Below are 128420 nucleotides of genomic sequence, written 5' to 3'. Positions count from 1 at the left end.
TTATCTAGCCTACAATTGTACCACGACTCCATAACTTTGACTGAGGAATCCTCCGAACAAGAAAAAGTCATAAAAACCCGGGTTTACATTATGCTATTGTTTGGGAACTTGCTATTTCCCGAAGGGACGGGAAATAGCATAAATTTTATGTACTTGAGTTTGCTCGGGGACATTGATAGAATAAGCACATATAGTTGGGGTTCTGCAGTATTAGCATTCCTATATAGCTCTTTGTGTAAAAATGCACAAAATGAGCACTGTACATTTTCTGGATGTTCTTTTTTGCTTCAAACATGGGGGTGGTGGAGATTGCCGAGGCTAGCCCCAGAAAATCCTAATGACTACTCCTTCCCCTACGCAACTAGGTAAATTTATGATCTTATTTCATTTTGTATATTTATTCTATAAATATTTGTAACTAATATTATTTATCTTCTTTTGTTTAGGTTCATTACAACCGGACTGGATTACAGTCTTACCCCCAAAAATAAAATTTATTTTATCGTCAACTGTTGGATCGTCTCCGAGCACAGGATGTATTACCACTAAATCACTCAACTTCTAACTGATTTATTAATGTCATGCATTATCGATAAATAACATATTTACTTTTTTCTTTGCAGTTTATTTGGAGGCCATATTTGGGATTGGAACATCAACCAAACCCCGAAGATGCAGCTGTTTGGACAGCAAAAACGGCCATAATGCGGTTCACCACTGTGGAGATGCACCAAAGTGACCGTGTCAAGCTTCAATTCGGAATGCATCAAGACATCCCAGGCCCCCCAATGTCCATGGAACCTTGGCATCTAAAAAAAGTCAGCCACCAGTGGTATGCCCAAAATTGGAAGGAATTTGCTAAGGAGTTTCGAAAAATGTGGAAAGACCGTGCCCACTATGTTCTACAATTTCCGGTGGCGCCCAACGAAATGAAGCCGACAAGGGAATATGTGGAATGGTATAGAGCAAATACCAATCCAGAAATGATTGTGTCTGACCCGTTCTATTTGGACGATCCCCGGATGCAACAGCCATATTTCCAACAACAACAACCACCACAGTATTCCCAACAACAACAACCACCACCTTATTACCAACAACAACAACCACCACAACCATTTTACCAACAACAACCACCACCACCTTATTACCAACAACAACCACCACCACCATATTACCAACAACAACAACCACAACACATGTCACCCCCCAACCAAATCAACAATACATACCACAAACTCAATCCCAATACCATGAAGACTACCAACAACAAACTCAACATTCCCACCACCATCAACAGTCCCAACACCTACCACAATATCAATCCCCCTACTTCCACCAATCCCAACAATTCCAACACGGCAATTTCCCAAGCTCTTCCAGTCCTCCACCTAGCCCCGACACGGGTATACAAGAGGACTACCAACAGGACTACTACACACCACAACAAACATTGCACTTTGGCCAACCCGATTCAACCCTAAACTACCAAAGACCACAATTCGAGGGCGCACCCAGCAGTAGTCAGTTTGTCCCACCGAGACAAAGCTTCGAGGGCGCAGAGGGGACCCGTCTTTCCTACAGCACTGAAGGGACTTCGACCGAACCACAACGGCAAGCGGCAAGGGGGCGCGTTAGGGCAAGGGGTGGTAATAGGGAAGCACCACCACCACGTGAACCGTCTAGGCGAGTAACTAGACCTCCCCCGTGCGGATCGTACAAGGGACCGCATCATATGTGATTAATCATATCTTTGTAATATTTGCCTTGTTTATTATTTAAATAAAAATATTTTCTGTTTATTATCTTTATATCTTTATCTTTATCTTTAAAAATATTGTCTATCATATCTTTATACATATATAAATTAATTTTTTTCCAAAAATTTACAAATAATATTAATTACTTATAAATTATATTATATATATATATATATATAAATTAATATATATATATAAATTAATATATATATATATATATATAAATAAAAAAATTTAGACAAAATATATGTGTCAACATAAATTAATATACTTAATAAAAAACATAAATTTATAAATAAAAAAAAATTAAAAAAAAAAAAAAAACATTAAAAAAAACATTAAAAAAAAAAAAAAAAAAAAAAAATGGATTTGGGCATAGGCGCCACCCCTAGTGGCGACTTGCCCTCCCCATTAAGGGTAGGCGCCAACTAGGGTGGCGCCTAAGGGTAAAAAATGGCCAATTTTGGCCATTTGTGTAATTATTTTGAAAAATTGGATATTTTTGAAATTTTTGGATATTTAAAAAAAAAATTCCTATGATTCTCTAATTAACACTTATGAAAGAGAATTATGATAAAGATATTAAACCATGTTCTCAAGGTTTCACATTTTGGTTTCAGAACTTCAAGTCTTAAACAAGATTTATACAACTAGAGAATATGTGAAAAAGATCCTCATAAGCATACTGTTAAATGGAGATCCAAAATCACAACTATTCAGGTAGTTAAAGATTTGAACAACTTGGAATTGAAAAAACTCATCAACTTTCTAAGAAGTCATGAGCTTGATTTAAACACATGAACCTAAGGAAGGTCAAAACCCATGCCTTAAAGTCAAAGGGAAAGTTATCAAACTAAGGCATTTCAAGCCGAGACAATGGAGTCATTTGATGAGGCCATAAAGGATGAAGAAGTTAAAGGGTTAGATGATGGAGATATCGATTTCTTTTCCAATAGGATCCCTTGTACAAAAGGAGAAAGTTCATCGGAGGAAGTTCTCAACCATACATTAAATCAACTTCAAAGACCAAGGAGGAAGACATGAAGGTTTTTTTGGTTGCAACAAGCCAGGATTTCAAGACTGAATGTCCAGAGCTTCAAAAAGAGAAGCCTAAAGGTGGAAACATTAAATGAAGCAACAAGAAGGGTTTCATTGAAACATGGGATGATCTTGAAGAAGGAGAAGATGATGAAGAAGAAAATATAGCACTTACGACTACAACTTTTGATATTGAGCAAGATACAGATGGTGAAGTAGAAGATGATGTGTATTTTCTAAATTATCTATACTTGAACTCATTTCTACTATAAAATATATGTTAAACAATTGCTCAAAGCAAATAAATTTAAATTTTGGAAATCACCCGAACATATGCAATCTAATTTAACATTCAAGAACACTTCAAGAAATGAAATTTAAATTGAAAAACAAGTAATATAATGGACATTAAAAAGGAATTAGCAATATGAGCATCAAGTTTGATGGACAATTTGTATTTGAAACTAATAAATTAGAGAGAATAAGAAAAACATTCCAAAAAAACGGAGAGAAAACTAAGGTGTTTATTATAAACATTTATAGTTCATCATGATATTTTCTCTCAACACCAGGTACATCTTGCTGATGTTTTAGAAGATAACTAGAAGCTAATGATGCATGAAGTGCAGCTCCATATGGGAGTCCATCTTCATTGATTTCGAGATAAGGTGAGTGTAATGATGACTCAAACCGTTTATGCGAAACACTCTTCACTCCAAGCATGAAAAAGTAACCAGGTATGGCCTCTTGATAGAAAGAAAAATCTTCAGATCCCATGAATGGGGTCATGGCACTATTAACTTTATTGATGCCAAGCAGATTCACTGCAACATTCACAAAATGTTCGTGTAAATCACCATTGTTTACAGTTGGAGGATAGAAAGGTTTCACTCCATCAAGGAAGTTCACAGTTGCATTGCACCTATGCACCGTAGCCTGGCCAATGATAACCTGCATAAACGAATGGCAACTTTACATTGACTTATAAATACAATAAATAGATCATTTTAAGCTGATGATGCATACTATAGGAGATGTCACTAATTTCATATTACACTTTATGCATTCAAACTGAATTTATTCATTTCCAACACGTACCTCCTCAATCCTCTGCCTCAGTTGGTTGAAGCTTTGTTTAGAAAAGGCTCGGAAGGTGCCACCAATTGTGACATAATCTGGAATAACATTGAAAGCACTACCTCCTTGAAACTTTGCAATTGTCACAACCTGTGCAAACATTTGTTATGTAGCGAAGACAAGAGGGATTGTAATCAGAAAATTTTCTCAAATAAAAACGATCACACACACACATACATCCTAAAGGTCTGGCTCATATATCCCTCTATTGTCATCAAAAGCTTGTTTTATAATTGATTCTTCACGTCATTTTTTTCATAGACGATGAATCTAAATTGTATTCTTCATATTCTTCATATGTCATTATTTTTGTAAAGGGAGATCCTCTAGGTCAGGCTCAACTTTGTAGCCAAGATAAGCACACAGTTTCTTGCACAAAATGTAGTATTGTTCTTAGCATTTCAAACAATGATGATCCATGGAAAAAAAAATCACATAATCTCTATAATGGAAAAGCTCAAAATGTTTTCCAATTTATGCTCAACAGGTGGAAGTTTTTCTTGAATAGGTTGCTACTTAGGCTCCTGATATTTTTCTATTACAGGTTGTTCTTTCTGTCCAAATATAGCTTGTAAGTAAACATGTAGAAGACACGCTGATTGCTTATTCAAAAGTAGCATGCAACTGCAAGCAAGCAAATAAGATATTGTATTCTTCTATGTCATCTTTTGTGACAGAAACAGGTTATACAGAAGAACTTTTATGGTAAGTGTTTATGTTATAAGCACTTAAATAAGTTATTTTTTCAGACATGGCCTAAGTATGAAATAAGTGGATAATAGGAAGGGAAAGTGAAGAATCGACAGAATTTACCTGGGAGTCGAGAGGATCAGCCTCGCGAGAAACAAGGTGTTGTAAGCTAATAATCACATTAGAAGCTGCCAATATAGGGTCTATAGCCTGTTGAGGAATTGCGGCATGACCTCCCTTTCCACTTATTTTTGCTTCAAAGAAGCCACTTCCTGCCAATATTGGACCAGACCTAGAGGCCACTTCACCTATTGGTAATTCAGGAGCAATATGCAATCCAAAGATAGCTGTAACATTTTCTAAGGCACCGGCATCTAGAATTTTCTTAGCCCCTCCACCTCCTTCCTCTGCTGGTTGGAAAACAAGAACAACAGTTCCCTGAATTAGACAACAAAATAAAGTATTTATCAGTAATCCATGAGAGGATCCATATCAGTTCCCTAGTTAGACCTAGAAGATGAATGCTATAATATACAATCCAAACCAAACAGATATAGTTAAAGATCTCACTTGTATTTCTTTTTCATGATGTTTGAGAATCTTTGCAGCACCAAGTAGCATGGTAACATGAGCATCATGACCACACGCATGCATTTTTCCAGATAATTTACTCTTGTGCTTCCACTCTACCATTTCCTAAAGTTTAAACATCATAAATAGAATAGCCAAACACAAAATTTGAGAAAAAGAAGTAATGAATGAACCTGCATAGGAAGAGCATCCATATCAGCTCTTAAAGCAACAAAAGGAGGCAATCCAGTTCCTATGAAACCAATGACACCAGTGATTGCAACTGGATGTTTATAAGGTATACCCATTTTATCCAATTCTGATCTGATCAGTTTACTTGTGTCAAATTCTTCATAACCCAATTCAGGATTCTCATGAATCTTCCTTCTGATACTGACCATCCAATCAAAAACCTCAGGAGTCTTGGCAATCTCTAGAAAGTTGTTGAATGAGGAATTATCAGACAAAACGGGTGTTGCAGCAAAGACATGTAAAATGAATATGATGATACAAAAATGGAAAGTGTTGAATTTGAAGGAAGAACAAGACATGGTTTGTTTTGGTGTAAAGAGATTAATGATTGAAGAATAACAAAAAATGTTGTTTTGATGTTTTAAGATTAGTAGGTGGGCGGCTGTTCAACGGTGGTGTTAAATATCTGAATGTCTTCAATTCATGTTTTTTAATGGATGAAATAACACTTGTACATCCATTTATGGAGATACACACAAAAAATATTAATATTATATAAAAAGTAATTTTAATTATGATTTAAGTTTTTTACTATCCTAGAGAGAAGAATGAACTTCATAAAGGAGTATAGATTTATCATTACTCTTAGTTGGATTTACGAATACTGATAAGGTCGACAAACAAGTTTGTTATGGTCACATCACTCGCCTATACTATACTATACTATACTACAGTACATTAACCCTATACACGATTCATTATTACTAAAAAATTAACTAAATATTTATACAATTTTTTTTTTACCGTATGCAGAATGGGACTAAGTTTTTATCTCTCTCACATCATTCCTCACTTCGATGGATACTACAATTTAGCGTTGTTTTGAAAAATTTTACGGATTAAAATTAGAGTGTAATAAATTAGAGTGTAATAACATTTTAAATATTAAGTAGTAATAAATAAATTGTAGAATATGAATTGCGGAAAATAAGAAGTTTAAGGAAAGAGAAAATATTGATATTATAGAAGTTAATTCTCTTTCTAAACAACAGATCGAATTGGTTAGTCTTTTTTCTATGCAATAAATCAAAGTGGTTAGTTTTCTTTCAATGAAAATATTGGAGTGATTAATCTTCTTTCCATGAGAATATTGGAGCAGTTACTCTTTAAGTTTTTAATAAATTTTGAAAACTTTTATCACGGGTTAAACTCACGAATTTTAAACTTTGATTTTATCATGGACTAACCAATGATATGTGAGATTTTAATACTGCACTAATTTCGAACCTATCAAGCTTTTAATATCGGGCTGAACTTGAACCTAATCTTGATTTTATACAGAGTTAACTAAAAATCTAAGATATTTTATCACGGACTAACCAAAAACCTAAAATATTTTATCACAGACTAATCTTGAACCAAAACAAGAGCTTGATCACGCAATCCTCAAATCAATTTTTTTTTATGGATTTAGCTTATAACCCACAAATAATCCCTAAATGGATAATATCCAACCAAGGTGTAAGCAAAAATTTCCTTAGTGAATTTTACAATTCTACCCTTCTAGAATTATAACTTATCATCACTCATAAAAGAACTTTCTCGTAGAAGCACTTCGCCTAAAATATTAGTGAGAAAAAGTAAAAGAAAAAGTTTAGAGAGAGGAAGTGAGAGAAAGTAAAAGAAAAAGTTTAGAGAGTGGAAGTGAGAGTGAGAAGTGTCAAAATACGTTTCTGGATGATTTAAAATGAGGGTAAAGAACTCTATTTATACGCTAGAGGTTGGCTCAAAAAGGAAATTAATCTTAATGCTTTATTATCACCTAATGCCAATCAAATAGATACCCTAAATATAATCGATTGAAAGTTCAAAATAGGAAATAAAATATATCTAGTCGTTGCACATCATTGAGATGATGCCCTAATCTCTTGGATCTCAATTTGAACTGAGCTAATCGATTAGGTTAATGTCTCAATCGGTTAGAAAAGATACAATTTTATCCAAAACTATTCTGACAACTCTCAACTCATCTAGCACAAATTCAAGACATTTTTAGAGATATTTTCTTGAGAAAAATTAGTTAGAAAAGATGTTTCCAGTGTGTGTGCGCGTTATAACCATGCACTTTTACGAGAACAACCTTATGCTTTACAAAGTTTTCACTCAGTCTAATCAAGGTAGGGCTTTCTTGCACTTCAAGACCTTGTCAGATACTTTCTTTTGTAGACACTTGCTTGACTTTACTTGAGATGGGACTTGAGTTGTATTCCATTTGATTGTCATTATCAGTTAGTCAGGTCCATTAAACCCTATTAATTAGGTTTGCATCTTTATCCACTTAATTATTTATGTTTGACTTGTCATTAGTTGTCAACATCAAAAGTTGTTGTCCTTGTTAAAAGCATATCACCTAGAAAACAGGTTCCACATTCTCCCCTTTTTTGATAATTATTGTTCCTTTTGGTTGACTACTTTAGATAAAAACATGGACAAAACAAGATGTTTCGACATGTGTGTAACATCTGATCTCAGTCTGCATGCCAAGGTTTGTGAGTTATTCTAAGCGAAATTATGTTTGACTCAAAGAAGATTTTTTGATGTATCATTTGGAAATATGCTATTTAGTAAGATTTTCTAAAAAGATTTAATAAGATAAAAGCCAATTAAATGAAGATTTAACATGAATGAAGATCAAATCAAATTAAATCAAATATTTTTGTGGATGTTTTTGAAAAGAAAATCAAATTTGCATCTGAATCAAATTTGGTTGTTCTCAAATAAAATGTCCATTAGAGAAAAGTCAATAAGATGGTTTTCTATTTAAGGGGACTCATTCCCGCCTTTGCAGACACACAAGTATTGAAGATTTAGTGTGACTGAGTTTTATTCTTTGAATCTTTGTATTCTTGTTATTTATTGTAAACCTCTAAAGAAGTCTAATATGAATATCCAAGGCATAAAGGTTAAATATTAGTTCATTTATAATTATACATTTGTAGAGTTTTAAAAGCATTGATCATTAGGGTAGTGATTGAGAGAACGTAAGAAGGGTTGTCATATTTAGGGGGAGTCCTAAATAAAAAGACATAGGTAGTATTAGGAAGTAGTAATTGAGCAAGGTTTGTTCATCTAAGACTAACTGTACTAATACTATTGATAGTAGATTTCTTTTATTGGATTGGAAGTCCCCACATCCGATGTAGGTGATGTTGCACTAAACTGGGTTAACAATTCTCTTGTGTTCTTTAATGTTTTCTGCTTTATTTTCCTTAGTCTATTATAATCTATCTTATGTGGTACACATTGTCTAAGGCATTGTGTCTAACATTTGTCCTACGTATTCAATTAGAATTAGAGATGACACACTGTTCTATTTGGGTGAGCTCCAAGGAAAGTATTTTTCATTTAAATGGATAATACTACAGAAGAAGCGTTTGTTAATAGACGATATATCTTGGATGGTACCAACTATGATTATTGGAAGGCTAAAATGACTGTTTTTCTTAACTCCATGAACAACAAAACATGGAAGGCTATAATAAAAGGTGTGAAACACCCTATGAGTACCTCTCAAGATGGAACATCTATGTTAAAGCCAAAAGATGACTATACTAATGTTGAAGATGATGAAGCTCTTGGAAACTCCAAAGCTCTAAATGTTATTTTCAATCGTGTGGACAATAACATGTTAATATTAATTAACACATGTAGTGAAGTCAAAAAGGCATGGGAGATTCTCAAAACTTCACATGAAAGCTCCTCAAAAAAAGTTTGAAAATCTGAGAATGAAAGAGGATGAATCTATATCTGACTTCGACATTAGGTTGCATGACATTGCCAACACTTCTTTTGCTTTAGGAGAGAAGATGTGTGAAGAAAAACTGGACAAAAAGATATTAAGATACATACCTAAAAGGTTTGATATGAAAGTCACAACTATTGAAGAAGTCTAAGACATTAGCACCATCAAAATGGATCAACTCATTGGATCTTTACAAATCTTTGAGATAACTATAAATGATAGAACTAAATAGAAAAGAAAGAGTATTGCCCTTGTATCCAAAACTGAAAAGGATGAAGATCAATGTGACACTGAAGAAAGTCTATCAAATGCTATAACTCTTGTTGATAGAAATTTTAACAAAGCTTTAAAGAGTCTAGACAGAAGATTGAGGACAAATATCGATGACAAATATCCAGACAACTTCAAGAACATTGGTCTACAACACAAGAGGAAAGTTGAAGAAAAGCCTAACAAAGGTAAAATAGTTTAATGTCATGAATGTGAAGGTTTTGGTCACATTAAAACTAAATGTCCTACATTTTTAAGGAAACTGAAAAAGGATATGTCAATCACTTGGTTTGATCCTCATGATGAAAGTGAAGAAAAAATAGCTAACAAGGTGATGACTTTCACTAGAAAATATGAATCTGGTAATGAGTCTAGTGATGAAGAAATCACGGATGAAGAGTTAGCTGTAACATATAAACTTTTCTACAGTCAGTGGAAGGAAGCATGCATGGTAATAGAGAAACAAAAAAACTATAAGTGCTCTACTTTTGGAGAAAGAGAAACTTGACTCAATCATTGTAGGTTTGGAAGAGGAAGCCACCTTGTTAAAGTCCAAACTTTATAATATGACAAAGTTTGTACGTATGTTGAATAATGGTTCTATGGATCTTGATGAAATTCTAGAAGTTGGAAAAATGTCTAATGATGTGAAGGGAATAAGATTTGACTATGGATCCATGAGTAAAGAAGGAAAAGTTCTCACTAAGAAGTTTGTCCCCCTTAGAAGAAACTTGAGGTTCTGATGTTGGACCACATGTCTCAACATATGTACCCTCAGTACAGAAGAAACAAAAACTATTCTTAGAAATGTCATCACTGTGAAATATATGACCATATAAGGCCTATAAAGTGTATGGACATCCTCATCCCTATAGTCAACCAAGGTTCAGCAGAAATAAAGGCAAGAAACTAAAGTAAGGAAAGTGTGGAAACCCAAAGTATTAACCATTTGTCTCATAGCTCACACATCTCTTAGAGTTTTCTCAAGAGAAGATTTGTACTTTGATAGTGGATGTTCCAAGCACATGATTGGAGAAAAGAATTATCTATAAGATTTAAGATCATACTTCAATAGTTATGTTATCTTTGATGATGAAGCAAGAGGAAAAATTGAGGGTACAGGCAAATTGGTCTATCTAGGTCTCCCTGGCCTTGATGACGTGCTGCTGGTAGAATGATTAAATGCAAACTTATAAGTATAAGTAAACTATGTGATTAAGGTCTGAATGTGAGCTTCAAAAAATCAGAATGCATTATTTCCAACAAAGATCAAGAAGTGTTAATGAAAGGATCGAGATCCAAAGATAACTGTTATTTATGGATATCTAAAAACAAAAGTCAGCTGCCAACATGTTTGATATCCAAGGTAGATGAGACCAAGTTATGACACCAAAAACTTGGCCATCTCAACCTCAAGAGCATGAGAAAGATCATATCTGAAGATGTTATCAAGGGATTGCCAAAACTCTAATATTGAAGAAGGCAAAATTTATGGAGAGTGTCAAATAGGCAAGCATACCAAGATGTCCCACAAGAAGCTCCAACACCTTATCACTTCAAAAGTTCTATAATTATTTCATATGGATCAGATGAGACCTATGCAAGTAGAAAGTTTGGGTCGAAAAAAATATGTCTTAATGTGTGTGGATAATTTTTCAAGATACACTTGAATCAATCCTATTAAAAAAATCAATACTCTTGATATCTTCAAGATAGTGAAATATTTTGGTCATCATATGAATTCAGAATTTGAGACGAGTCCGATTGAAAGTCTCACCTATCCTGGTCTATAAGTAAAATAACTAGTCATTTAAGATATTGGAATTAAAGGTTAATTCTTGGAGCATATTGAATATGAGAAAGTTACAAGCAAGTTAATGTCTAGGTGTGTTACTCCATTTCATTCTCGTGGTCTCTTTATCTATATATTTTTCCTTTTTGTATAGATATATAAATACAATTTGTGTTTTGGCCGGTCCTCTTTATTGGATTTCATTAAATGCTTCAATTTTGGGATTTTGATACTCCGGCAGTCAGATATAAATATTAGAATTATGTTGATAATATTCATGGTATGAGTGAAGTGGTCGAGGCACGGATAAGACAGAAAATTACAAACTAACCAGAGACAATCTTCACATTAAAATAAAATGTTTACCGCATATACTTCTTCCGTTATTTTTTAAATATAATTTTTTTTAATTATTATTTGAAAAGTTTAAAATAATATTAATTACATTTTTATCAAAATAACCTTTAAATAATTATTACGAAGAGAAAAAATAAATAAATATAATAAATAATTAAGAGTATTATAATTAAAAGGATAATTATTCTTTAAAAAATAAAAATATTGATTAAATTTTTTAATATATGTAAAAAATTATAAAATTACACTTAAAAAAGACTAACTGAATAAATATAAATTTGGGTTAATGGATTTATAGAAAGAGGATCATTATGTTGGTAATACCTACTTATGGAAGTAATGTAAATGATGGTACAAATGCTAACTAATAATGTTTTTAGAATTTTGACATGATATTGGACGAGATATAAAAATTAGGTAACAACGTTAAACTTCTATCGCAATATTGAAACAAAATTTTAAAATTTTGTTGTAAAATTCAGACAAAATAAAAGAATTTGTTTTAAAAAATAATTATCTTCCATTCTTGATTCCGTTTCAAAGGAAAATAAACTTCCGTCCCTAAACAATTGCGACGGGAAATCGCAAAGACCACACTTTTTTCTTAAAGCTAAATATGGGGGAGAAAATGATATTTTTCAGTCTGGTTCGTTCCTTTCTTTCTTTATATAGATTTTGTAGTCTCAAGGGATGTCAGCTCTATAAAATGAGTACTCCATTGATGCAAGGTTTCCTTTCTAAGAATAGCATAACGTTTTTGATCTATCACCGTGTTATAAAATTAATGATCAATTTCAATTTTTAATGTATATTTTTTAGTTTTATCCTTTAATTATTATTATTTTCATCATTTCAAATATATGATAAAAATACTTTAGTAAAAGTATCATTCTCTCTCTTTTATTTATTTTTTTAATTTATGTAAAATGGTCAACTGAATCACTCAATGTGAAACAATAATAAATCATAATTAGTTTGGAGTTTTAATTGTACGATGCACATGGTGACATCTTTCATTTGCTAGCTCAACACACATTCCAACTCCTATAATACTTTCCAATTCAGCACTTGCTTAAGGTGTCATGATTTCAACTAGAAGATAATATGATATGAATCAAAGAGTTGGAGCACTATCGTAACACCACTAATCATATAAGCTAATCATGCATAGCAAAATTATGTGAAATACAAAGACATAACACCTATTGTGCTTATCTACAAAACATCATTAATTAGCTAAAAACACATAAAAACTAACACAATTCACCTGAGAATGATTTAATGATTAATTGAACTATTTAAAACTTAGATAACTCATATAAATGGAGTTATCACACTCCAAATTTGACCCCTTACATGCCCTTAGGTAATGAGAGAAAGTTTGCTTGGAAATTTGTTAATCTAATAAACATATTCTAAAGGCAATAACATATTTCCGAAACCAAAATAAATTTGAGTTTATATTGCATTTAATTATTGGCAAAATTCTACAATAAATCAATGATACTCATTATGTGTGTAACCCATGAAACTATTTACATGTCAATAGACTTCTTTAAAGATACTTAGCATATTGTCTAGTTTGTTTGGATTTTTCTATAGTCGGCAAGCCAATTTTATTCTAAGCTTCAATCAATGGGAGAACTATTCTATCCGAGAGTTAGGGCATGTTTGATTCCCCTTTTAAAAACAGTTTTTTAGTTTTTGAAAATTAAAAAACTAAAAACTCATTTGATAAATAGTTTTTAAAAATGTGGTTTTGAAAACTGTTTTTGTTTTTTAGTTTTAAAAACAAAAAAACCAAAACTAATCAAAGTTGTTTTACTTTTGAATTTTTAAAACACAAAAATTGAAAACACATGAAAAATTTGTAAATTTTTATTATTAATAGTAATTATGTTGATTTGTTAAATATGAATTTGCAATAGAAAATATGTTTTTGTTATACTCATATGCGTAAGATAATTATTTGCATCGGAAAAACTCAACAAATAAAAAATATTACGTTTGTACAAGAGAACACATTTTAATTGGTTGGATACTTTTATGTTTATAACATGTACATTATATATTTATCTACTTTTTATTTTTTAATAAAATTTAATTATCATTCTTTTATGTATTCATTATGTGATTGTTTATATTTTGACATGAACATTCCGTGAAATTACATTAAAAAATATTTAACTTATAGAAAACAAATTGAAATTTGTAAAATTGTAAGATAATAATTTGTAAATTTTATCTCTTTTAAGAAAATGATATGATTGGAATAAAATTAATTTGCAAATAGTATTTTACAATAAATTAAAATAAATTATAAAGAGATTAATGGAGATGTACTAACCTAGTAAAAAAAATTACACGATCATTTAATAAAAATATATCATTTTGTTATATCATATAAATAATTTTAAAAAAATTAATATGATTTAGTGGGATATAATCGTTATTGATCGAAAATGTAAAATTAATTTACACTATCAATGTATCATCCATTTTCTCAATTGTAAAATAATTGTTTAAAATTTAAAATTAAAAAAATAAATTAGTTTAATTAATTACTGAAATAATTTTATACTTTTTTTAATAACTCTTTAATATATATAATATTTTATCATTTACTTATAATCACACTATTTCTAAAAGTAGAAATCAAACAATATTTGAATTAGTTTTTAAAAACAAATCAATCAAACAAGTTTTTTCTTTTATTATCTCAAAAATAGTTTTACAAAACAAAGTTTCCAAATAAATTTTTATTTTGTTTTCATCCTAAAAACAATTCTTAAAACTAATTTATAAAACAGTTTTTAAAAACAAAAAGTTGAAATTGAATCAAACAGGCCCTTAGTCTTTTATTCTATTATGCTCATGGAGTTTTACTTTCATTTATTGTTTTTCTTTTTCCTATGTGCTCTAGTTTTATCTAACGAGATATCACTCGTAATAAGTTTGATTTGTTACTCTAAGTAGAATATCTATTGTTCTTCTTGTTAGAAGTAATTAATATTGAATAGAGTAGTATTTGTTTTGTTAAATTTAACATAGTTAGTGTAGATTAACATTATTGCATATATGACATTATTATTTGTGTGTATATAATACTGTAGCTTTCAACAATTGTATCCACTGAGTATTGTGTGTAGTGCGCGTGAAACCATTTGCTGTAACCGTTTTAGTAGAATAGTGGAAGTTTGTTATTCTCTCTTCTCTCTCTTCTTCCATCTTCATCTTTTTTTCACCTTGTGCACCAACAATTGGTATCTAGAACTCCAGTTCATATCCACAGGGAAACACACGAAAACACGAGTGAACGGTGAGACGTTGTGTGATTGATTTTGTTTTTTGAGTTCATATTGAACTTTTGATTGGAATCGTAACATAATCACATTTCTTAATTATGCAGGATTGGGAAACACTAGTGTTTGGTGAGATCTAAGTTTTGCACAAGGTTGAAGATGAACGAAAATGGTAACCTGAGTACTAAGCTTCCATTGTTCGATGGCAAGAACTGGAATCGGTGGATGATTTAGATGCTTGTGTTGTTTGGCGCTCAAGATGTTCTTGATCTCGTCAATAATAGTTATGTTTCGGTTTCACTTCCGAAAAATTTAACGGATGCGCAGGGGAATGCTCAACGTGATATAAGGAATAAGGATCATAAGACATTGTTCCACATCCATCAGTGTGTGGATGTGAACGTGTTTGAGAAAATTCCTGATTTGACGATGACGAAGGCTCCGTGGGACACCCTGGTACGGTGCTACGACGGTGATGCATCCGTGAAAAGGGTGAAGCTTCAGTCTCTACGTAAGCAGTATGAGAATCTCAACATGAAGAACAATGAGAAGGTATCTGACTACATCTTTAGAGTATTTCTGATCACAAATGAGATGACGTCATGTGGAGAAACTCTTGTTGAAGAAAGTATCATTAAGAAGGTACGTAAATATCTTACTTCTCAGTTTGATTACATTGTCGTAGTAATTGAACATTCTAAGAATCTTAGAGCCATGAGAATAGAAGATCTACAAAGCAGTCTAGAGGCGCAAGAGTTGGATCTGACTAAAAGAAATTATGAAATGGAGGTAGAGCACCAGGCTCTGAAAGTAGTTTCTAGTAAGAAATATCAGCAGCAGTCTTGGTCAAAAGCCAAGAAGAGATATGATGGTGTACAGAAGTTAGACACCTCAACTTTTGGAAGGCAAAATAATGCTTAGAAGGAGAAGAAGAAGTATGACAAGAGGAAAGTTCAGTGTTATTGTTGTAAGAAGAGGCAAATATAAATAAAAGAGATTCTGACGATGAATCTGTGCTATTGATGGCTTCTGAATCTGATGATGCGTATTTAGCAAGCTGGTGGTATATGGACACCGGTTGCTCAAATCATCTTACTGGAAATAAGAAATGGTTGGTTAATTTTGACTCTGGGAAAAAGACCAAGATCAAATGTGTTGATGATAAATACCTCAAACATTAAAGGTATGGGAAATGTAAGAGTAGTTCTTAATAATGGTAAAGCATCATTGACTCAGAATGTCAGGTATGTTCCTGACATGAAAAACAATCTGATGAGTGTAGGTCAATTAATTGAGAAAGGTTTTTCAATTACCATGAAGGACAGTCTTTTGAAGCTGTATGACTGTAATCAGAAGTTAATTATGAAGTCAGAATAGGGGAAGAATAGAACATTCAAAGTGAATGTTAAAACCACAGACTCTGAATGCCTTAGTGCAACAAGTGTTGTGAAGGAAAGTGAGTTGTAGCACAAAAGAATTTTTCATCTGAACTTCAGAAGCTTAGGGCATTTGAATTCAAAGAAGTTGGTACATGGAATTCCTGTAATTAAGAAGCCAGAGAAGTCATGCAATGTGTGCATGAGAGAGAAGCAACCAAGATTGCTATTTGCATCTGAAATGCTTCCAAGAGCAAAACATGCTCTAGGTGGTGCATTCTGATGTGTGTGGATCATTTCCAGTATCTTCACTTGGAGGTAACAAATACTTTATGTAATTTGTTAATGAGTTCACAAAGATGACATGGGTATCCCTTATAAAGTTCAAACATGAGGTGTTTGCTGAATTTAAGAAATTCAGAGTGAAGGTTGAGAATCAGAGTGGTCAAACTCTAAAGATTCTCAGAACTGATGGTGGAGGTGAGTATAACTCCACAAAATTCAGATAGTTCTGTAAGAAAAATGAAATTAAGCATGGGGTGATTACTCCATACACTCCTCAACATAATAGTCTTGCTGAAAGAAGAAACCAAACTTTGCTTGATATGACAAGGAGCATGCTGAAGGAGAAGAAGCTCCCTCACGCCTTGTGGGGATAAGCTATTGCCACCTCAATGTTCGTACTCAATAGGTGTCCAACCAAGAAGCTGAAGGAAATTGTTCCTTTAGAGAAGTGGATTAGAGATAATCAAAGTGTGAGCCATCTGAAGGTGTTTGGCTATGTTTGTTACAAACATGTTCCAGATGCTAAGAGAAGAAAGTTGGATGGCAGAAGCAAAGTCATGATGCTTGTAGGGTACCACAGTACATGTGCCTATAAGCTCTACTGTCATGTCACTAACAAGGTTGAATTCAGCAGAGATGTTATTGTGAAAGAATCAAAAGCGTGGGATTGAAGTAAATCTCAATCCAACTCTGGTGCAATGTTAACACCTGAGTTAACTTCTGAAGAGATATCTGATGTTAAAGGAGAATCTACCTCTGAAGGTGAATATTCCTCTAAAGGTGATTAAAATTAGAAGCTGATTCTAAAAGTGACTCTGAAGGTGATTCTGACTCTGAAGGTGAGTCTAACTCTAAAGGTGAATCTGATTCGGATCCAGATTCTGATGGTGATTCGGACTCTGGTGGATATCCAAACTTTGGGAATGTTCCAGACTCTGAAGGTGGTCCCGCCTCCGAAGGTGGTACTTTTGGGGTTCCAACATCTGATAATGTTCCAGCATATGAAGGAGATTCTGAACAAGTTCAGAGGTCACAAAGAATCAGAAACATTCCAAGAAGGTTTGTAGAGTTTGACATGCTGCAAGATACTGAAGTAGACTCTAAGGGAAAAGTCATTCAGTGCGCCATGCTAGTAGACTCTGAACCAATCAGTGTTGAATAAGCGCTCAAGAAGAAAGTGTGGCTAAAGGCCATGAAAGAAGAACTTGAGGCTATAGAAAGAAACGAGACTTGGGAGCTGACTAAGCTTCTAGAGGACAAGAAAGCCATCAACGTCAGGTGGGTTTTCAAGGAGAAACTAAAGCCAGGTGGATCAATTTGAAAACACAAAGCAAGGTTAGTGGCAAGAGGTTTTCTATAGAAGTCTGGCTTAGACTAATAAACACAAAGCAAGGTTAGTGGCAAGAGATAAATTCGACTCCTTCTTTCTGAGTAAACTCCCTAGCAACCAACCTTGCCTTAAATTGCTTCGAAATCACTCCTTAGATTCCTTCCTTAACCCTGAAAGTCCATTTACAACTGACTAACCCGACCCCTGCAGGTTTCTCGATCTGCTCCCAAGTGTTATTATCATGAAGAAATTTATCTCATCATCCATGGCTTTCAGTCATTCAATCTTATTTCGACTCTTCACAATTTTCTTGTATCCTCTAGGTACTTCATCAAGAACCTCACTTACAAAGATTAAGGCAAAAGCTATGAGATATGCATAACCAAGTCTTTAAGGTGGCTTGATGAATCTTCTCGACCTGTCTCTTGTGAACAAGTAGTCATTGTCAGTCTCCTCATCTTCATCAACGACTTTGGCTTCTTCTTCGATTTCACTTGGTTTATAAAATTCAGTATCACTGTGCTCCACCTGAACATGAATATCTTTCGGTTCCAGCTCGTCTTTAGAGATCTTTGCATTTTAACCATCTTCATCAGTTTTCTTGAAATCCATTTCACCTTCATCGAAAATTACATCACGACTTGTGATACACCTTATGTGACCTGGTTCTAAGCACCATAGCCTATACACTTTAACTCCCTCAAGATAGCACATTAACATGCATCTTAGAGCTCTAGGTTCGACTTTGTGTTTCCTAATGTCAGCATAGGCTACACAACGAAATACTCTAAGTCTGTTGAGATTAGGTGGATGTCTCGACTTAACTTCTTCAGGTGTTTTCACCCCTAAGGCAGATGAGGGACACCTATTTATAAGGTATGTTGCAGTCATTGTAGCCTTAGTCCAAAACACCTTCTTCAATCCTGCACTAACCAACACGTATCTAATCCTTTCCAGGATAGTTCGATTGAATCTTTCAGCCAGACCATTTTGCTGAGGAGCACCTGCTACAGTCGTGTGCATAGCAATACCAGACATAGCATAATACTTAACCATTATCGGTCCCCAACCTCTTGACCTTCTTGGCAATCTGATTTTCGAAAGTTTTATCCTTAGTTTTCTTAGTGAATATTCATGACTTTCTGGAATAATCATCAACTATGGATAGAAAATAATTTGCGATTGAGTGTGAAAGGTTCTTTGCAGGCCCCCAGAGATCAGCATGAATGTAATCAAGGGATCCGTGTGTTCTTTGTTTGTCTTTGTTGAACATCACTCTGTAAGCTTTACCAAACACACAAGGTTCACAGAACTCTAGTTTTCGACCTTGCCACCACCTAGCAGATTTTGTTTCCCCGGTTCAACTAGGCCCTTTTCATTGGCATGGCCCAATATCATGTGCCATAGCTCAGTCTTCGAAACAGGTTTTATGGATGCAATACCAATTAATCCACTTACAACCTCAGCCTCAAAGGTGCACACATCTTACTTCCTTCTCCCTCTCAAGACTTCTTTCAGCCCCTTCACGACTTTTAGGACACCATGTTCTCCATTGAAAACATATACTTTCTTGTCGAATTCACCAAGAGAAATAAAATTTCTCTTAAGGTCAGGTGCATACCTAACATCAGTCAATAACCTTATTGACTTATCATGGAACTTTAATCTAACAAATCCAATTCCTAAAATCTTATAGGCTCTAATGTTTCCTATTAACATTGATCCACCATCTTGATTACATAATTCTTCAAACAAGTCTTTGTTTGGAGTCATATGCCAAGTACAACCTGAATTCATAATCCACTCCTTGCTAGAATTGGTGCTTGAAACCACAAGGACGTCAGATGATTCATAATCATCTTGCACAATGGTTGCGTTGACATTATCCTTACCTCCATGATTATTCAGACGTACAAGGCACACCTTTCTTGTGTGACCTTCCTTTTTACACTAGTAATACCTAATTCTAAGAGCAACACCACCATAAGACTCCTACTGACCTTTACCCTTCTTTTTCTCAAACCTGTCATATTTCTTTGAGAATTTTCCTTTTACGGACAATTCTTCACCAACAGAAGATGATTTATGCTTCTTTCATTCAAGTCCTTTGAGTACAAGGATAGTTGAACTTCTTCAATGGTCATGGACTCTCTTCCATACAAGAGTTTTTTTTTAAAGTGAGCATGAATTTTTGGGTAAAGTACACAACAACAACACTTGATCTTCATCATCGATATTCTCCAGATCAAGAATCAATTTGTTGAAGATATCCAACTGCTCTATCAAGACTTTTTCTTCACTCATCTTGAATGAATACAAAGTTTGCTTCAGGTAGAGACGTTTAACCTAAGATTTGGTCATGTACAATCCTTCAACTTTCAACCACACACCCACGACGGTTTTCTCCGTCGAGACTTTTCGGATAACCTTATCACTAAGGCTCAATATGATTGCATTGTGAGCTTTCTCCACCATCGTCGTTTTCTCCTTCTCCGTCAGGGTAACATCCATGACTTTAACTCCCTTCAATGCTTCTAGCAAACCCTGATGAACAATAAGGGCTCGCATCTTCAAGCGCCATAACCCAAAATCATTAACTCCAGTAAATTTCTCAATCTCAAACTTCGTTAAGAGCATCTTGATCCATGCTCACTACACCTGTTTGTTGTGACAAACGTCGCACCAGGAACGACACAATGCTGTGAGAAAGAGAAGATTTCTTGAACACAAGAAAACGATTCTGTGTGTGTGTGTATGTGTGTGTGTGTGAGAGAGAGAGAGGATTGCATGAGCATTTGGTTATAATACTTTTACTATTCACTTTCTCCAGAAAATAGGGTTTAGAGATTACAAGTGAATAACAACTTAACCACTATCCTAACACACTAGAGTACAATCTATACATAGACTCCTAGTATATGTATGTCATTTATGATTATAACACTCTTACATGACATACATAACTATTACATAACAAAGTACATAATTAAGTTAAGTCATTTGCATGTTAGAACTGACTTCGACTACTGCATGTTTGAACTGACTTCAACTACAACATACACATCTCAGTCGAACCATGAAGATTCTCCTTGTCGAGACTAGAATTTGATCCAAAATACCACAAAATGAAACATCATACATGATTAATGGAAGAACAGAGTCTGAAGTGAAAAGTCTTATTTGTTATATATTTGGCTGGAACATACAACATTGTCTTGTAATAATTGTTAAAATTTATAATTCATCATGATATTTTGTCTCAACACCAGGTACATTCTGCTGATGTTTTAGAAGATAACTAAAAGCTAGTGATGCATGAAGCGCCGCTCCATAAGGAAGTCCATCTTCATTGATTTCGAGATAAGGCGAGTGTAACGACTCAATCCGTTTATTTGAGGCATTCTGCATTCCAAGCATGAAGAAGTAGCCAGGTATGACCTCTTGATAGAATGAAAAGTCTTCAGCTCCCATGACTGGGGTCATGGCACTATAAACTCTATTGAGGCCAAGCATATTCACTGCAACATTCACAAAATGTTGGTGCAAGTCCCCATTGTTTATAGTTGGAAGATAGAAAGGTTCCACTCCACCAAGGAACTCCACAGTTGCATTGCACCTATGCACAGCAGCTTGCCCAATGATAACCTGCATAGTTGAATCATCTGTCATGTGACTCTCAATCATGTTGACTAACATTTTCAGTACATACCTCCTCAACCCGCTGTCTCAGTTGGTAGAAGATTTGTTTAGTTAAGGCTCGGATGGTGCCACCAATTGTGACATAATCCGGAATGATGTTGTAAGCATTGCTTCCTTGAAACTTTGTAATCGTCACAACCTGTGCAAAGAAATGAGCGATTGTTTCACCTTTATAATCTAGAATGTCATAAATAAGTACTTAATGAAGTTGTTTATCAAAAACTACTTGGGAGTCTAGAGGATCAGCCTCGCGAGAAACAATGTGTTGTAAGCTAATAACGGTGTTGGAAGCTGCGACTATTGGGTCTATAGTCTGTTGAGGAATACCTGCATGACCTCCCTTTCCAATTATTTTTGCGTCAAAGTAGCCACTACCTGCCATTATTGGACCGGACCTAGAGACCACTTCACCTATTAATAAGTTAGGAAGAATATGCAATCCAAATATAGCAGTAACATTTTCTAATACTCCAGATTCTACAATTTTCTTAGCCCCTCTACTTGCTTCCTCTGCTGGTTGGAAAACAAGAACAACAGTTCCCTAGTTAGACAAAAAATAAAGAGTTTATTATCAGTAATCCATGAGAAGATGAATTCTATATATGTTTTACTTTGACTTCAAACAAAAAGTATCCTCTCTCACTTGTATATCTTTTTCATGGTGTTTGAGAATCTTTGCAGCACCAAGTAGCATGGTAACATGAGCATCATGACCACACGCATGCATCTATTTTACTCTTATGCTCCCACTCCACCATTTCCTAAGATTCAAACATCATGTAAATATAACAGCAAAAAGCAAAATTTGAGGAAAATGAAATAATGAATGAACCTGAATGGGAAGAGCATCCATATCAGCTCTTAAAGCAACAAAAGGAGGCAATCCAGTTCCTATGAAGCCAATGCCACCAGTTATTGCAACTGGATGCTTATAAGGTATATCCATTTTATCCAATTCTGATCTTATCAGTTCACTTGTCTCAAATTCTTCATAACCCAGTTCAGGATTCTCATGAATCTTCCTTCTGATACTGATCATCCAATCGAAAACCTCAGGACTCTTGGCACTGTCTAGAAAGTTGTTGAATGAAGAATTGTCTGACAAAATTGGCTTTGCAGCAAAGACATGTAACATGAATATGATGATGCAAAAATGGAAAGTGTTGAATTTGAAGAAAGAAGAAGACATGGTTTGTTTTGGTGTACAAAGATTGATGATTGAAGAATAACAAAAAATGCTGTTTTGATCTTTTAAGATTAGTAGATGGTCAACTCTTCATTTCCAACTACATAACTCGTGTACTGTGATTCACGTGTAAAGAGAAATATATTACTATATTACAAATTGTGTTTGTTGAATCAAAAGCCAGAGATTTTTCTCTCAACCCAACTACTTACATTATTGTTTGGACAATCACATTCTAACCACCATGTACATATTAAATTAGAACTAGATGTAGACGAAAAAGAATTAAAATTTATGAAGACTTTATTTAACTATTATATTTTGCGGTAAAGCTTATCATATACACTATTCCTTCACTGTACATTGTGTTGGTGGTTAGCAAATAAGCTATTGATGAGGCAAGGTTAGTTGTTTTCAAATATGTATCCCTTTTTTGTTTGGGTTTTTCAAAAGATTGCATTTTACATATTGGGATGGGTTTTTCATTTGCTTTCCTACAAAAGGTATCTTAATCATTTTTTAAATGGTGCATGTTTTTTAACTGCTTTTACTTCTATGTTTCTTTGATGTACCCGTACATCAAGTAACTTGGGGATAAATGATTTTTAGATCATAGTATTGTTTAGTAAGGAAAGTCTTTTAGTGATCCATCAACATATAAAGGGTGTATATTTCATTGTTACATTCTTTGGACAGGATGAGAAGATTGTAATTATTACACGAGTAACTCTAAACATAAGATGGGGTGTTGAATTATAGTATTTAAATTCGTAGAGATTTTACAGATTGATCTTAATAACTAAACAGAATGTTTCTAGACTGAGTTCTAGAATCAAACAAATAATTTATAAATGGTTGATATCAAGAACCAAACTCAATTTTTTAAGAGTATCGTATTTTTGAAAGTAACAACAATGACAGGACACTAGTACAACTCTTTTTTCACAAGCAGTTTCCACTCACGCACGACCCTAAGATAACTTTGGTGAAAGAAAAATATTTAGAGAGAGAGAAGATAGATAAATTGTAAAGAATTAGAAAAACTCTGAATTCTGATGTGTAATTAAGTGAGGAGATGCCCCATTTATTTAGGAGAAAAATTGGCTAAAAAAGAAAACAATTCATGGATTGAATCGATCAGGCCAATTGATTAGGTGCATCTAGGGGTGGCAAAATAGGCTCGGCCTGCTGGGCATGCCCGTTTTGCCCGCACTTTTGTGCGGGGCGGGCCAAGGATTTAGGCCCTCACCCTCAAATGTGTCCGCCCCGCCCCGCCCCGTTTTTTTCGCGGGTTTTTGCGGGCATGTGTATTTACATAATTTTTTTGCATTTTTAAGCTTAAAGAGTGCAGTGCCCGCGGGCTTTCCCCGCCCCGCCCTCACTTTTTTGCGGGGCGGGCTCAACTATGACTGCTCCGCCCCGTTTTTTTGCGGGCTTTTGCAGGGCGGGCCTAAACGGAGCGGGCATGCCCGTTTGCCACCCCTAGGTGCATCCAATAATCCATTATTGATGTACATAATGGAAGGTTTGGATAGAAAGTCTTTACCAATCATTAAGAGACTGTCATAATCGATTAGGCATGTGATTTAATCTATCAGGTAGTTAAAAACAATTGTCACAATCAAGCCGGCAGTCCTCTAATCAAGTGGCTAGAGCTTGAAAATATTTTTTTTTTGTGATTTTGTTAAGTAAAGAGAGACCTTAAAAGTATTTTAGGTGTGTGTGTGTTTGTGTGTGAGTTGTCTTAGTATCTTAGGAGTCACTCTTCTACTTTCACAAGATTCTGGCCACTCAGACAGACACAACGAGATGAACTTTCACACTTTCTCTCTTTCACAACTCTGGAGCTTTCAAGTTTCTTTGCCAGATATCACAACTACAAAAAACACATATTACAACAATTGTGAAAGACAAAAAAATGACGGTCATATGTCTGTTGTTAGGTAGCGTGTGATTGTAAGTGTGTTATGCACAATCACGGTCTATTGTCCGTTGTAGTAAATAGAAAGTGTGTCATCTATAACCATGGTTGTATTGAACAACCGTAGTGAAATATTTATAGGTCATGTGTTTGATACCTAGCAACGCCACTTTTGGTGTTTATTATTCTGGATAACACTCTACCTATAACAACGATTGTATTAAACAACCGTTATGAAATTATTTGTTTTTTTAAAATATATATTTCTTATTTTACATAATTCCCAATTTTTTAATTTGAATTTTTCTAAATGGTATCAGACCATAAACAACCACACACCCATTTGTGAATCGTATCAGACCAAAAATTATATTACATCAAAGTCAAAATTACATAAAGATTCAAGAATTGTATATTACATCAAAACTAAAATGGCACAAAAAAACCTACAATTTAGACATCAGTACATCAAATAATAATATATTGGTGTCTTATTGTCTTAGTCTCTTGGTGTCTTGACTTTAAACACATATATAATTTCAAATAATAATATTTGTTAGTAAAATAATCATAAAAATTATAACTTGCAATAAATTTAGAGAATAAAGAATAAAAAATATTTGTTAATTTTCTCATATGCCTTCTTTATGATCGTTATTAATAGCTTTCATATTTTCTCTATCAACTTATTAATATGAAGTAGTCACTAGTGTTGTGAAAGGAGTGAAAGGAATATCAAAATTTTCATCACTATGAGAAATGCATTTTTCTTGGAGAATAATTGATCATCTCCTCGATAAGTCTGAAGGGTTTGTCACATAAAAAAAACTTGTTTTACTTGAGTAGCCATGATGAATGGTTCAGTCATATAAGTTGCATTGTCAAGATCAACCCATGTGAATTTATTTTCATCACTAAATAAATTAAGCTTGAATTAATACACGACGAAATATGAGCATTAAGTTTATACTTAAAAGGAGTAAGCAATATGAGCATTAAGTTTGACCTTATGGAAAATTATATTTGTAAGTAGTCAATTAGAGAGAACAAGAAAAACATTCCAAAAATATAAAGAGAAGACTAATGAGTTTATTAAGATTTATATTTCATCATATGATATTTTATTCTCAAACACCATGTACATGATGGTGATGTTTTAGAAGATAACTGGAAGCTAATGATGCATGAAGTGCAGCTCCATATGGGAGTCCATCTTCATTGATTTGGAGATAAGGTGAGTGTAATGATGGCTGAAACCGTTTATGAGAAGCATTCTTCACTCCAAGTATGAAGAAGTAACCAGGTATGACCTCTTGATAGAATGCAAAATCTTCAGATGTCATGGCTGGTGTCATGGCACTCTTAACATTATTGATACCAAGCATACTCACTGCAACATTCACAAAATGCTCATGCAAGTCACCGTCGTTTACCGTTGGAGGATAGCTAGGTTTCACTTCATCAAGGAAGTCCACAGTTGCATTGCACCTATGCACAGCAGCCTGCCCAACAATAATCTGCATAAAAGAATCGGTTTAAGAGTTTGTTTGGATTGACTTATCTTAACTCAAAAACCGGAATAAGCATCCATGACTCTTGAGACTATTTCGGGGAGGTTATAGAAACAAGTTATTGCACTTTCATAAACTGAAATGATTGATTTCCACTGCATACCTGTTCAATCCGCAGTCTCAGTTGGTCGAAGCTTTGTTTAGAAAAAGCTCGGTAGGTGCCACCGATTGTGACATAATCTGGAATGACATTGAATGTACTACCTCCTTGAAACTTTGCAACTGTCACAACCTGTAGTAATATACATTATCTCAGGAATAATGTTCCTTGGGAAAAAAGTTATATCATAAACTCAAATTTACCTGTGTATCTAAAGGATCGGCTTCACGAGAAACAAGCTGTTGCAAGCTAATAATCCCATTGGAAGCTGCCAAAATGGGATCTATAGAGTGATGAGGAATGGCAGCATGACCTCCTTTTCCACTTATTTTTGCTTCAAAGCGGCCACCTCCTGCCAATATTGGACCAGACCTAGAGGCCACTTCTCCTACGGGTAGTTCAGGAGCAATGTGCAGTCCAAAGATAGCAGTAACATTTTGTAATACTCCAGATTCTACAATTTTCCTAGCCCCTCCACTTCCTTCCTCTGCTGGTTGGAAAACAAGAACAACTGTTCCCTGAATTAGGAAACACAATAAATAATTTATCAGTTTTACATGAGATGATGAAATTGAAGACTCCAATAACAAGAAAGGTGACACACTTGTATTTCTTTTTCATGGTGTTTGAGAATCTTTGCAGCACCAAGTAGCATTGTAGCATGAGCATCATGTCCACAAGCATGCATTTTTCCAGCTACTTTACTCTTGTGCTCCCACTCCACCATTTCCTAAGATTCAAACATCATGTAAATATAACAGCAAAAAGCAAAATTTGAGGAAAATGAAATAATGAATGAACCTGAATGGGAAGAGCATCCATATCAGCTCTTAAAGCAACAAAAGGAGGCAATCCAGTTCCTATGAAGCCAATGACACCAGTGATTGCAACTGGATGTTTATAAGGTATACCCATTTTATCCAATTCTGATCTTATCCGTTCACTTGTGTCAAATTCTTCATAACCCAATTCAGGATTCTCATGAATCTTCCTTCTGATACTGACCATCCAATCAAAGACCTCAGGGCTCTTGGCAATTTCTAGAAAATTGTTGAATGAAGAATTGTCCGGTGATGATGACAAAATGGATGTTGCAGCATAGACATGTAACATGAATATGATGATGAAAAAATATTGGAAACATTTGAATTTGAAGGAAGAAGAAGTCATGGTTTGTTTTGGTGAGTAGAATTATACTATGAATATAAACATCTGGATTTAATATATCGGTTTACATTTGTTTAATACATTGTAGAATTTAAAGAAGCACAATGTGAGTGTTAAAAGAAATATATTATACATTTTATGCGATACAGCAAACCTTATACATTTTATGATTACAGGCTGTTACTTAGCTGTCATTAATATTCATCGGTCGATTTCCACGTGCTTATGTGAAACAAAATAAAATTATCATTGCTATATTAGAAGATGAATACAAAGTTGATCTAGCTTCCTAACCTTTTGTAATAATTTCAAAAGTATTGGCCACTTGATTGGTTCCTATAGAAAGAAGACTAAGGTTAATAATTGTGCTAAATTTGATGAGGCTGACAAAACCATGAATAATCACAATGATCAACCTAAAAAAGACAATATGCTCAAGATTTGGAATTCAAACATAATAACAATCATGCAGAAGGGATAGATATCTCATGTGGCACTTGATCGTGAGATTATGAGTCAATTCGATTATCTAACGGTAAGTATACAGACTATCGCGTAATTTTAAAAGATATCGATCTCGTAGAGACCTAACTGTCAATTTATCATTTCTAGTTATTACGGTGTTTATCTAAGACGAATGAATTAAGTTAAGGAGAAATGAAATAAATAACTTTAATAAATTAAGACAAATAATACTAGGATGTGACATTCATCAAACAACAGTACCTTTAATTGTTTTTAAATAGGATTGTTGTAGGGGGCAATATTTTCTACTTTGAAAAAAATGTAATTGAACAGGAACTGTCGCTTTCGCATATTCAGAACCGAATTTGACCTCTAATTTATATCGTCCACCGTTACGTGTGATTGGCGCTTATTGCATTAAAGTAGTAAATCCTATTTTAAGAAGTTAGACTCTTTACTGAGTTGAAAAGTAATTTTGATTGAAAAATTTAACTTAGGTTTCATGTTTTCGCTTAGGTAACCGGATCCTAAACCTATAAATGCGTCCGCAAATAGTTTTAAAATCTCTTTCTAGAAATATTAGACATTCCTAATTAATTAAAAAAGTGTTTTCGCAGTATTTGTTAATAAAAAACAAATCAACCTTATTCTTTAATGTCGGACAACTTTCAATCTTACCCGACGTTTTCACGGCTCTATTTTGGTAGAGACTGGTTAAATTAAGTTCAGAAAAATTGAATTAAAACCAAAACAACCCTCAATTGAGATCCTAAAGAAACAATAGTTAGAGTACCGCCGAATGACGGTCCTCACATCCTAGCATCAATAAATTAGGTGGACATGCTTAGGACAAACATAAAAGCGTAGATTTGAAACTTAGAAGTAAACATTTCAGAAAGGTAATTGAATTGAAAAGAGCAGTTTGGAAATTGGTTTTGAAAACAAAATAACGATAAGAACATGCAATTAACAAAAGTAAAGTAATACAATGCGAGAAATAAGACTTGAAAATAAAAGAAGTAGTTGTTAGCAAAACTTCATGTTTTGGATCTTGATATCATGATTTTCACATTGTTTCAATTTTTATGAAAAACAGTAAAAACGTACCAGGATCCATGATTCCGATTCTTGTCCGATTCTCAATCTTGTTTTCAATAGTTCTCTCCTCTATTCCTTCTTCCTTATGTGTATCTTTTGATGATGAAGATACTTTTATGTGTTTGTAAGAAAATGAGAAGGAATGAGAAAATGTATTGTTGTTTTCACAAAGGTCCCTATTTATAGTCATCTTACTCCAACATACACATTTTATTCCAAGAGACATGTCCCAACATCCATGAAGAGAAAGAAGAGGGATTTAAATTTTGAATTTCAAAATAAAACCCCATTGGTTTAATTATCCATCAGCCCAAATAATCATCACATTAGGGTATCCTTTATTTAAGTCAAACTTTTAATTACATGAGTCATAATTATTAATAAATTAATCCAATAGTCTCCCACTTGACTCATGTGAAAACTTGATGTTTCACTCTTATACTATAGTTGTGCATCATTCATTAAAAGCACCAAGTCATTGTCTTTAATGAATTGAAATGATCGGATCATGATGGTCACAAATTATTCATCAACTTGATTCCTTCCATGCATCACGAATCAATCAAATTCAAATAAATTTAAGGGATACAATAATGTGTCTTTCATGACTTTATAAAGACACCCTTGTCATCACATATTAATAGTAATGTATAATATGAATGACAAAACTCAGCAGAAACATAACATTAATTGAATTCACAAGTGTCATATAATACGAACATTAAACTATAGATGTATATATACTAATCATATTATAATGTTAACAAAGACTTTTACATAATGCCCATCCTTTTTACATGGCCAACAAATGTCTTGGACGGTAAACCTTTAGTTAACGGATCCGCTATCATTAAATCTATACCAATATGTTCAAATGACACTTTTTGTTTCTGCACTTCTTCTTTCACTGATAAGTACTTCAATTCCAGGTGTTTAGCACCTTTAGAATATTTATCATTTTTAGAGAAGAAGACAGTTGTTGAATTATCACAATAAATCTTTAGCAGCCTAGCTATACTATCGACAAGACCAAGCCCTAAGATGAAGTTCCACAACCATAATGATTGAATTATGGCCTTAAAGCATGCCACAAATTCTGCCTCCATGATAGAGGTAGCAATGATTGATTGTTTTCCACTCTTCCATTATATTTCTCCTCCAGTCAGAAGAAAAACATATCCAAATATGGATTTTCTCAAGTCCACACATCCTACAAAGTCTGAATCTGAGTAGCCAACCACTTCAAGTTGATTTGATCTTCTATAAGTGAGCATGTAATCTTTGGTGCCTTGTAAGTATCTAAGAACTTTATTTCCAGCTTTCCAGTGATCCATTCTGGGATTACTTTGATATCGACCCAACATACTAACGAAAAAATTGATATTTGGTCGAGTACATGTTTGGGCATACATCAAGCTGCCAACTACTGATGCATAAGGAATAGACTTCATTTTTTTTCGTTCTAATTCATTTTTGGGACATTGCATTTGACTAAACTTGTCCCCTTTCTGAATAGGAGCTATCCCAACTGAGCATTTATCCATTCTGAATCTCTCTAATATTTTATTTATATAGCCTTTCTGAGACAATACCAATAGTCCTTGTGATCTATTATGGAATATTTCTATTCCTATCACATATGATGCCTCACCCATATCCTTCATTTCAAATGCATTGGATGGAAACTTCTTTACATCATGTAGCAAAGCAAAATCATTGGCAGCAAGTAGAATATCATCAACATATAAGACTAAAATTATGAATTTTCTCCCACTGACCTTCATATAGATACACCGATTTACGATGTTCTCTACAAAACCATATGACAAAACAATATTGTTAAATTTAAGATACCATTGCTCAGAAGCTTGCCTTAATCCATATATTGACTTCTTTAATTTACACACTAAACTTTCTTTTCCTGTAGTAACAAACCCTTCAGGTTGAGCCGTATACACTTCTTCCTCTAAGTCACCATTTAGAAAGGAGGTCTTCACATCCATTTGGTGAAGCTCTAAGTCATAATGAGCCACCAAAGCTAAAACAATTCTCAAAGAGTCCTTCTTTGAAACAGGAGAAAAGGTTTCTTTGTAGTCAACACCATCCTTTTGAGTGAAACCTTTGGCGACAATTCTAGCTTTATATCTTTCAATATTGCCTTTCGAGTCTCGTTTGGTTTTAAAGACCCATTTACAACCAACCTGTTTTGAACCTTTAGGCAACTCAACTAGATCCCATACATTATTGTCATCCATTGATTTTAACTCTTCTTTCATAGCATTGATCCAATTTTCAGAATTGTCATTTCCCATGACTTGTGTGAATGAGATTGGGTCCTCATCAATGCTCAAGTCACATTCATGTTCAAGTGAATAAATAACATAATCTTTCGAAGTAGCTGGTCTTCTTTGCCTTCCAGGCCTTCTTACTGTTATTTCTTGTGTTTCTTCATTCACTTGTTCTTGCTCATTTGTGACTTGTACATTGTCAACTAGTTCATCAGTTATATGTTCATTTTGTGGGTTTTGAATATTATTATTTTTTCTATGTGTGTTGCATGATGGTACCACAACCAGAGGGACGACAACCTGAGAAAACTATGTAGGCGAAGAATATTCTTCACGAGTCTCCATAATATCTACTTTATGTGATTTCTCACTCCCACTGAACTGACCATTTTCAACAAACCAAGCATTATCAGACTCAATTATTCTCGTACTATGATTATGACAATAAAATCTATACCCTTTTGATTTTTCAGGATACCCAATGAAAAAACCACTAATGGTTCTTGCATCAAGCTTCTTTTCATGTGGATTATATGCCTTTACTTCAGCTTGGCATCCCCAAATATGAAGATGCCTTAAACTAGGTTTCCTTCATGTCCATAGCTCATAAGGAGTCTTAGGAACTACCCTGCTAGGAATCCTATTAACCAAATACCCAGCGGTCTTTAATGCATAAGTTCATAATGATAATGGTACATTGCTATAATTTAGCATTGACCTAACCATATTCATGAGAGTACGATTCCACCTCTCAGCCACACCATTTTGTTGTGGTGTGTCAGGCATAATATATTGTGCACATATACCACGACTTTCAAGAAATTTTGTGAATGGACCTGGACATTATCCTATCTCGTTATATTTTCCATAATATTCACCACCTATATCAGACCTCATTATCTTTATTTTCCTATCCAATTGCCTTTCCACCTCATCAATGAATACTTTTAACATGTCCACTGATTGAGATTTTTCATGCAATAAATACAAGTAACAGTAACGTGAGAAGTCATCAATGAAAGTGATAAAATACTTTTCGCCTCCCCAAGAAGGAACATCGAAGGGCCCACAAATATCATCGTGTATCAATTCAAGGAGTTCACTACTTCTTGTAGACGAACTCTTAGATATTTGTTTGGTGTGTTTTCCTTTAATGCAATCCAAACATATATTCCAGTCACCAAAATCCAATTGAGGTAATATTTCATCTTTCATTAACCTCATTACTCTTTCTTTGGATATGTGACCTAATCTTTGATGCCACAAATAAGCAGAACTCTCATTATTTGTGCTTCGCTTACTACCAACAACATGTTCAATATTAAACAGAGATTCTTTAAAATTAACATCAAGATTAAAATGATATAAACCATAAACTAAAATACCATAACCATAATAGTATGAATTTTTAAATAAAGAAAATACATTGTTTCCAATCCTAAAATTAAAATTCAATTCATCCAACTTTGCAACAGAAACTAAATTCCTAGCACACCCGGTACATAAAAACAACTTTTCAGATATATATGATAACCAGTATCCAAGATCAATCTATATGTCCCAATTCCCTCTCTTCGTGCCTTCATTCTATTTCCCATATAAAGAAACTTTTCACTTACTTTTATGGTTTGGATCGAAAGGAATCCCTGCATAATATGTGACACATGAGTAGTTCCACACGAATCTAGCCGCCAAGAATTATTTGGTACTTCAATAAGATTTGATTCAAAATTTATGGAAACATAAAACATACATTTCTTTTCGAACCACATCTTTCTTGTAGGACAATCCTTTTTGAAGTGTACGTTCTCTTTGTAGAAATAACACTTCTTCTCCTTTTGGACTCCGTCCTCATTAAACTTTAAAGGAGTTCTCCCCTTCTTCTTGTCCTTCTTGTCGGGTTTGACCTTACTGCAACTGGCTCCATCATGAGTTGTGAGATGAATAGAATGATCTTTCATTTTCTTTAGCCTTCCTTATTCTTGAACCAACATGGCCTTTATTTCTTGAAAGTTCCATTTTTCTTTGATGGTGATGTAATTCACCTGGAACTGTCCAAACTCAAGAGGAAGCGAATTAATGATAAATTGTACAAGAAAAGATTCATTCACATCCATACCTAATGACTTCAATTTTGCTGCCAAATTTCCCATTTGAGTCACATGATCATGAATGGATTGAGACCATTCAAACTTTTTAGTCGTCAACTCACTCATCAAATTCCCCATAACATATTTGTCTGTGATTTCATAATTTGAATACTCTTTCACATTTTTCATAAATTCCCTTGCATTTTCAGTGTTGGGTATAAATGGTTTAACATTTTCATCCATTGTCATTCTCATCAAGTTCAAAGACAACCTGTTGGACCTTTCCCAAGCCTCAAAAAGAGATCTTTCATCTTCCGTACCGTCCTCCGTAATGGATGCGGTCTTATCATCCATTATCAATGCCATGTCCAAGTCCATAACACCCAGCTGAAACTGAATCTTTTCAGACCAATCAGCATAGTTCAGCCCATTGAACTTTGTCATTGTATTTCCCAAAGCAAACATATTGTAGCAACTGCAAACATTTAAAACACGCTCATACGTTAATGCTTTGATTAACTTTCATGGATTCAAACTAATCATCATGAAACATGTATCAAAGTTCACCTTTGAGTGATGCATAAATACATTTCGATAAAATAAATCGATACTAAATGAACATACTTCAATGAAGAATTAATCAAACTCAAATTAACATGCATGTCTATCTTTGGATATACAAGCAACAAGTATGTTAATAAACAATTTAATTTCATTAATTATAAATTATGATCCACCTTTGGATGATATATATATGTTTTATAATAATAATTATCATTTAACATAAGAGATTAATTGAAATACACTGTCAGTGTAAAAGGGTTTTACACCATCACTTAATTATAGACGTTAAATATTAAAAGAAGTTTGACTTTTATTTTAAAAATATATAAAGTAATACAAACGGGTGATGGTGATGAACCGACGGTGTAAAACTTTTTACACTGACAGTGTATAGTAATTAATCTCTTAACATAAACATGTTATCCATATAGCATTAAATCAAAGTTCATTTCCATATTTAGAATTGTAAACTTTAATGTATTTGACCACTTTGATGATTAACAAATTCTAATATAATAATTCAAAAATAAACTATACACTACTTTAAAACATTAGCATTTAAAAGAAAATTAGCATGGAAATCTTGCAAGTTGCAAGTCAATTAAACTAAGATATGCACATAAAAGAATACATGTTGAAAATATAACAGAACCATTAAAATTACATGTTATACATAAAGTTTCTGTGTATATGCATTGATTGATATTGTAACGTTAATACACATGGATATATAAAGTTTAGGTACCACTTTTATACCATGTTACTGTACGAGCATGTGCATAACAGAGAATTAAAAGTCAATCGTCAAATTGCTATATTATTAATGTGATGCCGACACAGTTCCTTTTAACATTTTCAATGTACATTTGCATATATCTCAATATAAAATGAAACAAAGTCAATTAAATGACTGTTGATGAAAACATTCATAATAATATCATCCAAAATGATAAACACTTTTATGTACATTAACAAAGCAACAATGCAGTGCGATAACAAAAACATTATTATATTAATCATTACTGGAAAATCATAATATCGGTAACTACGCTCTGATACCAACTCTTAGCAAAACTTCATGTTTTGGATCTTGATATCATGATTTTCACACTATTCCAACTTTTATGAAAAATAGTAAAAAAACGTACCTGGATCCATGGCGTTGATTCTTGTCCGATTCTCAATCTTTTTTCAATAGTTCTCTTCTCTCTTCCTTCTTTCTTATGTGTGTCTTTTGATGATGAAGATACTTTTATGCGATACATTGTTGAATTTAAAAAAAGTACAATGTGAGTGTTAAAAGAAATATATTTTATACATTTTATGATTCCAAACTGTTACTTAGCTGTCATTAATATTCATCAGTCGATTACCACGTCCTTATGTGAAAGGAAATAAAATTGTCCTTATGTGAAAGGAAATAAAATTGTCATTGCTATATCCGAAGATGAATACAAAGTTCATCTAGCTTCCTAACTTTTTTGTAATAATTTCAAAAGTATTGGCCACTTGATTGGTTCCTATAGAAAGACTAAGGTTAATAATAGTGCTAAATTTGATAAGACTAACAAAACCATGAATAATCACAATGATCAATCTAAAAAAGACAAGATGTCCAAGATTTGGAATTCAAACATAATAACAATCATCAATCCAAGAAAGCAAGATGTTCAAGACTTCGAATTCAAACATAATAATAATCATGTAGAAGGGATAGATATCCTTTGTGGCACCAATTTTTATTCCACTTTTTCTTTCGTCAAATTTTTATTTTTGTAAATATTGGATGGAGAATGATGTAAGCAAAATAACTGAGATTGGTGAAGTATATTTTTGTTAGTAAGACCTAATTGATGATGTAAGATATTGTTTCACGTTCCAAAATAAGTTTTAAGGAAATTTAATCCCTAGTCTACCCCTTCGAGCTTGGAAGTTGGTGTTCTTTCTCTAAAAAAACCTCAATCAGGGCATGGTACATTTTTTATTAATTCTGCTATGCATTCAAATTCCAAGAGAATCATCCCATCTAATGAGAGGTTCGACTGTCATCCTCTTCCTCCCACACATCATACAATATCAAAAAAGTAGTGAAAAGACAAAGCTCACAATAGTTGTTTCTCTCGCATCATTAACATGGCAGTCACGATATTTCAAGGAAAGAAATATAAACCAAATGAATGGAGATAATCAGAAGGAGAATTGAGGAGGGTTAAAAAATGAATTTTAAGCCTTATAATCATTTTGTTTGTAAGTCGTGAACAAGTCACGTTACAAACTTCAAAAGACCTAATTGAAGTTAGGTTTTGTGTCAAACTAACTCAAAAAATATTTGCTAATCATTGCCAATCACATGGTTTTCTTGCATTTTCACACTTCCAATGCCTAAATCGACCCTGCATCTCAACCAATGATTCATTCACTCTACATCATTCAATAACATCTTTTGATTTCAAAACTTGCACAAGCATGGCATCAGATGTACCATTTTGAACGAATAATTTTATTTGCAAATCAAACTTAACACCGAGGAAGTTTTAATAATGAGCAATCAGTGAGGGACTCAATCACTCGCTCATGGTTCGATCAAGGTAAAATCACCTTGAGACTCTGTTAATTAGAGGCCAATCGCCTCAGAACTCTATTTATCAGAGGAAAATAACTCTAAGGACCAGACAATCCGGGACAAATCGCATCAAGACTCGGTAAACTGTTCCAACAGTCAGTTATGCTAGTTATTATTATTTTATTATATCTTTATAAGGGTTGTTCGGTCTTTCCTAACTTTTAGTATTTATTCTCTGGTGTAACCCTTAGTCTTCCGTTTTGGTTCATTCTATTAAAACCCTAATTCAAATTTCTTTCTTCTTATCTATGTTTCTATATGTTCACTATTATTAACATGGTATCAAAAAGCTTCATTTGATTTTGGAAACTACCGTAAACACTACGCCAAAAACTGGAATAGACAGCGCACCTTAGAGGGCGCTTTATTACAAAAGCGCACTCTAAAGTGAAGCGAAAAAATAAGGAGCGAACAACTGGAATAGACAGCGCACTTTAGAGGGCGCTTTTGTAATAAAGCGCCCTCTAAGGTGAAGCGAAAAAATAAGGAGGAGATAGAGGGACAACAATACAGGGCGCTTTTTAGAAAGCGCCCTCTAAGGTTACCCTTAGAGGACGCTTTTAAAAAAGCGCTCTATAAGTCCATGTGCATTTCCAGTTTATAAAGCGCTTTTGAAAAGCCTTAGAGAGCGCTTTCATAAGCGCCCTCTTAGGCCCCCTTTAGAGGGCGCTTTTTTTCCACAAGCGCCCTCTAAGGTCCCCTTTAGTAAACATTAAAATTATAACATACTGCGCGTTTTGTTATTTCACTCTCTGTTATTTTCGTTCTTTTTCACATTAGGGTTCTCACTGCTACGATTTTCGCTACTTCTAAGGCGTTCTCCTTCCACCTCTGTTAGATCTACGACGTTTCCTCCTTCTATTAATTCGTTGTTAGCTGTTCGATTTTGACACCATAGGTATTTTTCTAATCTTCATATTACTTGGTTTCTCTTCTGACGTTTGCTATTGTTCATTTTTGGTTTCATTTTTCTTGGTTCATACATTTATTGAGTATTCTCAACAATAATTATTGTGTTGCAATGCTAGCAATGGAGACTAGGCATTATGGGTTAAATTTCACCAACTGTTCCATTTGTTTCTCGATGTAGAAAAAGGAGGCAGCAATATCTAAAACACCTTCTACCAATCAAAGGTACACTGTGCAGCTTATGAGTGTATTTATTCTAGCATACATAGCGTAGCTAGTAACTTAAGAATTTTAGGTATGGATGTTATTTGATAGAGTAAATTAGAGTCGACTAGTCTTCTGTTAGCTTTCAGTTAGACCATTATACAATTCTACATATATATTTTCTAGTCAATGTTTATCTTTTGTAAAAACTATATGATGATATATAACTATGCTACAACTTAGTGCATACCACTAATGCTTAATGCATGGTTCATACATTCTCATGCTATTGAAGTCAGAGATATCTGAAAATGTTGAGAAACTAACTCAATAAACCAAAATTGTTTTGGTTTTGGGTTGTTGTTGGAGACATGAATGCCCTGCACAGAGACTAACTCAATAAAGCGAAATTGTTTTGTCTCATCCCATTTTTGGTTTCTCTTCTGAAATTGTTTTTTGTTTATTCTAATTAGTAATGGCTAATACATGGATGTCTTCCAATCGATTGTCGAGAGAGTACGAGAATGGGGTATCAGAATTCGTTAAGTTTGCCGTTGCGCACGCCGAAGACCCCAGTAGAATGATATGTCCTTGCTTGGGTTGTTGTTATGGGAAACGAGTTGACGCAGTTCAGTTGACATCGCATCTAATGAGGTATGGAATTGATCGAAGTTATACATGTTGGAATTTGCATGGTGAGAAAAGTAACGAGAATGTTGAACCGGGGGATAGTACGACCTATGCCTCAAAAAGTAATTTTTCTAGACAACGCACATATATGCCGAGGTATATATGTTCTAAATGATTATGAATATTTAGTATTCACATTTCAATTCAGCTACAATTATGATATTTAATCAATCCTTATTACATGGTAATGTTAGACTCCTACAAGACCCACACATAAAGCTGGTAAAGGGATTTCAAGACGCATCTAGTCGTTTGCATCTCAAAAAGAGGTACAAATATATATACCCATTGAATTATATACGCAACGATTCTGTTGTATCACAAAAAGTCATGATTTAATTTATATGAATTTTTAGGTTCCCGGTCGAATGTTGAAAAAAGCTGGTAAGGATATTCCAACGAAGTCCGGGACAAAAACAAATCCTAAATCTCAAAAAGAGGTACAAATATATATACCCATTGAATTATATACACAACGATTCTGTTGCATCACAAAAAGTCATGATTTAATTTATATGAATTTTTAGGTTCCCGGTCGAATGTTGAAAAAAGCTGGTAAGGATATTCCAACGAAGTCCGGCACAAAAACAAATCCTAAATCTCAAAAAGAGGTACAAATATATATACCCATTGAATTATATACACAACTGTCATACCCCGATTTTGACCCTGAAATTTTTTTTTTCCCAGTCAATCACCTGTAAGGTCATAAAATTTTGCTTCACGCTCAGATGATGGCCCAAGGTTTGATTGGATTTAAGTTTTGTGTTGTCCTATGGACGAGTTGGTATATCAGGTACCATAATGTAGTTTTGAATCAGGGGAAAGTTGATTTCAATGTAGTGTTGGATCGGAGGAAAGTTGGTTTTGGGTTGAATGCTTGGAATTTGAGCCATCATGAATATTTGTTAAGGATGAAAGAAAAATAATCCCGCTAATAAATAGATAATCCTTGTTGATGTTTTGATCACTCTATTGTATTATGGATTAGAGCGTATTGAATGAATCAATGGCCGACATTATTTATTTCCTTTAGATGGTCAAGTATGTTCTTGAGAATGGATTAGCTTTAGAGAATCTTACTCTTTGAAGGGTACATTTTGCAAGATCACAATATACTTGGAGTGTACATTTGGTAATAATGGAAGTGCTATTGATGAAAATGGTGACTAGTAGTTTCAGCGTTTCACATCTCAGATTTTTGGAACGTTTTGCATCCTTCAATGGTGAATGACTGGAAGCACCTATATTTACTTCAAGGTTTAATGAAAATGAAGAAGTGGTATGGAGGCCTGTTGATCATGGCTTTGGGTATGACGTTGTTTCTACTGTACAGTCTTAAAGGGATTCAGCCACAAAAGCAGGCAACAAAACAGTTAACATACATAGCATACCAATTAACATTCTAACCATTTAAATGAACCTAATTCTAACTGTCAGAACTAACATAAGGGAATTCATCTAACTGCACTAACTCATTGTAACACCTAACTAACTGAATTTCAAATTCACATAACTTCCTGCTAACCGTTTTCTTTAACAAATTCAAACAATACTAACTCATTCACATTCAACTTCAATTCATCACTAACTGCATAACTAACGAAGTTTTGAAAAGTAAAATTATGGAATGGTATCAGAAGTGTTCTACAAATATGAGGAGAACATTGGTGGATTGATCGAAGCTTCAGCTGCTCGGTGTTACCGCCATGCTCATTGCATCAAAAGTATGAAGAAATCACTCCACCAAAAGCAGTGGATTTCTGCCAAATTACAGATAACACCAACCTGTGACCTGCACAAAAAAAAACAGAAGAGAGTCAGAATCTATGGTGTTGGATGTGCATTACTTGTTCACCATCAAAGCCTGACCAGAAGTTTGTATGGTGGACACAACTTTATATTACATTTGTGAAGGTGCATATCCAGTGAATCAATTAGTTCCAGTAAGAACAATGAATAGATTTTCAGCTGGGCTTTTAGATCACTTATTCTCAGTTCAAATACATGATGTTATTGCTCTACTGCGAAAGTACGGTAAAACCTAAGTGCAAATATTACAAATGGTTACTTACTGTGCCTAGGCTGCGACTTTTACAAGTGCTCACTTGCTTACTATACAAACAAGCATATAATAGCAAAATTCTTCCAAAATTATCCGCAAGAGTTTGCTTCTCAATTGGAGCACAATACTGTTAGAATGTCAAGTCTCAAAATATCATGGAGAGCAACCTCTGAAGAACTTGCTCACAGATGTTCTTCCTGGTCTTGATATCTGTGATTGGCTACATTCTGAATCAGCGTTGGAGTCCCTTGACGAATTCTGGAGGGCTTGGTTCTCGTGCTTCAAAGTTTCCACCTCTAACTGAAGCCTTCTAATGGTTTCCCTCTTTTCATCATTTCTTTGGACCACCTCATCTAAGTGGTGCAGATTATCATCTGACCTGTTATGAACAAACATGAACAAAAAAAAAGCAGTTAGGAATTGCATTTAGTCCACGAGATTGAAGAATCTTTGGAAACGTGCTCCTACTCTTGTATTGCGTTCTACTGTTTTTTCTGCTTCCAAGAGTTTGAGTAGAACCGGCAGTGGCAAATCTGCATTGAGTCAAGCCTTCTATCAACTGATTAAACCTGCACACACCAGCACCATTCTCCTTTGAGAACATTTGTTGCTAACCCAAGCCAGCTGCCCTGTTTGTCTTGCCACCCCATGACTGTGCCACATTGTATACCAAGCCTACTGCAGGCCATGACCTTGCCCTGAGCCAATCATGATTTGTGTTGCTACATGCAACAAATAACAACACTGGAAGTCCAATGAACAATTAACAATAGGCCGTGGTAAATCATTGAACTGTCCAAACTATGCATATACGAACCTACATTACACCAACAAAACCAGTTCAGACCTGTTACAAAACGTGATGACTAAATTAGACTCATGCCAGTTTTGGCCAAATGACAATACCCAGTAGCATACACTGACCTGCCAAACTACATCAACACAAGCTACACACCATTAACACAATGCCAGGCCCTGAAGTGTGTTAGCTTACCAAACCTGAATCATGTTGGCAAAACCACCGGCTGTGACAATAGAAACCCGGTCTGACCTACAATCCACATCCAAAATCACAAACACATCATGGTCAAGCCATTTCATTTCCTTGCAATTCAATGAAGAATCAGACCTAGCAACTTACCATATGTTGGATTGGAGTAGCAAAGCCAGTTGGGGAAGTAGCGGTGCGAGGTCACAGTGAAATACATACCCCAAAACCAAACCAGTTCCTGTTGTCACATCTGTTATATCTTTATCTCCTGCAAGTATCAACAATAACAGTTACGGATTGATACAATCCCGTTCCAATAATCCATAAGCATCACGTTCCGTTTGTTTCAAGTGTGTCAAAAAAATTATTACAGTAGTGACTTGCATGTTACTCACGGTAAAGGTTGAGGAGCCTAAGAGAGGGACCACCTGCTGAAAGAGGACAAAATTTCCCTAACATCCTCCGTACGAAGGCTCCACTACGCAGCAGAAAACGCAGCAGAGGAAAGAGAGGGGTCCTGTATAAAAGGCCATTACTATTCACGAAACCCTAATTTTTTGAAAAAGGAAGAAAAGAGGAGATGGCGGCCATTGTTCAAAAAAAAAGAGAAGAAAAAAACCCTAAAGAAATTGAAACGGAGGCGAGTCTAAAGAACCTGGAGGCGGAGTTTTTGGAGAGAACCCTAGAGCTTCATCTCGCCGCCGTTTGAACAACAACTGACTCCGAGGGAAAAGCAGGCGAGCGAGCGTATCAGAGTGGAATCGGCTGACGAAGGAGGGAGAGATTCAAACGTCCATCGCCCAATCATTGCTTAACCTCCTTGTAATCGGTTCCTTTTGTGCATTCCGGACGGGTTTCATCTCCGTCGCCGGCGTTCGTTTGTTGTTGCGGTCATTCATTCTCGGATCTCCTCAAGTTGAGAAGGTTAGATTTTCTCTGAGAATAACTCGGGTTTTGGTAAGGGAAGAGGGGTTGTTTATTTTTCTTTCATTTTCATTCACTGCTGATTCCTTTTCTAATACCATTTCCTTGCATTTTTTTTTCATTTAAAACATTTAAAACCATTTGTTTGAACATTCGTTTACTGTGCCAATGGAACTTTTGTGGTTTCCCATTACGGCTACCTGGCATTTATTGCTACCATCTAAGGTTAGCGGTAGCCGTTCCCAACAGCCACGTGGCTAGGGCTTGGCCCTTGAGCCGCCACCTCATTTTGGCCAACATGGAGCGGGTCATCTCCGACCCCAAACCCGGACGGCCCAAGTTGTCCTTTTTGGACTTTATTTTTTTTTTTTAAATCCAGCAGCCCATACTTGTTTTCTTTAGTTGTTTTCATTAAATGATTTTCAGTTTTCATTATATATCCTCTTGTTTGTCTTAGCTTGACAACGGGTAGCTCATGGCCTAGTGGGAAGGATTGGTTTTCATGGTTTTTAGGGGAGTGGGTTCAATACCCATGTATAGCATTTTTATTTCTTTTAATGTTTTCTTTTATATTTATGCTTTATTATTCATATTTCTTTTTATTTATTTGCTTAATAATATGATTTGTTATTTTTTTCCATTAAGTTCATCATGCATGCAAAACCATTTTTAAACTTATAAAAAAAAAAATCATACTTTTCTCGATTTAATATCGAGCCCTTTTTTCACACCCTCGTAAGTCGATTGCTTTTTAAGCATCGCCGTCAACCTCACATAGCTTACTCTTGGGCTTTCTTACAATGATCCGGTTCCTTTGCACTTACACTCATACATTGTTTAATGCTTTATTATTTCATTCTTTGATTATTTGACTTGATCATATACTTGTTTATATCTTAACTGTTTGATTAACTGTGGCCTATTTGTATGGTGTTTGAGGCATATATTTATATTGCTTGATTGCCATGTCAACCCCCATTCATAACAAATGTACCCCTCTCCCATGAAATGTATAAAATTTACTCTTTCATTCTTTATTCACCTGTTAATACAAGAATTAAAATGAACATTCGATAACCATTTCAAAACAAGATCAAAACCTCGATCCAACGTCGAGTAATCATTTTCCAAAACCTAACAGAACCAGCACGTATTCATCCACCCTTTTGTAAGTCGATTGCTTTATGCATCGCCATCAACCTTGTAAGTCGATTGCTTCATGCATCGCCATCTACCTTTACCCCATTCCTCTCCTTGCTCCACTCGTCAACTCTTGTTCCGATTAGGTAGCACCCATTAGATAGAACCCTTTGCATGATAACATAGGTAAGATTCCCATATCCTTTTGTATGATAACATAGGTAGGATTCCCATATCTTTTTGTATGATAACATAGGTAGGATTCCCATATCCTTTTGCATGCTAACATTAGGTAGATATTCCCATTTGTAAATCCTAACACTTAAGTACCCATTGCATGACAACTCTAGGGCAGAGCTTCCCCATTTCTTTTAGACCTTTCCGAGCGTCTCCGATCTTGTGGCATGTAGTCCGTTCTATTGCAAAGAGGTAACTGCCTAAGACTCGATTCAGCGAGCTGCGACACCTACTGCTAGGACGTGAACACATTGCCCACTCTCCTTTGACACAACTGGTGTCCTCCTTTGTAAGTCCATGTCCAAATGGCACCCCCCTATGTAGGGGAACTACATCGCCCTGATCCTTGTTCCAGACGAGGTATGTAGGCAGGTGGTCGTGCGAGACCACTCCGGGCACCTTTCTTTTTCCTTTGTGTGTGTTTGGTTCGGATGCTGATGTAAGTCCAGTGATTGGCAGTCGGGCTCCATGTTTGCCACCTTTTTGTGTGTAGGTGTCTTGTTTTGTTTGGCGTGCGTGAGCCGAACTACGGCAACTCTGATTCTCATGTTCAGATGAGATACGTAGGCACAAGATGCGATGTCTTGCCGAGTTTGACTAACGACTAACAACTAATCCTTGTTTTCTTTCGCCCTCGTAGCGATCCTTTCTCTCGCCCTCGTTGCGATCGAGACTCTCCCTTTCTCTTGCCCTAGTTGCAATCGAGACCCTTAATCCCGTAGTTAGTTTGAACTACGTTTTGCTCTGATTCTCATTCCCGATGAGATACGTAGGCATAAGACGCGACGTCTTGGCGAGCACACTTATCCTTAACCCCTAGGTAGCCGAGCTACGAAGACTCTGATTCTCATATTCAGATGAGATATGTATGCAGTGGATGCGACATCCGTGCGAGTCATTTTCTTTGACCCCTTCTTTTAGTAAATAGTACATTAGATAAACATACACCCTTTAGACAAGAAACAACAAGAGTGGATCCCGTAGAGTACTACGGATGCGTAGGGGTGCTAATACCTTCCCTTCGCATAATCGACTCCCGAACCCAAGATTTGGTTGCGAGACCTTGTCTTTTCCTTTCCTTTCTCCAGGTTTACTTCGAGCGTTTCCTTTCCCTCCTTTGGGATAAATAACGCACGGTGGCGACTCTTCTGTCATTTCTTTCTCGCCGGTTGTTTTTTCGCACTTCCGTATTTTTCGGGTTGCGACAACAACGATTCTGTTGCATCACAAAAATTCATGATTTAATTTATATTTTTAGGTTCCCGGTCAAATGTTGGACAAAGCTAGTAAGGAAATTCCAACGACGTCCGGGACAAAATCTCAAATTATGATGCGTCTTGAGAAAATGGTGGAAGAGTCAGATATTATGCACGGCGCCATCCGTAGTGTAGATATGGATGAAGGTGTTTTCGGAATTGCTCATTCCGAATTAATTGCAAAGGAGGACATGCAACAACTTTTTGAACACGAAGAATTGGGCATCATTGTCATTCGTACATACATATGGTACTCCGATCAATCTATTATTTACTTAGTTGAACAATTTATTTACACATTTCAATGAGTAGTCTAATGTTTATTATGTTTCTATTTAAGGTATATGTATGACACATTGATGCGGGGAACTGAATTGTGTAACCGATTCAATTTTATTGCTGCTTCCCGTATCAACACAACGTTTATAACGAAAAATCCAACATCCGTAATGAATGAACTAGTCGATAGATTCATGGTGGCCGGCGATAATACTACACCCAGTTTGTAATTTTTACCGTTTAATTCTGGCAACGGGTTAGATTTTCTTTCTAATAATTTCATTCTAATCTATGTATATCTTTTACGTAGAAAATTTTCATGCATCTAAGTTTTTGTTTTATTTTACAGTGGTCACTGGGCGTTGGTTGCTATGGATCTTTCGAGACTAATGGTGTATTATCTCGATTCATTACCGGGTAATTGGAGTAAATATCCGAGTATGAAGAAGACGGTTGACGCGTAAGTGAAATTCCCCTAAATATTCGTGTGTATTTGTATATTTAATTATGTCTGTCAGATTGATCTCAATATACATTTTTATTTTGTTAGGGCATTACTAAAATTTAGATCGAAAAAGAATTATCGTAATAGGAAGGACATTACCTGGGTCAGAGTTCAGGTATATATTAAGTTTCTTATTTTTGCTTATAATAGTGTTTGTAAGAAATTAAATATATATATATATATATATTATATATATATATATATATATATATTATATAATATATAATATATATATTATATATTATATAATATTATATATATATATATATATAATATATATATATATATATATATATATATATATATATATATATATATATATTGTTTGTTTGTTTTCTGTGTAGTGTCCTCAGCAAAACAATTCGATCGATTGCGGATTTTTTGTATTGAGATTTATGAGAGATATCATTGCATTGAATCGTATAGACATCCCAAAAATGGTATGGAATAATAACTTAGGGTTTATTTTAATATTATCGGATATTTCATCTAATTTGTTACTAAATCATGAATATGTTCTATTCTCTTAATTGTAGTACTTTGACGAATACAAATCTTACTCAAGAGCTCATTTGGATGAAATGAAGGATGAATTGTGTCAATTCATTATTGATCATAGAATCATATAGGTTGTAGCTGTTGTACATATATGTATGGAATGTTGTTGTACATGCATGAATATCAATATATTAATGTTGTATATATGGAGGATTAATGTTGTATATAAATGGATTCATGTTGTATATATCAATGGATTAATGGTGTATAACATTGGATTAAAGGATGAAATCAATATGAATTTTACACTTTTGCAGCATGCGAACAGGTTCCCAATTAAATACCCACTGTTTTTCAAACAAATTTTTTTAAAATAACTAACACTTTAGAGGGCGCTTTCTGTAGGAAGCGCCCTCTAAACACTTTACATTGACAACTTTAGAGGGCGCTTTGTCCAGAAAGCGCCCTCTAAGGTGGCCCTTTATGGACCACTCCAGAGGGCGCTTTTTTCTGAAAGCGCACTATATGTGGCCCTTAAAGGGCCACTTTAGAGAGCGCTTTCTCCAGGAAAACAAAGCGCTGTCTTTACCTATGCCAGCGCCACTTTAGAGGGCGCTTAAAAGCGCTGTTATAGGCCAAAATAAGCGCCCTCTTTTCCCTTATTTGGCGTAGTGAAAATAATCCACATATTTTTATAACTTGGAGCAACGATTTTTTTTTGTGATCTCAATTAAAAGTTCATTGAATTTAAGGGTGCATTTTGATTGGGTGGAGGATTAGCTTGGAGAATTTTATTCTTTTCTGATCACGTTATGTATTGGAAATTGCTCATGGTGATATAAAAAGTGGTTTTTCTTTCATCCTTCACTACAAGTATTAGCATCACTTTGAAATAAATTCTTGTAACACCCCGATAATAATATGATAATTATTTAAATTAAGTTAATAATATATTTATTAATTTAATTAGATAATTGGATTATTATTATTATAATTTTTCGGAATTATTGAATTATTATTATTATTGGGATAATAATATAAATTGGAAAATATATAAGTGTGAAATAAGGAAAAAGAATCCCATTTGGTAAAAAGAAAGTTTCACGTGAAACAGAGAAGCGATTGAGAAAGTGGAGAAAGGGCAAAGAGGCAGAGCAAGAGGAAGAAGATTGGAGAAGAGAAAAGCTTGGAGCTTAGAAATTGCCGGATTAACTCAGGTAAGGGGGGTTTATCGTCGTTTAATGGGTATTATGGGTTAGCATGTAATGGGTAGTGATAAACCGTTGAATTGACCCTAATTGGGATTGTGAATGCTGAAAATTATGTTGGATAAGTTGTGTAAAAACTGAAATTGAACCTGTAATTGAGTGTGTTGTAATTTCCCTAACGTATAGCTTTTTACGGAATTGGAATCGGAGGTCCGGAAGTCCTCCAACGGCGGAAAATGCGGAGAATTCTGCATTCTGCTTTGTGTTAGCGCAGGAACAGCTTTCTGTCTTGCGTTAACCGGTTAACCCAGGGTGTTAACCGGTTAACACTGTTGCGAATTGTGAAATTAGTGCTGTTTTGCCTGCGTTAACCGGTTAACCCAGGGCGTTAACCGGTTAACACTGTTAAGTTTTGGGCAGGAGGTGTGTTTGTACTGCGTTAACCGGTTAACCCAGGGCGTTAACCGGTTAACACTGTTGGAAAGTGAGAAAATTGTTATTCAAATATTATGTACACATTTGATGTTTGGCCTATGTTGGCGTATGATGTAATAGGGATCATTTCCCATTGTTTGAGTAAAAGGGGTATTAGTAGAGTGTGCTAATGCTGTGATTGATTATGTGACATATCATAATTTGATTATGTGATGAATATGTTGATGATGTATGATTGTATGCATAATGTTGTGAATATATATTATGCATGTGTTGTGAATGGACTGTTTTATGGCTTAGAGTGTGAGCATAGGTCCATTGTGGATTATTGTTGTGATGTTGCATTGCTAGGTGATTAGCATGCATATTGTGGCCTTTAGGGTGGTAGCTAATTCCCATGGTGAGGAATTAGTGAGTTAGTCATTTTGGACTGTTGTTGATGTTTGCATGCTAGGTGATTAGCGTGCATAGCATGGCCCATTTGGGGTGGTAGCTAATTCCCATGGTGAGGAATTAGTGAGTGAGTCACTAGGTCTCAAATGAGTGGGACTAGTGGGCTTGGTAGCCGTGCCTGGATTTGGACGGTGAGGTGAACTATATGTTCACAAATAGTCGGTACCGCATGCATGGAGTCTCATTGCATAATTGATGTATGGCGTATAATATGAATGGATGTATTCCAGTATTATACGTGTGTTGTGTGTTGTGTGTTGTGTTGATGTTGAGTATGATTGAGTTGATATTGCCGTTGCTGAATGTGTAATCTGATTTGGGTGATGAAATGTGTTATTTACTTAGCATTACATGATATTTTATAATGCTTGTTATATCGATTGAGGAACTCACCCTTACACTATTTTTCAGGTAACGAGCAGTGATTGAGTAGAAGCTAGTGCTTGGAGTCTAGTGTAGTCTCCGTAGTGGGTCGTGCTCTGATAGATGTAACATCGGGATGGGATGTTTTTATTTTGTTGAATAATTTTACATGTAATATGTTACATGTTTGAATGATCGATTTGATCTCTATCCGCTGCGTATTATGCAAATGCTTATGTTTTGAATTAATAAAAGAGCATGACAGTTATATTGGTGAATGGTGTGTAGTGTTTGTGTGTGACACCCTTAACTGCATAATTACTCTGAGTTTTATATGTTGTTTTAATTAAATATTTGGGGTATTTTAGAAGGGTGTTACATTAGTGGTATCAGAGCATAGTCGGTCGAGTCGAGTCGTAATTATTCTGTTTCCCCTGTACGGGATAGGTGTTGTGTAACCCTATCAGTACTTATTGTTTAGCTTGTTGGGTTTTCAGAATAGAGATGGCTGGAAGAGGTAGAGATGATGCTGCGATTGCTGAGGCTCTGGGTATGCTAGCTGGAGTACTTGGAGGGAATCCGAATGTTGTGGGAATGGGAGCTGCTCGTCAACTGAGTGAGTTCCAGAAGAACAATCCTCCAATGTTCAAGGGAGCATATGATCCAGATGGCGCTCAGAAGTGGTTGAAGGAGATCGAGAGAATCTTCCGAGTAACTGAGTGTGCCGATAACCAGAAGGTCAGGTTCGGTACGCATATGCTGTCAGAGGAAGCTGATGATTGGTGGGTTGCTACCCGCACTGAGTTGGAAACTGCTGGGAATGCTGAGATCACTTGGGCTGTATTCAGAGAGAGATTTCTGAGGAAGTACTTTCCAGAGGATGTCAGAGGAAAGAAAGAGATAGAGTTCTTGGAATTGAAGCAGGGTAACAAGTCTGTTACTGAGTATGCTGCTAAGTTCACAGAACTGTCGAAGTATTACACTCCCTATAATGAGGCTGCTGGAGAATTTTCGAAATGTGTGAAGTTTGAGAACGGGTTGCGTCCCGAGATCAAACAGGCTATTGGATATCAGCGGATCAGAGTGTTTTCTGACTTGGTTGACTGTTGCAGGATTTTTGAACAGGATTCCAAAGCCAGAGCGGAGAGCTATCGGCAGAGGGTTGATAGAAGAGGCAAGAATCAGAATGATCGTGGAAAACCGTATGCAGCTGGCAAAGGTTTCCAGAGGCAGAGTGGGATGAAGAGGCCTAGTGGGGGAGACTCTAGTGCCCCTGCTAAGTGTTATAGATGTGGTCGGGCTGGACATCGTGTCCATGAGTGTACCAGTGCTGAGATGAAGTGTTTCAAGTGTGGCAAAGGTGGTCATTTGGCTGCAGAGTGCCGGTTGAAGACTGTGACTTGCTTCAACTGTGGAGAGGTGGGTCATATCAGCCCACAGTGTCCTAAGCCGAAGAAAGAGAACCAGTCGGGAGGCAAAGTCTTTGCTTTATCGGGTTCTGAGACTTCTGCAGATGATCGTTTGATCCGAGGTACGTGTTATATTAATGGCTTTCCTCTTGTAGCTATTATTGACACAGGTGCGACTCATTCCTTTATATCTTTGGATTGTGCTGTGAAACTTAAGTTAGAGATATCTGAGATGCATGGTAGTATGGTGATTGATACTCCTGCAAAGGGTTCAGTGACTATTACTTCAGTTTGTTTAAATTGCCCTTTGAGTATTTTTGGTAGAGACTTTGGGATGGACCTAGTGTGTCTTCCACTAGTGCAGATTGATGTTATCTTGGGTATGAACTGGTTGGTGTCTAACCGGGTTTCTATCAACTGTTTTGATAAGACTGTGATCTTTCCTGAGATTGAGGAAGGAGAGAGTTTGGTTCTATCAGCAAGGCAGGTGAATGAGGCAGTAGCAGATGGGGCAGAGTTGTTTATGCTGTTAGCGACTTTGGAGGCTAAAGATAAACTGGTGATTTGCGATCTAGCCGTGGTGTGTGATTTTCCTGATGTGTTTCCTGAAGACAGTTTCTGAGATAAGGAGTTTTCTTGGTTTGGCTGGTTATTATAGGAAGTTCATTGAGGGATTTTCCAAGTTGGCGTTACCGTTGACGATGTTGACTAGAAAGGGGCAAGCGTTTGTTTGGGACTCAAAATGTGAAGAAGGTTTCCAAGAGTTAAAGAGAAGGTTAACTACTGCTCCTATTCTGATATTACCGAGTCCGTCGGAATCATTTGAGGTTTACTGTGATGCTTCATTGTTGGGTTTGGGTGGTGTGTTGATGCAAAATAAGCAGGTTATAGCTTATGCTTCGAGACAGCTGAGGGTTCATGAGAGGAACTATCCGACACACGATTTAGAGTTGGCAGCTGTGGTGTTCGTTCTGAAGTTATGGAGGCATTATTTGTACGGGTCAAGATTTGAGGTTTTCAGTGACCATAAGAGTTTAAAGTATTTGTTTGATCAGAAAGAGCTGAATATGAGACAGAGGAGATGGTTAGAGTTTCTGAAGGATTATGACTTTGGTTTGAATTACCATCCGGGTAAGGCAAACGTAGTGGCTGATGCATTAAGTCGGAAATCATTACATATGTCTATGTTAATGGTTAAGGAATTGGATTTGATTGAACAGTTTAGAGACTTGAGTTTGGTGTGTGAGAGTACTCACAAGAGTGTTAAATTGGGAATGTTGAAGTTAACAAGTGGTATTCTGGATGAGATTCGAGAGGGTCAGAAATCCGATATGCTTTTGGTTGATAAGTTGACTTTAGTGAATCAAGGTCAAGGTGGTGAATTCAGAGTTGATGAGAATGGTGTTTTGAAATTTGGTAATCGGGTGTGTATTCCGGATGTTACCGAACTTAAGAAGAGTATTCTGGAGGAAGGACATCGTAGTGGCTTGAGTATCCATCCTGGAGCTACGAAGATGTATCATGATTTGAAAAAGTTATTTTGGTGGCCGGGAATGAAAAGAGAAATCGCGAGTTTTGTTTATTCTTGTTTGACTTGTCAGAAGTTGAAGATTGAGCATCAGAAGCCGTCTGGGCTAATGCAACCGTTGGCTATTCCAGAGTGGAAGTGGGATAGTATCAATATGGATTTTGTGTCTGGTTTGCCGAGGACAAATAAGAATTTTGAAGCTATTTGGGTGATTGTTGACAGATTGACAAAGTCGGCTCATTTCATTCCGATCAGAATGGATTATCCGTTAGAGAAATTAGCCGAGTTGTATATTGAGAAGATTGTAAGTTTGCATGGTATTCCGTCTAGTATTGTTTCGGACAGAGATCCTAGATTTACATCGAAGTTCTGGGAAGGTTTGCAGAGGGCTGTGGGAACTAAGCTGAGATTGAGTTCTGCATATCATCCGCAGACTGATGGTCAGACTGAGAGGACGATTCAGTCACTAGAGGATCTTTTGAGGGCTTGTGTTTTAGAAAAAGGAGGAGCTTGGGATTGTTATTTACCTTTGATTGAGTTTACCTACAACAATAGTTTTCATTCGAGCATTGGTATGGCACCGTTTGAAGCTTTGTATGGTAGGAGATGTCGGACACCTTTATGTTGGTATGAGTCCGGTGAGAGTGTTGTGGTGGGACCGGAGATTGTTCAACAGACTACGGAAAAGATTAAGATGATTCAGGAGAAGATGAGAATTGCTCAGAGTCGTCAGAAGAGTTATCATGACAAGAGGAGGAAGTCACTTGAATTTCAAGAGGGAGATCATGTGTTTCTTCGTGTTACTCCGATAACTGGGGTTGGTCGAGCCTTGAAGTCGAAGAAGTTGACACCTCGATTTATTGGTCCTTATCAGATTTTGGAGAGGATAGGGGAGGTAGCCTATCGTATCGCTTTACCGCCGTCGCTTGCGAATTTGCATGAGGTTTTTCATGTGTCTCAGTTGAGGAGGTACATTCATGATCCGTCGCATGTAGTCCAAGTAGATGATGTACATGTGAGAGATAACCTGACTGTTGAAACATCGCCTATGAGGATCGAGGATCGAGAGTTGAAGCAGTTGCGGGGTAAAGAGATTGCCTTGGTGAAGGTAGCTTGGGGAGGACCAGCAGGTGGCAATGTGACTTGGGAACTGGAGAGTCAGATGAAGGAGTCTTATCCGGAGTTATTCGCTTGAGGTATGTTTTCGAGGACGAAAACTCTTTTAGTGGGGGAGAGTTGTAACACCCCGATAATAATATGATAATTATTTAAATTAAGTTAATAATATATTTATTAATTTAATTAGATAATTGGATTATTATTATTATTATTTTTCGGAATTATTGAATTATTATTATTATTGGGATAATAATATAAATTGGAAAATATATAAGTGTGAAATAAGGAAAAAGAATCCCATTTGGTAAAAAGAAAGTTTCACGTGAAACAGAGAAGCGATTGAGAAAGTGGAGAAAGGGCAAAGAGGCAGAGCAAGAGGAAGAAGATTGGAGAAGAGAAAAGCTTGGAGCTTAGAAATTGCCGGATTAACTCAGGTAAGGGGGGTTTATCGTCGTTTAATGGGTATTATGGGTTAGCATGTAATGGGTAGTGATAAACCGTTGAATTGACCCTAATTGGGATTGTGAATGCTGAAAATTATGTTGGATAAGTTGTGTAAAAACTGAAATTGAACCTGTAATTGAGTGTGTTGTAATTTCCCTAACGTATAGCTTTTTACGGAATTGGAATCGGAGGTCCGGAAGTCCTCCAACGGCGGAAAATGCGGAGAATTCTGCATTCTGCTTTGTGTTAGCGCAGGAACAGCTTTCTGTCTTGCGTTAACCGGTTAACCCAGGGTGTTAACCGGTTAACACTGTTGCGAATTGTGAAATTAGTGCTGTTTTGCCTGCGTTAACCGGTTAACCCAGGGCGTTAACCGGTTAACACTGTTAAGTTTTGGGCAGGAGGTGTGTTTGTACTGCGTTAACCGGTTAACCCAGGGCGTTAACCGGTTAACACTGTTGGAAAGTGAGAAAATTGTTATTCAAATATTATGTACACATTTGATGTTTGGCCTATGTTGGCGTATGATGTAATAGGGATCATTTCCCATTGTTTGAGTAAAAGGGGTATTAGTAGAGTGTGCTAATGCTGTGATTGATTATGTGACATATCATAATTTGATTATGTGATGAATATGTTGATGATGTATGATTGTATGCATAATGTTGTGAATATATATATTATGCATGTGTTGTGAATGGACTGTTTTATGGCTTAGAGTGTGAGCATAGGTCCATTGTGGATTATTATTGTGATGTTGCATTGCTAGGTGATTAGCATGCATATTGTGGCCTTTAGGGTGGTAGCTAATTCCCATGGTGAGGAATTAGTGAGTTAGTCATTTTGGACTGTTGTTGATGTTTGCATGCTAGGTGATTAGCGTGCATAGCATGGCCCATTTGGGGTGGTAGCTAATTCCCATGGTGAGGAATTAGTGAGTGAGTCACTAGGTCTCAAATGAGTGGGACTAGTGGGCTTGGTAGCCGTGCCTGGATTTGGACGGTGAGGTGAACTATATGTTCACAAATAGTCGGTACCGCATGCATGGAGTCTCATTGCATAATTGATGTATGGCGTATAATATGAATGGATGTATTCCAGTATTATACGTGTGTTGTGTGTGTTGTGTGTTGTGTTGATGTTGAGTATGATTGAGTTGATATTGCCGTTGCTGAATGTGTAATCTGATTTGGGTGATGAAATGTGTTATTTACTTAGCATTACATGATATTTTATAATGCTTGTTATATCGATTGAGGAACTCACCCTTACACTATTTTTCAGGTAACGAGCAGTGATTGAGTAGAAGCTAGTGCTTGGAGTCTAGTGTAGTCTCCGTAGTGGGTCGTGCTCTGATAGATGTAACATCGGGATGGGATGTTTTTATTTTGTTGAATAATTTTACATGTAATATGTTACATGTTTGAATGATCGATTTGATCTCTATCCGCTGCGTATTATGCAAATGCTTATGTTTTGAATTAATAAAAGAGCATGACAGTTATATTGGTGAATGGTGTGCAGTGTTTGTGTGTGACACCCTTAACTGCATAATTACTCTGAGTTTTATATGTTGTTTTAATTAAATATTTGGGGTATTTTAGAAGGGTGTTACACTGTTATAGGCCAAAATAAGCGCCCTCTTTTCCCTTATTTGGCGTAGTGAAAATAATCCACATATTTTTATAGCTTGGAGCAACGATTTTTTTTTGTGATCTCAATTAAAAGTTCATTGAATTTAAGGGTGCATTTTGATTGGGTGGAGGATTAGCTTGGAGAATTTTATTCTTTTCTGATCACGTTATGTATTGGAAATTGCTCATGGTGATATAAAAAGTGGTTTTTCTTTCATCCTTCACTACAAGTATTAGCATCACTTTGAAATAAATTCTTGTACGCATAGTTTCAATATTACAACTACGTATTGGAAATTGATTTAAAATTACCACATATTGAATACAGTGAATAATCAGTATATAAAATTGGGTTTGCATCATTCACTCCTGATTAAATACAGTGACATTTTTTTTATCAATTTTATTTGATATTTTGCTCAATTATGGTGTTGTGATTATCTCATAGTTAATTACAATGAGTAATGATAAAGATGACTCTCTTCAGCCGATTAATGTTCAAATCTTTGGAGAAAATTATTCTTATTGGAGTTATGTAATATAAAAAATTGAAAGGAAAAAAGATGTGGAGTTATGTTGATGATATGATTATTACAGGTGATGATATGAATGGAATTAATTATTTGAAATTACAATTAGCCAAACAATTTAAGATGAAGGACTTAGGCACTCTTTACTACTTCTTGGGCATTGAAGTTGCCTACTCTCCTAGAGGCTACCTTTTCTTTCAATCCAAGTACATTGCCAACATTCTTGAACATACTCGCCTTTCTAATACTAAAGTAATAAATAGCCATCTTAAGTTGAATGTGAAATATGATCCATCTGATGGTGTTCCTCTATCAGATCCCACATTATATCGTACTTTGGTTGACAATTTGGTGTACCTTACGATTACTAGACCAGATATTGCTTATCATGTTCATGTTGTTAGTCAGTTTGTTGTCTCCCCTACTATAGTGCATTGGGAAGCTCTTCTTCGCATATGTAGTTATCTTCGGGGAACCCGGTTTCAAAGCCTTCTCTTTCCCTCACCGTCCTCATTGGAATTACGTGCTTATTCTGATGCTGATTGGAGGGACAACCCCACAGATCGTAATTCTATCACAATATTTTGTGCCTTTCTTGGAGACTCTCTTATTTCTTAGAAGATTAAGAAACAAGATATTGTCTCTCGTTCTTCTACAGAAGCTGAGTATCATGCTATGACATCCACCACTACTGCAATAGTTTGGTTGTGTTAGTTACTTTCTGATATGAGTGACATTCTTTCTAAACCAACTTCTATGTATTATGTTAACAAAAGTGCCACTCAAATTGCCCATAAATTGGTATTTCATGAACGTACTAAACACATAGAGATTGATTGTCACTTCACCCGTCATCATCTTTAACATGGTACAATTACTCGATCGTTTGTCTCCTCTATTTTCCAGATTACTGATTTGTTTAAGAAAACGCATTTCATTAAACGTTTTTGTTTTCTGATTGACAAAATCTCGGAGCTCTCTTCTAATGCATTTTGAGTTTGAGGGGAAATGTTAGTTATATTATTATTATTATTATATTAATTTTTTATTGTATCTTTATAAGGGTAGTTCAATCTTTCCTAACCTCTAGTATTTATACTCTAGTGTGACCCTTTCTCTTCAGTTTTGGATCATTATATTAAAACCCTAATTCAAATGTCTTTCTTCTTCTCTATGTTTCTATACGTTCACTATTGTTAACAGGTTAATCGGGGGCAGACGGCTGCAAGGTTTAAATGTTGGGGAAAGCCATCTCATGGTCATATTACGACGAGCTTTTTCAAAACTCATATTGAGGAAAATTTCTTTAAGACCAAATAGACTAGAGCTAGATAAGGCAAGTTCTCTCCATAGCTCAAGATTCTTAGGAAAATACTACAATACATCAAAAAGGATCAAGTCCAAAATGAGTGACGAGAGGTCATGCTAGAACAATCTCCTATCAAATAATCTTTTCCCTCAACAAGAAACCTAGATGCAAAATACTAATTCCATTCATTACCCGCCACAGGGGAACTTTTGAAAATCCTCAGGTCATTGAATTAATTATCCTCATGTACTAACCATGTGTTTCATTGCCCTAATATCAAACCATGCATATCATCTCATTGATCTGACATATTCTTATAACATGAATCTGACATAAAAAAAGGCTTTGTAACATAAGCAAAACAAATCAAATACCTATGTCACACCCCGATTTTGACCTTGAATCACCGATTCAATCCATTCATCATAGTTATTGCATATCTTCATAGCATAACATGCATTCCTTACCGCATAATGCCTAGAATATCAGTCGGAATAAATTTCCTGATCTACAGAAAAATCAGTTGAATCAATTTTCAAATGAGCGTCAAATCAACGGGCACAAAATTTCAAAGGCAAGCATGCAGACATCAATTTTATTAATCTATGTTTTGCGTAATTTAATCTGGTGTGCTCGATTTATTTTTTGGCTAATGATTCAGTCACATTTTGATTCGTCTGAGTGTTTTAACCCGACGTTTTGCATTTCAAAATTTGACAAAAACATGTATGTTTTTTAGAGGTTTATTTCACACTAATCATTGTGATGCAGTCGTTTTAATTTTTCGGGCACTTTTGCGCCCGATTTTTATTCATTTTGAGTCTTTTTTTTTATTTTTATCTTTTTATCAACATATTCATAAAAAATAAATAGAATTGTCTATGCTTTCATTTCGACTTAATTTTAATTATTTAGATTATTTATTTTTATTTGATTTGTTTTCTTAAAACTCATATTTTTCATTATTTTTATTCATTGAGGGCAATATTGGAATTTTATTAAAATAAATAAACACTATTTTCATTTGTATATATAGGGATGACAATGGACAGGGTTTGGACAAGGTACTATAGTACCTATCCCCATATCTGCGATTGAAAAAAATCCCCATGCCCGAGCCCATACCTGCTTAGGTGCCAAAGTTAGCACATGTACCCAAGTCATATGGGTATGTAAGTACCGATACCCGTACCCGTGACCCACATTCCTATTAAAAATAAATAGATCAATTATAAAATATCATATAATTTTAAGTTTTTAAAAACATTAAAAAAAATTCAAACAATTTATTGTTCAAATAAACGAACACTTATATTAAATAGGTAATGATTTAACATTGATATACATATAATTGATAGACATACATTTTTAATATAATAATATAAACTAAAATATATAAATAAAAATAAAAATACATAAAAATATAGTGTGCGGGTATGGGGCGGAGTGAGTACCAAGGTGCTCATACCCGCGCATGTACCCGCTTATTTTTATGGGTAATTATCCAAGCCCATGCCCATACCTATTTTTGCGGGGTTTTACCCTATCCGTTGTGGGTAAATTTGCGGATGTCCATTGGGATGAGTCAAATTATCATCCCTATATATATATAATATGTTACTGAAAGAAAGACATAGAGATACACGGAACCAATTCAAGGTCACTACTGGTGCCTACATTATTATTGGTTATCTCTCAGCTTAAGTTTTGGATAAGAAAAAGTGAGAAAAAATTGAGAGTGGAAATGATCCATTTTTTTTTCTCTTCATACTTCTAAGAAACTCTCATCTTGTTTCCCCATTTTCACCGACACATGATATTCTTCATTTCAACAATACACACCAAATTTATTCAATACCTCGTAACTTCATCTCATCAACAGGCGCCACGAAATCATTTTTTTTGGTATTTCTTTTTGTTTCCTTTTTAGATTTTTGAAACTTTTCTTTATTTATTTTTTATTCTTATATTTATTCTTCTATTTTTTTTATTGTTAAATTCTATTATATATTTAGTTTTGTAAAAGTTTTGTAGATATACTTTAGTTTATAATATTTAAAACTAACGTTACATATATTGAAAATAAGGTTATATATATATATATATATATATATATATATATATATATATATATAATATATATATATATATGCTAATTTCTACTCTCTTTTTTTAATTTTCTTTTTAATATTAATTTTAGAAATAATTTTGGGTTGGACTTAAAATATTTCATTTATTCACACCTCCCATATCTATATGAACTTTTCTTATTTTAATTTTATCTTTAATAATTAATTAATTATTTAATTGACTAGTTGATTAAATTTTAATTATTTAATTACTTGTTTTTTTAATTACTAAGTAAGATATTTGGTTGTTTGTTTATTTGATTTTAATTTGTTTAGTTATTTGATTAGATAATCTCTTTCAACGTTCTTATCACATATGTAAATAATTATACTAACATTTTATGCAATTTCAATTCAACTTTACTAACATTTCATCGATTTTGAAATCAATTCCAGCTTTTCGCAATTTCAAAAATCCATTTCACAATAAATACAATTAACTCAAACCATTTTTAAAACCAAATCAACACAATATTAAAGCTTTTATCAAATACGAAAGAAGAGGACCATTGAAATTTAACATTCTGGTGGGTACCCTCGAATGATCGGTCCCGAGCCATGCGTGTTAGGTTAACCGTTCATTCTTTTCTTTCGTTCTTAAAACACTTAAATCAACTTGGACGAATAAGAGTCGTTAGGATCAAGCGTTCCAGCGTAACTCTTTGAATAATTGATTATTATCAAACGTTCATTGTCCATCAAATATTTTCTCAAGTAATCTTGAATGAAAAAGGACCATTAGAATATAACATTTTGGTGGAACCCGATTGATTGATTCTAAGGCTCGTGTCTCGTTCTTATCGAACATTCGCCATTCATATAAAACATACAACCAATCAAACTCTTTTTTTCTCTCCGTCGTGCAATTAATCTTCAAAACCTTTTCATAAACGAAAGTCATCTTGTCTCAAGATGATGCAAAGCAATGCTTCATCCATAATTGTTGAGTTGAGATAAGAGACGTTTTTTCGAATGTTGATTTGTAAATCCATTCGATGTGATGTATACGTCCGCTCATCGCCTGTTTTGGGTAAAACAATGTTTCTCGTCGATTAATACAAGATAGTTTTCCCTAAAATTGACCAATAAACAAATATTTTCTACCCAGAACTACGTAAGCCTTGAATTCTCTATTGCACCCGGAGATACGTAGGAGTAGGATTGCAAAATCTTGTCAGACCCGTTAATAAAAAAATTAGGTTTAGTCCATATCAACCCCCCCTAATAATAACAAACTTTTTAGGTCATCTCTCATTAATAAAAATTCTAAAATATTTTATTTTCTATTTTTCTATCCAAAATAAGTAGAAGATCACAAACTAACATAAGCTAACATTCAAATCGAAACTAACTAAACAGTTCCTGTTAAGTACAACGGACGTGAGAGGTGCTAATACCTTCTCATTGTGTAACTGACTCCTGAACCCTGATATTGGTTGCGATGACCATATCTTATCCTTTCTTTTATGGGTTTTATCTATATTTTCTTTTTCCCTATTTGAGAATAAATAACATTCGGTGGCGACTATGTTTAGCCCATCATGCGAGCGTGCGATTGCGCTCTGCGAGTGTCGTGTTATCATTTTTCGAGGTACGATAACCTACAATCAAAGAGCTCGATCTCACTCAGCACCTTAAAAGTCAAAATCCCAACATCTATTGACACCTTACAAAGGCCCAACCTTTCTTAGAACCCAACACCTCCAGTTAAAAGGCCCAGTCTTCAGCGGCACAACCCAAGATTAACACATTGCATGCATCAATCAATCATCACACTTCATTCATAAAAAGTAAATTCATTAACACGTATAACATGATTCATGTGTGACGCTCGCCCTCATTCCCGAAGACTGATTGTCATCAGCATTATGCCATTTAGGTCCATTAAAGCTCAATTTTCATTGGCAGTTCAAAGCCAACATCAATTGGCAATTCAAAAATCGACCACTTCAAAGTCCAGTTCTCGACTGGAACTTTAATCATTTTTATTTTAAGATCAACTTCTCATATAAAAATCTAAATCCAGTTCCTATCTGACAGTTTAAAGTTCGGTTCTCGTCTGACAATCTAAAATCCAGTTCTCGTCTGGCAATCTAAATTTAATTCTCGTTTGACAGTTTAAAGTTTGGTTATCGTATGGAAATCTAAAATCCAACAATTGTCTGGAAATTCAAAGTCAAGTTCTCATATGGAAATTTCCATCTTCAAATTCAGTTCTTGGTTGGTGATCTAACGTACTAGTTCCCTTTTGGCGATTTCATTCTAAAGTCTAGTTCTTGTCTGGAGGTTCATCTTTAAGACCAACACTCGTCTGGAATCCCAAAGTCCAATACCCATCTGGCAATCTCCATTTTCAAATTTGCTACTCATTCGACAATTTAATATTTTTCATCTTAAAGAGTCTGGTACCCGTCTGACACTCTCCATTTTAAAGTCTAGTACCCGTCTGACAGTCTCCATTTTAAAATCCCAGTTCTTATATGGTAGTTAAATTTGAAGGAAGAAGAAGAAGTCATGGTTTGTTTTGGTGTGTAGAATTATACTATGAATATAAACATCTGGATTTGATCGGTTTACATTTGTTTAATACATTGTAGAATTTAAAAAAGTATAATGTGAGTGTTAAAAGAAATATATTTTATGCAATACAGCAAACCTTTAGCATTTTATGATTACAATCTGTTACTTAGCTGTCATTAATATTCATCAGTCGATTTCCATGTCCTTATGTGAAAGGAAATAAAATTGTCATTGTTATATCCGAAGATGAATACAAAGTTGATCTAGCTTCCTAACTTTTTGTAATAATTTCAAAAGTATTGGCCACTTGATTGGTTCCTATAGAAAGACTAAGGTTAACAATAGTGCTAAATTTGATAAGACTAACAAAACCATGAATAATCACAATGATCAATCTAAAAAAGACAAGATGTTCAAGATTTGGAATTCAAACATAATACAATAACAATCATGCAGAAGGGATAGATATCCTATGTGGCACCAATCAAAATACAAATGATGTTCATGATTTGGAACTCTAAAATTGGGCTAATGAGGTTAATGATGAGATGAAACTAATAAGAATCGTCATGATTGTGCAAATGGTGAGGAAGTTCATAGGTTTCCTAAAACGCTTATTTGTAATGGGTTAGAGAATGTGGAAGATATAAATGATAATAATGAAAGGAACTCTTTCAATGCCCAACAAGAACTGAATATTGACAACCCTAACTTGGTTGATAGGGTGGAAAATGAGTCTCTTCATGATAGTATTGAGCTTGAGAAAGGTTAATATGAGGAGGTTCTTAATCGATCTCACATAAAAAAAAAACAAGGGTAGACTCAAAAAATATAATGATTTTGATTACAATCTCCAAAAACAAAACAATATATGAGTTTTTAATTACATATATTGATTCAGATTTGTATCAATGACATTATTATCACGCCACATCAATAGAACTTAATTTTTTTTTTATGCAGAAATTGACAGAAGAGACAAAATAGGGTAACGTAAGTGAATTTAAAAGACTAATTTATAATGTTTTTTAATTAAAGATCTAAAGCGGAACATTAAATTAAGTTAAAAGACTTTGTGATCAATTATGCCTATAGTTATTCACGTTAAATTCGGTTAGAAATTGACATTTTTCTAATATATTAATTACTTTACTTGTTGTTGTGTTACTCTACTTGTTATTGTTACTATAATTATTAGATTCTTCCTAGTTAAGATGATAAAGTATACAAAAGCTAATGATGTTTACTATTTAGAGTAGATTTGCTTTGAATTTTATTTTCACTATAACAAACAAATTTATTACTCCCTCGGTTCCTTTTTAAGTATCATTTTTTTATTTTTTACACATACCAATAAAGCTAATCATTGTTGTTACTTTTTAAACAATCATTATCTTTTTTCCTATTTTATCCTGAATTTTTTATTAATTTATTTGATTTTTCTCTCTCTTTGTAATAATTAACTAAGGGTACTTTTGACAAAAGAACAATCAATACTACTTTGAATTTTGAAATGACACTTAAAAAGGAACAATTTTTTTCTTCTAAAAAATGACACTTAAAAAGGAACGGAGGAGAAGTTTCAAGAGAGTGAAAGAACGAAGAAGATGCAAGTGTTAAACATGAGAAGAGAGTTTGAAACACTAAAAATGAAAAGACCCGAAATTGTTAGAGAATTTTCTGACAGAATTTCGTAAGTTATTTTATTTTTTTTATTCCACTTTTTCTTTCGTCAAGTTTTTGTTTTTGCAAATATTGGATGGAGGATGATGTAAGCAAAATAACCGAGATTGCTAAAGTATGTTTTTGTAAGTAAGATCTAGTTGATGATCTAAGGTATTCTTTCTCTAAGAAAAACCTCAATCTTAACCAGAGCATGGTAGTTTTTTTATTAATTCGGTTGTGCATTTAAATTCCATGAGAATCATTCCATCTAATAAGAGGTTCGACAATCATCCTATTCCTCACACACATCATACAATGTCGAAAAAAGTAGTGAAAAGATAAAGCTCACAATAATTGTTTCTCTCACACCATTAACATGGCAGTCACGGCCTTTCAAGGAAATAAATACAAACCAAAGGAACAAATTTTGTAGAAATTGTTCCAAAAAAAAAAAGAAAAAGCAGAAAGAAAAAATTGAAAAATTGAGATCATTAAAATCCTTAAAAAGAAAAAGGAAAAAACATGATTATGACCATCAGACAAAAAGGGTGACTACCATCTTAAAAAAATCCCGACAGTGCTTTAGCCATAATATCTTCACAACCTCAAAATGCCCTTGGAAATGGAATGCATATGTTGAGTTAATTGAACTTAGGAATGGAGATAAGCAAAATGAGAATTGGGGAGGGTTAAAAATTTAATTTTAAGCCTTATAATCCTTTTGTTCTTAAATCGTGAACCAAGTCACGTTACAACATTTAAAAGATCTAATTGAAGCTAGGTTTACTTTGAAAGCATACCGAAGCGATTTTGTGTCAAGCTAACTCCAAAAATGTTTGCTAATCATTGCCAATCACATGGTTTTCTTGCATTTTCACACATTTAATGCCTAAATCTACATTGCATCCCGACCAATGATTCCTTCATTCTACATTATTCAATAATAACTTTTGATTACAAAACTTGCATAAGCATGTCATTAGATTTACCATTTTGAAGGAATAATTTTATTTGTAAATCAGCATTTAGCATCAAGGAAGTCTCAATAATGAGCAATTAGTGAGGGACTCAATCACTCGCTTATGGTCCGATCAGGGGAAATCACCTAGAAACTATGTTAATCATAGGCCAGCCGCCTCAGGATTCTATTGATCAGGGGGAAATCACTCTAAGGAGCAGTCAATCCGGGGAAAATCGCTTCAAGACTCGATAAACCGTTCCAACAGTCGGTTGATCGGGGGCAGACAACTGCAAGGTTCAAATGTTGGGGAAAGCCATCTCAAGGTCATATTACGATGAGCTTTTTCAAAACTCGTATTAAGGCAAATTTATTTAAGACTACATAGACTAGGACTAGATAAGGAAAGTTCTCGCCATTCCTCAAGATTTTTAGGCAAATTCTACAGTACATCAGCAAGGATCAAATTCAAAATGAGTGTCGGGAGGTCATGCTAGAATAATCTCCTATCAAATAATCTTTTCCCTCAATAAGATACCTTAGTGCACAAGAATCCTTCCATTGATTACCCGCCATAGGGGCACTTTTGAAAACCCTCAAGTCATTACATTAATTATCCTCATGCACTAACCATATATATATTTCCCTAACATCAAACCATGCATATCATCTCATTGATCTGGCATATTCCTATAACATGAATATGACATAAAAAAGGTTTTGTAACATAATCAAAACAAATAAAACATTTACAATCAAAGAGCCTGGTCTTACTCAGCACCTCAAAAACCAAAAGCCTAACATCTCTTGGCACCTAACAAAGGCCAAACCTTGCTTGGAATCCAACATATATAGTTAAAAGCCCTGGTCTTCAGTGGCACGACCCAAGATCAACACATTGCATGCATCAATCAATCATCACACTTCATGCATAAAAGCACATTTAATTATCATGTGTAACATGAGTCATGTGTGGCGCTCGCCCTCATTCCAAAAGACCGACTGTCATCAACTAAATGCCATTCAGGTCGATCAAAGCCCGATTTCACTGGAAGTTCAAAGCCCAACATCAATTGGCAATTCAAAAATTGATCACTTCAAAGTCCAGTTCTCGACTGGAACTTTAATCATATTTATTTTAAGGTCCATTTCTCGTCTGATAATCTAAATCAAGTTCTTATATGGAAGTTTAAAGTTCAGTTCTCATCTGGAAATATAAAATCCATTTCTCGTTTAGAAATCTAAATTTAGTTCTCGTCACACAGTTTAAAGTCTGGTTCTCGTATGAAAATCTAAAATTTAGTTCTCGTATGGAAATTCAAAGTCAATTCCTCGTCTGGAAATTTCCATCTTCAAATTTAGTTCTTGTCTGGTGATCTAACATACCAGTTCCTGTTTGACGATTTTTTTTCTAAAATTCAGTTCTCGTCTGGAAGTTTAATTTTCAAATCCAGTACACGTCTAGAAATTGAATCCTTTTCATCCTTAAGACCAACACTTGTCTGAAATCCCAAAGTTCAATACCCATTTGGAAGTCTCCATTTTTAAATTCGATACTCGTCAGATAATTTAATCTTTTTCAGCTAAAGAGTTTGGTACCCGTCTGGCACTCTCCATTTTAGAGTCTAGTACTCGTCTGGCAGTCTCCATTTTAAAATCCTAGTTCTCGTCTGAAAGCTTAATTCTAGTTCACGTCTGACAATTAATCTGCAAGTCTAGTTCCCATCCGGAAGTTTAAATTTTAAATCTAGTACCCGCCTGATAATCTCCATCTTAAACTCCAGTACTTGGATGGAAATTTAATCAACGCCATTCTAAAAAGTCCAGTACTCTTCTGGTGATTTTCGTTTTAAAACCCAAATCTCCTATGGCAATTAAACTTCAAGTCTCAGATCTTGCCTGGCAATTAAATTTCAAAGTCCAATACCCGTTTGGCGAGCTCCACTTTAAGTTCAGTCCTCGTCTGGAAATTTAATCAATCTCATTTCAAAGTCCAGTACCTGTATGGCAATATTCGATTTAAAATCCACTACCTGTCTGGTAGTAAATTGTCAAATCCAATTATTGTCTAGTAATTATTTTTAAACCCAATTCTCATATGAAAATATAATTTTCAAATCTGGTACCCGTCTGGAAATTAAATCTTCTTCCTCTTAAAGACCAGTACTCGTCTTACAATGAAATCATTTCCATTTTAAAATCCAGTGCTCGTCTAGCAATTTTCATCTTTAGGACCAATACTCATCTAGTAATTCAATCATGTATGTTTTCAAGTCCAATTCTCTCTTGGTAGTTAAGTTCACTAATTGTATGACGATCTAATCATCTCCATTTTATAGACTAGTTTTTATCCGACAAAATTCAGAATCTCTTGAAAATCTGAGGATTGTCGGATGTCACCCAGTCGTTCTGAGGATTTCTACAACACCGTCTTCTAATCTAAGGCTTTCCATAACCCACCATCCTCTAAAGTATCCTAGGGAATGGTCTCCCTAGTAAGTTCCTCTTGGAACTTTTCCCTAGTGGATCTTCTTCCGTTAATCCCCAATGAACCCACTTTCCAAATAAAGGCAAATTGTCAAGACTTTGTTCGTTCCATCTCATTCTCATTCGCAGGATAGAATTTGGGTCCTTTATATTTAATCATCTTTCATCACAATTACATGGAGACTGTCATCACTCATGCTCTCGGATTAAAGATAATTAAATAGGAGAAGCTGTCGTACCCCAGTTTTGTCCGGAGTTTTTTTAATCATGTTTTAGGAAGATATTTGTTTGACTTTATTGCATTTTATTTTATTTTTAATGGTTGCTATTATTTTTATCTCATTTTTGCACTTTATCTCGATTTTTTCTTTTATATAATAAATATACAAAAAATGTTTTAAAATTGAGTCAATTATCTTGATATTTTGTTTTAATCATAAAAAATACAAAAAAAAGTTAAATTGAGTCATTATTTTAATTTGTGTTTTAATCTTAAAAAAATAGGAAAATATTTTTAATTTATTTTTTTATTAATATCTTAATGGTTAAGAAAAATCATAAAGATATTTGTGGATTTCTTTTTTCAAAAAAAAGTAACTTTTTTTTAATGATGATTATTATTTATTTATTTATTTTCTTTTATTTAAATCTTAATTTTTTTATAATTATGATTATCAATGATTTTATTTTTTTTCTTTTATTTTAATCCTAATTATTTTATTATAAATAGAGAAAAAAAAACTTCACCAAGAAGGCAGAAAAAACATACCAAAAAAGGTCTCAACCTCAAATAACCTCACGCGCAACATTGCATTTTTCTAGAAAAAAATACAAACTACACAACTCCCATTTTTCACTATATTAAAACCACCCTCCAATTCATCAACATCTTCGATAAACGAAAAAAAAAGCGAATTCAAAAATAAAAGACAAAAGCAAATCAGAATTGATGACACCGTTCGCGTCACTCATTGGAATCGTGAGATAGTTTGTCGCTCAAATGCTTGTCTTATGTTAAGGAGTCACGACTTAATTCACCTCACAAATTTCATAAATAACTTGGACGAAAAACAATTATTTTGACGTAATATTCATCCTACTCCCCGAGTATTTGGATATATCCCATAAAAGCTTGTCGTTCGAATACTCGTCATCCATCCAAAAACAATAACAATCAATCAAATCTATTTTTTCAGCCTGAGTGTGACTAAGCAAACTTTTCAAAAACGAGTGATGTTTTATCCATTCCGAAGCGACATACAAATAAACATTTCATCCTACCATGCACGAGCAACAAACAATGTTTAGCCACTCAAATGTGATCAAATATGATTAATGCATATGCGATACACAAACTAACACTTCAATCTCTCATGCATGAGCAACAAACAAAGTTTAACCGCTCAAATGTGACATAAACATCATTCAATAAAACCAACCAACAAACTTTAGCTACCAAGAGAACTACTTAGCTTTGAGTTCCTCATCGCACCTATGGATACATAGGAATGAGATTTAACGTCTCGTCAAACACCCTAATAAAAAACCTTAATTTTCCTCTTTCTTTCATATTATAAATATCCTACACTAACTAGAAGAAATCAAATAACATAAGTTAGCACTCTTATTCACAAAACTAACTAAATGGTTCACATTGAGTATAACAGATGTGCGGGATGCTAATATCTTTCTCGCGCATAATCAACTCCTGAACCTGAATTTGGTTGCGACGACCATATTTCCGTTCTTTTAGGGTTTTATCGATGTTTTCCCTTAAAAAATAAACTTGGATGGCGACTCTATTGTATTTTGAATGTTCGTATGCTCAGGTATTTTTCGCGTCGCAACAGAAAGTTCATAGGCAAATCCTTTGAAATGCTCAAATCATTTTTGTGGAAATTCTCAAGAAAAATCTCTTGGGGATAGAATTAGGTCAAATGATTAAGTCAAACATATATAAATCTCTTATGCACTCCCTCTAACTCCTCTATCTTTATTTTATATTCTTTATTCTATTTCTGGTGCATATTTCTCTTCATCTCCATTTTCTTTCTACTTTATTTATATTCTCTAACATAATATTTTATAAAGTTAAAAAAAATTATAATTAAAATTAAATAAATTTTGAATTTTGAATATTATAATTCATCACATCTCTCTATCTCTATTGTGTTTGGAGTCACTATATCAACATTAAATACACTTATTATTGTATATAAATCTAGTATATCTAAGTATTTAATTTCTTTTTTATTGTATCTTAATATTATTTTTTATTTTCTGAAAACTTTCATAGTGATGTTGTGATGTGAACCCGACAATTTAATTCTCTACTCATAAATTTCATTAAAAAAATATTTTTTATTAACATACATGTATCTTTTTTTTTTTTTTGCTTAAATGCACTTTTGATTCTCTTAGTTTGGGCATTCTAAACAATTGACCCCCTATCACAAAACCAATTTCCCTCCACTTTCGCTTAAGTGACAATGATAATTAGGATAAAAAAATTAGTTTTAATTAACTGACAAGGATTACTAAGATATTTTGATATTCAATAATGTTTTAAACAATCTAGGTCTAAAGTCCAGAAGTGCAATAACTCTTCGGTCCAGAAGTGCACACAATAATTTGTTAGTGTAGACTATATTAACATTAAAAGAAAGTGTACTAAAAACGACGTGGGACTTGGATTCTACATAAATATCACTAATTCAGTTAAGGTTTAATTAATTCAGCATATTGCTTAGGACTATAAATGTGGCTTGTTTGGATAGAGTTATGGATTATAAATGACAAGATTTCTCAAATTCATGGGAATTGTATACCCCTATCCTCCTCCATCTGTTCTGAGTATCTTAATCATTCTTCCACTCTGTTTTTTCAACCATAGCCTTAAATATTTTGAACGTGTTTAAAGTTTATCATTCGATCTTTATCAGATACACTCACAACACTCTACTAAATTCATCTACAAATGAGATGAAGTACATGCTTCCTCCACAAGAAAGGTTTTCAAAAGGACGACAAATGTCATATGAAACTACATTGAGTACATGATTTGCTCTTATTGACAATTGCTTCACAAAAGGTAGCCTATTTTCCTTCCCAAGCATGCATATGTCACATGCTTTATCAGATGTCACTATTTTAGACAATCACTCTACTAACTTCATAGTATTCATCTTTCCTAGACTTCTAAAATTCAGATGTCCATACATTTTGTGCCAAAATCAGCTTTCTCCATCAGAAATTGATGAGTAAAGACAGTGTGATTATCAGGCCTTCAAGCTAGCCTTCTATATTATGTTTCTTGTTAGAGTTGATTTCAGAATCATTCTTGTTATCTTTTCATATATCTTTAGTGAGTCTCCTTCCATGATTACTGAGAATCCTTTCTTGACTAGCTGACCAATGCTCAGCAGATTACATTGCATACCAGGGACACCTTCTTGACATTCACATCTCCACATAATATTTTTCCAGCATATCCCATGCTTCTTTCAAAGTTGCAGCATGAGCTATTTTATCAAACAGCTTCGCTTCAACGTATTGGTGAATATAAAATAGGGCCTTCAGATCTTTCTTCCTGGATTCCTTGTCTGCTGCTTTTTGAGCATCAGTCACATTTTCTGCTAGAGGTTGAAGTCCCTCTGCTACATACTGGGCACATCTTGAACATTGAAGATGACTCTCATCTAAATGCACAATTTTTCATAATTCTTACCATCAAGAACCGGAAGATTTACAGAAAAGTTGTTGCCACCTATTCCAACCATAACTTCAATCACTATTGATTCTGGATTTCAACCGGTCTTGTGATAATATATGTTGGTGTTATTACGCCTTACTAATGCGAAAGTTAATTAAGAGAAAGATAGAGAGGGTACTGGAGTGAAAGGGAAGAAAGATAGTAATGAATATTGAATGAGAGAAAATTATGTTAGGGAAAAAGAATGTTACAAAACTAAAGTTATTATATTTACATATGTAGTAACAAACTAACTAAATAAATTAAGCTTGAATTTATACACGACGAAATATGGGCATTAAGTTTAAACTTAAAAGGATTAACCAATATCAGCATTAAGTTTGAACTTATGGAAAATTATATTTGTAACTAGTCAATTAGAGAACAAGAAAAACATTCCAAAAATATGAAGAGAAGACTAATGAGTTTATTAAGATTTATATTTCATCATGATATTTTATTCTCAAACACCATGTACATGATGCTGGTGTTTAAGAAGATAACTGGAAGCTAATGATGCATGAAGTGCAGCTCCATATGGGAGTCCATCTTCATTGATTTGGAGATAAGGTGAGTGTAATGATGGCTGAAACCGTTTATGAGAAGCATTCTTCACTCCAAGTATGAAGAAGTAACCAGGTATGACCTCTTGATAGAATGCAAAATCTTCAGATGTCATGGCTGGTGTCATGGCACTCTTAACATTATTGATACCAAGCATACTCACTGCAACATTCACAAAATGCTCATGCAAGTCACCGTCGTTTACCGTTGGAGGATAGCTAGGTTTCACTTCATCAAGGAAGTCCACAGTTGCATTGCACCTATGCACAGCAGCTTGCCCAACAATAATCTGCATAAAAGAATCGGTTTAAGAGTTTCTTTGGATTGACTTATCTTAACTTAAAAACCGGAATAAGCATCCGTGACTCTTGAGACTATTTCGGGGAGGTTATAGAAACAAGTTGCATACCTGTTCAATCCGCAGTCTCAGTTGGTCGAAGCTTTGTTTAGAAAAGGCTCGGTAGGTACCACCGATTGTGACATAATCTGGAATGACATTGAATGCACTACCTCCTTGGAACTTTGCAACCGTCACAACCTGTGGTAAGATACATTATTTCAGGAATGATATTCCTTGGGAACGAAGTTATATCATAAACTCAAATTTACCTGTGTATCTAAAGGATCGGCTTCACGAGAAACAAGTTGTTGCAAGCTAATAATCCCATTGGAAGCTGCCAAAATGGGATCTATAGAGTGTTGAGGAATAGCAGCATGACCTCCTTTTCCACTTATTTTTGCTTCAAAGCGGCCACCTCCTGCCAATATTGGACCAGACCTAGAGGCCACTTCTCCTACTGGTAGTTCAGGAGCAATGTGCAGTCCAAAGATAGCAGTAACATTTTGTAATACTCCAGATTCTACAATTTTCCTAGCCCCTCCACTTACTTCCTCTGCTGGTTGGAAAACAAGAACAACTGTTCCCTAGTTAGACAAAAATTAAAGAGTTTATTATCAGTAATCCATGAGAAGATGAATTCTATATATGTTTTACTTTGACTTCAAACAAAAAGTATCCTCTCTCACTTGTATATCTTTTTCATGGTGTTTGAGAATCTTTGCAGCACCAAGTAGCATGGTAACATGAGCATCATGACCACACGCATGCATCTTTCCAGCTACTTTACTCTTATGCTCCCACTCCACCATTTCCTAAGATTCAAACATCATATAAATATAACAGCAAAAAGCAAAATTTGAGAAAAAGAAGTAATGAATGAACCTGCATAGGAAGAGCATCCATATCAGCTCTTAAAGCAACAAAAGGAGGCAATCCAGTTCCTATGAAACCAATGACACCAGTGATTGCAACTGGATGTTTATAAGGTATACCCATTTTATCCAATTCTGATCTTATCAGTTCACTTGTCTCAAATTCTTCATAACCCAGTTCAGGATTCTCATGAATCTTCCTTCTGATACTGATCATCCAATCAAAGACCTCAGGGCTCTTGGCAATTTCTAGAAAGCTGTTGAATGAAGAATTATCTGTTGATGACGACAAAATGGATGTTGCAGCACAGACATGTAACATGAATATGATGATGAAAAAATATTGGAAGCATTTGTGTTTGATGGAAGAAGTAGAAGTCATGCTTTGTTTTGGTGTGTAGAATTATACTATGATCTACATATGAATATAAATATCTGGATTTGATCAACTTACATTTTTTTAAGAGATTAATTGTTATATGTACTGTCAGTGTATTCTTACACTGTCAATACATCACAATCACCCGTTTGTATTACTTTTTAAATATTTAAAATAAAAGTCAAACCTTTCAAATATATCCGTGGTTGTGATTACTGACTTACACTGTGAACGTATATTAATTAAATTATTTTTTTAATACCTTCTAGAATTTTAAAAAGTACAATGTGAGTGTCAAATGAAAATATTTTCAGGATTTATTTTTTACTTTTGGAAAAAAGTCAAAAAAAAAATTATTTCCCAAAATTTTATTAAATTCATTTTATTTTTTGAAAAAAACTTTTTTTTCAATTATTTTAAAATTTCAAAAAAAAAATCAATTTATTTTCCAAAAATTAAAAATTTAGATTTCTTTGTTTTCTATAATGTTTTTATTGTAAAAGTTAGACTAATAAGAATGGAGAAGATTTATACTCAAAAATTAGAAGAAAATAATAAAAGTGGACAATTTAGTGAATTTCATGAAGCTGAAAAAACTAACAAACTACAAGAAAAAATGCGCCGCACCATGTATCCTTTGACCATTATGTTTAAACTGTTGGCGTTTTGAAAAAGTTTTGTTAAAGAAAACATGTGACATTTTTGTAATGAGATAATTCATGTAGATATGTGAGATTCATCCAATTCTTTTCTCCTCCTATTTTTTTAAATTTCAATTCAAATTTTTTTTACATAGATATTTTCATTCAAAATGAATGCTTCGAACTTACGAAACAAAAACAGTAAGTAATCATCTTTAATTCGAGATGTAATGAACTAACACTTAACAAACATTTATATTTCATCATGATATTTGCTGTCAGCAGCACCAGGCCTATTTTGCTGATGTTTTTGAAGATAACTAGCAGCTAATGATGCATGAAGTGCAGCTCCATAAGGAAATCCATCTTCATTGATTTGGAGATAAGGTGAGTGTAAAAATGACTCGGACGGCTTATGTTTGGCATTCTTCACTCCAACCATGAAGAAGTAGCCAGGCATGATCTCTTGATAGAATGCAAAATCTTCAGCTGCAATGTATGGTGTCACGGCACTATTAACTTTACTGACACCAAGCATATTCACTGCAACATTCACAAAATGCTCATGCAAGTCACCGTCGTTTATAGTTGGAGGATAGCTAGGTTTCACTTCATCAAGGAAATCCACAGTTGCGTTGCATCTATGCACAGCAGCTTGTCCGACAATAATCTGCATAAAAAACTGGTTTTAAAGTCTGTGTTTTACTCTCTCTCATTCAAACTGAATTGAATGATTTCCATTGCATACCTGTTCAATCCGCTGTCTCAGATGGTTGAAACTTTGTTTAGAAAAATCTCGGTAGGTGCCACCGATTGTGACATAATCTGGAATGACATTGAATGCACTACCTCCTTGGAACTTTGCAACTGTCACAACCTGCACGAACATACATTATGTAAAGAAAACGAGAGAGATTGTGTCACCTTCAACATAAACTTATATCGAACTAACTCTACAATGGAAAAGCTCTAACAAGTTATCCACATTATGCAGATGAAACAGGTGGAAGTTTTTCGTGAATAGGTTTCAGCTATTGTAGAAGCAAGATTGGTTGGATTAATACACTTATCAAAAGGTTGTATAGTTACTTATGCAGCTTACAGATAAATTAGATTCTTTCTTGTATTTGCAAAAAATTTCATCTCTTTGCATGAAGAAAGAAACCGCCTTCTTCTATTTCTATCTAGGACTTCTATCATTGATACACAGATAGGAAATAAACCATCACGGCAAAGAAAACATTGGTCGAGAGAAAAAGAGGCAGAAATTGGAACAAAAATATCATTTGATTTGACAATCTTAGAAGAAGAAATGAGCAAAGCACAACCATTAAGTGAAAAATGGGAAATTCGGACAAAGTTAAAAGCACAACTATTGCGTAATAGTACACCTACACGTCTTCATCAACATTGTTTTTCAACCTTAAGACCACGATCTAATTATCAAGATTTTGGATTATCTAGACATGTACTTTGTGAAATGATTCAAAGATATGAGTTATAAGTTGTTTTTATAAACTATCTCGCAGACTGGATAAAAATAAGTTGAAAACAATTTCCGTAAGCTATTGGAAACAATTTCATAAGTACTTATGCGACTATATAAACTCAAATTTACCTGTGTATCTAAAGGATCGGCTTCACGAGAAACAAGGTGTTGTAAGCTAATAACCACATTGGAAGCTGTCAATATGGGATCTATAGACATTTGAGGAATAGCTGCATGACCTACCTTTCCACTTATTTTTGCTTCAAAGCGGCCACTGCCTGCCAATAACGGACCAGACCTAGAGGCCACTTCACCTATTGGCAATTCCGGAACAACGTGCAATCCAAAGATAGCAGTAACATTTTCTAATACTCCAGATTCAACAATTTTCTTAGATCCTCCACTTCCTTCCTCTGCTGGTTGGAAAACAAGAACAACTGTTCCCTAGTTAGACAACAAAATAAATAATTTATCAGTAATCCATGGGAGGATGAAGGCTACAATATGAAGTATTAAATCACCAAAAGGATCACTCACTTGTATCTCTTTTTCATGGTGTTTGAGAATCTTTGCAGCAGCAAGTAGCATGGCAACATGAGCATCATGTCCACAAGCATGCATTTTTCCATCTACTTTACTCTTATGCTCCCACTCCACCATTTCCTAAGGTTCAAACATCATATATATAATATATATATATTATATATATATATATATATATATATATATATATATATATATTATATATATATATATATATATCAGCAAAAAGCAAAAATTGAGAAAAGACATACAAAATCACAAAACCCTTTATCTTAAATCCATAAACTAAGAAAAGGAAGTAATGAATGAACCTGCATGGGAAGAGCATCCATAACAGCTCTTATAGCAACAAAAGGAGAGAAACCAGTTCCTATGAAACCAATGACACCAGTAATTGCAACTGGATGTTTATAAGGTATACCCATTTTATCCAATTCTGATCTTATCAGTTTACTTGTCTCAAATTCTTGATAACCCAGTTCAGGATTCTCATGAAGCTTCCTTCTGATACTGACCATCCAATAAAAAACCTCAGGACTCTTGGCAATGTCTAGAAAGTTGTTGAATGAAGAATTATCAGACAAAATGGGTGTTGCAGCAAAGACATGTAAAATGAATATGATGATACAAAATTGGAAAGTGTTGAATTTGAAGGAAGAACAAGACATGGTTTGTTTTGGTGTACAAAGATTGATGATGGAAGAATAAGTGGTTCTTAAATGGTTCCAATGTTGTATGATTGGTAGTTTTAAATATCTGAATTTCTTTAATCCACGTTTTTTTTAGTGGGGAATATTAATATATGTATATAGATACATACTTATAGAAATACACATAAAAAAAAATATTTATATAAAAGTAATCTTAATGAGTACTATGACTCACATACCCAATAAAAAAGAATGTAATAATAGAAGAGTGATAATGATGTTTTTATCAAAATTCTCATTATTAAGTATTGAGATTGATGAAAGTAGTAATGGTTAAAGAATAGAATTAAAGAAAAAAAATTAGTCAATTACATTGTAAATTGATATGGTTCATTTATGTTGTATTCTTTTTTATTTTAAATGGATCATTTATTGTAGGACAGACGAAAAAAATATTATTTTTTTAAAAGCAACGATATATAGGGGCATGTTGGACGATGTTCATTCATGCTTTTGTATATCCTCTAAAAATTATTCTCTTTACTTTCTATTACTTGAATTTAGTTGCAAAGCTATGAGAAAGTTTAGTGAGGCAGCTTTATAATTATAGAAAGGGTACTACTCTAAATTCATTAAGGAATATTTTTTTTGGTTGAATATTTTATCCAAAAGGAATTGTTTTTTTGGATTAAAAGCTAAATCCGTAAAAAGTTTGGTTTAGGGATTTAGCATCTAAGTCATTGTTTATGTTCGTACGCTAAGCCTAGTCAAAAACTTACTTTGATTCGAGATCAGTCCGGGTCAAAATCTCAATTTGGTTTGTGGTTATCCAAGTAAAAACCTCAATTCGGTTTGCAAGCTTAGCCATTTCAAAAGCTTTCTTTGGTTTGAGATAAACTTGGTTTAAAATCTTAGTGGTTCATGGTTAGCCTGGTCAAAACCTCAGTTCAGTTTGTAAGTTAAGTCTGGTTAAAAAGCATACATTGGTTTGAGATAAGCATGTGGAAAATCTTGGTTTAGCTGGGGCACTAACCATTTCAAATTGTTGTTTGGAAAGAAGACTAATTGCTTCTCTCAAGTGTTCAGTTTTTGATTTGAAGTTAGCATAAAACTTTATTGATACTCTACTAAAAATTCTTAAGAATTAATTGATACTCTCAAGATCAAATCATGGGAAGATAAATATGTCACTTCATCTCGACCGAACCTCTATAATTTCTGGTGTTATCTCTCTTACCCCCAACTCTTTATTTTCTGCTTATTTATCTTTCCGCTGCAAATTTATTAAAACATTTTAAAAATATTTTTAAACTCTGAAAAATAATTATAAAAGTTTTTCAAACTATCATGCAATTTACCCCCATCTCCCTCTTATGTGTAGAGTCACATGATCAACAAGTGGAATCAGATATTAACTTTTGTTCAAAGACTAATCGTCTCAGGAAGAAGATGACTTCCAACATATTTTTAAACAAGAGAACATTCCTAAACACACATTCACCATTTAATGGTGTTAGTATTCGGAAAGCTAGATTTAGAATTTTCCTTCAAAGTATTAGTCTTGAATTGTGGGAAACTTTAATCAACAATCTGTTTATTCCTAATTATCAAGAAAATGGAGAAGTAGTAGATAAACCCAATTTTCTTTGGACCGTAGAGGAAAAGAGAAAATTTGAAATTGATTAAACCAAGAATTTTCAAGTATTGTCCCTTAATGATAGTAAACTTCTTCACGTTTATAATTATAAAACCACCAAGAAAATGTGGGGTACTCTTGAAATGATATATGGAGTTTCTCCAAGTATCAAACAAGAGGAAATGAACAGACGAGGAGAAGGTCTCTGTCATAAATGCTTTTCCAATTTTAGAAATATTAGAAATTATATTGGAACGTTGGTCATTAATCAATTTCTAAGAATTAAAGATTGGAAACTCAATCCAATCCTTAAATAAAAAGATGGGGATCTTTGTGAATTTCAGAAAAAATCAAAGAAGGAGAAAATCATAGAGAAATTGAACGAACTAGTTCAATTACTCAAAGATGAAGGCACAAGCTCAAAGACGGAAGAATCATCAACCTAATCAGACTCCTATCTAAAAAATCCAATGACTTCCTTCAAAAGAACATGCCCAGTAGTTGAACAATCTTTGAAAGTTTCAACATCAAATGAAGGAACCTCATTTATAAGATGTGAAGAAGAAGTATCGTCTAGTGGAATCTTTAAAAGAAGAAAAGAAGACTAAGCATTCACAAGAAAGAAGAATCAACCTCGGGGAGAACCATAGAAGAATCCTCATTCAATGAAGAAGATGAAATTTTCTTGAAAGCTTCTTATGAGGAAGACAATTATTAGGTAAATAAACCATCCTAAAAAAAACCGTATAAAAATTAAAGTTAAGTTGGTTGAATAAAATTATAGAATTAAGAAACAAAACGTTGACCTTAAAAAGTATTTAGAGGTTATGGAAGAAAGCAACCTAATGAACCTAACTTGTGTTTCACAAACAACCATATAATTGAAGCAAGCTGCAGTTAAAAGAAATCAAACTGACCAAACCAAATTGTACAACAACCCAGCTTCTAATTTATGCATTGCAGACTCAACCCCCAAATCAGTGAAGAACACTCAAATCGCATCACGTTTCAGAATCATACCCATAATCGAAGTTCACAAACTCATGATTGAAGGTTAAAAATCGAAGGTTGCAAACTGTAACATTTTTGCATCAAAAGAATGACAACATCACAAACACTCTCAGTGTTGTTGCTATGCAAATCTTGATGTTCCTTCATCACAAATCACAATACCTAATGTAATATAGAGAAAATTATAAATTTGGTTGCTTCTGGAGCTATGAATCATAATTGTTGTAGTACAATTTCTTACTTTCTTGCATACATTGCATAATCAAGCTCTTAGTTGTGTATGTTTATTTAACGTAATGTTTTTTCAATCTATTTACCAGTGTTATTGGTTGCTGATACACTTCAGGTGGACAACAAGTTTGTATTAACAACTTCAGAGTTTTCACTTTTTTCCTACATACTTATCATCAGTTATTTATTTTAATTCCAAAATTGTCCTTATTGAATTTGTATTAGGTTTTTTCTCTGTATTGTTTCACGTTTCATTTTTCTATTATTGTGCTGCTGTTACATGTGCATTGTTGCTCTCAGATGAGTTTTTTCCTTTTTGTTTTGTTGAATTTTTCTGTTTTGATTTTATGTTGTTTATATGTGTAACATATAACTAAAACCTGTGATTGCTCGATTGTTGTTAACTAAAACCTGTGATTGTTTTGGTTATAGCTATATATTATCAAATAAATTTCTTATTCCATGAACATTGATTCTGCATGTATCAAAATTTTTAGAAAAAAAAAATTGATTTTAATAGAACCGCTGTATGTAGTAAAATTAATTTTTTTTTAAAAATATATAGGCAGTTGAAGAAAATCGTCGTTCAAACTATCGCAATATGTGGAGGAAACAGTTTTAATAGAACCGCTGTAAGTTATGTGTTGCAAAACATATTTTTTTCTTAGATTTCTATTATTTTTCAAGTGGAAGATGATCCTAAAACTTATAAGGAAGCATTAGTTTCAAGAGATTCTTCTTTTTGTAAGGATGTTATCCAAGACAAAATAGATTCAATAATGTCAAACCATACTTGGGAGCTTGTCGATCTACCTATGGGATCAAGACCGATTGAAGGCGGGGTGTTTAGAAAGAAGTATCTTAGTGATGGTACATTAAACATCTACAAGACTAGTTTAGTAGCAAAGGGTTTTAGATAAAAGGAAGATGTGATTATTTCGACACATATGTACTGGTAGCAAGGATGACGATAATTAGAATATTGTTTGCATTAATTTCTTTGCATGACTTTATAGTTCACCAAATAGATGTTAAAAAAACATTCATAAATTGACATCTTAATGAGGAAACTACATGGAGCAACCAAAAGGTTATGTGCATCCTGAAAATGAACAAAAGGTGTGCAAGCTTGTCAAATCCTTGTATGGATTAAAACAAGCACCAAAATAATGACATATGTTGTACACAATGTTGAGCGAGAATATTGTGATATTCCTATGTCTCTATGTTGGTGAGATGAATGGAAATTTAGAAACAAAGAGGTTTATAACTTCCACATTTAAGATGAAAGATCTTGGACTAGTTGACATTATTTTGGAGATCAAGGTAAAGCAAAATAGTGGGGGTTATGAACTTAATCAAATATACTATGTTGATAAAATGATTGATAAGTTCAAACACTTACGTTTCAAGAAAGTGAATACTCCATTTAATCCTAGTTGACACTTCAAAATAATGATGAAAGAGTTGTGGCTCAATTGAAATATGCAAGTGTAATTGGTTATATAATGTATTTAATACAAATGTACCAGATCCGACAAGCATTTGTAGTTAGTAAAATGAATAGATTTACTAGAAGTTCAAATGGTGAGTATTGTAAGGCCATCATAAGGATTTTAGGTTATCTTTTGAGAACCAAAAGTCTTGGTCTTTATTATGGTAGGTTTCTTTTCATAAATCTACAAGTTGGATATCGAGTGTTGGAGATCATAAATCTACAAATGGGTGGATATTTATGCTAGTTGGAGGTGCAATTTCTTAGAAGAGTAAGAAACAAACTTGTATCATTCTTTCAACCATGGAATCAGACATCATGGATTTTGCTTCCGCTTCTCAAGAAGATGAATGGTTGAGGGATCTTCTGTTTAAAGTTTTATTGGCTAAAGACAATGTTTTAAAGGTATTGATACATTGCGATATTCAAGTCACTTTAGCTTGAGCATACAATGGGTGTATAATATAAAGTCTAGGCACATAGATCTTAGACATTCTTTCAGAGAAAATATATTAAGGATGAAATCATTTCACTCACATATATGTTCGAGCTATAATTTAGTTGATCCATTTACTAAACCACTGATTAGAGATCTAATAAAGACTATGTCGAGAGGTATGGGATTGAAAATCCTTGAGTAAGAGTTCTAACAACTGTAGCACCTCAATCTATCATTAAGAAAATATTAACCTCAAGATTCAATAGGTAACAACAAGTCATTGGTTTGGATGTTTGTGCAATATTATTGCATTTGGAAGGTTGAGTTTTTCAAACTCTTAATGATGTTCAATGCTGAGAATATGTATCTTAAATAAAGTAGATACAATTCACCTATGTGAATTTCGAGATGGTATCGTCTCAAAGTGAGAACTGAAGTTTCTCTCACAATGAATTTATGAAACAGAAAAAGAACATGGTCATAAATAGTGTTAGACGAGAGATGTAGACAAAGAAACATTTAAGAGTGTGTGTAAGATAACCCCAGACTAATCACAAGCAATAACAGGTTCAAAGTCATACTACCTAATATTCCGATTAGACTTTGTGTTGTCTTTACTAAGGTTAAATTCAAATCGAAAGATACTCAACAATATTAGCATTCTTTGTTTCCTTTCTGAAATTGGTCTTGTCATTATTAGAACAAATAGGGGATTGTTGTAATTAATAAAGTAGTTAATATATGACCATTTGTGTGTTCCAATAATAACAAGAAAATTGTAAGTGAATAAATAAACATTCAATGCATGGGAAATACTCTCAAATAAAAAGTTCAACTCACTTTAACAGTCCTTATATAGTGTTATATTCATTAACTCAACAAATGTGGTCCCAAGTATTATGCCATTTATTACATCCACAGTCCCCCTCGTCGATGTCGCCAGTAGCTCCCGATCTGGCTCCGAGATCGGGACCGGGGGCGTGGACGTAGAAACTCTAGTTGAGGTTTGTAGGCAGAACTTTAGTAGGTAGGCGCGATGCATCAGAGCAATGGCGCCGACGGTGCTCTGGTGTTGATCTAGGTTGAATTACCCTAGGTATTCTTACATGTTGGCTCTAAGAAATTTTGAGTGTTTCAAATATTATTAGAAAAATGATTACATTCACGATTCAAGTCTTAATCTATTCGACTTACAAATTTTATCTAACGGGAATCGTCTGCAAGAACTGACCTAGCCCCCTGCCGTTGCCCGGCCACCTCCGTTGAATGCCTTCATGCGGTTTCGTTGCCTTCTATGAATTTCCTGACTGCTTTTTCTTCAGCGGCTTTCTGATTTTAGCAATCTCGAAATAAATTTCTTTACTCTTCATTGGCTTTCTGTTTTATTTAGTTGTGAAACTTAACAACTTTCAAACAGGTACCAAATATAACATAAAGTACAATAACGCAAGATGATCATAAGTTCATAATTTAAAATATAAAATAAAGTACAATAGTGCAAGATGATCATAAGTTCAACATAAAGACTATCGATACCTAAAGAATGTAACATAAAGGAGCAATTCGAGGAGAACAAATCTAACATTTATATTTCATCAAGATACTTGCTGTCAGCAGCATGATGCATATTTTGCTGATGTTTTAGAAGATAACTAGAAGCTAATGATGCATGAAGTGCAGCTCCATAAGGAAATCCATCTTCATTGATTTTGAGAAAAGGTGAGTGTAATGATGACTCAGATGGCTTATGTGAAGCACTCTGCACTCCAAGCATGAAGAAGTAACCAGGCATGACCTCTTGATAGAATGAAAAATCTTCAGCTGCCATGGCTGGTTTCATGACACTATTAACTTGATTGATACCAAGCATATTTACTGCAACATTCACAAAATGCTCATGCAAATTACTATCGTTTACGGTTGGAGGATAGCTAGGTTCCTCTTCTTCAAGGAAATCTATAGTTGCATTGCATCTATGCACGGCAGCTTGTCCGACAATAATCTGCATAAAAGAACTGGTTTTAAGATTTGTTCAAACTAAATTTAATGATTTCCATTGCATACCTGTTCAATCCGCTGTCTTAGATGGTTGAAGCTTTGTTTAGAAAAAGCTCGGTAGGTGCCACCAATTGTGACATAATCCGGAATGACATTGAATGCACTACCTCCTTGGAACTTTGCAACTGTCACAACCTGTGGTAACATACATTATGAAAGGAATTATGATCCTTGGAAACAAAGTTATATCAAACTATCTCTACAATGGAAAAGCTCTAACAAGGTTTCCACATTATGCTGATGAAATATGTGGAAGTATAGTTTTAAATTGTGGTGTGACGCCTCTATTAGGAAGCGCATCAGACAATTTCGCTCATCTTTCTTTAAGCGCGTCTGAATATTAAACATTTTTCAAGGGTGTATTTTAAACACCTCCCAATATGTTTTTTTACCATTACTTCCTCTTTCTGATGTTAAAATATTATATGCTACTATTTCTGTAAGTACTTCTAATCAATATCATAAATACTTATGTAAGTAGATAAACATCAATTTACCTGTGAGTCTAAAGGATCAGCTTCACGAGAAACAAGGTACTGTAGGCTAATGATCACATTGGAAGCTGTCAATATGGGATCTATAGCCTTGTGAGGACTAGCAGCATGACCTCCTTTTCCACTTATTTTTGCTTCAAATCTGCCACTTCCTGCCAATATTGGACCAGAATTAGAGGCCACTTCTCCTACTGGCAATTCAGGAGCAACGTGCAGTCCAAAGATAGCAATAACATTTTGTAATACTCCAGATTCTACAATTTTCTTAGCTCCTCCACTTCCTTCCTCTGCTGGTTGGAAAACAAGAACAACTGTTCCCTGAATTAGGAAACACCATGAGATGATGAAATTGAAGACTACAATAACAAGAAAGGTCACATACTTGTATGTCTTTTTCATGCTTTTTGAGAATCTTTGCAGCAGCAAGTAGCATGGTAACATGAGCATCATGACCACAGGCATGCATCTTTCCAGCTACTTTACTCTTATGCTCCCACTCCACCATTTCCTAAGGTTTAAACATCATATAAATATAACAGCAAAACGTAAAATTTGAGAAAAATGAAATAATGAATGAACCTGAATGGGAAGAGCATCCATATCAGCTCTTAAAGCAACAAAAGGAGGCAATCCAGTTCCTATGAAGCCAATGACACCAGTGATTGCAACTGGATGCTTATAACGTATATCCATTTTATCTAATTCTGATCTGATCAGTTCACTTGTCTCAAATTCTTGATAACCCAGTTCAGGATTCTCATGAATCTTCCTTCTGATACTGATCATCCAATCAAAGACCTCAGGACTCTTGGCAATGTCTAAAAAATTGTTAAATTTGAACTTGAAGAAAGAAGACATGGTTTGTTTTGGTGTGTGTGGGAGAAAAATTATCTGTTGATAACAAAAAAAAAAGTTTAGTTTCTGTAAGATGATAGGTAGTTGACTCTACCGGTTCCAATTTCCTATGACTCAGATATTTGTGTTGCTGGTATACACTGATCCACGGGTGAATATAATAATAAAATTTCTTAATCAATTCACATTTTTTAGTCCAATGCATTATATGCAATGCTGCCAATCATTAGCATTTTATAATAACAAAGCCTTAGATAATATGCAATGGGCTTTTGAACTTTTATTATAATTAGGTTAAGATATTATTATATATTTATACTTTAATATAAACTTTGTATTTGATACTTTTTGTCATCTTAATGGTATCAGAGCAGGGTTAACTCCGAATAATCTATTGCACTGCCAAACTGTCCAACTGTAACAGTTTTCCTAAAAGTGTGTCTAGCCACATGTTCTATTGTAAGAATGTTCCATTGAATGCTATTTGAATCCCTGCCAATTTTCTTAAAAGTATATCTAGCTATTTATTCTATTGCAAGAATGTCTAGGAGATTAAGGCTGAGTATTTTAATTTTTATTCTCAATTTTTTTTTAAACGTGAATTGTCATTATTTAATTATATAATATTATTCTCCCATAACTAATTGTAATGGTTAGTAATAAAAATGACTATCTTCGATTTATTAGTATTCAATTGAATAAAAAAATATTTTAATCGGAGTTATGTAATAAAAAAAATTGAAAGAAAAAAGGATTGTATATCCGTGTTCGGTGGATATGCATTCAATTTACAAAATATGATATTGTTAGGGATGTTTGGGATCATTTGAAACATTTGTATGTTACATCTAATTTTGCAAAATAATATCAGTTAGTATTGGGGTCCTAAAGCAGAATAATATGACTATTCAGGAATTTTATTCAGCCGTGTTTAATTTGTGATCAATTGGCATTCACTGAACCATATGAATTGCGAGCTTTCAAAGCATACATTGATCGTAGAGAAAAGCAACGTTTGGTTCAATTTTTTATGGCTCTTCGAGATGATTTTGAAGGGCTTCGTGGAACTATTTTACATTGCGTTCCTCTTCCAATTGTTGATTCCATAGTTAATGAGTTGTTGACAGAAGAAATAAGACTCATGTCTCACTCTCGTTCGCATCATGAGAGAGGAAATCCCTTGCCTTCTCCATTTGTCTTTGTTGCTCCTTTTAACAAAGGAAAACCACAAGGAATAGTTGGTATTGATGAATGTTATTTTTTTAAGGAAAAAGGCATTGAAAAACATAATTTCCAAGATTATTGAAGTCAGAGAGAAATAATTTTATAACTCCACCGTCCCATGTTACTGTTGTTGTTACTTCTATAGTTGCTCTTTTCCCTCTTGATTATGGTATTGGTCATGTATACCCATCTGAGCAATTTCAAAAGTTTCTTGTCACTTAACCACATGTTATGTCTGCCTTATTTTTTTAAAGGTTTGACCCCCTCTAACTTGTCAGGTATATCTTCTTTCATATGGATTTTTTATTCTAGTGCATCACATCATATGTCATATGATCATAAGTCATTTTCATCTTTAAATCATGTATCATCCATGTTTGTCTTGATTGATGATGGTACTCCTATGCTAGTAGCATGTGTAAGGTATGATTCCACAACTAACTTTTCTTTATCTGATGTTTATTATATTCCTAATCTCACTTTAAGTCTTGCTTTTGTTAGTCGGTTGCGTGATTCTGGTTATTCAATTGTGTTTTCTTTCACATCTTGTCATGGGCAGGATTCACAATCCGGGAGAAAGATTGGGACAAGCCGTAGACAAGGGGGACTATATGTTTTGGGTGAGCTTACACTACAACAAACAAGACCTTAGACAGCGCTTTTTTTAGCCTTAGACAGCGCTTTAAAGCGCTGTCTAAACCTCCGCTGCTAAAGGTTTAGACAGCGCTTTTTTAAATCTTAAAAACGCTGTCTAAGCCCCCCCCCCCCTTAGACAGCGCTTTGGCCAAAAGCGCTTTCTAAGACCCTCCTATTTTAATTTTTTTAGGTATACCTTAGACAGCGCTTTTCAAAAAGCGCTGTCTAAGCCCCCCCCTTAGACAGCGCTTTTGCCTAAAGCGCTTTCTAATCGCCCCCTTAGACAGCGCTTTTTACAAAAGCGCTGTCTAAGGTATACGAAAATTTTTGAAGCTTTTGTTTTAAACCACATTTTTTCCAGGTTTATAAACCAGAATTTCTACCTGTTTTCAACCAGATTTTGACAGACAATTATCACATTTTATATATGTCATTTTGGCCTTTTTTCTACCAATTTTTGGCTAACAAATATATATATATACCAATTCAAACCAATTTTGCCTTAAATGTATCAAAATATATACAAATTTATGTACACATTTACAAGTCATAACATATACTACAAATGTACACATTAATTACACAAATTTATGAACAAACATTGAGCTTTATCATGAATTGACACCACTCCTCTTTGATTTCGTCCACTTGATCCTTTGTATAAAATGCACACTTGAATTCATCAAAGTACTACATAATAATATAACATATTTTGAATTAATTCCAACTATTTAATTATATGAGATATGTGTAAAATAAAAATAACTCATAAGTTAGAAATACATACATCGGTGGGAATCTTTAATCGGCCCAAAGCAAGAGTATCTCGCATAAACCTCAACATGAAATACCCGCAATCTATTTGATTACGTTGTTGAGGACACTACATATGAAAAAAAAATATGGATTATAAATCCTAAGTTTTATCAAGTGTCATCACTAATATAATAAAAAATGTGGTAATTAAAAATATACCGCCACTTTAATCCATGTAATGGAGTTGGCGCCCCTCCTTGAGGTTTGGATATCTCGTTGGGCCCGAAAAGCTTGTAGGACGCTAATAAAATAAAAATGAAGCAATTAGAACAATTCACATAAACTAAGAAAAATTTTGAACATTCTCACTTACGTGTCAATTAGGACCTTCATATCCGGGTATGTTGTCCAATCATTTCCTAACGAGTCAAGATAATACACAATTTCTCGGATAGGATTGATTGCGAGCAACAACCAATGTCCACTGTAATGATTAGGCAAATGTTAGATGGTAACTTGGAAAATAATTATAATAGATGAATTTAGAATGAAATGCTAACCCGGTATTAAACGGTATAAAAAACAACTTCTCCGCATCTTTATTGTCCATGAGGATCCGAAGAACATACTCCGTCACGGTATCCGGTCTACTTAAGATTAAACCTAAGTTGACGGTCGCGGGTGCTAAGAATCCGAATGACACGTCCAAACCATTGGGGCGCATCAATTTGTCATACAAAAACCTAATATAAAAACATCATTAACACCTCTTTTGAAACATAAAGTAAACCGGATTAACATAAAGTAAACATCATTAACATAAGTTGTTTAATTAATAAAACAAAGTAGACCGGATTTACCTAATATATGTAATGACAACGGTGACGCCGATTTCTTCATGACTAAAAACTTGTATGAAGTCTTCATTACCAATCATTTAGTCGTAATCAAAGCCGAAAATCCCTACCTCCATATGTACAGTCCGAACACCTCCGGTCGGTATATCGGTCATCTCTAGAAATGTCCTGAGGCACGACCCATACAATTTGATCAGATAAAACTAATATATGATGAACAAATTTGTTATCGCAATTTATAAATACTTACCATGGATTGTTCTAAGCGTCCATATCCGACACGTCCTTTTCGGTACGGATATGCGGGACTTGATGCTCTTTCCCGATTTGTAGCACTTATTCTTTGAAAATGAATTTAAAGACACGTATGTAATTCATCCTGATTCAATAAAATCATAATTCAAGAATTTAAAGAGCTCGTCATATTTTTATAATCAAAATCTATAAAATCAAATTTATCACTAACAAAACATACTAACCTTTAAAAATATATATATAAACTTTTAAAAATACATTGATTATTAGTGAGAATTTGGTAGTAGAAGATAACTTCTTTCAAATAAATTGTCAACAAAACATGTGTCTCTAGGTAAATACACAAAAGTCAATCTAAACAAACAATTAGTCGCTATTTATTTTAAATATAACATTATTATTTTAAATACTTAAAAAAAAGTTTTCAAAAAAAACAAACATGTAAACCATGTTCAGTTTCAATCAGGATAATAGAAGTAGCTACATTCAACCATGGAGAAAATGAATAACATTTAGATAGCAAACATAAACAATTGAATTGATAAGAAACTTCTATCTCCATAACAAACCATCCTCCAAATTCTATCAAAATCAAGAATTTAACATGATCAAATAACACAGAAACAGTTGGTTCATACAACCTATGATTATTCACTACAAAGAAACAACAAATCTATAACAAAACTGATTTTTCGAACACCAAATATGGTAAAAACAAAGCCATCAATAACCCAACCAGAGTGAGGATGGTAATAGGAGCATAACCATTTAAACCCATTGACAAAATTATATCAGGATTATATCGAAATAATAAGCGTAATATAATTTAACTAAGTTGGTAAAATCTCTCAAAATGATCTAAATTATCCAAAACAGTAAATAAACAACCAAAAGTTCAATGGTAGCTCAAATTTATATAAAAAAAGCACAAATGAAAAGATAACAGAGTTAAAAAAATCAAAAACAAACTCAATCCTGAGGGATTTCAACATCACCATCATTGATTTCCTGCTGCAAATCCTTCGGATCCTTTCCATCAACAGTGCATCCAACCGAGACACACGTCCCCAGGATCTCCTTCACAGTTCTAGCAAGCTCCTTCGCCATCGACCTAGGTTTCATAATCTTAGCAATTTCAATAACATCGTCAAGAGAAATGTTACCGTTATGCTTGATGTTCTTCGTCTTCTTCCTGTCACGCTCTGGTTCCTTCAAGGCCTTGATAACCAGCGCCGCCGCAGATGGAACAACAGCTACCTTGGCTTGACGATTCTGAACGGTGAGCTTGACGGTAACCCTAAGACCCTTCCAGTCCTTGGCAGTTTCCTTAGCGATGTCTTCTCCGATCTTTTTCGGGGAGAGACCGAGGGGACCGATCTTGGGAGCGAGGGAACTCGCCGCTCCGACTTCACCTCCGGTGACGCGGACGTAAACTTCGACGACTTGGGATGGGTCGAGCTTGGGAGGCATTGTGGAGAGGTTTTAGGGGAAATAGGGTTTCACACGGCGAAATGAAGAAGCAGCCGCAACTAAATGAAGAAATGAACAGATTTTTTTAATTGAAAGACTTTAAACAGCGCTTTCTCAAAAGCGCTGACTAAGGTCTATATTTAAAAGCGCTTTCTAAAAGCGCTCTCTAAGGGGGGGTCTTAGACATCGCTTTCTAAAAGCGCTGTCTAAGACCCCCCCTTAGACAGCGCTTTCATTATTTTTTTAGAACATTTTCCGTGTTTTATTTTTATTTTAACCTTAGACAGCGCTTTCTTTTAAAAGCGCTGTCTAAGATGCGCTGTTAAAAAACCTTTTTGGCGTAGTGTTAATGTTCCAGATACTGCAACCTCAACTTCCATTACTGATTTATCATCAATTCATTTGAATTTCTCTTCTACTAGTTTTTATTTATGAAATTCTCGGCTTAGACATATTTAAGCCTCTAGATTAAAATACTTGGCTTCTAGTGGAGCTTTAGGAAAGTTGAAAACTAATGATATTTCTAATTGTTGTTGTAATATTCATCAGAGTTCTTGTACTGATACTCCTCAACAAAATGGTGTTGCTGAAAGAAAGCATCGTCATATTGTTGAAATAACTCATTCACTTTTGTTGTCTGCTACGGTTCCAAGTGAATTTTGGGGGGAAGAAATTTGTATTGTTGTCCGTCATTAATAGAATTCCCTCATCAATCACCTCGAGTTTGTCTCCCTATGAAACTTTGCATGGTTGTACTCTTAATTGTTCTTACTTAAAAGTCTTTGGTTCCACTTGTTTTGTTCTTCTTCCACAAGTAGAACATAGTAAATTGTCTCCTCGTTCTGCAATATGTGTTTTTCCTCGTTCTGAAATATGTGTTTTTCTTGGTTATGGGGATGTGCTTGAATATCGATTCATAGCCTTTCGGCTCTCGGTCGGTATCTGGGTTGCCTTTGCTTTTGTAACCAACAAAAATATATTTAAGTGCTCCGATTCTAAAATAACATTGCTCCTATCTTCTCATTTTTCTTATACGTAATATTCAATCGAGATTTGTCATGAGATAGATATCACGATCCCTTGTCCCTAATGGACTACTCACTCATGGTGAGATCGATCGCAAATAAACAAAGTAGAGACGTAACATGCATAACAGATAAATAAAATAAAAGTGATTGCAAGGTAAATACGTAAAGTAAATGTGAATGAAGACAATACTTGAATAAAGAAATCCAGAAAATCAACTTATGCAAGAGAGTACAATTGAGAGCTTATAACCAAAAACTAAAACTAAAAGTGAAATATAGTAAAGAGTCTCCCTTAATCCCAGGCTAGTGATCATTACTTATATAAATATTATCATTTAATAACCATAAATTTGTGTCAATACAATAATGGACCACTAAGCACTGAATTGAGTCAATTTTGAGCTTCCAAAGATCATAAAACGGTCCAAAACTTCAAGAGTTCATAACTGACGTTGGGCTCGACACAGGAAGTGTCGGAAACACGGTTTTCCCGCATTTTCCTCTGGTGAAATATAGGGGATGATTATAGGATACGAGCAGAATGATGATGCTTCTTTTGGTCTTTAACCGGAGGCTTTTCTATTTGTTCCTCAATGGGGGAGTGATTTTATGTGCCTCCTTCAGGACTGGGAGGAGGAATCTGGTGCCTCTGGCTTCTCTGATGGCCTGGAGATCTCGGAGCTGTATCCCAACGAGATGCAGGCGATTTGGAGATAACAATATGACTTCTTCTGCTTACCCTTCATATTTGCATTGTGAAAGCTTTTTTCAAGGTTGAGTAAACGTTTTTCCACTTCTTGCGAATTATGTTATATAACCATGTTGTAAACGATATTCAGTTGTTCGTTAGCGCCTTGCACACTGAGGTTGACTTACACTTCATGTCTAGGTATCATCGACAGTGTAGGAGGCCTTAACGATGGTTTTTCTTGCTGAAATTAGGGAGCATATCCTAAGAACGGGAGAGGTTTGAGAAATCTTTGAGAAGGTCTAGGTTGAACTGGATCTTAATGCAATAGTGCGGACGAAAAATTCACTATTATCGCTACCGTTTTGATTAGGTGGATCTTTTGCAGCTCGAGCAGTTATGGCTGCTTGCATTGTGCAGTGGAGCTATTGACTTTAGAACATGCCATTGATAGTGGATCTGGTGGAGATCTGAGGAGAATTCTTGATCTTCAACCGTAGAGGATCGAGAATAGAGATTTGTGATTGAAATGCACAAAATCTAAATTTCTAGGTTGATGAAGCTTTGGTTCAACGAATAGAGAGATGGATTTTTCAAACGTGGAACATGCAGAAATCAAATGTCAATTCCCACCGAAAGCGTCAATGTTCTACGAGGAAACCATAATTGATCGGTGACTGATGTATGTGGATTATAATGGTGGACTTGAGCTTCCGGTGTCATGGAAGAGAGGTTGACCTAGAAGGTCATCGATCCAATGTCCAACTGAATATTAAAGTAATATTAGGTGAATGAGATTTGAATTCAAATTGTTACTGAGAAATGATGCATCCCCCTTACATTTTAGGGCGATTATAACCGCTCGTTGATCTCTTGGATCAATATCTCTTGTATTCTTGACAAGGATAACATACATGTGAGGATAACATCAAAGATTGGAGTAGATGTCACGCGAGGATGAAAGCCAATCGAACAAATATAAATTGTGATTCATATTCTCTCTCCCTCCCTTTAAGCATAAGATATTGTATGTTGTGGGTTTATTGCTTTATTAATTTAACATGATTTAGTCTTTTGTTTTCTATGAATGATTTTGATTCATATGTCTATATCTTATTAGAATTAGCTCTCAAATTCATTTGTTTGCTTATTATAGTATACAAAATGTAATATTAGAATGTTTAAGAGTTTATATATATATATATATATATATATATATATATTATATATATATATATATATATATATATTATATATATATATATATATAATTTAAATGTAGATAGATTAAAACTCAAATTGGTATCTCTCATCATTATTGATTTGTGAGAATTTTTTTTTAAATAATCAGTTTTTTTTTAAAAAAATCGAAAATAATCAATAATTCAAAAAAAATACCAAAATAATCAGGTTTATAAGAGGATGCGCCATATGAATTGGCACACCCCCTAAACATTAAGAGGAGACACCAATAGTATTGGCGCATGCATTGGACTCCTCATGAGGAGGCGCCAATGTTATTGGCGCATGCATTAGCCCTCGTGAGGAGGCGCCAATGCTCCTGGCGCCTAGGTGTAATTCATGGTGTATGCGCCAATTCATCTGGCGCATACACCCCTTATATTTTTATTTTTATTTTGTTTATTTAATAAATAAAAAATAGTAATGGAAAAAAATAAATTTATTGATGATGTAATAATTGGTTACATTGGACTGACAATAAACTAATAACCGGCCCGATTATAACATCCTCCTGTTCCACATCCAGGTGCGTTAGTTTGTCTTCGAGGTCTCCCACGATTTTCTTGAGGTGTTTGAGGTCTTTGTGTGCTGACCTGATCGAGCGATGACTGGTGGGAAGGTCTGGCGGAAGTTCCAGCGGTATTTGACAGATGTGTCATCATTTGTTCCCAATATTCGGAGGGGCTCTGGCCAACGGCGCTTCCGTAATGGAGTTCGGTATCCATGTCATCGTGGTTAGGTCGTTGGGGTTGGGTGGATTGGGGATGGTATAGTTGCCCAAATTGGGCCATTGAGTCATTTTGGAAACGAAGCAATGGTTCCTGGGGCATACTATAGTTAAACAATGGTTGGATGTTATGTTGATGGGATGTTTGGGTGGTCATTGGTGGGGGGGCTACGATGAAGTGACCCATATGAATCATCTGGGCTATAGACGGTTGTGGTTGTGGGGTTTGATTCTTGGTATTGTGTTTGGGTAGGTGGTATGAATGGATTGTGATGTTGGATGGTTGGTTGTTGGGTGGATGGCATGAACGGGTAGTGAGGTTGGGTGTTTGGTTGTTGTGTGTATATGGTAGGTTGATGTTGTGTGGTTGGTTGTTGGGTTTGGGTGGGTTCACATTGGTGTTGGGTGGGGAATTGTTATGGGGCGTACGATGACGAAGCAAGTTGGCGTGGATCCATCAAATACCGCGGCTCAGATACAAATTGTTGAGTTATTACCGACCTAAACCATGCCATATATTGTTGAGTCGGTTTTGCACCATGGATGACTGATTCATTTAAGATGTGTTGTCGTCGATTCCTCCATTGACGACACATCTCTTTTGCAAAGTCTCTCCAGTCAGAATAATCCCATTGTGCATCAACCATTTTTTGATGCCAATTCCCCAAACACGTGGGAGATTCTGGAATCTGTTGTAGCATGCCGAACTGCAGTTTGACCCGGTCACTCTGGTGCATTTCCACCATACTGAATCGGATAATCGGTGTCTTCGTTGTCCAAACTGCAGTATCGTCATGGTTCACATCATGATCAAGACCCATATATGGCCTCCAGATAAACTGTAAAACAATACGAAACAATTAGATGGAAAATAATTTGATAAGTATTTTTAAATTAAAATATAGTTGTGTAGGAATATTACATCGTCATGTCCAATGTGGTCCAATAGATTGCGATAGACTACAATAGCGTGTTTCGGACACCTATTGTAGTTCATCCCTCTTACTGACCACCTTAGATAAAAAAAGTGAAAAATATTATTTACTGTTAATTATAATATAAAATATAATTAACTAATTGGTAAAGTGTTAGACTTACTTGGTTGCAAACGGGAACACGAATGGGCGCTCGTTTATCGGGGCGAGCGACGACATTCTTGACCAACCCCAAGCTTGAAGCAAATACGCACATGGAAAAAAAAGTACAGGTATTCTTTTTTGCAGTTTTACACATTGCACTATATGGATGGGCCAACACAACTGAACCCCAATTATATGTGTTTACCTTATTAATGTTGCGTAACAAAGGTAGATACATTATATTTACAGAATTACCTGTACTTTTTGGAAACAAAAAATTACCAAATAAAATCATAATATAACACCGAGCTTTTATTATTTTCTCGTACTCGGTTGAATCTTCGGACAATACTATACTGGCATAATATTGTTTAAGGTATTTTAAATTTATACCTTGCCCCCTTGCTTGACCGGTTGTCTCTCCCTCAGTTTCGTCGTCTAACAAAGGGGCACCCAATAATTCATTGCAGATAGAGTTGTCTTGGTTAACTCTACCATTCACGGTTTTTCCATCTATACAGAGACCTAACAACATGTACACGTCCTCAAGTGTGACGGTACACTCACCAATTGGAAGGTGAAATGTGTGGGTCTCGGGTCTCCACCGCTCCAACAATGCAAGAATGAACTTGTAGTCCACCGAGTACGAAACAATGTTGAGTAGATTTCCAAATTCACATCCTCTAATATATGGTTCTATTAAAGGATCATGGGGTACATATTCATGTACACGACATCTAAAATGCTTCGGATCCTAATAACAAAAAAGTAATAAATGCAATAAGAAGAAGAAATACATAATCAACAAAGACAACTCTATAAGAAGTAAGAAAAACATAGATAGCAAAGGTATACGACTTAAAAACGGAATAAGTAAAAAGAGAGAGATAACATACAAAAGCCGAAATATTCTCGAGTGTTCCTCTGTGTTCATCACCCATAGTCAATAAAGACATGATTTGATATTGCAGAGCTTGAGTGTGGTAGAGAAATAGTGTGGCAAAGAAAGATTATAGATGAGTAGTGTTGGAGATGATTTGATATTGTTGATATGAAAGGCTATTTATAGATGAATGAGTTAGTAGATTTGCAACCTAAGAAGAATGGGATTGGTTGCATGCAATGGCAAAAGTAGACAATGGAATGACAAAATGCAGACTATCCTTAGCCTTTGTCTTTGTCCTAGGCGCATGCATGTGAAGAATCACATGCAAGGAAGAGGCGCCCTTCCTCTTGGCGCCTTAGTGTAGGGAAGGGGAAGGGGCCCCCTTCCTAGTGGCGCCTTAGTGCATTTGAAATGAAGGGACGCCCTTCCTCTTGGCGCCCAATTTGCTTTATGGCGCTTAGGGAATGGGCGCCTGTTAGGAATATTATGGCTCAGAGATTCCTTGCTTCAGAGATTCCTGGATTCCCTGGACGCATGTGTGTTCTTGTCATTCTTGTCACTGCATGTGGATTCTTTTCACTGCATGCATGGTCAAGTCTGTACAGACAAACCAAGTGATCAATGTGTTTAATGTGCAACGCTATTTATGCTGTGCAAATGAATAACTTAGCAATGCATTCAATTCCAGTAAAGAAACTTAGATTTTTAATATTTGAACAAAATGTCTTCCACACAACATTACATGATCAGTGCCCATGTCGAAGGTGAAATATTTGATCATCAGTTGTTCGGTTTTTGTTTTCGAAACACAGAGGTAACTTGGTTTACAATAAATCGACGATCAAATTTTTCACATCTGAAACAAAGAATAGAAAAGAAATTGCAGTGCCGTAATATGGGCCAAATCATCTATAAAAATCCGGTTTGGTTTGCAGAAAACCAGGTAAAATTTTATCAGAAGAAGATTCGAGATGATGACGATGTTCAGCATATGTTTGTCAGTCACGAACAATCCGGTTACAACGATATAGAATTATATATGTTACCACATCAACAACAGGTGTCTCAGTTCATTGATCAGTCACAAGTGTTTTGTAAGACTGATGACGAACAAGCTGAGGTGAATGTTCCAGATGACAAAGAAGAAGAAGCCGAGATCATGGTTGATTCAATGGTGAACGTTGATGAGAAAGAGGAGCCAATACCAGCAAGTCATGTATATTGTCCCCCCCCCCCAACACATGACAAGGGATAATTTGGGTTCCGATGAACCTTCATCATATATACGGTACAATCCTTATGTGCAAATGCAAGGATCTTTGAAACAAGGAGACACATTTCGCACAAAATTTATTATCCGAATGAGCACTGCCTTTTTAGGTTGTCAGCTTCGTACCAGAAGAGGAGCGAGTCTTGGGAGATTGGATCAATGGGTCCATATCACACATGCATGCTGACAAACCCAATGCAGGATCATCGTAAATTAAGCTCTCAGCTAATATGCGATGAAATATTGTCTGTCATTGGCGACAATCCGTCGTTAAAGGTGAGTACAATAATCTCGCATATTAGGGCAGAGTACGAGTACACTCCATCATATAGGAAGGCATGGATAGCTAGGACAAAGGTTGTTGAAAAAGTGTTTGACAATTGGGAGGAGTCTTACAAACAACTTCCAAAATACTTGTTGGCTCTAAAATAATATGCTCCCGGGACTATTGTCAAGTTGGAAACATTGCCCGCGTATACACCAAACGGTACGTGTGCTGTTGGAAATGGAATATTTCACCGTCTCTTCTGGGCGTATCAACCATGCATCATAGGTTTTTCTTTCTGTAAACCAATTATACAAATTGATGGTACATGGTTGTACGGAAAATACAAAGGAACGTTACTGATGGCAGTGACACAAGATGGGAACATTAGTATTTTTCCAATCGCCTTTGCCCTAGTTGAAGGGGAGACTGCTGAGGGATGGAGTTTTTTCCTAAGAAATCTCCGATTGTACGTTGCACCTCAGCCTAACTTATGTTTGATCTCCGACAGACACCCTTAAATCATCAGTGCATATAATAACATTGATAACGGCTGGCAAAATCCTCCTTCGACGTATGTGTTCTGTATTAGACATATTGCTCAGAATTTCATGCGGGAAATCAAAGATAAGACGTTGCGGAAGAAGGTTGTCAATGCAGGTTACGCATTATCAGAACCTTCTTTCAAACACTACCGCGAGGAAATAAGATTGTCAAACGAAGATGCAGTATGGTGGATCGATAGTATTCCATTGGAGAAGTGGACTAGGGCATACGACAACGGTCAGCGTTAGGGCCACATGACAACAAATCTTGTGGAATCTATGAACTCTGTCTTTAAAGGCATCCGTAACCTACCTATAACCGCTTTGGTGCAGGCAACATATTTCAGGCTAGAGGCGTTGTTTGAAACCAGACGCTCAAAATGGAGTTCAGTGTTGTAATCTGGATAGTTGTTCAGTGATGCTTCAATGAAATTCATCAGACATGAAGTTGCCAAAGCAAACACACACGTGGTTACGGTCTTTGATTGCACTAAAGGTTGGTATAGTGTTGCCGAGTCCACGGATCACAATGAGGGCATGCCGATGGGACAGTACAGAGTCGAACTAGATAGAGGTTGGTGTGACTGCGGAAAGTTCCAAGCCTTTCGTACCCCCTGCTCCCATGTAATTGCGGCATGTTCAAAGGTTCGAAGAGATCCATCCTACTTGCTATTTGAAGTTTACAAAGTCGTCAGTCTTTCAAATGTTTATAAAATTAGTTTTTCTGTAGTGGCAAAAGAGGATTATTAGCCAGAATATCAAGGAGACATCGTCTGGCACAACGAAGTTATGCGAAGGAAGAAAAAGGGTTGCCCAAACACCACCCAGATTCGAACCGAAATGGATACGATGAACAAAATGGTTAGACTATGTAGTTCATGCCGTCAGCCAGGTCACAATCGTAATAACTGTCCTAGTGTTGGAACGAGCACACCCAGATAAATTCACATGTACCTCTGTTGCAATATATGAAAAACTAAATTTATTTCATATTAGACGTCTGTGACGAAAGTACCATTACATAAACAGTAACACACATAATTATAACAAATACAATACAAGAACTATGCGATTACAACCATCAAAACAATTTTGAACATGTAATGCATCATCCTACGAGCGTCTTTCTCGGTTTTAATATCCACCCATTCGCGCACTTCTCCGTTTTGGTTGAACGTGGACACAAGCCATTGTATTCTTCTAATCCTTTCACACTCTCCAATTTCTCCCTCTAACCAACTGTACAACGTCCGATTAAGACGTTCAAACGTATCTGTGTTCCAAAGTCGAATTTGTACCAGAGCCGCAACGGCGGAAAATATTACATCAACATTTCGTTTTTGAATGTGTGTAGACATTGTTAAAACAGAGAAACTTGAAGGTGATGGTTGTTGAACTAGAGAAATTATGGTATTAGGAGATGATTTTGGTGAAAAATATTGGATTCAAGTCGTGGTATTTATGGAGAGTCAACATCAATTGTACATGACATGCAGGCGTCTGAGGGATTGGCGCCCACATGACAGGACATGCAGGCGCCAGATAAATTGGCGCCCACACTACAAGGCACACCTAGGCGCCAGAGCATTGGCGCCTCCTCATGAGGGTCAATGCATGCGCCAATAACATTGACGCCTCCTCATGAGGAGCCCAATGCATACGCCAATGCTATTGACGCCTCCTCTTAATGCTTAGGGGGTGCGTCAATTCATCTGGCGCATCCTCTTGTAAACCTGGTTACTTTGGTATGTTTTTTAAATTATTGATTATTTTTGAATTTTTTTTAAAAAAAATTGATTATTTTAAAAAAAAACGATTTGTGATCTTTGAGTCACTTAATATAATTCTTCCCATCACACGATATTTTAAAAATATTCAATTGATTTCACTTATGCTTACTTCGAAAATCATTTGTGGACCCATCAATCAAAGTTCAGAAGGAAAAATAATTTGTTCCTTCTTTCCATTCCATCGATGACTTTTCAAGAAAACATTATATTATTGATGGAAGCAGAAATCAAAAGTCTTTTAATATTTTCAAGTAGTTTAAAACTATTGTGGATAAATAAAGCTATTAAGAGATAACAGTAATGTGGACGAACTATGGAGGTCAATTCAATTCTAAAGAGTTTCAAGAATATTGTGAAGGGAAGAATCATACATTTACTAACAATTCCTAGTTCCCCTAACAAAACGGTGTTGCATAACGAAATAATAGAACATTTCTTGACATGACTGAAGCATTCACAAAAGTAAGAAACTTCTAAAACAACTTTGGGCTGAGGCATTTCTTGATTATGATAAAAGCTCAAAGTGATACAAGTTGTACAACCTAAACAACAACAGACAACAGGGTTTTAATCAGTTATATACAACTCTTTCTTGAAGTGGCTTGAATAACTTATTATGGTACGTAGAACTTTCCCTTAAGAAGGAAGTAAATAAGAATTTATGTATTCTATTCAGCAATAAAAAATTTCCTTCTCTCAAATATCCTCTCCTCCTAAATTCTTCACAATCTCAATATAACCTTCTAATTTTCCAACATAAACCAAATGTTCACTAACATTTATATTTCACCATGATATCTTCTCTCAACACCAGGTACATTTTGCTGATGTTTTAGAAGATAACTAGAAGCTAATGATGCATGAAGTGCAGCTCCATATGGGAGTCCATCTTCATTGATTTCTAGATAAGGTGAATGTAATGACTCCAACCGTTTATGCAAAGCATTCTGCACACCAAGCCAGAACCAGTAACCAGGCATCACCTCTTGATAGAAAGAAAAGTCTTCAGCTCCCATGGATGGTGTCACGGCACTATTAACTTTATTGATACCAAGCATATTCACTGCAACATTCACAAAATCCTCATGCAAGTCACCATTGTTTATAGTTGGAGGATAGCCAGGCTTCACTTCATCCAGGAAATCTATAATTGCATTGCATCTATGCACAGCAGCTTGTCCGATAATAATCTGCATAAAAAAACTGGTTTTAAAGTCTGTGTTTTACTCTCTCATTCAAACTGAATTGAATGATTTCCATTGCATACCTGTTCAATCCGCTGTCTCAGATGGTTGAAGCTTTGTTTAGAAAAAGCTCGGAAGGTGCCACCAATTGTGACATAATCTGGAATGACATTGAATGCACTACCTCCTTGGAACTTTGAAACTGTCACAACCTGTGGGAATATACATTATATAAGGAATGATGATCCTTGGAAACAAAGTTATATCAAACTATCTCTATAAAAGAAAAGCTCTAACAAGTTTTCCACATTATGCAGATCAAACAGGTGGAAGTTTTCCATGAATACTTATACCAGTAGATAAAATCAAATTTACCTGTGAATCTAAAGGATCGGCTTCACGAGAAACAAGGTACTGTAAGCTAATAACCATATTGGAAGCTGCCAAAATGGGATCTATAGAGTGTTGAGGAAGAGCAGCATGGCCTCCTTTTCCACTTATTTTTGCTTCAAAGCGGCCACTTCCTGCCAATATTGGACCAGACCTAGAGGCCACTTCTCCTACTGGTAGTTCAGGAGCAATATGCAAACCAAAGATAGCAGTAACATTTTCTAATGCTCCAGAATTTACAATTTTCTTAGCCCCTCCATTTCCTTCCTCTGCTGGTTGGAAAACAAGAACAACAGTTCCCTGGATTAAACAACAAAATAAAGAATTTATCAGTAATCCATGAGAGAATGAACGCTATATATGGTACAAATTAAAGATCTCACTTGTATATCTTTTTCATGGTGTTTGAGAATCTTTGCAGCAGCAAGTAGCATGGCAACATGAGCATCATGACCACACGCGTGCATCTTTCCAGCTATTTTACTCTTGTGCTCCCACTCCACCATTTCCTAAGATTCAAACATCATAATTATAACAGCAAAAAGCAAAAATTGAGAAAAAGAAGTAATGAATGAACCTGAATGGGAAGAGCATCCATATCAGCTCTTAAAGCAACAAAAGGAGGCAATCCAGTTCCTATGAAGCCTATGACACCAGTTATTGCAACTGGATGCTTATAAGGTATATCCATTTTATCCAATTCTGATCTTATCAGTTCACTTGTCTCAAATTCTTCAAAACCTAGTTCAGGATTCTCATGAATCTTCCTTCTGATACTGATCATCCAATCGAAAACCTCAGGACTCTTGGCACTGTCTAGAAAGTTGTTGAATGAAGAATTGTCTGACAAAATGGATGTTGCAGCAAAGACATGTAACATGAAAAAACATTGGAAGCATTTGAATTTGAAAGAAGAAGAAGAAGAAGACATGGTTTGTTTTGGTGCCGGAGTATGAAAAATGGTGTTTTGTTTTTGTAAGATGAGTAGGTGGTTGACTCTTTAGTGGTTACAACTACCTATGCATGCCTTGGAGCTTTGTCTTACTCGTAAACTATGATCCACAAGTGAATATAAATATCTGAATTTGATAGGTTCACCTTTTCTTAATACATATAAGAGTTTATAATATATATATATATTAATATATATATATATATATATATATATATATATATATAAAAGTAAAAGTAACTAAGGCATCTCAAGTAACACTCCAAATATAACATTTAAGAATTACTTAACTCCAAATATAACTTCTCAGAACTACTTTAAGGAAATGTATTAATAAAAATAAAATTAAGTACTATGGAGGACTAGAACAAAGTCTAAGGTAAGGGAACTCCCTTGTCGAATTGGAACCAACCACCAATGTACTGCGTTCGAACAGTTGAGCGGCCGCGGGCCAGCAACTTCCGTACCATACACAGATATAGATTTATTCTTCGTATCTGGTCCAATTTCACAACCATTCGCGGATTGGTTAGAAATCAGTCTTGTTTGGTAAGACTCTATTGAACAAAGCAAAGAAAAGAGAGTGCTCGACCGGAACAACGGCCAACAAAGATCGTAATTACATAGATAACAGCTCCTCTTTTAAGAAAATTTTACTATTTTAGTTATCATGTGTGTAACCGGTTATTACTCGGGTGTAATAGATTATAGGCATGGCAAAAGATCAAATAAGTTGAAGAAAAAATGATTATGGTGTTGATGTAACCGATTACGCATTTGCAGTAATCAACTCCCAGTTTTTCTATTTTTAGAGTATTTAGCAATTGTAATTGGTTATAGGTTTTGTGTAACCGGTTAAAGGTCTGAGAATTCAGGTTTTTCAATTATTTGATGTTGTAACTTGTGTCTCAATCCATTTGTAGTTTTTAAAATACTTTAGAGGTATTATTATCAATGTTAATGTGAAAATGTTCTCACCCTTAATTACTCTGTCTCTTATTACAATTCTCTTCCTCTCTCTCTCTCTCCACATTCAATTTCTCCATTATTCACATATCTTGTGGTTTCAAGTTCTAACATTTAACATCAAGAATCTGGTTTTTATCCATAAACACCCAATGTGCAACATGAATTATGTCTCCAATGAAAGGAACCCTACAAACTTATCCATCCTTGATGCGAAGAATTACGATAAATGATGCAAACAAATGAAGGAATTGTTTAGCTACCAAGATGTTCTTGAAGTGATCAAGAACGGGGTGAATCCTCTTATCGAATGTGCATCAGATGCACATCGAGAAACCATAAGGAACATAAGAACAAAGATTTCAGGTGTTATTTTTATCCATCAATGTGTGGATGGTTACAACTTTGAGAAAGTTGGTGGTTGTGAATCGTCAAAGAAAACATGGGAAATCTTAGAGAAGACATACGCAGGGGCTAACAAGGCGAAGGTGGTGAGGTAACAATATCACAAACGTCAACTTGAATTGATCCAAATGGAAGAGAAGGAAACCATCAACGATTTCACAACAAGAATCACTCGATTAGTTAATCAAGTGAAGGCATGTGGAGAAATAGTAACAGAGCAGTATGTTGTCGCAAAAATCTTACGTTCTTTAACGGCAAGATTTAACAACATGGTTGCAGCGATTGAGGAATCGAAGGATGTTGTGACGATGAGTAAAGAGGGAGCTTTGAGGCTTATGAGCAAATGATGGAAGAGAAAAATAAGATAAGGCAAAGGCGTAGATCACTTTGCAAGCTCGTTTCAACGAGAAGAACAAGAGATCAAAAGGAAAATGGCTCATCAAGAATAAAGTGAATTTTCATAATTTTGGTGGAAGACTGTAACACCCCGTATAATATATATCTAGACTAATATCATACAAGTGTTATTATTTGGCACTGATACAACATAAAAGCCTAAATGCATCATTATATACATATGTCCAACTAAAAACATCAATGGGACATGTTATACAATAATGCCTAAAAATAAAAATCTAAGAACTATGTACAATATCTTCATTGTACACAACTCCACAGAGGAAGATCACAATAACTGCATCCCTTGAAACATCAGTAGACGGCTTCTCTTGAATTCAACCTGCAAGGAATACCTGAAAAATAACAACGATATTAGGATGAGATAATAATCTCATTGAGTTCCCATATCCTATGGATCCACTTTGGCCTCCATTTCTTCCAATTCCAAGTATATTGAAAGATACATTGGTTTGAAATTTGAGGTGCATGATCTGAGTGGCTTCGATTTGGTCTCAAAGCAACTCAATCATGTTGCCTACATTGGTAGGACTTTAGCCAACAAAAAATTATCCAAAATAGTTGAGAATTGAGAGAGAATTGAAGAAAAGAAAATTGAGAAAATCCACCTTTTGTTTGGCAGTGATGAAGCTTGATCTAGATCTCAATTGGCTTAGCTTGCTTCTGATTGCTTGCAGGAAGTGAAAGGGAAGCTCAATTGGATTGGACTCTTGGAGTTTCAACTTCAAAACAAAAGTGAATTTGAAACTCGATTTTCAAATGAAAACCTTTAAGATTATCCTTTAATGGAGGTGAAGGTGATGGCAATTCAAAGCTTGGGCCAGGGGTCCTCGATTTTGAGCAAGATGACATGTATATATAGGGTTTTGCATTTCTTTTCACACACTTTCCAAAATTGGTCAAAAATAGAAATGTTAGTGCATGGCGTATGATAGGCCCATGAAATGATTGGAAAAGATCCGCAATTGTGCATGAATGATGCTGAAAGCTTAACATGAGGTCATGCAATTGTATTTGAGAAATGGTTATGTGATTCATCCAAATGGGACCATGAAAAGTAACATTGCGCAAGTCCTTATAAAATGCTCCAAATTCCATTATCTTTGACTTTTTGGAAAGGTGACATCAAGGGGAACAACTTTGATGTTAAACACTTTTCCATTTGGATCTTGGATCATGATGAATTTTGAGGTAGAAGTTGGAGAAATCAAACATGGTTGAAAATTTTCTAAGTACAAAGTTAAATGACCACTTCTTCCACCTTGAATAACTTTTGCTATGAGCTCCAAATGAAAATGGTTTCTTCACCAAAGTTGTATCTATTTCAATCCTATTCAATTTGAATATAAATTTGACATCATTTGGATTTGGCATGAGGGAGTTATGCATTTTATAAGTTGCGGAAAATTGCTTGTTCAATGGTAATGACCCAAAACGACCTATAATGTTTCCTCTTGGCACGTGCCCTTTCAAGTTGAATGTGACATTTCTCAAATAATAAAATTTGTATAATACATCTTTGAATTGATCATGAAACTTGGATGGCCTTTATATCATAAAAATGGAGCAAGTTATGGTCCTTCGAAGTTGACCTCCTAACTTGGGCACAAACAAAATGACCTATAATCTTTCACCATAAAAAATGACTTTAGATCTTGATTCCAACATGAAAGTTGTTTGTAATATAATAAATAGTAACTTTTATATTGGAATAATTTTCATATGACAAAAACTATAGGAGATAGGGTCTAGGGAACCCCATTTTTTTTTACCAGATGACTTTCTCTGGTCAACCTCTTTGAACCAACTTGAAAAAATGAAGTTATATTGATCTTTAGGGCCCATGGAGAATCATATATGCATAATATGATGTATAATGAAGTATACCTTGATATATTTTATCAAATGATGAAGAAACTTGCTGAGGAAGTCATACAAGATACCCAGATGAATTAGGGCTTCCAAGGCAAACAAGCTTCAAACTCTTGATGAATTCTTGATCAAAATGATCAATGAAAAACACGGGTATCCATATATGATGTTTAGAACCATTTTTAACCATTCCTTGATTTATCTCTTGTCATGAGGGCTTCAAACTCTAGTTGTGAGCTTGATAGAGCACAGGTGGATGCATACACTACCTACAAAAGACACAAAGCTATACATAGACATATTTTTTGCATTTTGGTTAGTAAACAAATAAAAATAAAGTATGATACAATAAAATGTGTTTGGTTATCTCTCCCAATGCAAATATAATGAATGAGGGGTAAGGAGGATGTTAAGGTGTGATCTCAAAACCAATGCAAATGATAAGATAACATGAGGGATCTTAGGGTCAAAATTTGGGGTCTTATAGAAATCTATGGTAGAAATTTTAAAAGATAAAAGTGAGGATATAAAATCTTCGTGTTTTAGTTATGAGACTTGCCACATTTGGCAAAAAGAGACAAGGTCTCTTAAGGCTGAGTTAAGCAAGGCTTTACAACCCAAAGTCACTTTTTCTATTTACACTTCAAAATATGATATGCCTCCTCATAATCCATATAGAAGGTATAGTTATGTTAAAAAGAGTTTAGATAGAAAAAGAACATTTTCTCACAATGTTTATTGTCATTATTGTTTCAAGAGGGGTCATACTATTGCAAAATGCAACTTTAGGAAGCTCTTTGTTCCTAAAGTAGTTTATCAATGGTTGCCTAAATGAAACCAAGGTTTCATGAATCATCAAGGACCCAATGAAGATTAGGTACCTAGCACTAGTTGTTAATCTTGCAGGATAAATGTCTTGATGCTATGAAGAGAGTATGGGATCCAAATTTACCCCAAAATTTACCTTTCATTTTTCTTGGAAGCATGGGATTGTGTTTCACATTGCATTAGCATCATACTAGGTCATACTCATTGCATACTGCATCAGTGACTTGGGAAATCGGGGTTTTATTGATCACTCCTTAATAGAAGGAGCCTACACAGAGCAAGACTGAAAATTGAATTTCATTCTCCAAATATACAAGTCACAAGGGTCTCAAGGGGTTCCATATGTCTTATTATGGCCCTTAGTTCATCAGTGGAAGATTCAGAGCTCTCAGAGTGTGCATATGGATTTAATAAAAAAAAATCAGGGTTTCATGGCTACCCGCAACAGGAAAGGTTTGGTTGGAAGTGAAAGGGCTAATTCATGTCATGATTATAGAGGCATCTTGGCCTAAGAAGATCCACAATTATCACAGAAAGATCCATTGGCAATCAGTGCAATCAGATCCTAGTCATTTTTGCCCTAAAACTAGGGTTTGGTATAAAATCGGTTTATTTCTGATTCCTTGAGTGAAACTCATTTCCATGGCCCTCCACATGTCCACTAGGATCTACATGCAAAAAATCAGCTCTTTATTTGAGCCAGAGGTGCTTCAATTGATCAATGGAATCAGAAATCAGACAGATTGGGAAAAGTCAACTGTGAGGCCAGAAAAGTCAACTCTTGACATTTTGAAAGTGGAATCTCAAAATTCATGCCTAAGGAAGCCTACATGTGAAATTTTATCAAGGTTGGATCATGGATTCATCGTTTAATCAGGAGTTGGGAAAATTACCAAATTTGGAAATAGTTGACTTTCCATTTAAGGCAAGTTTTTATGGTTTTTGCACCCACTTTAAGCCTATATTCCATCAAGATGAAAGCTCCATTTGAAAATTTCTCCAACATGAAAGTTGTTCCTCTTGTTCCAAGTTTTCTAGAGATATAAAGTTTATTTCATTTGGATTAAAATTGAGAAAGTTATGCTTGGTCAAAGTAGGACTTTATTTTAGGACACTTAGAAAATTTTCTAAGTCCAAAATTTGCAAAATTTGTCAAGACTTATGGGCCAGATTTCTTGCACTTCAAGGCATCTTTTGGAAACACTTTCTTCATGACAGTTGTACCTTATTATGTCCTTTTTCACACCTTTTTGGAACCACCCCATTTGGATAATTGGTTTGGGAGATACACTCATCTAAAGTTGGTATCATAGGCTGAATTTTTTTGACAGCATTTAGGCCAAACTGGCCCAACCATTTTGCAGCCATGAAACCTGAACTTTATGGCCATTTTCCACCTCTTTCCACTCATAATTTTAACTTGTGTTCAACATGAAAGATGTTAAGTTTCATTTCCTCTTTCTACTGTTTGCATTGCCACCCCATTTGGATCATTGGTTTGGAAGATATACTCATCTAAAGTTGGTATGATAGGCTGAATTTTTTGACAGCATTTAGGCCAAACTGGCCCAACCATTTTGCAGCCATGAGACCTGAACTTTATGGCCATTTTTCACCTCTTTCCACTCACCATTTCAAGATATGTTCAACATGAAAAATGTTAAGTTACATGCCCTCTTTCTACTGTTTGCATTGCCTTGCCATTTGGACATGTATTCATCAAGTTACAATGCCTTAAAGTCACCTAGTTGAGTTGTTTTCATGCTGCACAAGAAAAACCAAGTTTAGCCACAAAAACAACCAACACATCTTTTACCTCATTTGACCATTTGCTTTTGGTTCATTCACTTAAGTTTTGCCACTTTTAACCATTTATTTTCACACCTCATGTTTGCACAATTGGTCCATGACTCAAAAACCAACCCTTAAGCCCATACACACACTTGAAACCCTACATATATAAACTCCTAAAACCCTAATCAGAAGAGGAGGCTGCTACATTTTCAACCTAAGCAAGAGCAAGGCAAAGGAAAAGTTGTTTCTCACTTTCATTTTCCATTCTTCAAGTTTGCAACACCATTGAAGCATCTTCCTTTTCCATTCCTCTCATTCCAACAAGAAGCAGTGGACTTTCTCCACTAGGTAATCATTTTATTCCAACCTCCCATGGTCATGAATGCTTTACTTGTTCATCATACTTCCCATGTTCATTCCATGATATTTATCCATACTTTATATATTTCTCCATTATGCCATGCTTTCTTTTTCCTTCATGCTCTTTTTTTATGTTCATGCTATGCTATGCTTGTCCATAAAACCCTCACCATGAGGCTTTGTTTTAAACTTTAAGTTTTGACATTTATTTTTTTGTTGAAAATTTTTGCATGAGCCTCCCTTGTTGTCCATATTTCTCTATGATAAAGTCACTATTTTCCATGAAATAAAACTCCATTGTACTCTACTCATCTTATACTTGAGTTTTGCTTTTTACATCATTGCATTTGGAGCACTATATAGTGAGATAAGTTGGATAAAAGAGGGAGGAATTAGGGCTGCATTCGCATTTTTTTCTGCTGTGCATGGCTGGATTTCACGTGTGCATGGAAATCCACACGCGTCCCTCTTTGGACCGTCCGATCGCGCGGCCATGCGCTGATCCTGGGCGTCCGTTTCTGTTTTCGTCTTCTAGCGGTTTAAGTGGTACATTGACCAATTGATGTCCACATGAATATCTCACATGCACACTGCACTCATGCTGTAACGTTGGGGTTTTTTTCTGGATTGGGCTCAGCATTGCATGTGCTATTCACACCACCAAGAAGCCCATTGCTCCATTTTTTATTTTCATTTCTTTTATTCTTTTTTTATGCTGTTTTGTCTTTAATTAATAAAAATAGTTTATTTATTCATAAAAATACAAAAAAATATTTTTTACTTTCCTTAATGTTTTATTTAATTTATTTAATTTTTATTTTCGTATTTTATTTAATGTTAATATTTTATTTTAATTATTTATTTCAAATGGTTCATTTTAGTACACATTTTTTCATTTATTTTATTTTCATGACTTGAAATTATTTTTAATTTCTGATTTTTGGGATGAGGGTTGACCAATGTCTCATGGTCAACCTGACCTTTTATTGGAATTTTATTTCCCATTTTTAATTTATTTTGGATTTATTTTCGACCTAGTTTGCTTGGTTGACTTTTCTTTTGACTTCTGTTTCATTTCAATTAATTTATACACTAATTTTCATTATTTTTAAAATCTTTCTGGGGGATGATGATGTCCTGACCCCATCTAACTTAGTTTAATTTTTCATAATTTTTGTGATTAATTTACTATTTATTCTTAATTTTTAAGTTGACTTGACTTTATAGTTGACTTTTTTATGATTGATGTTTGACATAGGGATTGCTTAGGGAAATTGAAGAGATCTTTTGATCCTCCATTATTCATCTCATATGCCATATATTAGAGACCTCTCATCTTGATTTTATTTAATCCTTGCATCATTTCCCGATTAAATTATTCATTGATTCTTTGTGTGCATAATTTCACTTGTCTTATTCATTTGATATTTTTTATACTTGTTTCTTTCATCCATGTTTTTATTGTTTGATTGTTTAATATGTTTATACTTCTCATACATTGCTTAATGCTTCATTATTTCATTCTTTGATTATTTGATTTGATTATATACTTGTTTATATCTTACTTGTTTGATTAACTGTGGCCTACTTGTATGGTGTATGAGGCATATATTATTATTGTTTGATTACCATGTACAATCCCCATTCATTACAAATGTATCCCTCTCCCATGAATTGTATAATATTTATTTCTCTCATTCTTTATTCATCTGTTAATACAAGAAATAAAATGAACATCCGATAACCATTTCATAACAAGATCAAAACCTCGATCCAACGTCGAGTAATCATTTTTAAAACCTAACAGAACCAGTACGTATTCATCCATTTACCTTGTAAGTCGATTGCTTTATGCATCGCCATTAACCTTGTAAGTCGATTGCTTTATGCATCGCCATCAACCTTGTAAGTCGATTGCTTTATGCATCGCCATCAACCTTGTAAGTCGATTGCTTCATGCATCGCCACCTACCTTTATCCCTAGCACCTCTCCTTGCTCCATTCGTCGATTCTTGTTCTGTTTAGGTAGCACCCATTAGGTAGAACCTTTTGTATGATAACATAGGTAGGATTCCCATATCCTTTTGTATGATAGCATAGGTAGGATTCCCATATTCTTTTGTATGATAACATAGGTAGAATTCCCTTATTCTTTTGTATGATAACATAGATAGAATTCCCTCATTACTTTGCATGCTAACATTAGGTAGATGTTCCCATTTGTAAATCCTAAACACTCAAGTACATTGCATGACAACTCTAGGGCAGAGCTTCCCCATTTTTAGACCTTCCGTGCGTCTCCGATCCTGTGGCATGTCAATCCGTCCTATTGCAAAGAGGTAACTGCCTAAGACTCGATTCAGCGAGATGTGACACCTGCTGCTAGGACGTGAACACATTGCCCACTCTTCTTTGACACAACTGGTGTCTTCCTTTGTAAGTCCATGTTCAGATGGCAATCCCTATGTAGTCGAACTACGGCAACTCTGATTCTCATGTTCAGATGAGATACGTAGGCACAAGATGCGATGTCTTGCCGAGTTTGACTAACAACTAACAACTAATCCTTGTTTGCTTTCGCCCTCGTTGCGATCGAGACTTTCCTTTTCTCTTGCCCTAGTTGCAATCGAGACCCTTGTTCCCGTAGTTAGTTGAACTACGTTTTGCTCTGATTCTCATTCCCGATGAGATACGTAGGCATAAGACGCGATGTCTTAGCGAGCACATTTATCCTTAACCCTTAGGTAGCCGAGCTACGAAGACTCTGATTCTCATATTCAGATGAGATACGTATGCAGTGGATGCAACATCCATGCGAGTCATTTTCTTTGACCCCTCTTTTAGTAAATAATACATTAGAGATTACACACACCCTTTAGACAAGAACAACAAGAGTGGATCCCGTAGAGTACTACGGATGCGTAGGGGTGTTAATACCTTCCCTTCGCATAATCGACTCCCGAACCCAAGATTTGGTTGCGAGACCTTGTCTTTTCCTTCCCTTTCTCCAGGTTTACTTCGAGCATTTCCTTTCCCTCCTTTGGGATAAATAACGCACGGTGGCGACTCTTCTGTCTTTTCTTTCTCGCTGGTTGTTTTTTCGCATACTGTATTTTTCAGGTTGCGACAGGTACCTAGCACTAGTTGTTAATCTTGCAGGGTAAATGTCTTGATGCTATGAAGAGAGTATGGGATCTCGTTCATGAAGGTTCAAGACATGATATGAGTGACATATCTTTATTTCTTGACTTGGTGACAAGGAAGATATAATGTGTTACCAAAGAGGTTAAAGTTTAGTGTTCTTTTAATTGGTAAAAGTGTATTGCTTATTACTAATGTTTTTTATCCAAGATGCATCGGAAAATGTATTGTTGTTAATGATGCAAGTTATCTTCGACAAGACATAATCAAGTTTATCAAATTAGGGATTGATCAACCTAAGATAGAAAATGTGAGGAGGAGTAAGATTACTATCATGATTGAACATGATTGAAAGTCCAAGTATTATGACAATCATCAAGTCAATGATTCGCTTGGGTGCATTATTAGTAGCATTCTCAAATACTTGTACAAAGAGAAAAGTGGTAAGAGGGTTTTAGTTCTGTTTGTGTTTGTGGCACTTGTTGTGTTCATTTCAACTTTCATTCGAAAGGTTCTCTTGGAATGCTTGTGCATCCTCCGTCTTTTGTACGGTGAGGTAATATCGTTTCAAACCTTTTCTTATTTCGTAAGTAAGTATTGCTTTTACCTTTTTATTTTCAAAGGTATATGATGTGGCATGTATATGATATGTGCAATATTTGTTAACTTCCAAAAATATCAATGCAACCATTGTGTGTTTCATTTCATATGTTTATAGTGACTTAATACTAAATGTCATCATATGTAATCTTTATATTTTGCCATCTCATGATTACTCTTGTGTTTGCATGATAATTGCTTTCAAACCATCAAATCATTGCATATGCATAGGTTTCTTATTCATTAGTCATGCATACGTCCATTTGTGTCATCAAAAATCATTGGATAGGTCATAAATGTGATATTTGTCAAGTTTTGTCCATAATTCGTCAACAAATGGTCGTATAGGTCGATGCATAAATTTAAGCTATGTATTTGTCAAAAATTCGTCGAATGTGTCGACACATGCGAGGATAGGTTGACCTGTAGAATTAATTTGTCTATTATTGATTAAACATTTTAGTATGTGCAGACACATAATATTGATAGGTCAGTGCATTAGTTCAGAGGTCGACTCATATTCTATCTTTGGTAAAAAAAAATCATTTCACATTCATGCACCCAAATTTCTCAAGTCTCCAAGATTCATCTCATCTCATAAAAGTCATTCAATCTCATTAAATCTTATTTTTCTCTCTCAACCCATTTCATCTTTATTCACATTTTCACCAAATCTCATCCATTCGTCTTTTTTTTCCCTCAGGTTCTTTCAAAGAACCTATTTGTTACTGTAAGTTATAAAAGTTCAAAATTCATAATTATTCTTGCTATATCCTTACTTCTTTGTGTGTTGTATTGGTCGTTTGTCTTGTTTTGATGTGTGAGTATTGTCATACCCCAAAATTCACCCTACCCTCAAACAACTTTCATCAAATCTATGATCCTATTACACATACATTTATTCATTGCTCCATCACCATAATTACATTAACATTCATAACCAAAGGCATATTGCATGGGCTCAATGCATGGATTTAAAAAAAATAGGGAAATCTATTTACCCAATTAGGTAAATCGATTTCCACTGCGCAGACACCAAAAATACGCCTTTTTTTTCACAAAGGGCATTTGGTTTCCCCCAATTACCCATTTGCTTTCCCTATAAATAGATGCACTATTCCCCCTCATTTTTCATGCTTTCTAGCCCCCAAAAAATTCTAAAAAAATATCATCCAACCCCCCTCTTCTCCAAATCTAAATCAAAATCAAAAAACTTTTCTCTCCCAAAAGTCACCCCCACCAACTTTTCTTCCATTTTCACATTTTTTCCTCAAAATTTCTCACTCTCTAACACTCATAACTGAGCCCCTTTACTAAGCTTTCACCACAAATATTTTCATCTCAAACCCCTTGCTTCACATTCAAGTTCAACACCATTTCTACCTAGCTTTTTTCATATTTTTTGTGTAATGATTTTAACTTAAACTTTTTAACTTTTGGGTTTTTTTTTTATATTAAAAACGGTTGCTTGTTCTTGGTTGGTCTTTTGAGATGATTTAGATTCAAGCTTGCAAAAATGATTAACTTTAGTTTACTCACTTTTTTTTGAGATTTTTTACTCTTACTATCTTTTTGTTCACCTTTTAATGGTTGCTTTGTGTGTGTTATCACTTTCTTTTATTGTGGACTTGTTGTATTTGTTTGGTTGATAAGGTCTATTAAATCATGATCATGGTTGTTTAGAGTTGATTAAATCTTCAATGTTTCAAACCTATTAATGGTTGATCAATAGACCATTCATTGTACTTTGAGGCATTGATAGATTGCTTCTATTTTAACCATATTTGGGTCATTTGATGCATAGATGAAACCATGTTTTTACATTAACTTGCTAATCCATTTTGCTTATTATTACTAACCACTAATTACTAACTCCTAACATTTATATTATTGCACTTTAATTCCTTATAATTTATTTTATTATTCATTTTATTTCATTTACTTTATGTTTATGTTCACTAACTACTAACTTCTAACATTTATATTATTGCACTTTATTTTTTTTGCAATTTATTTTATTGTTCACTTTATTTCAAGTATTTTATGTTTATGTTTATTGTTGTCTAACTATATCATTTACAGTATGCTAATTTATTTACTACCTTATTATCTTGCTAAATAAAAGAGGAGTAAAAATAAAAGAAAGAGAACAAATCACTTTTTTCTTAAAATATTAATAGATGGACTTAAGGTTGCATAACTTTCTTTGTTACAACTCTATTGTTAGTTGATTTTTTAAATCATCTTCAATACTTTGCATCAATGATAAGTTATCCCTTAATGTGTCATATTTTAAGTCTTTTTGGCCTAGGAAAATAGTCTTAAAAAAATATTCATTTTTGTACATGTTACTAACCACTAATTGTACTTCATTAATTTTGTTTATCATTAACCTTTGTTATTGTGATTTTGGTATTATTGACTTATACTTGTTTTATATCATTTATATTCACTAACCATTATTATTGTGATATTGTTTCTTTATCTTGTAATTTACTTTTATGTCATTATCTTGTAATTTACATTAAAGTACTCATCATCATTGTATAAATTCATCATGCATGTTTATTTTTGTTATTTATTTTATTGTCATCAAACATTAAAAATAACAAAAACATGATAAAATGATAAGACAAAAATATTCATTCCACTCTTAATCAACTTGGACTTAGAGGATTTCATTTTATGACCCTTGCTTGGAGGCATTTTCCTTATCTTTGTGATATTTTGTAAATGTTGGATTTTATTTGTAACTTACATTCATGTTGTAAGAATGGAATCATGGCACCACCTTAGAAAGACATGTTTGTAAGACCATTATCCTTTGTTTAGCTTAGGTCACTTCCGCACACAAAAGGCTTTATCTTGGGCTACCTTACAATGAGACCCCTTCAATTTCTTGTTGGTTACTTTGCACTCATGTTGCATAAGCCAAATTTCATAATCAAATAAAATAAACCCTTGATTCAACGTCAAGCGGCATTTTCATAACCAAATTCAAAAATATTTAATAATTACGATTATTATTGTGCGCCACGAGCCTTAAGTGGTGGAGAATGAGTAAGAATGGAGCATTCCTACCCTTACTCTGATTATTTTGGACACAAGACGCTTGACTTGTTGTCTAGAATAATCACCTTCGCCCATAGACTTTAGTACAATATAATCACAAACACTCATTTCATAAAACCCTTATTCAAGGTAAAAATAATACAACTCATCAAACTCATTTTTGTGTCTTAGGGCATCATCCCGAAAACCCTTTTTTCAAAGATAAAATCAACCAACAGACAAACATTTTCTACTCCGAACTACGGAGCTCTGATTCCTCATACCCGAATGAGTGATATGTAGGCACAAGGGCCTCAATCCTTGGCGATCACTATAATAACAAAAAAAAGCTTTTCCACACATTCTCTTTTGAAAATAAAATAATGATAGATAAATCCCATGTATGTAAAACAACCCAAATGGTTCCCATGGAGTACCATGGACGTAAGGGGTGTTAATACCTTCCCCTTGTGTAACCGACTTCCGAACCCAAATCTCGGTTGCGAGACCGATTCCTTATTCTCTTATAGCGCTTCCCGCGCGCGCCTCCTTTCTGAGGGTTTTATCGACTATTTCCCCTCTCTCCTCCGGTAGAGGTAAACTAAATAAAATTCGGTGGTGACTCTTCTGACTTTGCCTCTCTTTAGAAACTCTTTAGTCCCGGTTTCGTTATCGTGAAATCCCGGTAGTGACGACTAGAGACTCTGCTGGGGACACCAAAATTCCCTAAGAAAGTCTAGCCTAGTTTGGGTTGTTTCTCTTTTACATACGTAGAGATTTATCTATTATCTATTTTTTTCTGTATATACTGCTTTTGTTGCTAACATGTAGATATTTTCTTTGTTTGCCTGTTGGTCCGAAACTTTGGTTCTGTGACGAAGAATTTTTGGAAGCAATAATGATTGCAAAGGAAAAAACCTTGTGTGAAGGACTCCCCACCCGAGTCTGAGAGTTTTGCTTGAGATAGGAGAGGTTGAGTAGTATTGATCCGCGAGGTGCCTTCCTCGTTAGGGTCGTACGAGAACCTCACTTAATGGTAGATTCTCTTAAGGGGATTGATGACCATCGTGCTTTCGGCGTAAGCATTTTTTCTTTTACTAGAGTCAATGACCCTAAGACCCCTTTTAGAACCTTTAAAACTATGGCTAGCCTAGACCGATGGTCGCGTAGTATAGGCCACCGAGGTGTCTTCCTCGTAAGGGTCGATACGAAGATCTCACTTAGAGTAGATGACTTTGATGAAGTAGTCACCTAGCAAGTAAATTGACATAAGCGGCTGACAGTCAAGGAAGTCCATGACTCTAGGGGCAGTGTCTTACACCCAATTTTCTAAAAGCCTTAGATCACACAAAGCGAGAACCTTGGTTTACTAAGCAGTCATTATTAACTCCATGCTTCGTCACGATGGTCCAAAACCATTAACCCATGCCTAAAATCCTGTTGAAATAATAAACCAATCATTTATTCATACATTCATTCATCATTAAAATAATAAGCAAAGCTCTTAAAATTTTCGTTTGTTCGGACACAGAATTACAAGACTATTTTTCAATACAATCATGGATACTTCAACAAGGAAAAGCACTTCTACTTCCTGCTTCAAGAGTCCCGACATCAGTTTATTAAAGGTCCCCTGTTCAAAGGTCGTAGCTCTCAAAGACAACAAGTTTAGAGCCAATTTTGGGAACATCGTAGATCTTCTAACCGAGAAGGTTGACTATGGTGATATCACTACAATGTCTCAATACTATGACATCCCTTTAAGATGTTTCACTTTCCCCGACTTCCAAATCTCTCCAACCTTGGAAGACCTCGAGAGACTCCTCAATCGACCAATCAAAGAATATAACCCTGCCCCGAAGTTGGAAGAAGGCTTTTGTTTGACCAAGCTCTCACTCACCTTGGGTATCAACGCCAACAAGCTAGTGGATAATTGGGGCGTTAAAGGATCCATCAAAGGTTTAACACAAAAGTTCCTAAAAGCCCATGCTTGGGAAAATATTAAAAAAGGAATACCCGACTTTGTAGTGCAACCTTGGCACTTTTGATTCATGGAATTGTCCTCTTCCCAAATATGGACAAGTTCGTGGATCAGTTAGCAGTTGAAGTCTTTTTAACAAAGAATTTGTTGCCTTTTTTAATTGTCGATTTCTACCATACCTTCCATACAAGGCATGAGAAGAAGGGAGGTACTTTCCTTTGTTGCGCTCCTATGCTACATCTTTGGATGAGGGCCCGCATGCCTCAAAGTGGACCCTTCACCGAAAATAAACTGACATGGCCGCAAAGGTTCGCATCTCTCTCTGCCAACTCAATTCTATGGTACTAGAGGGAATGGGATACAAAGGACGTCATCGCAAGATATGGAGATTTCTCTAACGTACACTTAATAGGAACACAAGGTTGCATCAACTACAACCTTGCTATACTCAAGAGACAACTAGGATACGCCATGACGAGTCCCCCCGAGGAAAGAGATTTCACTCCATTTGTCATCAATACCATGGATCCGCTTGATTCAAACGTGAAAAGAGTGAGAAAAGCTTGGACAAGCATAGTCCGTATTGACCATGAATGGGGTAAGAAAAATATCCTAGCCAAGGAACCCTACTATGTGTGGGTAAAAGAGAGGGTTAGGGTGGTTAAGATGCCATTTCTGTTTGATCCTTCTTCATTCTCGTTGATGCCCGAGCCCGAGCCTATCCTACAAGAGGACATGGACAAACTTACCAGCCAAATCAAAGAGTTCGAGTTGGAAAACACTTAACTACGAGTCCAACTCAATCGTGCCAAGGAACGTAACCACGTCTTGAAGGATAAGGGTAAGCAAGTCTGTGAAAAAATTGAAGATAGAAAGAAAAGGCTCTGATTAGCCGAGGGACAAAGAGTTTGGGTTGGTGGAGCTCTACAAGGAGCTAATTTTGAGCTAGACTTCCGCAACGAAGAGTTGGATCGAGCGTTCTGAATCATCAAGGACCTTGAAAATACTATCGAGAGGTCTAATGCCATGAAGAAAGAAGTGAGGGAAGATTACGATGCCCAGATTCTCGAACTAAGGACCACCCTAAAAGAGTATAAGTACTTTCTAGCCAAGGAGCAACTAGAGAAAGAAAAGGTTCACTGAAGCTTCATGCGTGAGTAGTTCAACCTTGGACGAGCTTGCGAGCAAATCAAGAACTTGAAGAGGGAAATCTATGACCAAGCCTATGTAGAGTTGTAAAACAACTGCAGACATTGGGAGGAACGTTGTCATGGATTCGAAGCTGCCATTGCTCAAAGGGACGAAATCATCCATAATCTCTAAGCCCTTTACGAAGAATGGAGGGACAAGTACACCAACATGACGATATTAACTAACTATGCCCTTCAAGACTTTCCCGACAAGTTGAAGGAGGCGAATCTGATCATGTGCCTAGATAATACCCCTAAAGAGGTCTACCACTTCGTCAAGTTCTGCAAAAGAACAATGGCCGAACTCATCACTGACATTGAGGCTCTCCGCAAGTCTCAAGGGGTCACTTTTAGGGTGGATATCTAGTTGGTTTATTTGCTTCCATTAGTTGTATTTTGCAACTTCTATGTATTGCAGTCTATTTTCCCTTCAAAAGATAAATGAAAGTTGTGATTTTTCTCTATTGTGTTTTCCTCTATTTATGATTGTGAACTTGAATCGTCAAGTAGTTTTTGCAATGAATAAACACGAATAACTAAAAAGATCTTTGCTTTAACACAAAAATCATGCATCATTTGCATCCTTCGAAACACAAAAGCATAAAAAACACACATCCATCCACCTTTTTCTTCTGACCAGAACCACTCTCCAAAGCTGACTTTTCGGTATGATACACGAGGACGTCGACAAGCTGTCATGGAGCAACTTCAAGAGAACCAAGTTGTCCTTCAGGAAGAAGTATCCCAAATGCGGTCCCAAATGCGGCAGTTGATGGAGACCATTCAAGCAGTTGCAAGAGGCCAAGAGGTTATGGCAAAACGCAAGAAGAAATGAACCAACGTGTCAGTACTACCAATCCTCCTACCCCTCCAGCGGTCGAAACTCCGACTCCAGTTCCTCAAGTTGATCCTCCAATTAACATTAATACACCTGACGGTGTTCCAAACGATAATCCTCGTCCTCATGTTTTTGAGATAGACGACCAACACGATGCATTCTTCAGCCCAAGGGATGCTTCTCAGGATGACGCCTTCGGCTCAGCAACCAACGAGGTGGAGAGGAAGGTGAAGGCTATCGAGGAAAAGCTCAAGGAAATGGGGAACACTGATGTTTTCGGCCTTGATGCGGCAGAAATGTGCTTGGTACCTGGGGTCATCATTCTGGCCAAGTTCAAAGTTCCAGACTTTGAAAAATATAAGGGAAATAGCGACCCTATGACGCACATAAGGCATACTGCCGAAAGATGGCTGCCTATTCCAGCGGAGGGAAATGGCTGAGCCATTCCTTAAGCACTATCAGTACAACACTGATATGGCACCTAATCGCACGTAGTTGCAAAATCTGACTTAGAGGTCTGAGGAGTCCTTCAAAGAGTATGTCCAATGGTGGAGGGAATTAGCTGTTAGGGTACAACCCCCATTGCTAGAAAGAGAACTGGTAGACATGTTTATGGGAAACCTGCAAGGTCCATACCTTGATAGAATGGTAGGGAGCACCTCTTAGGGCTTCTCCGACATGGTCTTAGCCGGTGAAAGGATAGAAAATATGATTAAAATGGGAAAGATCCAAAACTCTGCCAGTACTTCTAGTGCATCGAAGAAACCTTTTGTTCCCTACGGTAAAAAACAAGAAGGAGAGACCAATGCCGCCTCCATCATTCGAACAAGAAATCCCACTTATCCACAAGTAGTCGCCATATCTCCCGTCCAACCAAGTCAACAACAACCATTTGCAATTCCTGTTTAAACTCAACAACAAAAACAACGGTATCAACAACAACCGCAACGTCAGCAACCACAGTATCAACAACAACAACAAAGGATATGAAGGCCCGAGAGAAGATTTGACACAGTTCCTATGCCTTATAGCCACATTCTACCATATTTATTGAGGGAATCACTTGTACAACTAAGGGAGTTAGGACCCCCACCAACGGTTCTTCCTCCCGGTTATGATGCAAATGCCCGCTGTGAATTTCATTCTGGCGCTCCTGGGCATTCGATCAAGAGTTGTGAAGCATTAAAGTACAAGGTTCAAGATCTTATTGATTCTAAGGAAAACACGTTCGCACCCAAGGGGCCGAATGTAAACAATAACTCGATGCCCCCTCACAACAATGCATCCGTGAATATGATGGAAGCTAACAATGGAAGGAGATTGATCTCCTGTGTGGACGAGTTAAAAAGACCACTCATCGAGATCAAGAATGCTTTAATGAGGGATAATGCCTTTCCCATCTGTAGTAATGACTATGAACACTGTCTGATTAACCCGCAACAGTGTAGGACGTTGAAGTCTGCCATACAACAATTAATGGACCAAGGGATCTTGGTGGTAGACTACCCGTCCATAAAAGAAGATGTGTCTACCCTCGAGATACCATACGACGAAGTCCCTCCTCTACAAATTCCATATGACTTCTCTCAGTTAACTTTGTCAACAAATCATGTTACTCCGATCATAATAAAGGTTCCCACACCATTCCCGTATGTTGACACCAAGGCAGTCCCATGGGTGTATGACACCTCAGTCTACATTCATGGCCAGAAAATTCAAGAAGAACAATTGAAGTCTAGTGATCCAATGATCAATATCACCGGCACTGGCGGAATTACAAGAAGTGGAAGGATATTTGCACCGACACTCACTCCAATTGGAACTATCAATCCTTCAACTTCAGACAAAGGCAAACAAATTGATGGCACTAATCAAAGACAAGACCCTGCACCTTCCAATGAAGTAGACGAGTTCTTACGCATCATCAAGAAGAGCGATTATCGAGTAGTTAATCAGCTTAACCAAACACCCTCGAAGATCTCAATGTTGTCTTTATTAATGTGCTCGGAGGCCCATAGGGATGCTTTGGCAAAAAAAATTAGGACATCTCACGTACCGCAAGAGATCTCTGTTTGTCAGTTTAAAGGAGTAGTTAACAATATCGCTACTAGCTTAAGCTTGGGTTTCAGTGATGAAGAGCTTCCTGCCGAGGGGAGGAATCATAACAAGTCTCTCCATATTTCTATTGAGTGTGTGGACACAGTCCTATCAAGAGTTTTGGTAGACACTGGGTCTTCCCTCAATGTGATGCCTAAGAGCTCCTTTGCTAAACTGACTGTTGAAGGACTCGTAATGAAGCCGAGTGAGCTTATAGTAAGAGCATTTGATGGGACTAAAAGGACTGTAATCGGTGAGGTGAATTTGCCTATGAAGATTGGTCCCCATACTTTCCTTATCACTTTCTTCGTAATGGATATCTATCCAACCTACAGTTGTCTGCTTGGGAGGCCTTGGATCCATTCAGCTGGTGTAGTCACTTCAACGCTCCACCAAAAATTGAAATTCTTAGCTGATGATAAACTAGTTATTGTCGAGGGTAAGGAGGACATTATGGTAAGCTACCTCGCATCTTTCCGATACGTTTGAAGTTATCAATGTTGAAATGGTTTTCCCAGCAAGGGATGAATCAAAAGATGCCGAATGTCCAATGGCGTCTCTTAAAGACACCCTGACAATCATAAAGGATGGACACCCCCAAGGATGGGGAAGATTGCTTGAACTTCCTGCCAACAAGGACCGTACCGGTTTAGGATACAACTCCCAGAATTTGAAGAAGCCTGCGCCGATAGCTACAAGGGGAGTGCTCCCGCTATCCAAAAACTTCTCAAGCGTTGGTTACCTTGATGACAATCGTATATGTGTCGTGGAAGAAGAAGAAGAAGAAAATGTTAGGTTGATCTTCACAAAGACTGATGGAAAGGGTGCCACCAAATGGACTGAGATTGAAATACCTAAAGTGACCTTGATTGAAATGTAATTCCCAATGTTGTTTTCCTTCCTTTTTATCAAAAGAACCCATGTTAAGCCCAAGGCATGGAGGAATCATTTGTAGGGCCTCATCAAATTTCCTTATTAATCATTAATGAAAAAGGTTCTTGTTCGCAATAAATTTTGAGATCCTTGCCTTTCATTTATTTATTTCACCTTTTTCAAAATGGCATTTTTCTTTTCTTTTTTTAAAAAAAAATCTTTTCAAATCATCCTTTCTTTCATACCAATAAAAGCGTGGACCTATCATGCAAATCATCTTCGACAACCACCAATGACAATTCTGCTACGGTCTCATACGACTTTGACAACCCGATTAATCAAGCCGATGAAGAGTGTGAGGAAGAGGCCAAACTCCCAGAAGAATTGGCAAGGCTGCTCAAGCAAGAGGAAAAAGTCATCCAACCGCACGAAGAATCAGTGGAAGTGATTAACCTTGGGACAGATGAGAAAGCGAAAGAAGTCTGAGTCGGCTCCGCTCTATAAAACGAGGTGAAGGAAAAATTGATTGAGCTCTTGAAGGAATACAAAGATGTGTTTGCATGGTCATACCAAGATATGCTCGGCCTCGATACTGACATTATGGTCCACCATCTACCCCTTAAAGAAGAATGCCCTCCAGTAAAGCAAATGCTACGAAGGACTCGTCCCGACATGGCTATGAAAATCAAGGAGGAGGTACAAAAGCAGCTCAATGCCGGCTTCCTAGCAGTCTCCAATTATCCTTAATGGATAGCTAACATTGTGCCTGTACCTAAGAAGGATGGCAAAGTAAGAATGTGCATAGATTATAGATATCTAAATATAGCAAGTCCCAAAGATGACTTTCCACAGCCACACATTGACGTGTTAGTAGATAATACCGTTCAGTTCTCTGTTTTCTCTTTTATGGATGGTTTCTCCGGTCATAACCAGATCCGCATGGCTCAAGAAGATATGGAGAAAACCACTTTCATAACACCATGGGGCACCTTCTACTACAAGGTGATGCCTTTTGGATTGAAGAACACCGGCACCACATACCAACGAGCCATGGTCACTCTCTTTCACGATATGATCCATACAGAGATTGAGGTCTACGTTGACGACATGATAGCTAAGTCTCAAACCGAAGAAGAACACCTTTACAATCTAGAAAAGTTGTTTGAGAGGCTAAGGAAGTTCAAATTGAGGCTTAATCCCAACAAATGCACATTTGGGGTAAGATCCGACAAACTGTTAGGTTTTATCGTCAGTCAACGTGGCATCGAAGTAGATCCCGAGAAAGTAAAGGCCATACAAGCTATGCCTGCACCCAAAACCGAGAAGGAAGTCTGGGGATTCCTAGGTAGATTGAACTACATTGCTAGGTTCATATCTCACCTCACTGCCACTTGTGATCCAATATTAAAACTTCTTCGAAAGGATCAAGCCATCATTTGGAACGATCATTGCCAAGACGCATTTGAGAAAATAAAGGAATATTTACAAGAACCTCATGTGTTGATGCCTCTTGTACCTGGTAGACCATTAATCATGTATCTCACCGTTCTCGAAGGATCAATGGGTTGTGTCCTCGGCCAACATGACGAGACTGGTAGAAAAGAGCATGCAATATACTACTTGAGCAAGAAGTTCACTGATTACGAGAGTAGGTATTCGATGCTTGAAAAGACTTATTGCGCACTAGCATGGGCTGCCAAACGTTTAAGACAGTACATGCTCACTCATACGACATTATTGATCTCTAAGATGGATCCATTCAAATACATCTTTGAGAAGCTGACTCTAACCGGTAGAGTAGCCCGATGACAAATGGCTTTAACCGAGTACGATATCCAACATGTCACTCAAAAGGCCATCAAAGGGAGTGTATTGTCTGATTATCTTGCACAACAACCCTTGGAGGACTATCAGTCTATACGTTTTGAATTCTCCGACGAGGATATCATGTTGATTAGGGATTGCAACATCCCCGATCCCGAGGAAGGACCCGAGCCTGGATCCCGATGGACCATGGTTTTTAATGGAGCTTCTAATGCTCATGGAAATGGCGTTGGGGCGGTAATCACTTCTCCAACTAGTTTCCACCTCCCCTTCACCGCCCAATTATGTTTTGAATGTACAAACAATATGGCCGAATATGAGGCTTGTATCTTTGGTATTGAAGCTGCTATCGATCTTAGAATCAAAATCCTGGAAGTTTATGGAGATTCAACCTTGGTAATCAACCAAGTCAAAGGAGATTGGGATACTAGAGATCATAAGCTCATTCCTTACAAAGAGCATGTCTTGAAACTAGTCCCCTACTTCGATGAAATTACATTCCACCATATCCCTCGAGAAGAGAATCAGCTAGCTGACGCTTTGGCAACTTTGGCGTCCATGTTTAAAGTTGAGTGGAAGAATGAAGCGCCGTCCTTTCACCTGATTTACTTAGACGAACTTGCTTACTGTCTGGAAACAGAAGATGAAACTGATGGTCATCCTTGGTTCTATGACATCATGAAATTATTAGAGAACCAAGAGTATCCCGCGGACGCGTCCATCACCGAAAAGAAGTATCTTCGAAAACTATCATCCAAATTCTTCTTAAGTGGAGGGGTATTATACAAGAGAAATTATGATTCGGTTTTGCTTAGATGTGTGAACAAGCAAGAAGCAAACCAGATTATAATGGAAATTCATGAAGGATCCTTTGGGAAGCATGCCAGTGGTAGCACTATGGTAAAGAAAATTTTAAGGATCGGATACTACTAGATGACTATGGAGATTGACTGCCATCGCCATGTACAAATCTGCCACAAGTGCCAGATCTACACCGATAAAATCCATGTGTCGACAACGCCTCTCAATGTCCTAACATCACCTTGGCCTTTCGCCATGTGGGGCATTGACGTGATCGAACGCATAGAGCCAACTGCCTCAAATGGACACCGCTTTATCCTTGTAGCCATTGACTATTTCATGAAATGGGTAGAAGCAACCTCGTACGCCAATGTTACCAAACAAGTGGTGACTCGATTCCTCAGGAAAGAAATCATATGCCGTTATGGGGTCCCCAACAAGATCATTACTGATAATGGATCTAACCTTAATAATAAAATGATGAAAGAGCTATGCCAAAGTTTCAAGATCGACCACCACAACTCATCGCCTTATAGGCCTAAGATGAATAGTGTTGTTGAGGCAGCTAACAAAAACATCAAGAAGATCATGCAAAAGATAGTGGAAACCTGCAAAGACTGGCATGAAATTCTCCCATTCTCATTACACGACTATCGTACTTCCGTACGCACTTCCACTGGGGCAACTCCCTTCTCCCTTGTGTACGGCATGGATGCAGTCTTACCGGTCGAAGTAGAGATTCCTTCCTTAAGGATTTTGACAGATGTTAAGCTGGATGAGTCTGAGTGGGTACAAGCTCGATTTGACCAACTAAACTTCATTAATGAGAAGCGGTTAGCAGTCATCTGCCATGTCCAACTCTATCGAAAGTGCATCAAGAGAGCACATGATAAAAAGGTTTTCCCCCGCAGCCTAAAGACCGGAGACCTCGTATTGAATAAGATTCTTCCAATCCATACTGGCCCCAGGGGAAAATGGACGCCAAACTACGAAGGCTCGTATGTTGTAAGAAAGGTCTTCTCCGGAGGAGCCTTGATCCTTGCAACTATGGATGGTGAAGATCTTCCATCCCCGGTGAATGCGGATTCAGTAAAAAAATACTATGCTTAAAAAAAAAAAATATATATATATATATATACATAATAAAAAAAAGAGAAAGTCTGATATGTCGAAAACTCGAAAGGGCAACTTATACAAAAATGGGTATCCCGGTAGACTGAAAACCCAAAAGGGTGGTCTAGGAAAAAATTAGGGATTTAATAAGAGCAAGAGGCTGCATCCCGTAAGGAATCCTTCTTCATTCCTTGGCGAGTCAATTATGTGGGTCCTCCAGCAAGTCAATCATATCACCCTCCTTCAAAAAGTCAGATCAAAGGGCGACCAAAGGCATAGAGGCTATAGCAGAGTTGGAATTTGGTGGAAACCCGAGATGTTTCATTGCCATTACAATTATCGTTTTCTTTTCGTAATCACCTCTTTTAGGAATTGCTTCCTTTGTACAAAATCCCCATTTTTTGGGGACCACTTATCAATAAAATCAGTTCCCTCACATGTGTTCCATATTTTTACTTTTCTTGCTTTGTCTGAGAAATATGACTTTTTGCCTAAATAATATTACATTGGAAAAAATTTCGATTAAAAGACCCTTTTCAAAAAAAAACTATAAGGGAGACAACATCGGATTACAATTATTTCCGAAATTTGCTAAAGGTAACCAAAACGCATTTGGAATTTCCAACTCGAGGGTGTCACACAGCCCCTTGGACTTGGCCAATCATTTCTCCCCCTAGTAGGAATTCTCAAACATTACATTCAGTGTTTACTTGAACGTCGAGTTCCAATTTCTCAAGTATCGGAAAGTCAGTACACTTTCCTCAATCACCCTTTTTTAAGCCTAATCTCCATTGGCATTCCCCAAATACACTCATTCACAAAGCCCAAACATACTTGGCACAACTTGCAAACCCTGCATTTCATATATTTCCCACGAAATCCCAAACACGCATTGGCATACATAACATCGCATAATAAGTATATCCTTAACTTACTCAAATTAACTCGCCAGAGTTCGGAGTTTTCCAACCGTTGTTAGAAATTTTCCCAAATAAAATCAATGTTCACCCTTAAAACATTTCCCAAGCACAGCCGCGTGTTCTAGCCTTTGCTGGGAATCATCGCTAAGCTATTTCGTTTCATTTTCAAGTTTCCCCAGAGGAGTCAGGCATTCTAGCCATTGCTGAGAAACATCAATGTACTTCTTCTATCCCTAGAAAGTCATCAACACATTTTCCCCGCAGAGTCAGGTATTCTTACCGTTGTTAAGAATCGTCACTTAATTCTCTTTTTTTTAGACTAAAGGCCTTTGGGCTCATTCCCCAAGCCGAGTCACACATTCATAACTGAGAATCATCCTTGAGTTCATTTTTCCAATAGATGTCAGGTATTCCAGCCATTGCTAGGAATCGTCACTTGAGATCTGTATTCTCCTCAACAAAGTCAGGTATTCTAGTCGTTGTTAAGAATCATCACTGAACTGTTTGATCTTTCCGGCGAATTTCAGGTATTCTAGCCATCGCTAAGGATCATCATTGTACCGTCATGAAGTTGTATCTCTAGTCGATTCAAGTATTCTAGCGGTTGCTAAGAATCGCCGTTGAACAACCCCTTTTTTCCCTCAAGAGTCGGGTATTCCAACTGTCGCTAGGAATCATCACCGTACCTTGTCTTTTCTCCCCAACCGGTTTAAATGGTACAGCCGTCGCCAGGCATCATCATTTAAAACCATTTATCATCCTCACTAAGTCGGGTATCGTAGCCATTGCTAAGAATCATCACTGAATTCGTTTGTTTGACCCCCAATACATGTTAGGTGTTATAGTCGTTGCTAAGAAACACCATGTTGTTTTTCCCCGACCGTTGCTAGGAGCGGTCACCATTGTTCTCATTCCCTAGTGAAATTTTATTCCCTTAATTATTTTCTTGGGATTTTCACATCAAAGTTTTCTCATTAAGAAGATACTTAGGGTGCATACATCATATTGCATGCGTAATCATCATAACCACACATAATCCCCAACAAATTCTAACATTCTCCGACAGGATAAATTTCTGGTTACTCTCATTAGTATTTAATCCTTTCTTACCTTAAACACATTGGAAGTCGTCGCTATCCATATATTCAGGTCCGAGAAAATTAAATAGGGGCAGCTGTCATACCCCAAAATCCACCCTACCCCTGTCATACCCCAAAATTTGCCCATTAATATTTCAAGGCATTTTTCAAGGCACTCCGACTTATTCTGCAAGGCACTGATTTTAAAAGAACAAAGGCCCAGCTCACGAGTGGCCCAATCCAGAAAAGGCCCAAATTGGCCTGCTCGCTAGGCGAGCAATTCCTTCGCCTAGCGAACACTTCGTTATGCCACTCGCCCCAGCAAAGCACCAGGTCCAGTAAAAGCCCAAAATAGCTTGCTCGCTAGGCGAGCAACTCCTTCGCCTAGCGAATCTTGCGAATATCAAAATTTCTGGGCTTCATTCTGAGCCCATTAGGTCATAACAAGAGCACTATAAATAGCCAAGCCTTCAGTCACAAAAAAAAAGAAGAAAGAAAAGGAACGAAGACGGACAGAGAAGGACGTATAGAAACCCTGCTAATCCAGAGAATTCAGAAGGAGGAAACCCTGAAGGCAGCTCATCCGCTCCGGAGCTACCGCCGCCCAACTCCATCCGATACCAAAAGCGATCAGTCTCTCCAACATAGTAGCTTAGTTGCAAGCAGGTTTGCGCATCACTATTGTTTTATACTTTTAATCGGTAATCTCTATATACATAAAGCGTCATGATTGAAGTTTCGAATGTGTAATTTGATTCTGTAACACCCCGATAATAATAAAATAATTATTTAAATTGAGTTAATAATTTATTTATTAATTTAGTTAAATAATTGGAAATTTTATTATTATTATTTTTGGATTATTATTATTATTCGGAAAATATATATATGTTGGAAATAAGAGAAAGAATCCCATTTTTGGTAAAAAGAAAGTTTCACGTGAAAACAGAGAGACGATCGTGAAAGAGGAAAAGGGCAAAGAGACAGAGCAAGGGCTGAAGGTTGAAGAGAGAAAA

At 35.5% G+C, this 128420-nt stretch overlaps 8 protein-coding genes and 1 pseudogene across 12 annotated transcripts; 2 read left to right on the top strand and 7 right to left on the bottom strand.

The window, feature by feature from the left end:
* Positions 1 to 3226: 3226 nt before the first annotated feature.
* Positions 3227 to 5892, bottom strand: LOC127076439 (IAA-amino acid hydrolase ILR1-like 4). Its single transcript, XM_051018098.1, has 5 exons — positions 5390 to 5892; positions 5196 to 5321; positions 4749 to 5063; positions 3897 to 4025; positions 3227 to 3749 (listed from the first exon to the last, which is right to left on the bottom strand). The coding sequence occupies exons 1-5, from the start codon at positions 5744 to 5746 to the stop codon at positions 3336 to 3338; spliced, it is 1341 nt and encodes a 446-aa protein (XP_050874055.1). The 5' UTR covers positions 5747 to 5892; the 3' UTR covers positions 3227 to 3335.
* Positions 5893 to 21047: 15155 nt separating this feature from the next.
* On the bottom strand, positions 21048 to 22928 carry LOC127076436 (IAA-amino acid hydrolase ILR1-like 4; annotated as a pseudogene).
* Positions 22929 to 25776: 2848 nt separating this feature from the next.
* Positions 25777 to 27669, bottom strand: LOC127076438 (IAA-amino acid hydrolase ILR1-like 4). The gene is made up of 5 exons (XM_051018097.1): positions 27180 to 27669; positions 26983 to 27108; positions 26582 to 26896; positions 26382 to 26510; positions 25777 to 26224 (listed from the first exon to the last, which is right to left on the bottom strand). The coding sequence occupies exons 1-5, from the start codon at positions 27546 to 27548 to the stop codon at positions 25835 to 25837; spliced, it is 1329 nt and encodes a 442-aa protein (XP_050874054.1). The 5' UTR covers positions 27549 to 27669; the 3' UTR covers positions 25777 to 25834.
* Positions 27670 to 55527: 27858 nt separating this feature from the next.
* On the top strand, positions 55528 to 56112 carry LOC127138116 (uncharacterized mitochondrial protein AtMg00810-like). The gene has a single exon (XM_051064517.1). The coding sequence runs from the start codon at positions 55528 to 55530 to the stop codon at positions 56110 to 56112; it is 585 nt and encodes a 194-aa protein (XP_050920474.1).
* A 14608-nt stretch (positions 56113 to 70720) lies between these two features.
* LOC127076435 (IAA-amino acid hydrolase ILR1-like 4) lies at positions 70721 to 84188 on the bottom strand. 4 transcript variants are annotated; one of them, XM_051018096.1, is made up of 5 exons: positions 83735 to 84167; positions 71904 to 72029; positions 71487 to 71801; positions 71287 to 71415; positions 70721 to 71166 (listed from the first exon to the last, which is right to left on the bottom strand). In XM_051018096.1, the coding sequence occupies exons 1-5, from the start codon at positions 84011 to 84013 to the stop codon at positions 70777 to 70779; spliced, it is 1239 nt and encodes a 412-aa protein (XP_050874053.1). In that variant the 5' UTR covers positions 84014 to 84167; the 3' UTR covers positions 70721 to 70776. The 4 variants fall into 4 exon arrangements, with proteins under 4 accessions (XP_050874053.1, XP_050874050.1, XP_050874051.1 ...); XM_051018093.1 differs by lacking the exon at positions 83735 to 84167 and adding an exon at positions 72100 to 72520; XM_051018094.1 differs by lacking the exon at positions 83735 to 84167 and adding an exon at positions 72100 to 72520 and having other exon boundaries at positions 71287 to 71397.
* LOC127076434 (IAA-amino acid hydrolase ILR1-like 4) lies at positions 73204 to 75907 on the bottom strand. Of its 2 annotated transcripts, none has more exons than XM_051018091.1 (5): positions 75453 to 75907; positions 75136 to 75261; positions 74728 to 75042; positions 73858 to 73986; positions 73204 to 73779 (listed from the first exon to the last, which is right to left on the bottom strand). In XM_051018091.1, the coding sequence occupies exons 1-5, from the start codon at positions 75807 to 75809 to the stop codon at positions 73363 to 73365; spliced, it is 1344 nt and encodes a 447-aa protein (XP_050874048.1). In that variant the 5' UTR covers positions 75810 to 75907; the 3' UTR covers positions 73204 to 73362. The 2 variants fall into 2 exon arrangements, with proteins under 2 accessions (XP_050874048.1, XP_050874049.1); XM_051018092.1 differs by having other exon boundaries at positions 74842 to 75042.
* A 4389-nt stretch (positions 84189 to 88577) lies between the features above and the next one.
* Positions 88578 to 89284, bottom strand: LOC127076433 (60S ribosomal protein L12-3). The gene has a single exon (XM_051018090.1). It carries the CDS (start codon positions 89206 to 89208, stop codon positions 88708 to 88710), a length of 501 nt encoding a protein of 166 aa, XP_050874047.1. The 5' UTR covers positions 89209 to 89284; the 3' UTR covers positions 88578 to 88707.
* A 9927-nt stretch (positions 89285 to 99211) lies between these two features.
* Positions 99212 to 101386, bottom strand: LOC127076432 (IAA-amino acid hydrolase ILR1-like 4). The gene is made up of 5 exons (XM_051018088.1): positions 100880 to 101386; positions 100686 to 100811; positions 100288 to 100602; positions 99996 to 100124; positions 99212 to 99918 (listed from the first exon to the last, which is right to left on the bottom strand). Exons 1-5 carry the CDS (start codon positions 101231 to 101233, stop codon positions 99508 to 99510), a joined length of 1335 nt encoding a protein of 444 aa, XP_050874045.1. The 5' UTR covers positions 101234 to 101386; the 3' UTR covers positions 99212 to 99507.
* Positions 101387 to 119717: 18331 nt separating this feature from the next.
* LOC127138115 (uncharacterized) lies at positions 119718 to 121283 on the top strand. Its single transcript, XM_051064516.1, has one exon. The coding sequence runs from the start codon at positions 119718 to 119720 to the stop codon at positions 121281 to 121283; it is 1566 nt and encodes a 521-aa protein (XP_050920473.1).
* The last annotated feature ends 7137 nt before the right edge of the window (positions 121284 to 128420 follow it).

This window comes from Lathyrus oleraceus, chromosome 4 (assembly GCF_024323335.1).
Source record: "Lathyrus oleraceus cultivar Zhongwan6 chromosome 4, CAAS_Psat_ZW6_1.0, whole genome shotgun sequence".
Lineage (NCBI taxonomy): Eukaryota > Viridiplantae > Streptophyta > Magnoliopsida > Fabales > Fabaceae > Lathyrus > Lathyrus oleraceus.
This window is presented reverse-complemented; position numbering and strand designations above follow the sequence as displayed.

Coding starts and splice junctions, on each gene's coding strand:
- LOC127076439 (XM_051018098.1), bottom strand. CDS start 5,746: ATGTCTTGTTCTTCCTTCAAATTCAACACTTTCCATTTTTGTATCATC. Junction 5,322..5,389: donor TGGATGCTCTTCCTATGCAG/GTTCATTCATTA, acceptor TTTAAACTTTAG/GAAATGGTAGAGTGGAAGCA. Junction 4,026..4,748: donor CTGATCCTCTCGACTCCCAG/GTAAATTCTGTC, acceptor ATGTTTGCACAG/GTTGTGACAATTGCAAAGTT.
- LOC127076438 (XM_051018097.1), bottom strand. CDS start 27,548: ATGACTTCTTCTTCCTTCAAATTCAAATGTTTCCAATATTTTTTCATC. Junction 27,109..27,179: donor TGGATGCTCTTCCCATTCAG/GTTCATTCATTA, acceptor TTTGAATCTTAG/GAAATGGTGGAGTGGGAGCA. Junction 26,225..26,381: donor TGAGACTGCGGATTGAACAG/GTATGCAGTGGA, acceptor TCTTTTATGCAG/ATTATTGTTGGGCAGGCTGC.
- LOC127138116 (XM_051064517.1), top strand. CDS start 55,528: ATGTGGAGTTATGTTGATGATATGATTATTACAGGTGATGATATGAAT.
- LOC127076435 (XM_051018093.1), bottom strand. CDS start 72,471: ATGACTTCTACTTCTTCCATCAAACACAAATGCTTCCAATATTTTTTC. Junction 71,802..71,903: donor ACCATGAAAAAGATATACAA/GTGAGAGAGGAT, acceptor TTGTCTAACTAG/GGAACAGTTGTTCTTGTTTT. Junction 71,167..71,286: donor TGAGACTGCGGATTGAACAG/GTATGCAACTTG, acceptor TCTTTTATGCAG/ATTATTGTTGGGCAAGCTGC.
- LOC127076434 (XM_051018091.1), bottom strand. CDS start 75,809: ATGTCTTGTTCTTCCTTCAAATTCAACACTTTCCAATTTTGTATCATC. Junction 73,987..74,727: donor CCGATCCTTTAGATACACAG/GTAAATTTGAGT, acceptor ATGTTCGTGCAG/GTTGTGACAGTTGCAAAGTT. Junction 73,780..73,857: donor TGAGACAGCGGATTGAACAG/GTATGCAATGGA, acceptor TTTTTTATGCAG/ATTATTGTCGGACAAGCTGC.
- LOC127076433 (XM_051018090.1), bottom strand. CDS start 89,208: ATGCCTCCCAAGCTCGACCCATCCCAAGTCGTCGAAGTTTACGTCCGC.
- LOC127076432 (XM_051018088.1), bottom strand. CDS start 101,233: ATGTCTTCTTCTTCTTCTTCTTTCAAATTCAAATGCTTCCAATGTTTT. Junction 100,812..100,879: donor TGGATGCTCTTCCCATTCAG/GTTCATTCATTA, acceptor TTTGAATCTTAG/GAAATGGTGGAGTGGGAGCA. Junction 100,125..100,287: donor CCGATCCTTTAGATTCACAG/GTAAATTTGATT, acceptor ATATTCCCACAG/GTTGTGACAGTTTCAAAGTT.
- LOC127138115 (XM_051064516.1), top strand. CDS start 119,718: ATGCCTTATAGCCACATTCTACCATATTTATTGAGGGAATCACTTGTA.